Source organism: Magnolia sinica, chromosome 14 (assembly GCF_029962835.1).
Source record: "Magnolia sinica isolate HGM2019 chromosome 14, MsV1, whole genome shotgun sequence".
NCBI classification, from domain to species: domain Eukaryota; kingdom Viridiplantae; phylum Streptophyta; class Magnoliopsida; order Magnoliales; family Magnoliaceae; genus Magnolia; species Magnolia sinica.
This window is the reverse complement of record NC_080586.1, coordinates 6,362,682-6,498,349: the sequence shown is the minus strand read 5'-3', so window position 1 is coordinate 6,498,349 and position 135,668 is coordinate 6,362,682. Positions and strand designations below refer to the sequence as shown.

Below are 135,668 nucleotides of genomic sequence, written 5' to 3'. Positions count from 1 at the left end.
AAAATTGAAAACCCAAATGGGCTGGGCTGGGCTGGGCATATGGACTTTTGAACTGCCTAATCTTGAAATGGTCTCAATTTTTAAGGAAAAACCTGGCCCAATGTGGAACCGGCCTAGAAGCCTGACAGGCCAACCTGGCCCATTGACACCCCTGCTGTGCTGACCAGTCAATATTTGAAGTAACTTCCATGTTAAAATTGCAAAGAGAATGAGAAGGACAGATATTGATGTGAAAATAACATCTGGTAAATTTTCTTGCTAAAATCTCACAACATATTCAGTGATGGGAGTAATATTTGATTCATGATGGTTGTGTATACTATAGCTCCTCTAAGATCCTCCCCCAAAAATTCTCACTTTTCACGCAGTTGGTATATAGACGTACAATGTACACCCAAGGATCCAATCTCCCCTATCAATGGTGGGTGGGCAGGAAGAGCAACATGGATCCTATTTTGCAATGCAAGTGGGAAATTTTGTGGAACATACCTCTCTTTATTTAACACTTAGGAAGCTTCACACGCTATTAATTTACACCGTGTCATAGTTCATTCCTCTTTATCTTCTTGTAGGAGATTCGTCTAATGTAAACCCTTGGACACTAGTTTTTTAGCTTGAATGCACAAAAAGTGCAACATACTTGGACACATGTGAGGCTGAAGCATTCAAAATCCGAGCGGAAACCAACCCCAGGCCCAGCCCTAGACACATGGAGGTCAAGCTTTAACATACAGGCTATCTCATCGCTTTAAGATTCACATTCAACATTGTACGGGAACTTTAACATACAACACTTTCCTGAAAATTTGACCCCTTTTACAACGTTTAAGCCATGCAAATGGTGGAACGCAACATAGCTATCAGCCAGGCGAAAACCAGGATGGCCATTCTTCAGACAGGCTAGACCATCAAAATCAATGGACGCCTGATGATTCAATGATTTAAGTTTTTTGGTCCACCTAATGAGTGCCTTGTTCTAATTTTAGCTCCAGGTGATTTTCAAGGTACAAACCACCCTTTTCACGGTTTGGATGCTCTGCCCAGAGAGGCACTGGCTCAAAATGCATTTAAAAAAAAAAAAACCCGTTTGTTTCACAGGCAGACATTTTCCTTCAAAGGAGTCGTGGGTGGGCATGTTGCACTACAAATTGAGCTCATGACACTCAGAACGCATGAAAGCATTGTACTAAGGCCCTAAAACCTCATAAGACATTAAACAATTTTGCAAAGATGTTTGGCATTATTTCATTTGTGCAAAAGATTTCAAGCTCTAAGATGAAACATTTATTGTACGTGCTGGATAGGTTGTAATCAGAGTTCCCAAGCAAACAGTCAATCAATTTCTCCAAAACAGAGTGACTCGGAACATCTATATCAACAGAACATTACAGATCAGAGATTGATGAGGCATGTGTACCAGGGGAAAACCATAATGCCAGGCCCAGCTGTTCCTTTAGACTCATCAGTCAGATACTGTTCCCAAACATTGCTAACATCAGGCAAGCCAAACATATTTCTTCATGTCAACAATCCCATTTTACCCTTTGGGTTGAATCAATTCCTCCATTTGCAGTTGGCAGAATGGTTTTCAACTTCACCTATAAATATTTAAATACTGATCAATCTCCCTATCAATCTCACCTCGATCCACCCCACCTTTGCATCTCTGGCCCACCTCTACAACTCGACAAGTCATTCAATCCTTATCAAGATGTGACTGTTTCCATTTCTGACTCAATGCCTGCCGTGCATCCTTTGCTCCAAAGGTGTTGACATCCAGAACAAGTCTTTCCATATGACAACATGCTATTCACATTTGAGAGTGCGCACAATCTCCCATGTGGTTGAATCATTTTCTAGGTTTGAACCATCAAGCCCATTGCTCCGCCTCTTGTTATTAACAATCGCAGCCATGAATCTTTCATTTTCAAGCGTATAAAGATACATAGCTTGTTCGTCCTGAAAATTGATGGGGGAAGGCAAATTTGCATTAATGATAGATAAATACTCAATGAACAATATGAAGGCCATCCATGCTAGAGTCAACCCGTTAATAAATTTTATAAGTGAAGTCTGGTGCGATCAATTAAGACAATCCATACCTCTGGCAGCTCATAGAATTCATCAGGAGAAATTTGCAGCAACTCTGCTGCTGTTTGACAAGCACACCATGCAAAAATCTTTCCACTCTCATCTGCAATGGTCAGTTCCAAATGGAAGGTACGGATGATCTCACCATCACAAGTGCAATGGCAGAACTTGCACTCCACAAACCCATCGGATTTCTCATTCACAGATTGCCCACAAAGCACATGGGAAAATCTTGAATTTACGTTATGATATTCGATCTGGTCAAGGCGGACATTGCATATCTGTTCAATCATTAAAGGAAATGCAAAGATGAATGATCATGGATGACTAGTCAATAAATAGCTACAGTAAGCTATCAATGAGATCAAGCGACAATGAACCATATTTGTATAATCTAAATGAGAATGAAATATCTAATGAAAGTTACAACCAAACACTCGGTATTTCATAAATGCAATAGACATTTCGACAGCAGAAATGTCAGATATCAAAGGGTCTATTTGGATGTACTGCAAATTGCCATCAGTTCAGATGTTTTGGCAAAATGGATGATTATCAGTTTCATCAAGTGTTTGGGGCCACATAGAAAGCCAGACACTTCAAGTGGGATGTTGTTTTCCACCTTTCCACCCCAGATAACTGACTGAATGGTGAGAATAGGAAAAAAAAAAAAAAACTAAAAGCTACAGGTTTGTTGAAAATGCATACATGCATGATATTAGTTTGGCTGGAGAGATCAGAGAGATAAGATAACTTATGGAGACAGGATGAGTTCAGCAGAGCTGGCAAGGAGCTTAGATTAACCAAAGATGCTCCAACCTCCTTCTCAAACCACAACACTTCCAGCCTGTCAAGCAAAATGATCCAATGTCATAGATGAAGAAATTCTGACAAAAGAATATGTAGTCTGATACCAGGTAACTACAATGGAATAGGAAGGCAAATTTAGCAGAAACAAACTTCAATCCTTTGTAGAAACTAGTGGGATAAATCCAATTATCAGAGAGGATGGTACAAATATCCATCATACCATGCTTGTGATCATACATCTATGTAATGAAGAAAAATGCCAACATAAAAATGTAAGAAATGTGCTCACTTCTTTTGTTTGGTAATAGAACATGTCAAGCCAGAAATGTATATTGTGTGACCAAGGCCCAATCTTCCCAACGACCTGAGAAACAACAGATTACAGTGTACATACATAAAAATGAGAACTTTGCAGCTTGAGGTAACAAAAGCATTAGCAATCACAGTAATATCAAATGATATCCTTCATAAAATTTGAAATCACAACACCAGTCACACAGCCACTGAGCTCACGTGTGCCTGCGTAATTTGCTGATCCAACAGGCATGTATAGCACAGCACCCCATACATGCCTCCACACATGCCAGCTTATACGTGTGGAAAATCTGAGGGTGATCCCCACTTTGTAGGTGCCTTAGGCAAAAGATCGAGCTGGTTTTCTGATCAGATGGGCCAAGTGTATGAAACAAGATGGACATCTGACCCCAACATTTCTTACCCGTCCATTTGTCCTGTGCACTGGCCCACCTGATAAGTGGATTGACCTGATTTCTGAGCCAAGGTGTCCATGGTAATCCTCACCAGATTTACAGCTTCAATGTTCCACAAGGATGCTGAGTTGGCTGGCATACGCAAAGACATGTACGTTGGGCATACATGTTGGATTAGCAACGTCCATGAATACATATACATGTATATATAGCAGTGTTTTAAATAGCGGTAGCGTGATGCGTAGCACTCAGCCCTCTATAGCGTGTAGCGTAAATACGTAGTGTGTAGCGTAAGCTACACGATACTTCTATTTTTTCATTTAAAAATAGGACAAATATAATAAATAGTGAATTAAAAAAGAAAAAAATATATAAAAATGCCTATTACATCATTATAAGCATATATAAAAATGCCTATCACATAAGCATGTTAAAAAAAGTTATTAGTTATCATTTATCAAAAGCCAATCCACATATATAAGCCAAATCAAATAATTATCACATCAACAACTTTATAAGCAAACCACTTTAATTAATAATGTATAATTGAAACCACAAGTCACAATTATGAAAAGAAATAAAAATCCCATAAGTTAAAAGTATCAAGTACAATACAAGTATCACATTTCTCAACATTAGAAACAAAGAAAATCTGAAAAAATAATTAAAAACTAAAATAGTAAAAAAATACATTGTAGCTTACGCTACAGGCGCTACACGCTACGTAGTGTAGCGTACGCTTACGCTATTTGGGACGCAACGTAGCACTACGGCCACGCTATGCTACGTAGCATACACTACCGCTACGCTACGGGCACTATTTGAAACACTGATTTATAGTGAATGGAGCTTACAAGGCCTAACAGCTTTAGAAAGCAAAACCAAAGAAGCAAAGGAAACAAAGCCAGTTTATAGATATTGGTTCAACTCAAAACCAGGATCCTTGTTTTCGGATGGAATCTAAAGATGCGAGAAAAATAGCAATATAATTCATCCAAGATCTAAGATTCAAGACTAGAATTTTTGGAGAAAGGGATTCGAGCGTAAGGCTCCAATCTTGTGCCACATCGACTTGGTGAATCATAGATTCCCAAAACAATTTATTTATTTATTTTTATTTTTTATTATTATAAAGATCATGAATTTATTAAAAGCCATAGATTCTCAAAACTGTATATATGTTTCCAGAAAAATAGCATATATGAAAACAAGGGTATACTGCAAGTAATGATAACCATTACATTTTGGACAGTACCAAATAGTAAATAATCAGTCAGTGAGAACATGTCAAACCAGTGCAACACAAGTTCAATTTTCTCATAAGGAGTTTACGAGCAATGAATTTTGAGCATGAAAGAGCTGTACAAGACTGACAAAATGAAATACTTAAGAAGTGATCATTTGTCATTACCAAGATCTGACAAAGTGCAGCTTTGCCACAATTGCTCCTGTTGTATCTTCAATTGTCAGAGAAAATATAGCTTCTTCAGTATTGCTTTCTCTTAAGATGTTTGTTACAGCACCATAAAGGCTGATTCCAGTCATCTTGTCACGAAGATCAACAATAAATGACTGCGAGACTTTGAAAATGTAAGAAAATAAGCAATAAAATTCTACTTAGCTAAAGACAAACAGTTAAATATCTTAAATTTACAAAAAAAAAAAAAAAAAAAACTCTGTAGTGGAAAAGAACACTTTGATGATGTAAGAAAGTAAGCAATGAGGTTTTACTTAGCGGAAGACAAAAACACACACCCATGCACACACTCTTTCAAGGGTGGCTGCTTTTAGGCAAACCTCCTGGCTGGCTCTGCACCCCTACCTCAATCATTAAGCAGTCATTTAGGGGCCTTAGCTGGTGATCTGGGCTGTTTCCCAAACCCACTCACCCACCACACCCACACACCTGGGTGCAGTGATCCAGGATGCCACCCCACCCCTCCACATCAGAAAAGGAGGCCAATAATAACATCTAGAACTACAACAGCACAATTATGAACTATTTATTAATCAGAATTTCAGTTTCAGAATGACAAAAGCTGGCTGCTCAATCCTGAACTCTGCAATGCGTTGATGACAGTGATTTTGCAGCCACATGTGACTCCATGAAGTTGACTGGCAACGATTCTTGGAAGCCAGCATCTTGCTCTTTTGACAGTTAGTTAACAGGGATAGGTTCACTTTTTTCCAATTCTTTTACATCTGAACTCATTAATGGACTTCAAGAACCTTGCTCCGCTAAGACCAATGTGTGTGTTAAGTAAATTGCCTGCTCAAGCGTAAGCAAACAATCTCCGAGTCCCTAGTTCTTATTTTTTTTCTAGCATAACAGAAATAAAAGGTTTACAACCTAGTAAAAAGAAAAGGCAAAATGCAAACATCACTGAAAAAGTTAAGTTTCCAAAATCAGGATGATGGTATACTTACTCTGAAAGGATAATTACTAAAGTCAATAGAGCCTTCAGAATTGCAGGGCAATGCCACTTGAGAAACTTTAGGACCCTGACTTTGGCTCAATCCATTCAACAGCCTTGATCCTTGACACCGATTTGGTGTGGATGCTACAAGTACCTAAGAAACATACGTGTCATGGAACATTTAATGTAGACAATGCACGGCTGTCAATGAGCATCTTCATAATTTACCTGCTCTTCATGTTGAATAAAGGGGACCAAATATAACTGCGTGGCGCTACCATATTCAAGACAGATTTCAGCATTTGTTTGCATATCACTGTCTATAACATTTGCAATGAAAGGTCTATCCAATGCAAGCATACTTCCTACACTGAAAAGAAGTTTTAAGGATGGGATCATGGCTGAACAAGCAAGATAACAAGAAAATCCAAATTCAATTAAGAGCCTACCTGAAAAGATTTGCAAGGAGAACCTGCTCTCCCCACAAGAGAAACTTTAACTTGATACCATCATTATCAACAAGAGTGATTTGTTTCCGCTGTAAACAACCGAACTTTCCATGAGTTTCCAATAACCCAATTGATTCAATCCTACAAAAATAACAAACGGTAAAGAATGCTAGAGCATATCAGACTATCAGTCAAGGCAAAGGAGACAATGTCATTCTTCAGTTGGGTAGACTATTTCTAGCTCGAGGTTAAAATGAGAGAGAAAAATGGTAGGAGAGAATCAAGAGATCTTGCCTTGCATACAAGGAATATGATGTACCGTCCTTCACAGCATCAAATGAGATGGAAGAGAAAGAATCTGAACAAAACTGAGCTCCAAGAAGCATTGCATCTTCATCTTCATCCTACATGAAAAAAAAAAAATGTCAATCAAAATATTAGAGGAAGCTCAAATAAGATCCTTCCACCAAAACCAGAGGAATCACTTTGACCTTTATTCCAGAGTCAGGCATTAATAATACTGCAACATCAATAGCAAATACATGGATTCTAAAGTTCCATTCACTACCTCATCTAACAATATCACCAGGTATTCTGTTGGCAAAAGCCGTGGGTGGCCAGATCCTTCCCTGGCACTCCTAAGATGGCATCCAGTGAGAAAGATCTCGCGTCCTTTCCTCAGAATCCCATAATCAGGACGCACCAAGTCATAGTATCTGGATGGCCAATATAATGCACTATGAAATTCAAACCATATAGCTAGATACAGCTTTCAGGTGCTAGGGATTTTGTAACACAGCTTTAGCAGGTCACGAAGCCCTAACAAAAGTGCAAACTACTGAAGACATAATCACATCATTAACTTTTTAAGTGGGTGAAACATGCATTATTGTGTAGTTTTACCTGCAATGGAGATAAAGATCAATGGTAGATGAGCTCCAAAAATCTCCCAGAGTGAGCATGTATATGTTTGTACCTAAAAGAACAGATCTTAGAACAAATGATGAAGACAAAAATGATAATAAAACTAAGACGAGAAAAAGATAAGCAGTATTCTTGAGAAAATGACAAGATTTGAGAGCACAGCTGAACTGAGAGGTTTGGCTTTAAATAGTTCAAGTTCAAATTTTAAGGGAGGCACCTGGAAGTAGATAGGCATTCAAAACAACAGCTTCCAAGACACTATTTACTGAAAGGAAATTTTTCTCATAAATTGAATCAACTGTGACGGTGTTTGGAAGCCTCGTTCTCCTGTGCTTCTTCCTCATACAAACCATGCCTTCTAGTCTACCTTTTGAAATCCCAGATCTATGCTGCTCATTCCATGCCTGCATAGAAAATCAATCAAAATAAGTAGCACAAGGATGTGCTTGGTAGAGATATCAGAGAAGGCTACGATGGCTAGTAAAACCTGTAGTGGCAAAATACTTTTTGACAGAAATATTTAGAGTCTGAACGCCCAAAAATGAGTTCATCTTATTTTAGTTAATCACAATTATGTATTAGAGATTATGACCTCTATTACATAAAATGAGATGAACCCATTTTCAGGTGTTCTACCAAACCAGACCTAATGTTAATCAGGAAAAAATAATAAGATATCAAGATAGTAACATCTCCGAAGGCTTTCCATAAAAATAACACATGGATGTGTTGCATCCAATTGAACAAAAAGATGCAATAGTAACTGAATGCTAAGATAGGTAAAATAGAATTTGCCCATTTCCACTTTATGGCTCCGTTTGGATGCACGAAGTAATTGAATTGCGAACATTCAGTTTAATAAAGACGAAATGACAGAAATTAATATGCTCTGCAGTATTCAGAAAGAGGAAGTAGCCATCAAATTGCATTTATGTTTCTTTTCAGTTTGAGTTGAAAGTAACACATTTGAAAGGAAACCACATTTGTTAATTCCACTTTGCTAGAATAATTCAAATATTCAATTCAATTTGATAGTGCATCGAAAACAACCTATTAGACTAAAAATTTCAATTCAGTTCAATAGCGCATCCAAACACTCCATTCGAATTAATTACAGCAATCAAATCAACTTGGATTATGTTTTCCACCAAGATCCTACAAAAGAATCCCAACTTGAGAAGGAGATACAGTAGAGGGAAAACAGTGATGAAGAGATGAATGTGAAACAAGTAGAAATATAAGACAACAGAACCAAAATAAATTGCAGTAGTAAAAAGGCAGAGTCAGCTGAGGTTGTATATTTTTAATTCGGGATTGGATGCATTATCTTGGTGATTTTGATGAGCCATGATCCAAGGAGCTTTGCTAGCCTCACATGCAACTTTACACATCACACACGTGCCACCTTGGCACATGTGTAGGACATCTGAGCCTCACTATGACAATTATTCCGTACGATGCTCCCATGAAAATAGACAAAATGCAGAGAGAGAGAGAGAGAGAGAGAGAGAGAGAGAGAGAGAGGCAAATGCCTGGAAGAGATCGGATAAGAGAATGGCGGAAGTGACTCCGCTGGAGTACGCGATGCATGTCTTCAGAATCCGAGAGACGATCCAGCTCCATGATAGGCCCCGCCGATTCTCGTCTTCTTCTCCTACGTCCGATTCGCCGTTTTCTTCCGACAATAGCATCGATCGCGCGTAATCGACGAACTGGAGAAAGGCATCGTCGGATTGCGCATCTACATTGTCGTCGTGGATGAGGATCGGGCGAGAAGATGAAGAGTCCATTGCTTGTGCAGAGAGGGTTTTTGGATCGAGAGTCAGATATTTCAAAACCCTAGTTCTGCTTTGAAATGAGGAAGAAGAAGAGCGAGTTTTGGCGCTAAGGGATTTTTGCATTTTTCCCCCCGATTTTGAAGAGAGGGAAGAAGAGTAACTGGACGGTCCAGATCAATCGCCGTTACTCCCATTTAAGATGATACGGTAGAGCGGGAAGAACCGGAATACCGTGCAGCTCTCTCTTTGCAGTAGACAAGGCAGGGTTACGTATCAATCGCGACCGTCCGTCTTCTGCATCCTATAATGAATGGCTTATTTTTTAAAACTACGCTTATTAGACTGTACTGTCCATCTGATTGGTGGCCATCGAATCAAAGGACGCCGGTTTCCTGCCAAGTTCCTGCGCTGGGATGCTTAGGTGGGGCCCACCGTGATGTTTTGAATAAATCCACCCCGTCCATCTCTTTTGTGAGACCATTATAGGACATGAGACCACAAATGAGGACGCAGATTAGCCACTGACAGGTTGAGTAGCGAGACTCACTACTGATGTGACGTCACCAAGTTCTGTGGGGGCCACCATGATGTATGTGTTGTATCCACACCGTCCATCCATTATGAGAGATCATTTTAGGGCATGAACCAAAGAATGAGGCAAATCCAAACTAGTAGTGAATCCCACCACATAAAACAGTGGGGGTAGTAATGGCCACCGTTGAAACCTTCCTAAGGTCCAAAAGAAGGGAAAAAAAACATATCACCTTGATCGAAAACTTTTGTGACACTCGGAAGTTTTTAACGGTGGGCATCACTTTGCCCACTGTTTTCTGTGGTGGGGTCTATTGGAGCTTTGGATCTGACTCGTTATTTTGCTCTCGCAATAAAATGATTTTTCCAAAAGGATCGACAGTGTGGATACAAAACATGCATCATGGTGGGGCCCACATCTCGCCTGTCATTAGCTAATCCGCGCCTGAAAATGAGGCAAATCTAAATCTCAAGAGCTTTGGATCTGAGTAATTCTTTGGCTCTTGCAATAGAATGATCTTTCCAAATGGAGGGAGAGGGGCGCGGATTAGATATGACAAGGTCAGTAGCCAAACCGTTACTGAATTGACGTCACCGTCATTAGCTAATCCGCGCCCGAAAATGAGGCAAATCTAAATCTCAAGTTGGGCATGCTTGAGGATAAAATGAAAGAGTTTCTTACCGTTGAAACCTTCTTGAGCTCCAACTTACGTTTATATGTCATCCAAATCGTTCAATGTCATTCCCACTCGGATGAGGTGAAATCACTAAAAAAGACTTGGCTGATGGCGTAAATGTTTCAATGGTAGTAACTGCGTTCCCACTGTTTCTTCTCGTAGGTGTCACTGATCCCACAGTTTTCAGTGTGGGTCCACTTAAACTTTAGATCTATCTCATTATTTTTCTCATTCCATAAAACGATCTCTACAAATGGTTAGACGGCATGGATACAACACATGCATCATGATGGGGTGCACATAGCTTGGTGACGTCACTTCAGTAGCCATTTGGCTACTGACCTTGTCAGTATCTAATCCGCGCCCGATGGAGAGTGGATACAAACATACATCATGGTGGGGCTCACATAACTGGTGACGTCACTTCAGTGGCTGTTTCGCCAGTCATTGGCTAATCCGCGCCCGAAAATGAGGCAAATCTAAATCTCAAGTTGAGAATGCGAGAGAATAAAACGAAAGAGTTTCTTACCGTTGAAACCTTCCTGAGCTCCAACTTACGTTTATATGCCATCCAAATCGTTCAATGTCATTCCCACTCGAATGAGGTGAAATCACTAATAAACTTAGCTGATGGCGTAAATGTTTCAGTGGTAGTAACCGCGTTCCCACTGTTTCTCCGCGCAGGGCTCACTTGAGTTTTAGATTTGCCTAGTTTTTTGTCTCATGTCTTACGAACGTAGCATCCAGTCCAGTAACTTCTTGTGAAAGGCTTAAGTAGGCAACCCGTGTTGGACAAAAGGTATTATACGGTAACTAATTCAATTCGGTAATTTGAAGAAGATAATTAATGGATAGGATTGTCAAGTAGGTATGATTTTTGAAATATAATGTAATTACGATAGACCCCGTTAGATGGATGGTTCCGATTGATACACCATCATACCACTTGTTATTTGGAGTGATGGCTCTACCACATTTTTTTGTTTTCCCTTCATCCAGGTCTACGTGTACTTATCAACGGGTTGGATGGCAAATAAACATCACAGTGGGCCATGGGAAGGTTTCAACGGTGTGCGTCATTATAACCGCTGCTTCTTATGTTGTGGGCCAATTGATGCTTGTATCTACCTCATTTTTGGGCTCATGCGATGATATGATATGGAAAAATGGATGGATGGTGTAGATAAAATCCATACATCACGGTGGGCCCCGCAAAGTCCCTGCATGTGCCGAGTTCGGGATGGGTAGTACCCACGCCGCGTCCGTGAGCGGCGACTCACGCTGGAACATCAGTCGCGACGGAGGCAAAGCATAAAAGAGCGACGCGCCCCATTTTCCCCTCGCGATTGAAAAATGAAAATTAAAAACCCTAACTAAACCCTCAGAATCAGAGAGAGAGAGAGAGGAATGGCGAAGAACCCAAGCCGCGCGTTGTTGTACGCAAGAGCAGCGACGAGACGCCTCTGCACCGACGCCGTCATGACGGAGACGGCAGCTGAATCGAAGGTAGCCCAATCTCCATCTTCATCGTCATCTCTCTACCGTCGATTGTCGGGATTGGGGGATGCCAGCAGCGGGACTGTCACTAAGACGCTCAACAAATGGGTGAGAGAGGGCAAATCCGTCAAGAAATACGAAATCGAGAAATACGTCAAAGAGCTCCGCAAGTACAAGCGCTACAACCAAGCCCTCGAGGTCTGTCTTGCCTCTTGCCTGCCACTTTTTCTATCTTTAAATGACCAAAATGCCCCTGATTTTATTTGGAAATCACCTTCTGTCCTCATCATGTCCTGATAATGTCTCAATCCTCGCCGTTGGATAGCTTTCCGAGTCTGTTTCTGGAGACCTTCGTTTAATTGCTGGGAAACAGTTCAATTTGCCTATGCCACGACTCAGGATTTCAGTGTGTGTTTCTCTGTTCAGGCGGCCCGCATATTACAGATGATCCGATGGATGGGTGATTATAGCCATCAACGCTTTTAGGTGAATGTGAACCATTGAAAAGAAATATTTGAATGGATCATATTAAACTATCCAAATAAATGGTCAAGATCAAAGTTCAGCATTTTTTATTGGACCATGGTCCACATGAAATGGGTCCTATAGGATGGATGGTTCCAATTGTCCAAACATCCTTGCATCTGGACCCCATTGGACAACATATGCTGGTGATCCCGAGTCATGAGGTGTCAATCAAGGTATATGGCCACGATCAGGCAAGCTACTCCCTTGCCCAGGGGTATGAGGTATGCTCATTTTTACAATCACGCGGTAGACAATGCAAGAATACGGGAAAGGATCGGTGAGACCGCATACCTACTACTAAGAAGATTGGGCATTAGTAAAAACGGGTTGGAGGATCTTGCCGACAAGAGCTATAGGGAGGACGAAACAGGAGGCGACACTATATAGGGGCCTAGAACATCATCATTTTCATTTGTTTCAATAAAATTTCATCATATCATCTATCCCAACTCATTGGGGTCGGCTACATAAATCTTTTCCCACCATTCCAGACTATCAAGGACCATATTCTCAAACATTGCATCAGGTTCATGAGAAAAGGATGGCAAACGTCTTACGCCATCCATTACTTGACACGGCCCTCCTTTATCCGGGTTTGGGAGTCACTAGCAATGAGAGCATAGAAACTGAAACTGCCCGAGTTTTTCCAAAAGAAAAAGTAAAAAAAAAAAAAATCACTACCCGTTTAAAAAATAATAATAATTAGGTTATCTTTAAGCATATTAATTCATTTTCTTTGATAACTCTTTCAAAAAAGAAGAAAGAAAGAAAAAAGGAAGAAGAAGAAGAAGAGAAGAAAAGCTTTTCCTCCATAAAACAAGATCTCATCCATTGTATGGTTTGAAAGGTTTATATATAATTGTGATAAAATGGTGAATAATGAATGTCCATGCACTCTGGCTACATTCAATGATTGTTTACATTGCCATACATTTATGATGATTTGTTAGATTTTGAAATTTCGAACACTGGATATGGAGTCTGACTTTGAATTAAGTTTGCATTTGGATGCACTATCCAATTGAATTGAAATAATTAGTCTAATAAAGTGGAATAACCAATTTATGATTATCGTTGCTTTCACGTTAAGGGCTGCGCTTCGGATTCTTATTCTCTTACTTTCAAGTTGCACTTGAATCAGTGGAATGCAACTGCAATTTTAGGACCTCTTCCTCATTATGAATTCTAGGCAACATCATTAGCTCTTTTTCTTTTTTCATTTCCTTGTGATCAAACTTATTTTTTGTAATTATATTCACTTGCACATCAAACACAACCTAAAGTTTATGCATCTTCAGTGAGAAAAATTCCATGCTACTTGGTCGTAGTTGAATCATTGCTATGTTGGTTTTAGCTGATTTTATTAAACCTGTTATGTGCGCTCTTCTACTTTGCCTGTTTGTATTGTGATGCATGCATTGTTCTGAAGTATAATGTTAAGATGGAAAGACCATTTAAGAGTGGAGAAGTGCCAAGGAAATTAGTGGTTCAAGAGATTGAAGAAGCAGTTTGAGGTACACATGGGTGAGGTCCAGGTACTTCATCATGTGGGTCACCATGAACATGCCATGGCACAAATGATGGAGGTCCACCCATCACTCATCTGGTGGGCCATGTGTAAATGAGAAAAATGGATGGTTAGGGATCATTTGGATGCATGTAAGTTTTTTAAGTTGTGACTTTCAGCTGTTAAGTCAGTTAAAGGGAAGCGACTTCTCACCACCAGCCCCATGAAGTTTCCTCCAAGTTTTGCCTGTAAGTGACTTAGAGATTGTAAATGATTTACAGGCGAATTTCTTCTCCCAAACACTGTTCTATATTCAACATACATGTTTGATGACCTGATGATGGTCCTTATTTTTTTTACCGAGGGGCCTTCATCCCACCAAACATGCGCAACATTGATACATGCGATAGCTAATCTACCTTATCAATCCATCTTCACTCAAATCCATTATCATCTCAGCATCTCCTACAGATATCATGAAAACTATCACTTTCCGTGAACTTTTAACTCTTTAGTTGTTGATACTAATGTCTCTTGAGACGATAGTTCCTCGGCGGCCTAGCTTACTGGCTTTTGATTTATTTTTCGCAGCTAATGGAATGGCTGGAAAGCAGGGGCACTAACTTGTCCTATAGCGACTATGCAATACGCCTAGATCTCCTGTCAAAAACCAAGGGTATTACTGAGGCAGAGAAGTACTTCACGAGCCTCTCAGAACCTGCAAAGAATCATTTGACCTATGGAGCTCTGCTGAATGCCTATTGTGTGGAGAAAATGCTGGATAAGGCCATGGCACTCCTTGATAAGATGAAGGAACTAAATTTCGCTTCCACTTCTTTGATCTACAACAATATAATGTCGTTGTACATGAGGTTGCATCAGCCTGAGAAGATACCCTTACTATTCCAAGAAATGAAGGCGGAAAAGATCTCGCCAAATGCGTTTACGTATAATGTTTTGATGAATAGCTATGCTTCTTTGAAAGACATCGAAGCAGTAGAGAGAGTTGTGGAGGAAATGAAAGAGGAAGGCAATGTTTGCTGCGATTGGACCACGCATAGTAACCTTGCTGCCATTTATGTTGAGGCCGGCAATTTTGATAAGGCCGATGCGGCCCTTAAAGGGCTTGAGAAAACCATCAACCGCCGTGATCGCCAGGCATTCCATTTCCTTATCTCCTTGTACGCACACACTTGCAATTTAGCAGAGGTTAAGAGGGTATGGGAGTCTCTGAAATCAACCTTTCCGAAGACCACCAACTTGAGCTATCTTGTCATGCTTCAGGCTCTTGCTAAATTGGGTGATTTTAATGCCCTCGGGAAGTGTTTTGAAGAATGGGAACTGGGCTGTGTGAGCTATGATGTCAGGTTGGTGAACGTTCTGATAAGTTCTTACCTCAGGCGGGACATGATTGAAGAAGCGAAATCACTTTATGAGAGCACCGTAGTGAAGGGGCCCGGCCCCAACTTCAGGACATTGGAGATGTTCATCGAGTTCTACTTGAAAAATGATCAGATTGATTTGGCTAAGAAGCATTTTGAGACAGCTGTGTCCAAAGCCAAGGACGATGAGTGGCAGCCCAGTCAAGAAAAGGTGAGGGCATTCTTGAAGCATTTCGAGGAATCGAAGGATGTTGATGGGGCTGAGGAGTTCTACAAGAAGTTGAAAAAGGTTAATTGTCTTGATTTGGAAGTCTACTCTTCATTGCTTCGTACGTACATAGCTGCTGGAAAAATGGAGCCTTTGATGCGTCAGCGGATGAAAATGGATGAGATTAAGATGAACTCAGGAACAGAGGAGCTCCTTGGAAGCGTCTGCCCAGAGTAAGCTTTTCTTGCTGGATAGGAGCTGCCCATGGAGATTGGCCATTTCACCATTCTGTGGACTCTGTGAAGAATGGTAGGCCATGTTTGGGTGGTCCCCTTAATTGCCAGCGGTTTGAATGTTTGACAGATCTGGGAGCATTTCATTCTGATATGAAGTTTGTGATGGTGTAGAAATCAGGGACTGTTTCCCGACTTCACCACACTCGCTGACACTGGCACTGACACTGATTTGGGGAACATATGTCGGAAATTGGTGTCCCACCTAATATTGGGTTTTCAGTTTTCATGCTGACACAGATGCAGTGTGACCATTCCTGCCATATTCAAACCATTGTGATTTGAGCCAAATCCAAACGCACCCTTGAGAACTCAAATCCCCTTTCCCTTAAATGCTGCAGCAAATTTGGAATGCATTTCTTTCTAATCGAAGCAATTGCAGATCTTTATCAACAGAAAAGCACATTGAATTTCAGTTACCTTTCTAAACTACACTTGAAGACTGGCAGATTGGAGAGTGTCAAGTTCTATTATTGTATGTTCACTTCTATTATTGTATGTTGATTTGAGGTCTTTTCAAACAGGCCGTACTAAAAAATCATTCAGGATATGTATTGACCGTTGCTAATGTGATTTAGAAGATATTAGTCAAGTGTTTTTTTCCCCTTATAATTTCCAGGAGTGTCTTGTTCATTTTAATGGTGGGATTTCCATGGATGAAGTTTGTGTTGATAAAATTTAGCAGCTGAAACATAACAAAAAATCACATAACAATGCAAGGGCTATTCATGTTGAGGGATTGAAGAGTCAGGTTTTCCAGCATGTGTGCCAACATGACATGCATGTGAGAGGTGGAGACCATACACCAGGCGGGACCCACCTTCTAATTTTCCATGGGTTGTAAGATAGGCCTTATATGGGCTCACATGAGCATGACAAAATGGCCAGTAAGAAGAAATGACCGCATCCTGTAGTCGATGTGTGTGGCCCACCTTACTGGTAGACCGTTTCTATTTTCTGCCACAGCATGTTTGTCATGCCCCTGGCCTAAGGGTACAAATGGGTTGGGTCGACCTGACAGTCGGTGTCCAAAATTTCAATCCATTGTAGTGGGTCAGGGTTCAAAAGTTCAACCTGATTATTAAATAGGCTGGAGCTGGGACCTTCCGAAATCAGCACAACCTGACCTAGACCTGACTCTTGCTTTTAAGTGACCAATTTAGACCATCTTAAAATGGACCTAATTCAAACCCGAACCTGACCTCGACTTATCTTAGACCGAAGAAACTAGCTAATTAAAACAAGTTCAGGAAAAGGGGAAGAAAAGTAGTTAATGACGGCCTGACCTGACCTAGACCAACCCCAACCGTGAACCTTGTGGGTTGAGCTTGGATCCTCTTATGCCTAGACCTGACCCATTCGGGTAATGAGTAAGCTTATTTTGATCCAAACCCAGCTTGAACCATTTGCACCCCTACTCTGACCTGAATAAACCAAGCCCGGCTTGAGCCATTTGCACCCCTACTCTAACCGGAATAGCTCCTTTGACCCCCATAGAGAGGTGGCTCTAACTCAACCCTTGAACTAGAGCAGTGTTTTAAAACTTAGGGCTCGTTTGACATCTCTACTCTAATCTAATTTTTATTGTAGTTTATGTTTTATATAAGTTCGTTTGATAAAATTAGGTTTTTTTTTGAAAAAAAAAAAAACTTACATGAAATAAGCACGTTTGGTAAAACATTCCAATAAAAGTTTTTTTTTTTTCCAGGGATAGTTGATGTCATTTTTTAAGATTGCAATAACTCCATTACATCAATGTCCACGGCCCACCACGTGGAATCTACCTTTGATGTGTCCATCGTTTGGGCCCACCCTTGAAGTGGGTTGTCTAACATGTGGGGCCCGCTTTTGATATCACATTCATCGTGTGCGGCACACCTTCCTTCTATGTGGATCATCGATCATGTTGGCTACTTTGGATATCGGACATTTATTATGCAAGACCTTGGATGTGGACCATCCATTAGGTGGGGGCCCATTTAATGTGGATTGTTAATCACGAGAGGCCACACTTTGATGTGGGTCATCCATCATGTGTGACCCACTCCGTCTATTATATGGGTCAACTTAATGTGGACCATTCATCATGTAGAGCCCCCTTCAATACAGATCATTCATCATGTGGCCCCACCTTTGATATCAACCGTCCATCACATGGGCCCACCTTTAATGTCCAACATCCATTATTTGGGTCCCACCTTTGATGTGGACCGCCCATAAAGTGGGGCCCAATTAAAGTGGATGGTCTATCATGTTGGGTGTCACTTTGATGTGGATCATCCATCATGTGGGGCCCACCTTTTGATGTGAACTGTGCATTATGTGGGCCCACCTTGATGTGAACCATTCATTATGTGGGGGCACCTTCAATATGGATTGTTCTTCATGTGGGCCCACCTTTGCTATGGACCGTCCATCATGTGGGGGGCCAACCTTCAATATGGGTCATCCATCATGTGGGTTCTACTTTTAATGTGGGTCGTCTATCATGTGGGGCCACACTTTGATGCGGGGCATCCATCATTTGGGGCCTACCTTTTATGTGAGCTCACCTTGATGTAGATCATTCATCATGTGGAGCGCACCTTCAACATGAATTGCTCATCATGTGGGTCCACAGAGTGATTGTAAAGAGAAGATTAGAGGATAAGATTAGAATTACTTAAAAGTTTAAGGATAAACTTACCCTTGTTCAAAATTTAACTAAAAATGCTAACGTAAGCTTTAAAAGAAGAAAAGTGACTTTCCTGATGAAGAGTCTATTTTCAGCTTTTTGATTGATTTCTAAAATAATAAATTCTTTAAAGCCTTATATAGGGTTAGTAAGCTCAGAACCTGTTGGAGTTGGGAAGGATTAAATTTGGCAAATGTATTTAGGGTTGGATTATTTTTTTCCACTCGTAATTTAAATTAATATTTCCAAATAAATGGATGCTGTGGATATAACACATACATCATGTTGGACTCAACATAACTTGGTGACATCAATACACCACGAGGAATCCTCCCCTGTCACGTCCTACAAATAAGTTCCTTTTCTAGGAAGTTCGAGGGTCTCACAAAGATGTTCCGAAAAATTCATCTCATTTATTCATTTTTAGAGCTCATTTTAGAATATGCAACTAAAATGAGTTAATTCTAAGATTCAAGTAAGCTACACCAAATAATAAAATTGAAAAACAAATGTTCACCGTTGTAACCTGTCTGATCTCCACCTTCATTTTTCCATGACATCCAAACCATATATATGATTATTCTCACTAGGATGATTTGAAAACACAAAACTCTCAGACTGATACAAAACTTTCATGGCCATATCAACATTTCAACAGTGGTTGCTCAATCCCCTCTCTAGTGTTTCCTCTCCAATGACCCACTTGAGTCTTGGATCCAGCTTAGTTTTGGTTGCTTGTCCTAAAAATGAACTCAAAAAACAAATGGCTGAGTGTGGATTTACCAAACGTCAGGTTTGGCGACACATAAGTCTCGATGCCCCTACGTGGGCACTGTGAACTGTGATGCTAGGTGGGGCTCACCGTGATTTTTGTGAGAAATCAACCCGTTCATCCATTTTTCAAGCTCATTTTAGGGCGGGATCCTGGACTCAAGTGGGCCATATGATAGGAAACAAAGGGGATTGAACAACTACTGCGGAAACATTCTTACGGCCACAAAAAGGCCGTAAGTTTTGTATCACGCTGAGATTTTTTTTATTTTTTCACTTCATTTCAGTATGCCATAGCCTTTGAAGGTTTTAACGGTAAGCATTTCTATTTTATTTTATTTTATATATCGTGTGGCTAACTTGATTTTTGGTTGTCTTATTTTTAGTCTCATATCCTGAAATAATCTCAAAAAACGGATGGACGGGTTTGATTCCCCACAAACATCACGGTGGCCCCATCTCGCACCCAGCGCAGTAACTTTCTGCCAAACCCGCTCTCCGTTACATACTCTGATGGTAATTTTCGGGGAAGAATAAGGGTAATTGGGTCATTATCCTGCCCCCTCTCGGTTACAAGTAGAAGGGGAGGGAGGAGAGCGATGGCCTGGGATGGAGCAGATACAAGAAAAATGAGAACGAGGGCGAAACTGACGCTGGAGAACTACATTGATTTCTATGAAAATCCCCAAAATTACGATATTCTCACCATCCATCTCCTCAATCAGGTTCTCTCTCTCTCTCTCTCTCTCTCTCTCTCTCTCTTTCAGCTGCGGTTCTTCTTCGTCCTTTTTTCAAGAAATCCTCTCTCTGCAAATCGATTTCCTCCCGAAATCCTACTTCTGCGTTTCTGAAGAATTTCCAGAAGATTTTGATACTTCTTCATGCGCTTTCCCTTTTTTAACTCCAAAAGCACAAAAAGATTCAGAAAATTCCTTTTCAGTTCCTCTGTTTTACGCATCGGAAATGTTTCCGTTTGAGATCATCTTCTAAAAGCTCTCTGGAATGATTCTATGTTTGGTATCATTGCAGATTCTTATTGTTGATTTTCTTCTGGAGTTTCAAGATCTGACTCATTTTGCAGTATGTTTAAAGATCTAAAACGTTCTCAAGGCTTCTCATTCTTCTTCTCACTCCTTACTTTCGATTTCATGAAGAAACGGCTCGTTTCAGAGCATTTCTACGTTTTTTTCTTCCTGATTCTACTTGTTCTTCTTCCCGCGCGCCAGTAATTTCGCGATCTAACTCGTTTCGCAGTATTTTTGAATATTTATAGCATTTTCACTGTTGCTTCCGATGCGTTTTTTTTTTCAATTTCCATTTCAGAAAATTTTATATTGCCTTTTTCTTCTTCCTGTTGCTGCATTTTCAATTTCTACCATTCATTTCAGTGCATTTGTATTCCTTTACAAAGCATCTGACTGCCTTTCTCATCCCTCTTTTCAGATCATCGCCATGCATGGATTCATCAAACTTCACAACCGTCCCAAGGCAATTCTCAATCCATCTCCTTCCTCTAATATTTCTCTCCTCCAATCCCTACACTTCTCATTTTCTGTTTTTTTTTTTTTTTCTCTCGAAATAATCATCTCTCAGAAAGAGCTGGTGGATGCGATGAACTCGATCGATGCGCTGCTGCCGCCGCTGCGATCGACTCTGAAAGAGAACATATCTTCCTGCGCTTTCCTCACGCTGGAGCAGGTGAACGAAGATCTCGCCAAGCTGGAATGGCAGGAATGCCCCGTTCAGTCCATCGAGACGCTGAAATCCGTAGAGGAGAATCTGCTGGCGGACGATCCTTACGTCATCTGCGGGTCGTCGACATCCAATCCCGGCTGTCTCCAGCCGTCGATTGTGGGGCCCTATCAGGGAAAGGCCAAGAGACCGAGATCGAGGAAGAGGAAGCAAAAGGACATGAAAACGGTTATCGCTGATTCACCAGCTGGTGCAGCTACAACCGTTAATGTTTTTGATGTTTTTCCTGGAGACGCTGCTCCTTCATCCTGTCCGTCGATCGGATACTGAAGGAAAAAGGGTAAAAAAGGAACAGCTGGTTTTTTTTTTTTGTTCGTTTGCAGATATCTTAGAATCACGATCGTTGATGGCCTGCGTTCCTCGCATCTCAGCCGTTCGTGTCTGCTCGTTCCTTACGTTTCGTTGAGTTTCTGTTTTGTCGTGATTTTGTGGGCCTGGGAAAATGAGATAGGGAAAAGGGCAAAACGTAAATGGTGGCGGTAGCGTACGAAAATTCCCCTGGCGATCCTTCATCCCTCCAAATCTTCTTCCTTTTCCTGTTTTTTGTCTGGATGCGAGATAGAGCTGCCTCTGCAACAAATGGCATGTGGGGCCCACCGTGGTGTTCGTAGGGCGTTTCATCCAGCTGGAAGCCCCACCGTTAAATGAAGATGCCCAAGGATCGGGGTGATCCAATCATAAGGTGGGCTCCACATTACAAAACGGTGGAGGACGAAATCGGATTGCATACTGATTGGGCCCCACCGTGAATGTATGTAGTTAATCCATGCCGTCCATCCGTTTTTCCAGATCATTTTAGGGGTTGACCCGAAAATTGAAGCGTATCCAAAGCTAAGTGGACCGCACCATAGGAAACAGTGGGAATAATGATTTACACCGTTGAAACCTTCCAGGGACCCAAGAATTTTTCATCGGTAGAGGTTCAATTCACGCTGTTTCCTGTAGCGTGGTACACTTTGAGCCTTGACATGCTTCAATTTTGGGTTCAAAAATTATCTGATAAAATGAATGGACGGAGGGGATAAAATTTATAAATCACGGTGGACCCCACGTAGTTTAGTCAGTAGGCTAAGGATATGCTTAAAATTTTGGCACAAACCCCTTAAATGAGATGAAAAAAATGGATGGACGGCGTGGATAAACCACGTACATTCACGGTGTGCTCAACTGAGTTTACTTACGGTAAGAGCGTTCTGAGTAACTCAGTAAGCAATAATCCCATTTTACTTTGTTTCGCTGTATGGTGGGGCCACGTTGCGGTGGTAGTGGGTCTACTACTCTACTGGCCTTCTCAATCGATACTCTTGAGTGGGATTGTTGATACGCAGGCACTTCGAAACGGAAACGGATTGGCTGGTGTACCTTATCACCAGCTATATAGCTGCTTCATTGACGTCGGTAAGTTCTGTGGGTCTGAGCATTAGGTATGTGTCCAAACCGCCAATCCATTTGGGGAGCTCTTCTTAAGGCTTAGAGAAGAAAAATAAGGCAGATCTAACTATCAAGCGTACCACACTGCAAAAGGCATTAGGAAATTGAACGTCTGAAGCACTTTCTAGGGTCACAGAAGTTTTGGATTAATATGAAATTTGTTTTTCCTCTTCATCTAGGTCTCAATGACCTTACGAACAGATTGGATTGAAAATAAACGTTATGGTGGGCCCTACGAATTGTTTAACGGTGAAAATCATTATATCCTTAGCTATTTGTGGTGTGATCCAGATGATCTTTGGATATGATTCATATTTTGCATAATACTCTAAAATGATCTCTGAAAATAGATGAACGGTGTAGATATAATAAATACATCACTGTGGGGCCATGTAACCTTGATCTCCTTTGAACCGTTCGTACAACTCGGAGCTCGAGGAGTGTCAGTTCTCGTCTTCGCACGACACGTACCTACAGCAGCTATATAGCTGCCGTGTGGTACACCAGCCAATTCGCTTCCGAAACACGCGGCATGCATCAACTGACATTAAACGGTCAAAGTTGCGCGACCGAATGTAGATGTGTCATCATGAAAATTTCGCATCTTTGCAAGAAACTGCTTCCTCTTTTACACCACAATCGTCCACGAAGCCCATCGGATAATTTATTCATTTCTAACAATTGGGCCCACTATTCCGATGGTTTATTAGTGGGCCATAACTCGGACGGTGGCTTTTACTTCACGTGTGCAATTTCCTGTCGCTGTTTCATCCAACTTTAGATCATGAAATTTTCTGAACCGTTCGGTTTTTTTTTTTTTTTTCCCCATGTTTGAACTTTGGACAGTTCAGTCACAAAGGTGGGCCATGAAAAAGTATCCTTTGTTATATCGCTGGGCCTGATCCTGGGAAAAAAATATCCATTCCACGCACCTTTGGAAAGGCCTCTGCTAAAAAGAATAGCTATTTCTTGATACTACTAAAATGCGTGCACACCCCCAACATCTGCCTCGATAAGAACGACGTCCCTGGCCGACGATATTGGTCGGGGAGGCGGTTTGAAGTTACTGCCGTCAGAAGGACGCGGATTTCGGAAGTTCCTGCGCAAGGATGCTGGGTGGAGCCCACTGAAATGTATGAGAGAAATCCATTCGGTCCATCTGTTTTTCGAGCTCATTTTATAACATGCAACCAAAAATGAGGTGGATACAAAACTCAAGTGCGTCACACGAGAGGGAAAATTGGGGAAAGAAATTTCTACCGTTGAAACCTTCTTGGGCTCGACCTTGATGTTTATATGCTATCCAAACCGTTTATAAGGTCATTCCAAATGTGATGAATTGAAAACACCGGAAAGCCTGACACGAAACTTTTATGGCCATAGGAAAGCTTCAAATGTGTTAGCTGAATTCCCACTATTTCCTCTTGTGCGGCTCATTTGAGCGTTGGATACATGTAATTTTTGGTCGCACGTCCTAATCCTAAATGATCTCGAAAAACGTATGGACGGTATGGATTTCTCACGAACATCTAGGTGGGCCCCACTCAGCATCCTCGCGCATGAACTTCCTGCTAAAGGCTTTTGTAGGAAATCTGCGTCCGCTTCGGAACCTAAATGGAAACGGATTGGCTACTCCCCCTGACACCAGCCCCGGAGCTGGTGGTCGGTGCTCTGTGGGCCCATCATGATGTATATGTTTCATCCATTCCGTTCATCTATTTTTCTAGATCAATTTATGGTAATATACAAAAAATGAGGTATATCCCAGTCTCAAGTGGACCACATTACACGAAACAGTGTTGAATGAACTTCGACCGTTAAAAACTTTTTGGGGGCCATAAAAGTATTGGATCAAGTTATCTGGGTCTTTATGACCTAATCAACGGATTGGATGTCAAATAAACAGTACAACGAGCCTTAGGAGGATTTAAATGATGGATATCTAATCACTATTGTTTTCCTGTGGTGTGGTCCACTTGAGAATTATATCTCCCTATTTTTGGAATAAAAGTATAAAATGATATTGAATTATATCTCCCTATTTTTGGAATAAAAGTATAAAATGATATTTAAAAATGGATGAAAGGAATGGATGAAACACATACATCATGTTGGGGCCCACAGAGCACCGACCACCAGCTCCGGGGCTGGTGTCAGGGGGAGTAGCCAATCCGTTTCCAAGCTAAATGGGGTCGTGACGTCTGTGAGAAATCCACCCCGTCCATCCGCTCACGGAGCTAAAAAATGACACGCGGGTAAAAGTGGGCAGGCAAATGTGAGATCTATCGTTATGTTTACATGCCATCCAAACCGTTTATATGGTCATTCCTATTGGGATGAACTGAAGAAACAAAAGTAGTAGCCTGACGCAAAACTTCTGTGGGCCCACGTTGGACGCTCAATCCTCACTGTTTGCTGTCGAGTGGCCCATTTAATTTTTGGATCTGCCTCAGTTTTGGGCTCATATCCTGACATGAGTGGCAAAATCGATGGACGGTGTGGATTTCTCACAAACTTCAGGGTGGATCCCACCTAACTCCTGATCGCAGAATCTTCCTACAGCCTTCAGCAGGGTGTTGCAGACAAGCCCCTTCACGATTAGGTACTGTTATGAGCCTGTTCTCCCCACATCAGAGATGGGTTCATGGACGTCGATTGGGTACTACCCCACCATGACCTAGCTAGAGACTGACGGGTCATGGCGTCTTCCACTGTGATCTAGGGGTTTTATCCATGCCGTTCATCCATTTTGCCATATCATCTTTATTCAATATGGCAAAAAAAGAGGCAGATCCAAGGCTCAAGTGGACCACACTACGGGGATTAAATACTTTCCGTTGAAAACTTCTTGGGGAAGTTTTGGATCAAACCGATTTTTGAATCAGAAAAATAGTTTTGTGCTTTCAGTTCATGTCAATGGCATGTAAACAGCACAGTGAATCCTGGGAAGGTTTCAACGGTAGGCATTTCCTTACCCACTTTTTCCTGTTGTGTGGCCCACTGGAGTTTTCGATCTGTTTCATTTTTAGGGCTTGTGTGCTAATATGAGTTGGCAAAATGGATGGATGGGGTGGATTTTTCGATAACATCACAGTGCCCCACAAATAGCTTCTTGACTGCAGGAACTTCCAACAGTCCGGGTCGTAGGCAATCCTCAGGTATGGATCACTGGGCCAAGCTCAGCTATGGGCGGTAAGGATAGGCCCAATCACCCTTTGTGCTGCACAAATATCGCGAGATTTTTAAATCTCGGCGATATTTTCCACTACAGTTCTGTCATCAAGTGGCCCACCCACGTACAAATAAACGGACGATAGAGAATTTATCAACGTTCCACATTTAAAGTTCATTTGTGGCCCACCTGAGATCAGGCAGATGCTTGATTTTCTTGCCATTTAAGAAGCGTGGTGGGCCGTCCCATTCAAACGCTTGTTATCTCACACACGTGAGAGATGAATTCATATTGAGATCTATAGAATAGAACAGCAAGGTTCTCATATTTTAAGAAGGCATGGAGAACAAGTGAATTGAGAGAGGAGACGACCGGAATTCCATGATCCCATTGTTTTCTCAACGGCCCAAAATTAAACATATGTTATATGTTAGAGATCTGGACCATTCATCAAATAGTCCGCCGTGTGGCCACGACATATACAAAAAATCAGGGAGCACACTCATCAGGTGAGCTCGGCTGTTGGTTTGGGCTTGGAACAATTAGCTTGGCCCATCAACCTGTCTTGACCATGGGCCATGTAGCCGGTCTAATATTATTTATAAAATGGTCCATGTGGCAATGGGCCATGTAGCCGGCTTGAGACAATGAGCCCAAGCTGGCTTTAGGATGGCTTGGACCTACTACCTGGGCTGTGGGCCAGGATAGAGACTTGCATGCATGGCACGATCAATTTCAAGTTGGACTTGCAAGCCCAGCCCAACTTGGCTTTATACGTACATCTGTTATATACTAGAATGTGCCATTCGAATCACGTTTAGCCCCATCGCTGGACTGTAATTTCTCGTCCATCTAGTTGCACGTGAGACATCCTCAATGTGAGAATGCATTAGGATGGGATATTAAGGAAGTGGACTGCTTGGTGTGCCACGCACCAGCCACTGTGGTGTGTTGATGTCACCGAGTTCTGTGGGACCCGCTATGATGTTTGTGTTATATCCACACTGTCCATCTATTTTGTGGGATTATTTTAGGGGATTGGCCCAAAAATGAGATAGATCCAAAGCCCAAGTGGACAACACCATAGAAAGCAGTAGGGGACAATGACACCCACCGTTGAAACCTTTCCATGGCCCACCATGATGTTATTTGCCATCCAACCTGTTCACAAGTTCACAAAGACCTGGATGAAGGGAATATATATATATATATATATATATATATATATATATATATATATATATATTATATATATATATATATATATATATATATATATATATATATTACGAGTGTATTATGGTCCTCGAGAAGATTTTAATGACAGGTGTTCATTTCCATTCTATCTATAGTGTGGTCCACTTAAACTTTCGACCTGCTTTATTTTTGGATTCATGTTATAAAATGATCTCTTAAAATGGGTGGACAGTGTGGTGGGGACCACAAAATTCAGTGACATCAACGCACCGCTGAGGTAGGGGTGTCAATGGGCTGCGCTTGAGCATGAAAAATCAGCATTTTGAATAGGCCTGGCCCAAGGTTCGGCCCAGGTTCGGCCCATTGACTGCCCGAGGTTGGTGGTGCGGGGCACACCATGTAAATGAGCTCCACTGTGATGGGCTTCACCATGATTCATTAATGACATCCACTCTGACCATTGTGCACACTTTCTGTGTTTGGTCATGGCCAAAAAATCAGGCCAATCAATGACTCTTGTGGCCACAGTTTGGAGGGGGACACCCGCCATTGATTTGTGCCGAGTCCCAACCAAGTTTCAGAAGTTCTGGTTTTTAAGGTTTGCCATCATCTACAACAAATGTTTAGTACCAATGGATTGGATGGCATATTCACAACATGGTGGGCCCTCCATAAGGAAATGAAGAATAGGAGGGTAAGTGACGGAATCATCAGCCTTTGGTTTTGCATAGTATATTTTAACGATTACTCGAAGCAGGCCGAGCTTCATATGACCCAGCTCATTTTTAAAATGAGCTGAGTTCAAATATGGTGGATCTTGCCTCGACTAGACTCGAATGAATATATATATATATATATATATAATTTAAACCCTATTTTATTTGTCCGATCCTTTCTTACCATTTTTCTTCCTTACCTAATTTGTTGCACCTGAGCTCTTCTTTTTCTCTCCACTCAATATATGCCCGACTCGTTTCATTCGTATGGCGTGCATTCAGCCACTTGCCCAAGTTATATATATATATATATATATCTCTCTCTCTCTCTCAGCACCAACAACAAGCTACCTCTATAATTCTATCTAATATTACACGCACACACACACATATTATTAATTGAATATTTGATTTGAGGATTGATTTGAGTGGCTGGGTTGAGTCGGGTTGTTGGGTTGAATCGAGTGTGGGTTGGGTCGAGTTGAGAGTAGGCTCGACTCAACTCAAGGTAAGCTTACCTCGACTCGATCCCCTGGCTTACCTTAGGCTCGACTCGAAAGGTTTGGCAAACAAGCTAAGCTCAAATGTTTAGCTTGAGGCCGAGTTCAAAAAGCACATGGTCGAGTCAAGCCAAGCATGGCCTACCTCAACTCAACTCAGCTCGATGTACAACCCTACTTAAAAGGCTTATAGGGATATCTAAGTAATATTTAAATTTATTAAAAGGATTAGCATGCAAGTTTATTTTTTATAAGGTGTTGTGAGTATTTTCCCAACAAATAGGAGGTTGGAGTAAAAATTTTGTAAAAAGGAAATAATAACACAAGAATATGTTCATCTGATCACGATAAAAGGTTCACAAGTTTGAAAACTAAAAATTATTGTACATCTAGGATCATCCAACTTAGGAGAGCATTGGCGCCACTCACCCATCCAAGGTGGGGCCATTAGATCTCACTTCTTTGTTTTTGTTAGCTTGTTAGTATACCAACTGTCAGATCATACTTCACTAGATCACACTTCAGTGTTAGCCACCCCTTCTAGGGAATTGATGACAAGACCTCAGCGTTGAAACGAGGTATCTTTCACCCAGTTTACCACTTGAGCTATGGATGGACACAAATTGCCTACAAATGTTGTCGACAGCGAGTGATTATTGGTCAATGCTGTGGGTGCCACCATGATGCATCTGTTTTATTGACACCATCCATACATTTTGCCAAACATTTTATGGCATGAACCCAAAAATGAAGCATATTTCCAAATCCTAGGTGGACCAAACCATAAAAAATCGTCATGTGATTGAACGCCACAAAAGTTTTGGATCAAGTTAAGGTCATGGGGGATGCCATGCATGACGGATGATCTACATCAGAGGTGGGGCCCACACAATGAACGATCCATATCAAAGGTTGGCCCCCACGTGATGGCTGGTGGATGTGAGAGGGACCAAGCAGACTTTCACGATAATTATTATTTATGAAGTTGGAAACTAGATATTTTTTCTACTTTTTGAATTATAAGTATGTTTTTTAGCAAATATACTTCCCTTTTCTAAGTAGAAAGCAAGATAAGTTAGTTATGGCATAAGTAGCTTATCAAAAGTAACTTAAGATTGAAATGCCCCTCTTAATTTCATCCTTACACGAATTCAAAGTTTCACTCATTCATCCAAAGTCACCATAATTCAAAATCCCAGAATCACCAAAAGTCACAACCTTTCTTTCTTCTTCTTTTTTTTTTTTTCCTTAATTCCTTCATCGTTTTTATTTTTTATTTTGGAAAAAATAAAATCAAACGCTTATTGTTTTCGAAAGCCATGAAAAATACTCGTGATGCCCATAGTGTCCACTTATACAAGTAATTATACATCTCATCCAGATAGATATAAGCCCAGGCCCATAATGGCCCCACATGATATGTGTGTGAGATCCAAAACCAACCATCAGGTGGGCCCCACTGATTGGATGCCCTTAGTGAAGAAATAAATTGGAATCAGCCCATCATCAGGTGGGTCCCACTGATTGGATGCCCTTAGTGAAGAAATAAATTGGAATCAGCCCATCATCAGGTGGGTCCCACTTATTGGATGCCCTTAGTGAAGAAATAAATTGGAATCAGCCCATCATCAGGTGGGTCCCACTGATTGGATGCCCTTAGTGAAGAAATAAATTGGAATCAGCCCATCATCAGGTGTGCCCCAGTGGATGACACGAATGACTGGCTAATGTTGATCACATGAGTCCAGGCCCAGCAAAGTGCATGTTCAAAAGAACTTGGCTCAGGTGCATGGGAAAAACAAGTTGGGGCCCACCTGATGGACAGCTCAGATGTTACATTTGTGCTTAGATTAATAACTCAATTCTACAGTGAAAAGGGAACAAGGAGAAGAAAAGGGTATGATTTTGGATGAGTGGCGTGATCTAATTCCAGCAGAAGAACAACTTTGGAAATTTGAAAGGAATGGGAAGTATATATTGCAATTTTCAGATCTAAGAGTAGGGTTAGCAACTCCCATTTCGTTACATCTTCCAAGAGCCTCTACAGCACCATTATTTGATACTCTGGCTGCATGTGACGGTTGATACGCAAGAAATATACATGCATTGTATTAAAGCCTACTTGCAAATTGATGGTTGGATATGTTTAGTTATATTTCGCATTGTATTAAAGCCTACTTGCAAATTGATGGTCAAATATTTTTAGTACGTGATCTTCTAAGTAAATAAAATGATAGAACAAAGAAAATCAAACACAAAACACACAGAATTTACATGGTTTAGCATTGTGCTTACTTGACAAATAAGCTCCTATCAAAAATACTAATTCTCAAAAGGATTACAGTCCTAATAATATTCTAACTCCAAAAATAAGAAAAAATAGAGTTTCGTTTGTAATCATACTTCTACCCTGTAAACAATATTTATACCTCATACATGGAAATACTCAAAATACCTTATTTTAGGTTGGTCAATCTTCAAATCGGCTCTCATTCCATTTGGGTCGGGCCCATTACCTTCAAACTCCTGTCAAGGTGCAAAGGCACTCGGGCCCTTACTCTTACTCCGGTGGTAGACTCTTAGGAGTTTCAACACCTGGTTGAGGGTTCGAGTACCCATAGGTGGTGAAATCCCACCATGGCGTGAGTGTGTGGTGGTGTGCGCGCGTGTGTAAAAAAAAAAAAAAGCCCACCGCACCCCCCTTTACGACCTTACACCATTGTGCATAATATAAGACATCTATCACAACAAATCTAATATATGTCGCAATTGGAATCATGGTTTTACGATTTGCAAGGAGTCCTATGTGACTTGTCCAAATGAACCTGGACAGTCCAACCTATTCCAATTTGACACCACGAGGCACCCCTAGGTTGAATTGGGCTGATTCACCATTGACCTTGATTTAAGTGAGTCGTGACTCAACTTGAAGCTAAATTAGTTAATCCAAGTTTTAAAATTATCAGTATGGTAGACCCACTGTAGATGTTATTGACCATGTATTTTCATTTGAAAAGATGTAGCAATTGAGACCTTTCAATTAATTGAAACTAATGATTAGAGCCCGAATGGGAGCTTGTATTTGAAATGCATTAGAATCTAAATCACAATACATGAGAATCAAGGTAATTTTAAATCTTTAGTTGTGTTTGCCTGCTTGTAATTAGAATGCATTGGAATCCAAATATTTACTTTAGGAGATTGAAATACATAAGCTAAAATTAAGGAAATTCCAAGCTTAAGGCATTACAAAAACGTATGGATCCAATGAACAACTCGCCCCGTCCACTTACATGGTCAATGTTTAGATAATTTAACTAATTGTATTGATCTGATTTTAGAGTTACATTCTATAATTGAATTGTTATTGGGTATTATCAGTGTGCCAAGTATATAGTGGATTACTACCCTAGTGACGCCTTTGTTACCGAACTTATAGCTCTGCGACCTTTGAAAATGGACTAAAAAGGCATTTGGCCTCTATAAATTTGGAACAAAATCTCTCCCATCCCCTCAAATGCACTCAAGTACAAGGTGCCGAATGGCCATAAGGTAAATGGCTTGAAACAAACTTAAATAGGATGATCCTAGCCACCTGATTAGTGTCCTTAAAGAGAAATAAAAAATGTTTAGAGGTCTAATTTAAGTGTGGGACAATGAAGGAAAGCAACGCCCACGACTGTCCATGTACGTGATTTATGGTAATGGTTACTTATAACAGATTCCAATAGATGAAGGGTCCTGATTGTTGAATGGACTGACCTGATTTTTTGCCAGATTTTCTTCAGAGTGGGGCCCACCTAATGTAGGGTACGGATGTATATGGGTGTCCCATGCACGTCCCAAGTTGGCACGGTTACAGATGCCCTAACACTTTTTCCAAGAAGGGCATTATTGGATAGTTATCATTTTTTTTTTTACTGTCTCCTTCGTATATTTGTGGGGCCCACATGATTAGAGCACCGTATCAATGTCCCAGATCCTGCACATGCGTTCTACGTTGTCACGCCTAGTACTTGTGTTTGGCCCTTGAAGATGTGGCGTCTAGAATTACAAGGACCCAAAGAGTAGTAATTGCTACAAGATGACTAGTACCCGTGATAGGGCCCACCAGTTGTATGGTCCAGATTCAACGGCCGTACAGACCGGACAAAAGATCTATGAAATCTCTTCGTCCTTTCACGGCCGGCCCCATTATTGAAAAATGGAAAGTGAGGGTTATGCTAATGGGCCCCACCGTACATGGGTAATAATACAAAATTCAAAACACAAGCTCTCATATTCCCGGCCAAGAAATGATACTCAAACGTACAAAAAATCAGATTTTAACGGAACGGAGGCCGGTTCCTACAACGCGTGGGGCCCATCTTGATGTACTCACAACATCCAATTCGTCCATAAGGTATGTCTGTAAAGTTCACATTACATTGAAAATATCAGGCTGATCCAAAATACAGTTGGGCCACACCACAAGAAATAGGTGTGATGAGGACACACCAACCGTTAAAATCTTCCACGTTGTGTGTGGGCCCAGTGATTTTTTTACATGTCATCCAATGCATTCAGAAAATGTCCCCCACCAGGAAGAATGGACAGCCCAAACATAAGGCCATTCCAAAACTCAGGTGGGTCACACCACGTGATTTTACCTGGTGTGGCCAACCTGAATTTGGGTGGGCCAGATGTTTGGGTTCAAAGGAGAACATGAGGGGGCTCATATGATGGACGAGTTGGATGTCATGGACACATCTTGGTGGGCCCCATGTCATACGTTGCAGAGGAACCGACCAAAAGGAATGATAGGATATTAGTGTTCAAGCAACGGTAATTAGTTTTATATTGGCCGTTGTTTTCAGTCTGACACAATAGACACCGTAATGTCATGATCTCGGCCATCCATCTGGTGCGCCCCACCGTGATTGTGCACGATATCATCATCATCATCATCATCATCTAAGCCTTGTCCCAAAATTAATTAAGTTCAGCTAAATGAACACCGTTCCTCCGTTCAGCCCTATAATGGGCTGGACCATCATTAATTTAGACTATTGATCATTTGGGTTTATTTGGTTGCGGGCATTTGTTTATATTTGAGTGTATTCGGAATCCAAAAGTTAATTGATAATGTGAATTTGGAGGTAATTAGAATAGGAGATATTTGAAATATACAATTTTATTGTATTTTGAAATCTCTACATTCTGTTGAAGTTGCTGCCAGGCTATTAATTTATTGTATATGTGGCATGTTGTTGATATCTCAAAACAAATAAACTATCATCTGTATTACTAAAATTACATCATTAGAAATCCATACTCTACATATTGGCCATGTAAAGTGATGGTTGAAAAACATTGGCGAGTCGCTTGTCTATGATCCTATGCTTGTGGCTGACTAGATTCTCATAAGTTCATTATTTTTCACTAAAGTATATATTTCAATGGACATATTATAATAATTCTATGAAATATCACATATGTACAGTAATTAGAAATATTAATGTTGCTTTAGTAATTAAATTTAATTTTTTTATAAACATACTACAAAATTTTCAATGAATACTTATTTTTGAATTCCAGTGCATTTTGATTTCAAGCTGTTTAAATATAAATGGTGATTTAGAATAATCTTGACTTGTGATTTGGAATCCAATGCATGCTAAATACAAGCTTCCAAAGTCTTTTTTTATTATTTCTATTTATGTTCTTTTCAGCCTTCCCCCTGTCATTTTAGAGCTTTCAACTTATACCAGCTCACCTCATTTAGCTAGCTTAATTTTTTGTCTCTATCACACATGACCAAACCATCTAAGTCTACCCCATCTTATTATTTATCAGCACTTTTCTTAAATTTTGCAAATGCATTCATTTTTAATTTTATTCTTTCTTGTCTTGCAACTCATCCATCTCAACATCTTCATTTCAGCAGGTAGTCTATGAATATGTAATATTTTGATCCATAAAATAGCAGGCAACAATCCACGTCTCATGTACAACAATCCACCAATGAAGAGACGGTTAGGACAGACCAATCTCTAGGACTCCGAACCACATTGGTACTCAAATGGTTAGGACCATCAAGATGGTTGTGACTTTAAACCCATGGTACTACTCTAAAATTAGGTGTAAAATCAGGGTTAAAGGGCCCATCTTCTTTTTGGAGAGTCCGTCTAGTTTTTTGGTAAAACAAGAAATAACTAATGTGGGCTACTCAAGATGATTCTATAGCAAAATGATTACAAGCATACGTAAACCTGTGCAAGCGCTATTACACACGTAGACAATTGTACCCAATGAATTGGAAAGTTATAAAGGCACTAGAAGACATATTAATTGAATAGTTAGGGTTGTCCGATTGGTATGATTTTATTTCTGGCCTATTGACTGGTGGACCCATTGAATCTACAGTCTGGATTAACCTGAGGGTTGATATCTATACCACCCTTGCTGATAGACACACCCTTTCTTTTCCACTTTTGGTTTTTAAAATAGTACGATTGTACTATTTATTACCAAAGTTAGAAGAGCTAGGGTGTATCTATCAATCAGGTTTGGTGTAAATAGCTCTATTAATTGAGTGATTTTGTAGAATGTTCAATATGTGTTTTTACATTTATTTTTTAATGTGAAAATGCCACAAAGCTCGTTTAGATGATTGTATTAGGAATATCATGGAATCTGAACCACTTGATAAATGGAATTGATGTGAATTGGATGCCTATCAATTAGAATACATTGAAATCCGAAATTATGTTTGGATGTCTGTAATTGGAATGCATTAATTAGTAAATCAATTTTAATACCTTAAATTAGTATATGTGACATTTGACATTGTAATTATAATATATAAGCCCATTGAAATATATACTTTGGCTAAAAAATAAAAAACAAAAAATAAAATAAAAAATAAGCCTCAGATGGACCATATAAGTGGGCTCATTTTCAAGAATCTAATTCTTTTTAGCATTTGCATTTGATCCTTAGCCTTTTAAGAGGATTCCAATTCACATGGTTTTGTTGCATTTCATTTTATATCGATTCCAATTAGCATTACTTCCTATCAACCAAACGACCTTTTTGTCCATTGCATCCATTTACCACCGATTACAACCATTTCTCATCAACCAAATGAACTCTATTAAGCCAATCAGTGAGGGGGAAATGACGTATAAAGTCACTTTTAAAAACTTTTTTCAGATTTTCTTTTTTTAAAAGTGCTTTTAAGATGTCACAAAATTGAGATGAGAGTTGAGGTGCCGATTAGTATGAAGTCACATAATGAGCAAGATAAGATGTCAAGGCCTGTTTGGATTTGAAATTGAAGGAGATGGTGATCATTGAGTAATTGCAATTTGACATGACCCAACTTGATTGCATAACCACATAACTACTGTCTGGACTATATGGGTTAGACTACCTAAATTGTGGGCTCCACTGCAATAGAAGTGGGTCAATCCACTGAGAATTTCTCTATTTCTCATTGGGGGAAAAGGATAACTTGAAAAGAGGCCAACCTAGTTTAATTTTAATGTCAGCCTCCTTTATAACAATTTTGACATAAGATGTTGGAAATGAATTTCCCATCCTCGACATGAGTCAGCAATGAGGAGTTTTAAAATCTCTCAGGGAAGGGGCTGGAAATGGGTGACCATGAACGCTTTTGACTTGACCAAGCGAGTCCTTCATCGATGAAGCCAATTTCTATTTAAAGAGCAGCGAACATAGGAAATTTGTGGTCCATGGTTATCAAGAACCATAAACATCCCCAACCACCATAGTAAGTCTGGGTTGTGATCATTTTTTATGATGGGAACCAATGACAGGTTGAGATGGATGGTCTCCACCATTGGACGTCTTTTGTCTTTGCCATACCCTACATGGAGTGTTAGTGTTCATCATGTTTGCAAGTTCTTATACATAGGCCTGACCAGACACTTTTCTTATAAAATCGCATCGGGCTTTCGAACTGGGAGGTCCATCATGTCCTCGCACTAACTTAAATATGTGCTAGCTTAGACAAATCCTTTGAGCGAAAGATGTATGGGAATTTCAAGGTCTTAGTGTTGTGTGCTATGGCTCACCCAGTGAGGTTACAATTATAACGCCATACAAGTTTGGTTGGGTGATGCAGGACATGAAAAATTAAATATGATATGCAAGATTTTAGGCTTAGATCACACTAATTCAGAAACAATCACACAAATTCCACATCCCACATGAAAATCCAAACATTCAATTAAAGGGGAATCTATGCGGGTCCAAGCCGACACAGGCTAAGACTGGACCAATAAAATTATAAGCCAAATGATGTCAAAGGGAAATAAAATCAACTACTCATGCATAAAAATCAGTCCCTAATCCAAGGGATTCCCTAATTTCAATTCAAGGAACCCTAAGATGATAAAAAGGGACAAATCAATTAGGGATCATGTAATATAGGGTTAGGATTCATGAAAAACGGCTATGAGAGGATAAAAGAGGATAAAAATCTGAGCCAAAAAATAATCCCGCATGTGGACAGCAACAATGGCCCAGATGGACGTGCGTGTGATCCCGGCCGCACGTGTGTGAGGCCCACTATTCAGAAAAAGGCCACCTTGGCCCTGGTCGGCCAGGGATGGACTCTAAAATTCTCAAATCTCAGCTCGATCCGATGTACGGTTTGTGCGTGGTGCTTCGCCGAAGTTTCAACTCGCTTGTGGACCGAAATCTTAAAACCTGCTATAATGAAGAAATCTGATGCAACAAAAGGACAAATTCGAAGTACGGATGGTGGAAGAAGATGAGAAAAAAAAAGATGATGGAAGATGGGGGTGAATTGGGATTGATGTGGCTTCGCACCACGGTAGCTAGCCCTTCGAAAAGAGAGGGCTTCGCACCCACTTTTGAATTCTTCCACAACTCACGAAAAGAGCAGAAAAATAAAGCAAAATTTTTTTTATTAACTTCAATGAATGAAAAGAACTATAAGGGGTGCCTATTTATAGGGAGAACCCTATACCCAAAAACTCGCACCATGTGCGACACCTATTAATTGGCGATGAAGTAAATTAAAATAAAAGCCAAACAAGAAAATTTAAAGCGTTCACGATATTCTAAATAATAACAATAAGCAAAACCTAAAATATAAAACCAATCCGACGAGTGGGCCACGATCATGAGATCCCATGGTGGGCTTTTTCTTAACTATCGGGCCACTTTTCTGAACCAAAACTTATTTTCTAGTTAGGAGGCCCTCCCTGGACGTCGTCATCGAGCCAGATCGATGGTGGGGTCCTCCTTTTGCGTACGTACGTGCGTAGGGATGGTTGTGTGCGGGCGTGCATGTGCACGATGTCCTCATCATTGGGTATATGCATTTAAAATGCCATTGGAAACTACATCTTTCAATATAGAATCCACTATTTCTTTGGAACCAAGGTTAAATATTAGTAATTGAATTGTCCATCAAATTATTTTTTAATTGGGCTCAATATTCAAATGGTTTTAGGCGTCTTTTCAAAAAAAAATTAACCAATATTAATCTTAATTTAGTCTTCACCGTTAAAAATGGTTTTATCAAACTTGATGGATTTCACTTGTTGATATCTTAAGCTCTAATTCTTAGGCTTGCATGGGATTATAGGCCAAGAATGGATACCACTATCAGTGGAGAAAATTGAATAACTTAAACATCCATGGGCATATCTATAAGCTTTTGGATGATGTATGACATAACGAAACCTAATATGGGAGAGGAGCACATAATAGGTACATTCATCTTAAAAGATTCTTCCTTATAAATAAATAATATCTCAAGGATCTCCCATTCATTTAGATAAGCTGGTGAAGACAGTGAGTGATTTAGTGTTTAATCCCATGTTATCTTATAATAAAAAATTCTCATCCCAAGGAATAAAGAGATTTTGGACGTTCTCCCTTTAGACATAGGGAGAGATAAGAGAAAGAAAAGAGGAGAGATAAAGAATAGAGAATCTTCATATCTCTCTCTCTCTCTCTCTCTCTCTCTCTCTCTCTCTCTCTCTCTCTCTCTCTCTCTCTCTCTCTCTCATTTTCATCACACGTCTGAATGTATGTGGCCCATCCTTGGACAGCTGTTGTGTCTAAAACACTTAACCCTATAGTGGGGGCATGAGCAGGCTCTCTCTTCCATTTTTTATTGAGATATACTAGACAGAGACCCACTGTATTGGAAGATCGACATTGGGCTTCATATATGATTAATGGATACAAACTTAAGATTCTAAAATCTGATAATTGTAAAAGTTTACACTTCCATGTCTTTCAAGAACGACCAACATCAAAGATTTTGATCTCCATTATATAATTAGTTCAGGTCAACACTAATTATGTGTTAAAAGGTCAGAGAGATCTTTAATATATCATTACCATCAACCAAAATGAGGGGTCTACCAGTCTACCATATAGAACCTTAAGAGTGAAATTTATACTTATTTCCAGGAGAAACATTTAGGAAATGTGTGAAAGCCCCATTTCCCTATTTCTACAGCAGAAAAGAATAATACGATATTTTGATTGATTTGTAGCCGTCCATGTGAACAAAACACGTGGTCTGACATTGTCCCAATACATTATGTCCAAAATGGCTGATGTTTGGCTCTGATTTCTACATTACTACAATTGTCATTCATGTAGACATACAATGCCCAATAGTACAACAATCATATGTTGAATATAAGCATTTCAAATCACATTACCCATCACTCATTGCTTGAAAGAAAAAGTGGATGAAGTGACTCTGACCCATTTCATGTTGGCCCTTCTTGTGGGCCATCCTAATAATCCAGGACACTGCTTTGTTACAGCATGGTTCACATTCTCATCATAAAAAAAATGAAATTTCTACAAGTGGGAATTTCTATAGATTTTTTTTCTTCAAAATTTTGGAATATTTCAAGCTTTTCATAGAGTTTCTTTTTTTTTATTATTTAAATATCTAGTGTTAAACAGTAATATTTAACTTAGCTATCAAGCACTCAATCGTATACGAAATCTAGACTGTTCACCTAGTCTTTCATGGATAGGTGATAAGTCGAAAATCAAAACCAATCAGATAAACCTGTCCATCTAATGGATGAATTTTGGCCATTGAACGTTGACCAATTGGATTTTTTCCTCACTGTGCATTACTAATGATCAAGAATCCTCTGATCAGTGGGTTAGAATCAATCAAACAATGTGATTTTGGGATGTGGGCAATCTTTGGTAGGGTACGACAGATGGAAGGTCCAGATCTCGGAGACGGATGCGGCATACACCGATATTAAGTGTATGACATGTTGATGAGTAGTTTAAATGATATTGACAACTTTGAATTATCTCTTACTTTTCTATGTTTCCAATATCAACCTTTGTAGAGTTTCCATATATTGCAAGAAAAAGGGCAATAATCAATGGCCTGACTGTTTTTCAGTGGAGAAACCAACCCACTTTAGTTTTCTTCTTCAATGATTGATTTCTTGTTTGGCGAACCTATTCAACTCTATCGCTTGTTGAGGAAAAATACATGCACGTAATTGATGTAAGAAAAGAAAAACCTTGAAATAAATAAATAAATAAAAATAAAAACAAAAGAGTCAAACCATAGTTGGGTTCATGGACTCGATTAAAGTCGGGTCAATTCGGGTCTGGGTTGGGTCCAGTTAGTTTGTGTGTGTGCACGGGCACTCACTTATATCTTTTAATTAGGTGAGAACTTGTGTGCATCTTTGCACATGTGCCACAAAATTCAAATGATCCGTGTGATGCGGCACTCCGTGAAACCTCTAGGGCTCAACTTTTAGCTTGATCCAAAACTCTCGTAGGCCATAGCAAAGAGAAATAGTTTCTTCCCTTGATAATTCGAATGATAAAATTAAGTTTTGTAAGCCACATACATGTAAAAGATCTGGTTTACACACCATCGATGTGTCAAAGTTGCATGTGTGTGCGTGATCAAATCCATCCATTAGTTGTTGCTAGACCCAATCAAATCTGGATCCAGATCTTCAAGAACTTTATCTGGACCTAAATAGATCCAAATCTGGCAATACCCAAACCTAAAATTAGCTCAGGTATGGTACTACAGACCCGACTCATTTATAACCCCAAGTAAAAGGAAAAAAAGAAGAAGCAAAGGGGTATATTTGATTTTCAGGATGCATATAACGGATACGCAAGTACTTTGAAATTCCAAACGTATTAGTTGAACAAGCTTTCGAGTTTTCTATGAGAGAGCGAGAGCGTCGTTTGAAATGCAGCAGCTATGGAAAATTGGTGGATGTTTACATCCCCTGGAACAAAACCCTAAACTGATCCAGAGGTTTTGCCTTCATCTGATTTCGCTACGAACAGGAAGCGCATAATGCGATACACTGCTTGCAAAATCGACGCATTTATGGTAGAGTGGTAAATATCACCTGGGCGAAGAGCACTGTAGGTATATCGCCCCAAATGCAGTAGCATCTCAACACCAGGAAAACAGAACAAGCCCAACATCACCCTCTCCCCCAATTGACCCACATAAACCCATCATTCCGAAACGATCGGCCCCCTCAAGATCGACATCCTTAACGATTCGAAACTTCAGATCCTTCAGGCCCGGCACAGGTAAGATCCTTCTCCCAAGCAGTCCGAAGCAACCCTCTTCCGCAGAAAACATCACATACTCACTCCTCAGAGCATCAATCCCTGTCGGGCTTCAACATTAGGGCAGATGATTGGCTTGTGAGTTGGCTTAAGCTATCGTTGTCTAATGCCCTGACGACATCAGCAGAAGACGAAAAAACTTCGATCCTCCACGTTATAGATGTCTTCCGAAAATCGGCCATTGGCTGCTTGCAGGTGGATTTCACTCGGCTCTTCCCTAAACGGTTCCTCATTAAATTCTAATTGCGTAAGGATTTGGAAGTGCTCGCATCCAATCATGATCTGCACTTTCAGATGAAACTTCTAAATGTTCGGAAGTGGGCTCCGGAAGCAGCTAGTCTTCTCCAAGGAACTTAGATCCGTTTGATTGGCATCCCTCCACATGCTTGGCACCCGAATGTGATCTCTGACCTCGCCAAGAGCTATGGAGTGATCCCATGACTGTTCACGGCATTTTTCTAAGTTTTTCCAGAATCAGGTTTAAACTATCTAGTCAGCACAATCTTCATCTCTCCAGACAACTGATCGTGGAAGGGGCCACTTACCCTATTTTTGGATTCCTGGAAGATCATAGGCTCTCCTCCTACATCTTACATCCCTCTCCTATTCAGCCTTCCCATCCCAGTTCCACTAAAGACTGGGTTCTTCAAACCTTTCATACCCCAACATCAGCCCTTTCCTAACACCCCTTCACCTGCTCGTCATAATGCCCAACATACCTCGAACCCAAATGATTCTGTAGCCGTTCGATCCTCCTTGTCCCCTACCCTTACAGTTTCACCTCCCAACCCTCTACCTCACACCCAAGCATCTCCAAATGCCAACCCTGCTCAAGACACCCTTTCCTCCCCTAGTCCCCTCCCTCTCCTGGAATTTCCCAACCCAACTAGTGTTCAATCTCCTAAACCTTAGCTAGTCTCAGTAGCTCAGCCTATCCAATTCATCTGCAGAGCCTGCAGAGTTAGTTCTTATTCTCCCTGTCCTGATCTAGCCCCACAGATAATCTCACCCTTGGCCATAGTCGAAGCACCAAATATCAACACACCCCAATTTACTAATCCGGAGGCTTTGGACCAAATAGGCCTAGACCAACCCCCACCCTTAGCCCCTGCTCCTACTGATATTCATGCAATGCCTGATATTGATCCGCCACTGCAGATAGACTTGTAACAAGCCACGAGCAAATCTAACCAGACCAGAATAGTTACCCCTTATCTCAATCACCTACAGAAGCCAGGTGCTATCACTCAATCATCCAATGAGAGTCCCCACCACCCCCTTGCCAGAACAGAAGGGGCTACTCCCCTGAACCTTCATCAGAGAGAGTCAAGTGATCTGTTGGATTTTCCAACAAATGATCTGGGAACTACATTCCAAGTGCTCAGACGAAGGCGAAAGGAAATCAACGCGAGGATGTCTGATGACATGGGGGAAATCTCAGTTGATTTATCCCCTTATTTCAACCAAGAGAGTTCTAAAAACCCTTCCCTGACTACAGATTCAGATGATGCTGATCAAACTCGACAGGAACAAACTCCGAATCACTCTCTAAGGATGCTCCCTTTAACAGCACAACACAAAATCAGTAAATCTTCGACCAGGAAAACAGCAGATAGACATTCCTTTAGTATAAAGTACAACAGACTCCGGAAGCTAAAGAGATGGGCAGTGAACACAGGTTGTATAACCGATGGATAACGCCATAATTTGGAATGCACGATGGGTTGGGAACGCTCCCACGACTCGTGCGCTCAAGAAGCTAGTGAAAAAGTTCAATCCTCGGCTAGTAGCAATTATCGAACCGATGCTAGGGGACGACGAGAGAGTGGCAATGAGACTGAAGATTAGGCTCCATTCCTCTCTCTCTCTCTAACTCTGATTTGGGAGGTAAAATCTGGATTTTCTATGAGAACAAGCTGAATATTTTCGTCATTTCCGTCTCCAACCAAATGATCACTTTAGAAGCGAACATACCGCCTCTTTCTCATCCGATTACTCTCTCAATTGTTTATGGTCGATACAATAAGATTCAGCGTAGAAGCCTGTGGAGCGATCTTTGCTCCCTCAGCACTAGCATTTAATGTGCGTGGGCCATAGCTGGAGATTTTAATGCAGTGACTCATGGAGATGAAAGAAGGAGTATCCGGGCCCCTGACACCTCGTCCATGTCCGAATTTGATGATGCAATCCAATCTGTAGGCCTCCACGATGTGGGTTACGTTAGAAACCGTTTCACCTGGTGCAATAATCGAGATGGTAATGCCCGGGTTTGGGCCAGACTCGACAAAGTCCTAATGAACAGCTTGTGGGCCACCTCCTTTACCCATTTCTGGGTAAAACACCTCCCCAGAAATAGGTCAGATCATGCACCTTTGCGGCTGCAACTTTCTTCTTCATTGCTATCCAAGCTGAAACCTTTTCATTTTCTCAGAATGTGGACTCTTCATGAGTCGTTTCAGTCGGTCATTTCGAAGGCATGGACATGCGACTGTGCTGCAAAACCATTCACTAATATTTATCTCAAGCTGAAAAAGACGAAACAACTGCTGAGAGTTTGGAACAGAGAGCAGTTTGGGAACATTTTCCAACAAATCAAAAAGGTAGAAGAGGATCTTGACATCCTTGACAGTAGGATTCAGGATGACAACTCGGACGAGCTCATCAATCAAAGTCTAGAAAGAAAACAAAAGCTAGAGCATTTGGAATTAATGGAGGAGAATTTTTGGAAACAAAAAGCTAGGAACTCTTGACTAGAGGAGGAAGATAAGAACATGACCTTCTTCCACGCGTCGGCTACTGAAAAGATAAGAAGATCAGCCATTCAATCCATCAGCTTGGAGGATGGAACATCTATATCCAATTTAGATGATATCAAGTCAGCGGCGGTGGATTTTTTCCAAGGCCTTTTTCAGGCGGAGGAAGTATCTCTCTCGGCTGACTTTGTTCATAACTTCTTGAGGCGGCTCCAACATCAGGATAATGAATCCTTCCAAAGTCCACCCACGAAGGAGGAGGTCTTATTCGCTCTCAAGTCTATCCCCATTGATGGAGCTGCAAGGCTGGACAGTTTCTCAGCAGCGTTTTTCAATAGTTGCTGGGGTATCATTGGTGATGATGTTCATAAAGCCACTAAAGCAATGTTTTCAGGAGAGCCTATCCCTTGAGCCTTCAAAACCACTCTGCTCTGCATGATCCCTAAGTCCTCCTCGGCATCTAAGTTCTCTGATTTCAGGCCAATTAGCCTGTGTAATGTATTGTATAAGATTCTTGTAAAAGTCCTTGACTGTCTTAGCTATCTTTTGCCTAGATTGATTTCACAGGAACAAGGCGCATTCGTCTAAGGGAGATACATTGCCGAAAATATTGCATTTGCACAGGAAGTGATGAGAGAATTAAACAGGAAAACTAAAGAGGGGAAATCTTATCCTCAAGATCAATCTCGAAAAGGCGTATGATAGGGTGAATTGGTCCTACCTCAAGCAGTCCTTGTGGAAATTCGGATTCAATGAAAAGAGTGTGCAGCTCCTGGAAGCCTGTTGGGCAGAAAATTGGTTTTCCATTCTCATCACCAGTGAAGCTGCAGGATTCTTCAAATCCTTAAGAGGTCTCCGACAGGGAGACCCCATCTCCCCGACTCTTTTCATCATAGTCATGGAAGCATTCTCAGTCAATTTAAAGTCTCTATTTGAAGAAGGTCGCTGCATACCTTTCAAATTCCCTCAAGGTAGCCCTTCCTTTTCACATCTTCTGTATGCGGATGACATGTTGGTCTTCCTCAACGCATGTAAATCTTCGCTCACCTTGATGAGGGACTTCCTACAATTCTTCCAAGTAACCATAGGCCAAAAAAACAATTCCAGCAAGAGTGTTTTTATTGGTCCTGTGAAATGGACCGTGGCAAAAATCAGAACCACGGAGACAACGTTAGGTTTCGGTCGAGCGAGGGGTAGTTTAAGATATTTGGGAGCTCCCCTGATAAGAGGGAGAATTAAAACCTCTGATTTACAAGCTCTTCAGGATAAGATCAGTAACAAAATCTCTAGCTAGGCAACAAGAATCATAACTTAGGCGGGTCGAGCGACTCTAATTCGCCATGTTCTTCGTAGTTATCCGATCCACATCATGGCAGCTATGCACATTCCGGCGCAGGTAATTCAAATTATAAATAGCAAGTTCGCTGATTTTTTTGGGGGATGGACCGAAGGTAAAAAAGAAACTCCACTGGATAGCATGGTAGAAAGTGACCAAGCCTAAAGAGGAACGAGGGTTAGGAATCCGAAATCTAAAAGAGGTGTTGTAGGCCCTTCGTATGAAGCTTGCATGGAATGTGAAGAATGGTAAAAACAGAGGTCTATGGGTGAATCTGATGCAGTCCAAACATTCCAGAGATATTCAAGATATGACGGTAACGACAGTGCAGGACAACTCTTCCCCAATGTGGCGAAGAATCGGGTGTTTACTTCATTTAATTCATCTTAACACTCATTGGACAATGGGTCGCAGAGAAGCAAACATTTGGATAGATAATTGGACAGGTTTGGGGCAATTGAAACATCTCGTTTCAGGCCAAATCCCGCTAGAACTGCAACAGTTGCAGTTGAAAATTTTGCTTGGGAAGTCAGGCCCACTACCGCCATCCAGAATTTTAGAATTTCTACCTATAGAGATTATTGAGGTAATCTTCTCCAGGGGTTTCACCATCACAGAAGAACCGGCGGAATGTGTTTGGCTGCATGACCCATCAGGGGAATTCACTCTTAAATCTGCTTGGAAGCTTATCAGGGGAGCTCAACCACACATAATGTGGGGAGATTGGATCTGGTTAGGCAAAATTCCTCTCAAAGTTTCTATTTTCATCTGGCGTCTGCCGCAGTACGCCATCCCTATGGATAGTAGAGTTCAAGCTAAAGGAATTGCCCTGCCCTCTAAATGTCGCTGCTACCTTCGTGAAATGATTCGGTTCCAGACTTGGAAACTATCAACCACCTATTTCTAACTAGTCAGCAAGCGGTTAAAATATGGGCACATTTCGAGGGGCTTTATGGCGTCTCTTCGATACCTCATGTCTCAGTGCTCGGCAAAATCAGTCAGTGGAAAAGTGCGTCAGCGCCAGGTGCTGCCTCCCAGAAGATCAGATCGTCTCTCCCTCTGCTGATTCTCTGGGAATTGTGGAAAGCCAGAAATGAAGCTTCTTTCGGAGAAAAAGCGATGGACGCCCGAAAATCCATTAGTCGAATAAATTGGTGGGCCACCCAGACGATCCAAAACAACCAGGAACAGGTTTCATCTTCATATTCAAATAAGGTCATCCCAACCTTCCCTGCGCCTAGGCATAATAGGATTGCTTCTGTTCTGGTTAAATGGAGTCATCCCACTCCGGGTTGGGTGAATCTAAATGTCGAAGGGTCCGTTAGGGGAAATCCTGGTTTCTTAGGAGGAGGAGGAATTTGTAGAAAGGAAGATGGCTCCTTCATCTTCGCTTTCTCCGCAAGTTATGGGTATGACACTAATAATAGTGCAGAATTATGTGCAATCTATGATGGTTTAGAGTTATGTCTTCTTAAAGGGATCAACAGGATAATGGTAGAATCGGATTCAAAGCTGGTGATTGCCATTTTTGTAGGTGAATCAAGATGCCCATGGCACTGGAAACCTTGGGTAGATAAGATCAACAACTTGAGGTTATCTGGCACATTCACATTCCACCACATTCTCCGTGAAGGGAATGGTCCCGCTGACAGCTTGGCGAAAGTGGGGAGCGAGAGACTCAGGTGAAAAAATGTCATGATCATTTTGCCTCCCTTCCTAGACAAACGAAGGACTTGGTTTTTCTCAACAAGGTTGGCCTTGGTTCGATTCGGACCGTCACTTAGCCCTCCTGATTCCGTGCCCACTAGTTTTCTTCTTCGTGCTTTTGTTGTACAGAGGTGGTATACGATAGGTGGCCCGCCCTCTTTTTGTTGCAGGGTCATCCCGAAGATGTAAAAATAATAATAATAATAATAATAATCGTTCATTCCCTGTAACTCTCTCTTTCGAAATGAAAAAAAAAAAAAGTTGAACAATTCTAACCTATGATTCATGGACACTTATTTTTTGAAATAAGCCCATAGTATGTTTTTCATGTTTAACTTTCTATATCTATAAATGTAACAGTAGAATCACCAAAAATAATAAATTTTTGTCCATGGTATACTTAAACCAGTAGCCATATTTTGGGTAGTTTAGTTTGAATTACTTGTATGCTACATGTACAATCTATCAGTAATTTCTAAGTGCCTGTGTGTCATCCATCGCATTCTGCCAGAGTATCAAAGTATTTCTCAAAAACAAACAATATTACGGACGATAGCTGTTCTCAACAAAATGCATAGTCACATGCTTTTTGCCGACTAGTATCTATATCATACCTGGCAAGTATCTTTGTGCAGCATACACAAGTTCTCAATTCTGACAAATGGGGCCCATGGTTCAGTAACCTAGACCGTTGATTTGTTGATTCCCAGTTTGTATGTATCATTAGCAACACTTTCCTGGATTGGATCCACAGCTTACACATGTTCTTGATTATGATCAGTGGGGCCCATCATTTGGTAATTCAGACCATTGCTTTGTTCAGTACACTATGTACGTATGGATCACGCCACAAAAAAAAAAATCTTGAATTGGAAAATCTCAACGGCTTAAAATTGTCCTGTCCTGTAGATTTTTGAGTAGCAGTCCATTTACGGCAAGCGACACAATAAATCAATGGTTGTGATCCTGGGTCCCATTCGTCAGAATGAAAAAACCAGGTATAATGGGAATGGATGTGGACACATATCATGTAATTCCTCTTTTGCCGACATCTATTTTATTCTCTAGCCCACTAGTACGATTGCGATATCACTCAAGAGAAAAAGGTTTCTATGCCAATGACAAGCCCCACATGCACCCCACAGGTCCGGGCCCCACCCACAAGTAGTACAAGCCTACATGTATGGCCAGGGTTTGCTTGATGGATGCCGAAATCTTGTACAGTCGTCCAATGGAGATAGTCTCCTCAATGGACGTTCCAGATCAACTTCGTGCATCGACATGGCCCCACCATGATAGGGACCATGTTGAAAAATTACCTTGATGGGATAAGAAAGATGGGTTGGTTTTAAGTCCCTCTAAATCTGGTAAATCGCCATTATGAGCTAATGAATTGGGTCTAAACCACACCATGCTGACGCAATAAAGGATGCGATGACGTAGATTACCATCTTTCTCAATCGATTAACACCTTGAATCCATGAGGCACTCTTGAAACTACAAGAGAAAATTCTTGAACACACGAGAAATAATAAAAGTTGCTAAGGAATTTTAATCGATTGATGATAAAAACAAATTTACAATCCTTTAAATAGTAATTTCAAACCTAGAAAAACGCTTCATATTCAAACTCTAACCCAAACACCCTAATCTTGACTTACTATAAATAATAAACTTACTATTTATAGACGGTCATAATTTCTAGTAGACTTCATGGTTTTCGGCTAAAAATAATAAGTGTCCAATTTAGCCTAACCACATTATTCTCCTAATTTTTATAAGCCCTTTTTATGCTGGTTACGACTTATAAAACTCAAAGATCAAAAGTTATAGTTGAATTAAAACTTACTATAACTAGTAAAAATGAAAATAAAATGGACTTTCAACCGTTAATCTGATGGAATCTCACAGATCCGGTGTGGGCAACCCGTCATAGAGGGTTGGTTGGCTGAAGTAGCTTCTCCTGCCCAAAATCATATTTTATACGTCTAATAACTCATTCCAGTTTGCGAGATACGTCTACTTTAGGGTTCTGACGGTCCTGATCACTTCCACCTCCGATCAGGCCTTATCTGGTCCATCTTTACCGTGAAAGTGTCCACGACCTGCCTTCGAATGTGGCTAAGATGCAAACATCGGGCGAGATAACTGGGCCCCACAAAACATAGTAGGGGCAGCCAAACGTCAACTAGGTGCTTTAGATCTTGAACTGTTGGGGAGAGAGAAATCAGCACCTTAAGCTCAGTGTGCTGACCCTTTTTCCAGCCAACGCGTTGCATGCGTAGGACATCCGAGCCATGCAAAAGGTTGGTCTGATGATAAAGTTCATCTGATATGAAAATCGGGCTATTCTGCTCATTCGGTGTGTAATACCATCAAAATCAATGTAGAGCTGACAGTCTGGTCCATCGTCATAAAGGGTTGGCCCGCCTGATGAGTGGGTTGAACTGGCCAAGCTTTCTCCCGGTTCTGATGTGCCATTGTAGGGAGATAGGCACGACTTGGTAATCATCTAGTGTTGTCGGCAGTATATATCATTGGTAAGGGAGAAACCTACAACAGTTTGGAGAAAGAGATTACTCGCATAGATATGAAAAGGGCTAGATGGGTGGACTCATAGGATAGGATCTGATGGTATTTACACAATCTTATAGATTTTCATACAATGTCAAAGCTAAACGGCTTATGCCCTGTTGAGAGAATAAATCCCTTCTCAACCACATACATAATAATATTGAAAATAAAAGAAGAAAATAATATATCAAGATTTACATGGTACCTTTTCAGTGTGTCAATGGATTCGCACTAATTCATCATTATATTCAAAAGCAAAAATGAAAAGTAGCTCTCAATTATAATGACGGTTCTCTCTCTATTTATAGAATATTTACCCTAAATAAACTAGGGTTTACATAAATCACCAACCTACCAAAGTGTTGGTTAGATGAGCAGTACATCGCTGATGATCAAGCTTCATAGAGCCTAACATGCCCATGGTCTGCCTAACTACAATTGAAGTACTGTGAAGGATTTTATCATTCTTCTAATCTTATAGTTATAGGATGGACCTGGACATGATCAATGGTTTAAAACATCCAGATGCAACTTAATGGATAATGAATTCTCTACTTATTTCCGTCTTTGTTTTTCTCTCTAAGGATTCTCTCATATAAATTTTACCGAGAGCATGCATTCCTTTTTTATATATACGATAGAACGAATCAAGAGGATGTGGGAGGACTTCAGATGCATAATACATCTTATCATAATCACTTCAAATGTGAATTGACTTTAAAGCTTTGAGATAACATGGAAAGAGGGATATTTATCCTAATACATTTTTGAAACTTACCCACTAATGGCTACTCACGAGTGAACTCCACATGTCCATATCTGACGCAGGGATGAACGTAATGAGGATAACTACTCCGAATCTATGGAGCTTCTCTGGACTCCTCACAGAGACTTCTCGAATTCACGAGGAAAGAAAGCAGAAAATAGAAATAAATTCTAATAAATTCGAAATTGATTAATTGATGAATAAAAACGAGTTCACAACCCTTTAAATAGGGGTACCAAGCAATGGGAAAGAAATTAGAATCAAACTACAACTCAAACTCTTAGAATCCGCGACTTGCTATTTATAGACGGTCGTGATGTCTACTAGTGCGCAAGGTTTTCGGCCAAAAATAGTAAGTGTCCTATTTAGCTTCACCAAACCGTTCTCCTAATTATTCTAAGCTCTTTTCACGTTGGGCGCAACTCCTAAAGCCCGACGGATGAAGAGTTATAATCAAACTAAGACTTACTATTTATAATAAAAACGAAATTAAAACGGGGAAACGACCATCGATCTAGGGGTTTTTCGCAATTTCGGGCAGCGCAACCCGGCATAGCCGGGTTGGTTGGCTTCAGTAGCTCGTTCTACCCCAAAATCATATATTTTACATCAGATAACTCATTCCGAATTGCAAGATACGCCCGATTTAAGGTTCGATGGTCTAGATCACTTTTGTCGTCGACCGAGCCTTTTCTGATCCATCTTGGCCATGTAACTGTCCGCGACCCGCTCTACATCAGTCTTCTCCACTTCAAAAGAACTCATCCTTGAGTTCTTGTCATGCTCTGGTTCATGATACTCGGTTAGGTCCGTGACATTGAAAGTCCGTGAGATTGCCATGTCATCTATAAGATCAACAACATAAGCGTTGTCATTGATCTTTCGGATGATTGGTACCGGTCCAATCTTCTTATTTTTCAACTTGTTGTATGTCCCGGTCGGAAATCTCTCTTTGCACAAATGGACCATAACGCGATCGCCTACCTCGAACACTTTTTGTCACCGATGCTTGTCCGCTTGTTCCTTTTACTTCTCGTTCGAGGCATGTAGCTTGGTCTTCACTTCTGCATGGATGCCCATGATCTTGTCTGCCATATGTTCTGCTGCAATGCTCGTGCCTGGGTGCTTGGGCAGAGGGACCAAGTCAAGTGTGTGGCGAGGCACTCGTCCGTAAATAATTTGGAACGGTGATCTCCCTGTTGAGCGGTTCACCATATTGTTGAATGCAAACTCTGCTTGAGACAAGGCCAAATCCCATTGCTTCGATTTTTCTCCTGAAATATAACGAAGGAGGTTTCCCAACGTGCAATTCACAACTTCGGTCTGCCCATCAGTTTGTGGGTGGTAAGCACTACTGAATTGAAGTCGTGTATCGAATCGATTCCATAAAGTCCGCCAAAAGTGGCTAATGAACTTCGTGTCACGATTGGAAGTAATGGTCTTGGGGACCCCATGTAGCCGAACGACCTCCCTGAAAAATAAATTCGCTACGTGTGTTGCATCAAGGGTCTTCTTGCATGGGATAAAGTGCACCATCTTTGAGAAACGATCTACCACCACGAACACCGAATCCATGCCGCGTTGTGTTCGTGGGAGACCAAGCACGAAGTCCATTGATAAATCCTCCCAAGGACCGTTAGGCACAGGTAACGGGGTGTAGAGGCCCGTATTCTGAGATTGCCCCTTGGAGGTCTGACAAACATGACAACGTTGTACGGCTTTTCCCACATCGCGTACTAACTCTGGCCAGTAATATCGCTCTTCCACAAGAGCTCGCATCTTGTCTCGCCCCAGGTGTCCACCAAGGCCACCTCCATGTAGCTCTTGAATAATCTGCTCCCTCAGAGAACTTTGGGGGATGCACAATCGATTCCCTTTGAAGAGAAAATCGTCCTGTATATGAAGGTCACTGGGGTGACCTTCTTGACACTTTATCCAAGAATCTTTGAAGTCCCCATCCTCGGCATACAGCTCCTTGAGACAGTCGAAGCCGACTACCTCGTTGCTCATTGTAACTAGTAGTGATGCACAACGGCTAAGTGCATCAGCCACCTTGTTCTGCTGCCCTGACTTGTGCTTCAGAACGAACGTGAATTCCTATAAAAACGCAACCCATCTAGCATGCACACAATTCACGTTAGTCTGACTATTAATAAACTTTAATGCTTGATGGTCAGTGTACAAAACAAACTCTCTTTGAATCAGATAATGCCGCCAATGTCGCAGCGCCTGAATAACTGCGTACAACTCAAGCTCATAAGTCGACCACTTCTTCGCGCTTCGCTGAGCTTCTCGCTGTAGAAGGCTACCGGCCTGCCTTCCTGTGATAATACTCCTCTAATTCCGACGTATGAAGCGTCACACTCAACCTCAAACAATTTGTCGAAATTAGGAAGCACCAAGACCGGTGTTGTAGACAAACGATGCTTGATCTCATGAAAGCTCTTATTAGCTTTATCGGTCCACTGGAACGGTCCTTTTTTTATGCAATCTGTTATAGGCGCGACTATGGTGCTAAAATCTCGCACAAATCGACGATAAAAAGTCGCCAACCCGTGAAAACTCCTCACCTCATGAATGTTTGTCGGGATCGGCCATTCCCTAATAGCTCGCACCTTTTCATCATCCACACGAATGCCTGTGGACGTTATAACAAATCCTAAAAACAATAGGCTGTCAGTTAAAAAACTACACTTCTTCAAGTTGAGGTACAACTTGTTAAGTTGTAGGACCTGTAGCACCTGCCTGAGATGTTTCTTGTGCTCCGCCTCATCCTGACTATATATCAATATGTCATCAAAATATACTACCACAAACCGGCCAGTGAACAGTTTTAGAACTTGATTCATCAAACGCATAAAAGTACTTGGTGCGTTCGATAGGCCGAAGGGCATGACCAGCCACTCATACAACCCTTCCTTGGTCTTCAATGCCGTTTTCCACTCATCACCGAGTTGAATATGAATCGGATGGTACCCGCTCCTTAGATCTAGTTTAGAGAACACTTTGGCCCCTTCTAACATATCGAGCATGTCGTCCAACCGTGGTATTGGGAACCGATATTTGATGGTAATTTTGTTTATTGCTCGGCTGTCGACACACATGCACCAGCTTCCATCTTTTTTTAGCGTTAATAATGCTGGTACGACACATGGGCTCATGCTCTCTCTCAAGAGACTCTTACGGATCAATTCCTCCACTTACCCTTAAAGTATCTCACACTCCTTCGGACTCATCCGATAATGAGGGCGATTGGGCAGGCTAGCCCCAGGGACGAGGTCTATGTGATGTTGGATGTCCCTCATGGGGGGCAATCCATCAGGTAAATTCTCAGGCCAGACTTCTTTGAATTAGTTTAGCAACAGTCTTAAACTTGGAGGGATGTTTGAGGGCTCCTCTTCCTCGCCCTTCACCACTACAGCGTATACCTCGCCGGTTTCCTTAGATTCTTCCATAAAATCCCGAATGGTCAAGAGGGAACTCCCCTCCACTTTAGAGGCTTCAGGGTGGTTCTCTAGTGCCATAGGGGCAAGGATTATTTTTCGACTATCCTTGACGAATACGTAAATATTATCTCGTCCCCGATGGGTCGCATCACGGTCCGACTGCCAGGGTCGACCGAGTAACATATGACAAGCTTCCATATCGACCACGTCACAAAGTATTTGATCTTTATAATTTTTACCAATTGAAAACGAGATAGTGTATTGTTCAGTTACCTTGGTCTCATTCACATTTTTTATCCAGCTAATTGAGTACAGGGAAGAATGTTTCATCGTTGGTAGCCGCAACTTGTCCACCATCACTCTTGAGACGATGTTCTCGCTACTACCACTGTTTATGATCACATCACAGACATTTCCATTGACGGTGCACCGAGTACGAAATATATTGTGTCGTTGTGGATGTAATTTCTTTTGTGGGGCATACAGCAATCGCCTCACAACTAGAAATTCGCCACGATTCTCACCCGTCATTTTATCGTCACCTGTTATTTCTTCAGTGATTTATTCATGTTCATCAAAGCGATGGTCTTCTTCTACGGCCTCATCTTCAGTGCCCCTTTCGTTTATAGTCAAGTGTGCTGTGGGACGTTGAGGACAAGTGTTTGATAAGTGGCCTAGTTGGCCACAGCGGTAACAATTGTTTGACCTTGGCCGAGCATAAGGATTTGGAATCCTACTCGGACTCGCTGTTGTAGGTGCTGCACGTTGAGGCCTGGATGAGCCGCTCCCCGTATCATGGTTTGCAGTTGTAGGAAGTTGAGGTATTGGGTTTTTTTCTCGTGGCAGCACTAGATCCTGCGTGGGACTCGTCATAGGGGATCGAGTTGAAGGATATGGACGAGCAGGAGTTCTTGCAAGTTGTGTTTCTGCCCTACTCGCCAATTGAACTGCTTCATCCATAGTCCCGACTGGGTACATCTGAACTCGGTCCTGAATTATCGGTCGCAACTCACTTATAAATCGTGTCACCTTCTGTGACTCAAATTCTGATAGATCGTTTCGTGTAGCTAGCCGTTGGAATTCTTCAGTATAATCTGTGACTGTTCGATTTCCTTGCCTGTAATTTTGATATTGCTGGAATAATATCTGCTCATAATCACTGGGGAGAAATCGAGATCGAAGAAGACGTCTCATCCGTGGCCATGATGAGATGGGCCCCTTGTTCTGGCGAGCTCGTGAGAGTTTTAATTGTTCCCACCATGCAGAAGCACCAGATTTTAATTTAAACGCTACCAATTTTACCCTTTTATGATCTAGCACGTTCATGTAATCAAAATATCTCTCTACTTCGGCTAGCCAATCAAGAAAATCTTCTATACGTAATAAACCGTTAAAACTAGGAAGTTCAACCTTACCTCGATAGTCTCTTTCAACACGATCTAGATGATCACCTCCATGGATTGGTAGTCGGGCAAAACCCTCATTAAGGTCCTCGTCGGTAGAACTTGAATCATCTGGTGTAGCCCTACAGTTTACCACTGGTAGTGCTCTACGAAAATCGGGGTTGTGTCGTATAGCAACCATGGGTGGTGGAGCCACCACGGGTGGTGGAGCACCGCCTAGGGCTCGGAGAGGAAGTAGCGCATCCGCAAGACGGTCGAGAGTTGCCTGCAGCCCTTGCATGGTCAACTAACTTTCCCGGTGGAAAGCTTCCATTCTTTCTGAAAGATAACAAATCCATGGATCACCGTCCACAGGATTTTGATTCATACCTTCGTTGTTTGCCATCGGCCCGAGGGGAATCCTCGCTCTGATACCAATTGACGTTGGGATGAACGTGATGAGGATAACTACTCCGAATCCACGGAGCTTCTCTGGACTCCTCACAGAGACTTCTCGAGTCCACGAGGAAAGAAAGCAGAAAATAGAAATAAATTCTAATAAATTTGAAATTGATTAATTGATGAATAAAAATGAGTTCACAACCCTTTAAATAGGGGTACCAAGCAATGGGAAAGAAATTAGAATCAAACTACAACTCAAACTCTTAGAATCCGCGACTTACTATAAATAGTAAACTTACTATTTATAGACAGTCGTGATGTCTACTAGTGCGCAAGGTTTTTGGCCAAAAATAGTAAGTGTCCTATTTCGCTTCACCATACCGTTCTCCTAATTATTCTAAGCTCTTTTCACGTTGGGCGCAACTCCTAAAGCCTGACAGATGAGGAGTTATAATCAAACTAAAACTTACTATTTATAGTAAAAACGAAATTAAAACGGAGAAACGACCATCGATCCAGGGGTTTTTCACAATTCCGGGCTGCGCAACCCGGCATAGCCGGGTTGGTTGGCTTCAGTAGATCGTTCTACCCCAAAATTATATATTTTACGTCAGATAACTCATTCCGGATTGCAAGATACGCCCGATTTAAGGTTCGATGGTCTGGATCACTTCTATCGTCGACCGGGCCTTTTCTGATCCATCTTGGCTATGTAACTGTCCGCGACCCGCTCTACATCAATATTCAACAAGTATAATATGCACCCCAATACACTTTAAGCACACCAATACTTTTTAAAACATGGACAGTCAAATCATTTATTTTGATAGTGGAACCATGAAAAAAGATTCACATAGCCATCCTCAATTACTTGGGATAAGTCTTAGCCAATGATGATAATGATGAAAAAAAAACAATGCTTAAAAATTTTATGTGGTTCATAATTAGTAAAAGCGATTATGCCGACATGAAAAAACCCATCGAGGAGATTTTCACTATGATAAAGGTTACAAATACAAGGTGCAAACATGTTATATGTGGTGTTCCCAAACCCTAACTCAACTAAACATGGACAAAAAACATCCGGTAGATTATGGGCCCACCCTATCATCATTTGGGACAACAAGAATTTGACATACAATTCAAGACACATTACAAATTTGGACTGTCCATTGTATCATGCACAAATTTGAACTATCCATTGTATCAATCCCACTCTCCATGGGATCACATTAACTCCAACATCAGGTGGGATCGTTATCATCATCCTATTGGAGATACTCTTAGGAACATGAGCAATGTAAGGTGGGCCCTATTTAATAGATGATTAAGATTTTTGATAGAATCAAATCTCATAATGGTTGGAATTGTTCGCAAAGGGGATAGAAGGAATAGTCTGATCAGCCTGTTCTTTCTCAGTGGCTTGGACCTAATGGATGGTCTAGATTGATGATTGGACAGTTCATGCTATCAAAAGATAGGATGCACTTAAAATTAGGTCATCGTGGGTGCGTTCTATCAAGTCTCTAAACAATAATAAGAAAGAGAAATGCTCTACGTGGACGGTCCAACGTGGCTCATGGTGTCTGAGATTAATTAGACCAGGGTGGGCTCTACGTGAACATGCTTTGTCCTGGAACCAGGTTGCTCCATTCATCATGTGGGCCACACTTAAATTGAATATATGGTGTTGATGCTTTCTTTCTAAAAGTCTATTATCCTAATACAAATGTGGCCCACTTGATGAATGTGTTGACTTGATTTATGGGCTGGGATGTGTTCACAGTCAGCCTCATCTAATGACTGGCCTGGATTTCACAAATGTGTCTCACCACTCAGGTGGGGCACACCACTTGAATGGCAGGGATGTTATATATAAATTAGTAGGTGATCAATCCTCCCTGTGAGGTGTTATACAAGGCTCAGGCCAAAGGTAGAATCATTGATATGATGGACCTCACCATGATAGCCATGAATCCAAAATCTCCCAAACCGTTGATGTTTTAAATCTTCAATAGCTGGCCAAGAATCAGATGGTTAAGAAAGATTTCACTAAGCCCTTGGGTTCTAATGATATTAGGGCATGTCCCAAGTGCCACGAAAGCACTCTAGTCCAAAACTAGTCTATTCGAATCACCTTCTTGAAGTAGTGGCTTGTCAATCAAAGGATTGTTGCTCATCTCCAAATGCCCCTAGGCTAGGGTGACACAGCACATGAGTAGTTTGTTTCAGATCCCATTCTCTAAAGAAATAGGATGCTAGCCCAGATGGAGCTAGGAGCCAACCTATACTTTCATTGAGCTTACCTTACCCCACATCTAAATGGAAGGGTGCCGGAAAGGAACCAACCCCCATCTCAATGGATGAGAGGGACCCACACTTGGAAAATGCTTTGAACTCAAAATTTTCAGTTCCAGTACCCCTTTCTTTTCTCACATGCTAAGTTACAAACAGTGCGCACCTTAGAAAGCACAGACAAGCCACATGCATGGAAACTTCCAAGTGTGGTTATCGATCGATCGGGACCCTATACTATGCACTAATGTGTATTGGTACCCATTATTCAAAGTGAGATTGTTATGTCACAAAAGCATATATGTCTTGTATTTCTTTATTCTCCGAACTCTTAAAAGTCAAAGTTGAACCAGCTTTCCAAGTGACAAAAGAGCTTGGGAGTTAGCAAGGCCTAGATCGAAATAGTTCCCTAAGTTCACTAGCTACTAGAAACATTCAATTTGATGAGTAGGCCGGACCTTGCAAGTGAATGTTGTTGGATGTAAGCTTATGGGGCCCACTTGTGGGTAACTACTAATGGATGGGTCCTACATGGTATGCCTTCATAATGTTGTCCAATGGATATGGCCTTTTCTATCTCTTTCTCTTGAAGTTCTAATATTTCAAATTCAAACTGAGAGATAATCGTGATGAAGTAGGGAGCTCGGATGTGATAGAACCCTTTATCTTCTTCATATAGAGTTCTTTTCATTCTATGCGTTCTCCCCTTTTATATATGGAAAGGAGACATTCCCTCAGTATTAAAGACATGTATTCTAGAAATTTCACAAAAGACAATTGAAAGGAATAACGCGATATTGCCTGACTCTCCATTAGGTTGTCTTTAAATGATTTAAAATGTTGATCTTGTTTGGTGGCTATACTAACTACGTATCAGAGGAGGAATAGTTCATTTCTACTTTTATAGTAGTTAGGCATAATGTTGTATGAGGGTTGTCCATCTTTGCCTCTTCTTCTTCTTCTTTTTTTTTTTTATGTCCATCTTTGGCTTTGTATAGGTTTTTAAGGTGTTGACTAGTAAAACTTAATTTTGAGACTTATAATTGAAAATTATTATTTGAAGTAATTTTAGAATTTCAGATCATTTGGTAAACATAAAATATTAATTACTTAATGTTAAAATCCACTTAAAACTGTTGGGTTTTTTTTTTTTCAGCTACCCACACTTGACTTATTGCTTATAACTGAATGTTGTAATTGTGATTTGTCTTTAAACTTTTGGATTGCGGTTGACAATATATTATCCCTACCACACTTGACTTATTGCTTATAACTGAATGTTGTAATTGTGATTTGTCTTTAAACTTTTGGATTGCAGTTGACAATATATTATCCCTACCAACATTTTGAGAATACAACACTATCCTCTGAAGCTTTCAAAACCGATTACGCCCCAGTTCTATTAATCCCACAATCATGTATATGTTATATCCGCACCATCCATCCATTTTAGCAGGTCTTTTGAGAGAATGAGACAAAAAAATGAATTAGATACAAAGTTCAAGTGGACCGCACCAAAAAGTAATAAGGGTAAGACACCCATCATTGAAACCTTTCTAGGGCCCACTATGATGTTTATTTGTCATCAAACCTATTCACCGACGTCCTTGGACTACAGAACTAGAGGCCAAACATGTGAAAATTGAAAACCTAAACATAATGTGCATATCCTTGATAAGAGTATTATTTACTAGCCTCATTACATAATCAATTCATGTTCTTGTGTATGGGAAACATAAAACATCTAGACTATTCATCTACTTACCTTTATTTGCTGAGAAAAATATTAAAATTTTACTTGAATCATCATATGTATGTCAAATTTGGAGGACAATAACATGCTTTGTGTAATACTCTACAAAAGATAGAAATTAAGATGATATGAGCAAACATGACAAATCATCAATTTTCAAACATTTTTAGTTTATATTAACTAAGCAAGTTTGTGTGTGTGTGTGTGTGTGTATTACTTATTTTCAAATATCAGACAAATTATCAAATAGATTTTTCAGTACTTATAAATACTATAATTAAGCACTTTTAAACTTTTAGCACTTCAGTTAATTTTTAGACATTTTTTCTCAATTTACCAAACGGCACTTGAAATCATGAAGATATTATTAGTTCCTGTGCATTCACTCAACTCAGCCTTTCAGACTTGTCATGTCTTTTAGTAAATATTACCGTTGGAAATGCAAATATTACTTGAGGAGCTGTATTAAACGTAGTCCGCATCTTTGCATAATATACATGGTTTTCAATTCTAACAAGTGGCCAATGGTTCAATAATTTTTACTATTGGTTTGTTGGGTCCTACATGGGTGGACCATTCTCCAAAACTCTCATTCAAGTAGTCAATATTAGGACCATTGGTGTATTTCTCTTCTAAACCATTGACATGTAGACCACAAGCAGAAGGTTTAAATTGCCCCCTCATGTATAACTTTTAAGGCATAGTCCATCCAAGGTGGGACACAAAAGATTAACGGTTTAGATTATGGAACCATCAGCTTCACTTGTCAGAATTGAAACCATAAATCCTCTCCAAAGATGTGGGCCGGCCACTTACATAAACATGGTCCACATGATTCACTATGCCCGCAACTTCCAATCTACCTGATGAAGTGTTGTCCTCTTTGCAAAGGTGGGCCACATTCCATCTCATTGATTTAAAAAAAGAATTGGTCTTTTGCGGATGAAATAATGACCTTCCATTGTGTCTTTACACAAGACTCCACAAGCTGGAAGGCGTGATCTGTGTGCTACACATGTACAATATAAATAAACAGTTATGAGAATTCCAATCAACGGTTCAGATTCTTTGAACATGCATGGCCTGATGGATAATCGTATATTTGCCTGACTTTACATGTATGGAAGCAGCAGTGAAGTCAGTCGCGGACGCGGATGCGGTGGATCCGGGTAACCACTGAGGTAAATGGATCCGTGACTGTGGGGCCCACCTTGAAATACCTGTTTTATATCCATGATCTCTATCTGTTTTAACAGTTCATTTTATGGCATGATCTAAAAAAATGAAGTAGATCCAAATCTCAGGTGGACCATACCAAAGGAAACAGTGGTGCTTGTGGACCACAATAGTTTTAGATCAAGTTGATATTTTTGTTTTCCCTTCATCCAGATCTGTATGACCTTATCAACAGGTTGGATGGAAACTAAACATTACGGTGGGCTATTAGAAGTTTTAATGGTGAGCGTTCAATCAACACTTTTTCCTGTGTTGTGGTCCACTTGAGATTTATATCTACTTCATTTTTAGGCTCATGCTTTAAAATAAGCTGGAACAACAGATGGACAGAATGGATAAAAACACAGACATCGCAGGGGGGCCCTACAGTCACGGATCCACAGAACTCGGTGGTTCTCGATCCACCGAATCCGCGTCCGTGCTTGGAGTGGGTGGAAGACGCCATATGAGGAGCTCCAAACTCAACAGCTTGCCACCTCGAGCGAGAGTACCTTTCTATCACTCGCCACTCACATGCTGCAACAGGCTACAGGTGTGTGAAATCCAATCAGTTCATCATGTGGGTCCCACTGTATAGATTCCAAGGGTAAAAAATCAGACCTTGCTGCTAATTACAAGAGAAATAAAAAGTACAAGGTTTAATGTACACGTACCGTGGCCCACCTGATAGGTAGACCAACATGAATTATTTCTTTGGGTGACTCACTTTCAAGATGATCCACACGTGAACGTCCTGGATCTTGCACGTGACAGAGAGAGTTTTGTTTCTATGGAAATGGGAAAAGGGTAAATTATTTAGTTGATGAAGGAGAGAGGTGACAAGTACATTGATAATTCGGAATAAAACTTTGGTGATTTTAGTCACCGACAGGGTAATTTGTTGGTTGATTCCATTGAGTATTCGTACATTACTAGTTTAGTCATTCCCTCTCTTCTTCTTTTTTTCAGTTATTCTCTTACTGTCTCCACTCACGTTTTTTTCTATGGCATGAATAGATAATTTATATAAAAAATGCAAATACATCCATCAAAACTCAAATTGATTAGTTTCATTTAAAAATCAAACACTCCATATACACTACATCGATAGTGTATTAATTGCTTGTTAGCTCTTTCTTCTTTTCTTTTCTTTTCTTTTCTTTTCTTTTCTTTTCTTTTTTTGTTTTAATCATTTTTGGTTAATGGATTTGAGAATGGAAGGGAGCTAGATAATTGTAAGTCAGATGGAATATAAACATTGGTCTAAACGATTGTAAGTTAGATCGAGTATAAAGGCCGAGAAGCATGATGAAATTTGAGAAATACAATGCTTTGTCCATTCGTTCTTCAACATGGGTTTGGATTAAGAATTTAAATTCAGGATTTTCAAATCTAGATTTTGCATTTGAAAAAACTCAGGTAATTATGAAATTATGTTTGGCAACCTAGATTTAACTTAAGAGGTAGAGCGATTATGTTAATTGGAAAGGATTGAAAATTTAGAATTTCACACTTCACATTTTCTCTTGAATTTTTAAAAGACTATGATGAGGCTTTTTAACTCAAACTGAATTTAAAATGTAAAATTTCAGGAGTTAGAAATATCATTCAAATTAAAAATCCTCAATTCCAATTCCTAACTACCCAAAATCCAAGCTGCCAAATGACCACCTGAAGTAGATGCACTTAAATAACCTAGGTACATATAGATTAGAATAGATGCATTTTGTATGTTAAGGTAATGTACAAACTTTCTATTGAATCTGACTTGTTCCGAGAATTTCTAATGAATAATTTATTTATAGTTTAATTAGTTTAAATATAAATTACTGAAAGTTCCATCCACATTAAACAGAAAAGGAACCGAAGATGTTTCTATGCACCTGAAAGATTATCTGTATTGATTTAATGAGGTGGGATCCACTGCAAATATTTGTAGGCTAATCTCGACTTAAATGCCATGTGTGGGGCCCACAATGAAGTGTTAATGACATTCAATCCCTACATTGTGACTGGTCACTTACGTCATCTTAGTAGGTGAAAACCAGGACAACCTAAAACTCAAGTGGAGCACACCATAGGGAATTGTGATGAGGATGCCACCATTAAAAACCTTTCAAATGGCATGTGGGGCTCATTTTTATTTTTTTTCCTGTTATGCACTCATACTACAGGGGTTTTCTCACCGCAATGGGTACTCAAACTCATGACCTCATGTTGAAATCCATGTTTTGTATATGTCATTCCATCAATTTAGGAGATTGGAGAACTGATGTAGAGCGGCCCGCGGATAATTTCATGGCCAAGATGGACCAAAAAAGGCCTGATCAGAGATGGAGATGATTTGGACCATTGAAACTTAAAATGGACGTATTTCGCAAACTGGAATGAGTTATCAGACATAAAATATATGATTTTGGGATAAGACGAGATACTTTAGCCACCCAACTTGGCTATGCAGGGTTATGCAAGCCGGATTTGCGAAATACCATCATATTGATGGTCATTTTTCTGTTTTAATTCCGTTTTTACTATAAATAGTAAGTTTTAGTTTGATTATAACTCTTCATCCGTTGGGCTTTAGGAGTTGTGCTTAGAATAATTAAGAGAACAATGTGGTGAAGCAAGTGGATTTTAGAAGTCTTTGAAAGGAGTCCAGAGAAGCTTCGTGGATTCGGAGTAGTTATCCTTGAGGAAGATGGTGATCAACCTCATCATGTTCATCCTTGTGTCAAGAACCCACCTAAATATTCATCCGTTTCGCAATTCAGGTGGACCACACCACTTAGAGGTTTTAAGCACGATTGTAATGGCGTGGCCCACCAAAGCATTGGATTGGACTGATTTTGGGCACCAAGGAGAAGATTACAGGGTCCACATGATGGACAGATTGGATGTCATGCATGCATCACGGTGGTCAGCTTAACCTACAAGGATTTGTAGTGAATCCAGCCTCTTATTTGAGGTATATCTTTCTTACGTTAACCTTGTTGGCTTGTGGAGCTAAAATGAAATGACATACAAAGCATCACCCATGCTCATGAGACGTTCGAACCAGTTAAGAGATCTTGAGAGATGTAGATTCTGGTAATTCGGGAGCTTTGCTTGAAAGGCCGTGCAAAGTGAAGCATGTCCAATCTCCTATTAGGATATGTCATACATATCCTTCAAGCATCTCGTGTTACTGTATTCTTTCTTTTAGATGTTGTGGTTGTTGTGGTTGTTGTTGTTGTTGATGCTGATGTTGTGGGCATAACTTCAATAAGCACAACAATCACCTCAGAGTCGATGCACTAATCTCTCTCCATCTAATGATGATTGGCGAGAATCTAGTCACATTCCAAAATGCGAGTTTTTGAAACTCCATTTGAAATCTGTGTTAAGATTCTCACCAGTCATTTTGGGACGGTGGGATATAGTTTCCAACCAATTCTTGGTGCACACTATGCCTACAGAAACTTTCTGCGTCAAAATAATGATGAGAACAGTGGCAACAACAACAACCACAACGGTGGCAGCAACAACAACAACAACAAAATTGAAAGAAAAAAAAAAAAAAAAAGATAATAGCAACCAAGGCAACCACAACAACCACAAAAATAATCCATGTTGAGTATTCCTAGGAAAAATGGCTCATTAAACATTCTAAGGGCCTATTGGTAGAAGATGCGTCCATCTCATCTTATTTAATCATGATCCCTAATATATAATTTGGATTAAATAAAGTAAGATTAACTCATTCTCAGGTATCTACTAACCAGGCCCAAATAATTTATATTTCTAAAATTTCATATAAGATAATCAAATATTAGAGCTTTTATGCAAAGGGTTTGTTTGGCTGCACTAATAACATGAAATTTTATGATATTTTGCACCAAATTAGACTGGCCAATCATGAAATTTCATGCAACCAAACGCACCCTCATTTACGATAGAATGAAAGCCGCTTTAGCAATTAGAGGTTGTTTAGTACAAGATTATGAATTATTGCCATAGATACATAGTTTTGAGAGATAGTCTCAAAAGCATGCAAATCTCTTTGGTAAGCAAAAGCATTAGAGAGCCGATATTTTGATGCTTATCACATACCCAAGTGACTGATTTGAAGTTTTCAGTTTTTTGTTGAGTTGTCCGGTTTGTGATGAGAAAAAAACAAGAGAGGCCCTAAAGTCATGGGAAAATGATACAGGCCCAAACAGATATAAGAGGAATTGATGGGTGGTGGGGTTGTGGCTAGCTCATTTAAAGGAGGCTATGTTAGCCCCATTCATCTCCCTTTCATCTGTTTCAACCCTTCTTTTTTTTTTTTCCTTTAAAAAATATATATATATATTTTTTTAGTGCTGCTGTTTCTCTTTGCTGTTTGCTGTAGATGAGAGATGGATGTTCACCACAAAAACAACAAGCCCCTCCTTATTAGGGAATTCAACGAAGAGAGGGACTTGAAGATGGTAGAGAGGCTAGAGAGGAATTGTGAGATTGGGTCTAGGAAAGGCCTCTCTATCCTTACTAACATGATGGGGGATCCCTTATGTAGGATTAGGCTCTACCCAACTCATGTTATGATGGTAGGTGGGGTAACATCACAACCGTTGATCTCCCCCGCCCTCTCTGTGTTTTGCTTTTCATGTTCCACCTTTTCCACTACTACCCAGCCTCAGAAAATATATGATCTGTGTTGATTTTTCCATTAATGAGAGTTGTTCTCATGCCTTTGTCCCTTTATGTTTTCCTTTGCTACTTATGTGTGAACAAAATCCTTATCTACCACTTTGTTTTCTTTCATTTGATATGTAGATAAGATGGTAATAATGCATTAGTGATATGATAACATATTGAAGATGGCCAACAGGTTGCTGAGCTGGTCCAAACTGGGGAGGTTGTTGGGGTGGTCAGAGGTTGCATGAAGTGTGTGGGGACTGGCTTAGGTGCATCACATGTCAAGATGGGTTGTATCCTTGGTCTTAGAGTATCTCCTAAGCACAGGTTTGATTTTTTAATCTCTCTCTCTCTCTCTCTCTCTCTCTCTCTCTCTCTCTCTCTCTCTCTCTCTCTCTCTCTCTCTCTCTCTCCTTGCATGAAGTGTGTGGGGACTGGGTCAGGTTCCCCTTGCATGAAGAGTGTGGGGACTGGGTCAGGTTCCCCTTGCATGAAGTGTGTGGGGACTGGGTCAGGTGCATCACATGTCAAGATGGGTTGTATCCTTGGTCTTAGAGTATCTCCTAAGCACAGGTTTGATTTTTTAATCTCTCTCTCTCTCTCTCTCTCTCTCTCTCTCTCTCTCTCTCTCTCTCTCTCTCTCTCTCTGTCTCTCTCTCTCTCTCTCTCTCCACAGTTATTGCACCCATGAATTCAATGTAAATTGAGTTTTCTTTGCGTGAGTCAGCACTAATGTTTCTCCAACATGCACTGCCCCATGGGGTACACATGCGAAGATGATCATACAATTGGAACCATCCATCTGGCTGATGAACAACAGTCCAAAACCACTCTCAATGGATTGATGGATCAAACTGACTATCAAGAGGTAGAATTAGATGTGGACCATCAATGTTGTTTGCTCTCGACCATCCACATCTAGCTCCACCAGTCGATTATCTAAAGCATTCATTTTAATTGTGCCCCATCCACAGCACCACCCATTGGAGGAACAGTTCTTTTCATTCTACTATCCATGAAATGTAGGTCCATCGGGTGATGCACGCTGGATGAGCAAGAGGCACAACATATATAAAGAACTCAACTCCTCCAATTATATATGCGATCACCGCCAATTAACTTGTCCATTTTAAATGATCGTAAGATTTTCTTGATGCAGGCGAATGGGAATCGGTTTGAAGCTAGTAAAATCAGTTGAAGAGTGGGCCATAAGAAATGGGGCTCAATACATATATCTAGCCACAGAGAAGAACAACGTAGCGTCTACGAATCTCTTCACGCTCAAATGCAATTACTTGAAATTAACCTCCCTAGTCATACTAGTCCAACCGATAATTTCTCATGCTACCGATCCTTCTCCAGACATCCGAATAGAGAAGTTAAGCATCGAGCAAGCAGTTTCATTGTACAAGGCCAGGCTTGGCAGCAAGGACTTCTTTCCGGTCGACATCGACGCAATCCTCCGTGAAAAGCTGAGTATGGGGACATGGGTGTCATTTTTCAAGGAAGAGGAATGGATTGGTTTGCATTGCAATAAGAAGAATGATTTGTTCACTGGAAAAACTCCTAGCTCTTGGGCTGTTCTAAGCATATGGAAGACATATGAAGCTTACAAGCTTCAAATAAGAGGGGCCCACCTACTTAGAGTTTTTTACACTACCCTAAGCAATATGGGAGCTAAGGTTTTCCCATGCCTTAAAATACCGTTGCTTTGTGAGATACCCTACAAGCCCTTTGGCTTTCTCTTCTTGTATGGGCTGCATGGGGAGGGAGAGAGAGTGGGGGAGCTTTTCAAATCTCTGTGGTGCTTTGCATACAATCTAGGCCGGAAGGTGAAGGATTGCAAGGTGGTTGTCACTGAATTAGGAATGTGTGACCCTTTATTGGGCCATGTCCCACATGGGCCATCCATGTCTTGCATTGATGATCTTTGGTGCTTCAAGAGAGTCGATGGCGTGATTGACGATCAGGGCCGTTGGATCGGCATGCAATCGTTGGCACGTGTGTTTGTTGATCCAAGAGAATTCTAAGGTTAGTTGTTAAGTGGTGTTTGTTAGACATGAACATGTATTTTAGGTTTACATATGCAGTGTAATGATAATGGCTTGTATGCTCTATAAGATGTTGACCAAAATACAGTGTTTCTAGTTTCAAGTATGGGATTTACATGGATTAGGCTCCTGAGATGCTATCCAAGCCGTTCATCAGGTGGGTCCCAACTTGTTGATTCAAATCAGTCTACTCCACTCATTGGTTGGATACCGTTTAGGAAACAAAATGGACACTAGCTAAATTCTTTTCTAGCCGTCCATTCGATTTTTACAGCAAAGAGGGCAGGATGACTTGGCACTTTTTGGGCCAGCAATGTAAATGATGGAGCCCAGCTGATAGGATGCTGCATTCATGTGACATCCAGGACCTCCATCTGTAGATGGTCCTTGGATGAAGATCACACCGAATGAATGGATGATCCTAACCATCATTTTCTCAGCCGAATCAATATTAACCATCCAATATTCGAAGACCATCATTTGTATGGATAGGATCGTCCAGTACTGGACTACGATTGCACCTATGAGCCCTTGGTGTTCGTAGGTGGAAGCCGGTTGGGACCCACACGGTGAGCGGTCATGCTATTCACATGAACATTATGCGAACGTCCGTGAACCCGCAAAACGTACCCTTCTTCATTCCTTAATTGAAGAATATAAAAAGGGTGAAAGATAGTTAAGATACTGTACAGCAGAGAAATGTAACTCCACACACTCCATATTCAAGCGCCAAACCCAAATGTCTCACACGTGACAATTGGCACGTGTTTGCAGATTCCTTCGTTGGAGGGTCTATTTAGTGCACGTATATTATCTTAAAAATTAAGTTGGCCCACTCATCACACGATTACCAAATGCATGTTCCACTGGATATATATATACCGTTTTTATGTATACATATGGAAGAGCATTTAGGTGATCAGAGGATGAATGTTATGTCATGTAGGGATGGATGATTTTAGGGTGTGAATATTTGAGGATGACAACTAAACGACTAGTGGTCCGGGAGAGGGAGAGGGAGAGGGAGAGTGATCACTATTCCGTAATGGAGGTGTGAGTGCATCCTTCAAGGTAATTGCAATGGGAAAGTATTCATAAAAAATCACATAATGTGATAGACAAACATGCCCGGTGGAAATATTAAGACACTTATAATAACTTTTATGATCAAGGCTATAGCCCAAAAATACACATTGTATGGAATACATTTCAAGTTTGTGTTTATTATAGGGTTGAATCTAGGGATAATAAGCACAATTGAAGGTCCATAGGAATGTGTAATTAGGTGATTGATGGAATAAAAGTTTCCAAGGTGATTTTATTTTCATGACATGACTCGGTATCATATTAACAAGAAAGACTACAGTTCAAAAAGCCTTAACCCAGTACTTGGCAGAATGTGCTTGTGTGAGTAAAGTATGTCTATTTTAATAATGTGTCAATGCCTTGTTCAGTTGTCACGTTGGGTTTTTTTTTAAAATTTTTTTTTGGGGGTGCAGGGACAAGATAGCAGATAAAAGATTCCCATGTTTAGTATATATTAAAAAAAAAAAAATTTAAAAAGGTGCGTAATCGGTGACTGATAAATTCACCTTCTCTATATGATTGGAGTGACTTGATTTTGCACTCGAGTAAATTCTCAATCTTTGATTTAAAACTAGTAGACACATTCAAAAGTTGATAACAAGAATATAAAGGGACAACTAGCAATATTTTCTATAAAATAAAATAAAATCATCCACAAACACTAGATAAAAATAAAAATCACTTATCGAATAAATGAACAAAGGTCCTTAAATATATATCATAATAAATAAACTAAAGAGGCCCAGAAGCAATCGTTTGAGAAGAGAGAAAAGGTATACAATAACTACCGACCCAATTGATACGATTCACAAAAGGGTAAGTGTGAATGTTTATCTTTAACAGGTATAGCACAGAATAAATGACAAAGTGTAGAGGGTGCAGGATGACCTAGACGACGATGCCCAAAAAAGATGGAAACACATTCCTCAAGTAAAGCTAATGGAACATTTTTATTCCCGTGATTATAAGAAATCTTGAATATATAGATATAGCTCATTCTCACTCCGGCCATAGAAAGGTGTATTTCTCGACATTTTGTCTTGAATACATAAATCATTTTCATTAAAAAAACAAAAAAAAATGGATAGGTAGTTATTATCTTTAAAAAATTAATTGATAGATAACAAGTTAGAAGAAATGGAAGGAACATGTAAAAGATGAGATAGATGGAAAAGTTTTGGATCAAGTTTGAAGAAATACATCCCCGATGTTATATATTAGTAAACCTTGACTATTTTCAATAGAGATCTTGTTACTTAGTATTCTAATTGAAAAGATAGATTTGATAGGTCAGGAGTAATATGATTCATTGCTCCTATATCAGTGTACTAAACTTGATCCATAGTGGAATTGTGAGTGATGACCGAGATAGCCAATTTTCAAGGAGGAATATTACATCCTTGGTGTGCATAATTCATCCCACTATGGTAATCAATCGCTATGTAATTCAAATGATTACAAATTTAGCACGTTGGTCGGGTAGAAGACACATCCTTGTTATGCATAATTCATCACGTTGGTCGAGTAGAAGACGTATCCTTGGTATGCATAATTCATCACATTGATCGAGTAGAAGACGTATCCTTGGTATGCATAATTCGTCTGATTATGGCAATCAATCGATACATAACCTAATTTATTACAAATTTGGCATGTTGGTCGAGTAGAAGACATAAAATAATTTGAGTTACTACCTCTACCTCCATTACAACGACCTCGGTAGGATCGAGAAGGGCTAAAAGTCTTGATTTTGGTGTGGCGATACACGAGTAGCAACAAATTGTTGTGGATTCCAAGTTGGAGATAGTAATAAGTTGATTAGTCATAATAATTTCTTCATATATTATAAGATTGTCTAATTCATCAAAAGTAACAGAGTTAAAAGAAACAGCTAGTCACAGCTTATCTTAGGGTTGAATCAGTCATGGTGATGAACCTACGGGCATCTCTAAGATAGGGTTTGCCCATTTAGTGGCTCGAGGGAAATGGGTTTTCTAATGGGAAACTAGTCATGCAAATTACTTGCGTACACATGGCATATTTTATAGAACTAAATCTAGAGGTTTGCTAGAGTACGTATGTACTTATTGCTTTGGATTATTTCAACCCTCAAGTAGATTATTTCATCCCTTTAACAATTTGGATCTCAAACTTAGATTATCACCCAAAATTTTTTTAGCCTCCTCCAAATAAATGGTTTGGTATATTCAAACAATTCCATATCTGATCATATGTTTGGTAGGAATATGGATGGTCCAAATTTTGTAAATATATTACTGGTTATTTTTTATGTCATTTATTACATAAATCCATTGTCGTCTAGTCCGGTTAGGATATCTGGCTTTCACCCAGACGACCCGGGTTCAAATCCCGGCAATGGAATTTTTTTTTATATATATTATTTGCTTTTTCCGGTCCCATCCATTTGATGAGCGGTCCATTTCATGTGTCCCATTTTTTGTTTTTATTTTTGCAGTCCCATTTGATGAGTGGTCCATTTCATGTGTGTCCAGTAGATCACATATGAAGCAGCGAAGAGTATACTCGAACGGCTATTACTACTAGCGCGGATTGCTTGGTTGACCTGGCAAAGTTATGTGGGCGCCAACATGATGAATGTGTGATATCAACACCATCCATCCATTTTGCGGGATCATTTTAATTAGTGATTCTAGAAATAAGCAGATCCAAAGCTCAAGTGGACCACACCGCATAAAGCAGTGGGACAATGACTTTGAAACCTTCCTAAGGCCCACCATGATGTTTATTTTCCATCCAACCTGTTCATAAGGTCACACAGACCTGGATGAAGGGAAAACACAAATATCAGCTTGACCCAAAATTTCTGTGGCCCCCAAGAGGTTTTCAATGGTAGGCATTCAATCCCCACTGCTTTCTCAGGTGTGATCCACTTGAGCTTTGGATCTTCCTCGTTTTTGGGCTCATGTCCTCAAAAGATCTTACAAAATGGATGGACGGTGTGGATATAACACATACATCATAGTGGCACCCACAGAACTTTACCACGTCGAAACACCACCGAGGTCGGTGGTGTGTGCCTTACCACGCAATCCGCATCCATTGCTACTAGTAAGATGGTATGTATTCTTTCATTTCCATCCTATCTTTTTTAAATAGGTCTTTGTTACCGTTCAGAACGTGGGCCTCGCTATAGATGGGACTCGACCAAATATCACACTGAATGTCTGATCTTAGCTTGTTGATTAGTAAGCATTTAATGGATGGTTGAAAAGAAGTTAATGGTCCTGATTCATGAGTGTCCATTAGTCAGAGACACCAAGATCGTTTTATCAATCTGATCTTGTAGCTACACCATAGAAAGGGGAAACCTCCCCTATTGAATATCCGTTGGTGATTGGTTTTGCATGTGTACTACAATCGCAAGATTGACACACGTTTACATCATGTATACCTTTCAAACAAATGTCCAACAATTAGCGGTGGGCATTGTCCAGTCATTTTGATTTTGGGGATATGACCAATCTAGAGTGGGTCCCACATTAATTCCATTAAGATTTCATACTATTCTCAGGAGATTCTATGTTGTGGACAGGCAAGTTTGGGGACAAATTTGAAATGACATGACAAAACCAATAGTTTGTTATGCTGTGTGTGGGCCCATTACATGTGCCAACTCCTAGCCGCTAATTGAGTGGGCCCTAATCTTCAATGGAGATTTACTGGCCAAAATGTCAGTGTATGTTCATCAGGTGGTTTGGACGTGCACACTTTGGAATGTGATCTTTCATGGGTCCATCTTTTGATCTTTCATCGCAGGCTACTTTCTGATTTTCACCAAAATCGGTCCACCTTGTTCTTAATTTTTACTACCTTCTGAAATCCCTACACCATCATTTATGTTAGTGTTGAAGTTACTCAATATATACATTGATACACCGTCTTGTAATAGCTCAAGCTTTTAAATAAAGTGGTTGTTTGACATGGTATTAGAGCGAAGGTTTTGTGTTCGAATCCAATATGTATATGTTACTAGTTCCACATCAATATATACATTGATACACCATCATCTAATGGCTCGAGCTTTTAGAGAAAGTAGTTGTTTGACAACTGACTAGGGTAAGTGGTCATTATGAGAATGATCGGTCTAGTTCAATGTTGATGCTGGTGCATTCTGTAGATTTCATGGACAAATGGATAGTAATCTCCTTCATGCGGCCCGCTTTACGTGCATAATTTTGTTACATGGGCCATTAGTGCTCTGACCCACTGAGATTACTCAATATGTTGGTGCCAGCCAGCTGCCGAGTCTGACTCATTCATGATTTGGCCAACTTAGATTTTACTCCCATCTGACAGAGATTGACTAGCGTTTCTCTTTGAATGATGCTTGAACACAATGAACATTCAAATACAATCTTATTTACAAAATGCACTTCCTGTTATACAATTATTACAAACAACAATTTCAGTTGATTCATAGCATTTTGCATCATCTATCTTGTCGATGTTGAATGACTACATTGAATTTTACATTTGTACCTATGTTGTTTGCAATCTGAATTCCCCAAGTTGAACTCGTAAGCTCAGGGTGATGCAGCGACAGATCTATTTTCTGATTTCCATATCCTTCTTGTGGATTTGATTTTCTTGGGATTGAATACTTCCATCTGGGCATCCAGTTTTGATGCATCGAGAGATAATTTCTCTTTGATGAAAGCATCCAAATCAAAATTGCTTCTTGGGGCACCTGCATCTTCTTCACTATCCTTGATATTTCCATTTATAGGACTTGAGGAATCGGTAGATTCTTCATCAGCAGTATTCCTCGTTGATTCTGACATGATTCTTAAAGAATCCTGCCCTTTAAAATCAGAGTTTGGGCCCATGTTCAAGAACTTCTTTATGCTGTCGAGAGCTGGATCGATGATGTCTAGAAAACCCATGACCCATGAAGCATCATCAACTACTTCCGTTCGCTGTACATGGAAAAAGGCCAATAAAAGCATAAATTTTTCAGCTTGATTAATAGGAAAGTTGTGTTAAGAAACAGATTCCTGCTATAGCTACGTGTCTTTCATACTGTTCATCAGGTGAGCCCCACCATGTACTTGCCATGGACCTTAAGTCAGGCTAGTTTAGTCATCATGTGGGCCACACATGTACACCAAATCTGGACCACAGGCCATATCTTTTTAACCATTCTTTTCTCTTTCATGTGGCTATCTGGTGGCCGGATCAGCCCATTCTCATGACACAGCATACCCATGTTGGGGCCTATCTGATGAACAGCCTGGATGTACACATGCCACATTGGCAAGTTGGTACAACATAGTTTTGAGTCATTCTCTTGCAAGTAGTGATAGCATTTCTCATGGAAACTACGTACATAATCCGAGAACAATTACTGTCGCTGTCAGTAACTAATGCATACACACAGTAGAAGAATTAGAGAAAAGACCGTTCAGATAATGCCAAGAACTGACCTGCTGGAAATAGAGGTTCCGAATTTCTTCAGCACGGATTGCATTTCCTTGCTCTTCCTCCAATGATGCCCATGTCTGCCATGTTATGTAACTTTGAGAATTTATGTTCAGTGAAGATCTAAATAGTCTCCTGGCCGCCGACATATTCCCAAGCCTCTGTTCTAAAACGCCCCAAGCCTGAAACAAATGAAAGTGATAACAAAATTCGTATTGCATTGACATAACTAGCAATTGCCAGAAGAACAAGCTCAAATGAATGCAACTCCATTTCCAAATCAAATGAAAAACAATATGGTTGGGATGCTCACTAATGTGGATGTCCTCTTATCTCTTTTTTTTCTTTTTTTTTTCTTTTTTCTGTTTTCTTTAATTGAAAAGGGAACTGAATGAGAATAAGACACATTTGACGTCCTATCTTAATTTCTTCAATGAAGAGATGAGAAGTCATGTTCCATAAGAATTCTCAAACTTCAACCTCATTTGAAGAAGCATTTGCTCTTTATTCACAAGCATCTCAGTTACATGTTATGTAAAGGAAATACCACAAAATAAATACAAGAAAAACAAAGAAGGTCTCTCCAGCTGGATAGACCAGCTGGTCATGATGCCTTCTCATCCCAGAAATTACCTGGGTTTGAGCCCAGTGAGGCTCTCCTGCAGGAATAGCCCAGCAGGTCATCGACACCATCTGGGGCAGCACTCCAGGGGTCCACAGTGGGAACACACACCCCCCCCCCCCCCCCAAAAAAAAAGAAGGAAAAAGCTCATGTTCCATTAACAAGTGCATATACCACCGGATCTTACCAATGAGGAAACAGAAACTTACTAGACCATGGACGAGTGATATAAAACATACCTGTAGGCAACGAGCTGCACTTTCACTTGTCGAGTTAATTGACAATGCTCTTTGGTAGAGTTCCCTCGCTGTGGCTATATTTCCTTCTTTCCATTCCACCCATCCCCAAGCCTACAGAAACCCAAATTTTACCATTAGTTCGTTGGGAATTTGAATACCTAAAATGATTACAAGATCATTCTCCTGCAGCTATCAATACAAGATCATTCTCTTGCAACTATCGATTTGGTGCAAACCGTATATGACCACAATTTAGGAGAAGAAAATAGTAAACAACGACAAAATAATTGCAGCATATATTGATTATACAACTAGATAACTACACTGTAACATGGAAACACCTATCAACCCCATCATATTGCAGTGAATGGGCAATATGCAACCATTTCTCTGCAGAGAACCTGTTCAGAATACAAAGTCAACATGTTTTCTTTTCATTCTCCAATGTTCATTGGGTGAAAATGTGATGGTTAAATTAGAGGCTGGGTAATTGCTTAGCATTTTATTTTGTTAGCACAGATGTGAAACACATTGTTTAATAATTGAACACAGAGAGACAACCTTGGAGTTGGATTTTTTTATTATTTTCATCACACTTATAGGTCCTGAGAACCGGAAAAGATGTGAAGAACTCGCACATCCAAAACATCTTTCATCTACCAGAAAATCTGTATTATTCATGTATGTATATTATACAAAGCTTGATCAAACAGAACTTGAGCATGATGATAGATATGAATCCAAATCCAATTCAAACAAATTTAAGCTAAAAGGGATGCATATAACAAAAAACAGGGGAAGAAAATCTCTTACAATCCATACTGGTTGATGCCTCGGGTCCAGTTCTGATGCTCTCCTAAACAATACACGGGCGAGATTGGCAGAAGAATGTTTGTATTCCAACAAAGCAAGTGATTGGAGAAGAACAGGATCCCTAGGATTTAGTGCATGACCTATCTTTAATAGTTTCCTTCCCTTCTCAATGTCACCCAGATTGGCCTCGAAAATTGCCCATACATGCCATGCGAACCTGTTCTTCGGACTAGCTTGTACTGCTTTCTGAATAGTAACAGGGGAATGCAATATATTAGAAACATACCAACAAGACAAATAATAATATGGTAGAAACATATAATAACCTAAGTAATACAAAAAAAAAAAAAAAAACCTGTTCTAAAAGCTCAGAAAGTTTAAGAAGCCATATCTTAATTATATAACCAAGCAATGAGATTGCGACAATGATAAGCCATGTGAGGAAACGAACAAAGAAAACTAATCTCTGTCAATTTAGACAGTGATTGAAAGAACAGGGTCACATTATGGTGATTTGCCCACTAAGCAGATCCTGTGAAATCAATAGGCCATAAAGTATTCTGAACACTTCCAGTATGCGTTGAGGATATTGTGGAGCAATCATCCATGTAATTGCACAGAAGAAAAGGTGATGCTTTCAGTTGACCCAGAAAGTGGCATTCCACATACCAGTGGTTGCCGATGAAAATGAAGACCAAAGCCTCAAGTGATAAAGTTACAGAAAACACAACAAGCTCCACAATCAGCACTATACAGTCGTGCTTATAACCTATGATATGTATGATGGGAGCTGCAGAATCTGGTGGAAGTGTGGGTTTAGAAGGGTTGGATACTTGTTTAGGTGCATGACACTAATAACTCGAGGAAGAGAACCCCCATGAGGGGTTGGTTGTAATGGGAGACATTGTCGCTAGAAGTTCTTATGCAAAAAATGTGTATTCACCAACGCAAGGAACGACATTTGACCTAGGGCTACTAGAATCCGCCACTGAACTCAGGGACCTACTCCAGAACCTTGCAACTTCAAGGTGATCCAAAGCATGAAGTTCTGACGATTCTACTCACATATCCTGCTACTTCTATACCTCCACCTTCAAACACCTGTAGTAACTGATTTCCAAGCTTTGCTCCACCTGAACTTTGCTAGGCATTCAGCTGGAAGTGGGAGACAAAAGAAAGAACACTCAATTTACATGACAGAAAATGATGTTATGCGATTAGGGTCAAGGAGATGATCTCACAGTTCTGAACATCTGGCATGTTGGGCACTCCAAGAAAGGATAAATTAATCAAAGGAAAGACAGGTGGCAGATCAAGAGCAAATGGAAACACCATAATGGCATATTCAAGGTCTCAATGCTGACGGTTACTACAGAAGATGACCAAAAAAGGACTGAGGTGCCTTCACGCTTGTCATGAATGTAGCTGTATGTACAGGCTATGGAAGGGCACTGTGTTCACACATGCAAATGGCAGTCAGACCTTCGCACAGACAGGATTCAGACAGAGATGTACATGATGGTACCCTGATAAACATGGAAACCACATGATTACAGGAGTGTTGTGATGTGTTAGAAATAAATGTGGAGCGGAGATGAGAAATCATTGGCTCATATGTGTTAGAGATATTTCAAAACAATTACAAAAGAAATAAAATAAAATAAAATAAAAAGCCAGCACTTGCACCTCAAGTGAACATGACCAAGGAGCCTGAAATCGTGGCTATGCTCACGGAAGTTTATGTAGTTCGCACAGAACTGTGTGACAGATGGTGGATCAACACAAGTGTGTTACAACTGAACCTAGTTCAAAGGCTATGACGAAGTACCTTATGGAAGAAAGGTTCAAATGGGGAATGTTGTCATTGCGAACATGATCGGACAAGGAAAGGTCAAACTCATGTTCACATCTGCGAAGACCGTTACATTGTTTATTATTCTTCACATTCCAAACATTCAAAAGGAGTTGGTTTTGGATTTTCTTTTGAACAAAGCGGGTCTGAAGTAAGTTATTGAGTCATTTTAAATTGTAATAACCAATAATGGCTCCTTTGTTGGTAAAGGTTATGATGATCATGGTCATAGAATGTTCAAATTAAATGTGAAATCGAATAAAGCTTCTTCTTCTTCTTATGTTTACATGGTGTGCACTGTTAGACTAAGTCAAGTAAATGTTAAATCTATTAAAAATATGGCTGCTTGTAGAGTAATTCCTAATCAGGAAAACAACGAATTTGAAAATTGTGAGTCATGTTCACGGACTAAGGTAACCAGGAAGCATTTTCCTGGAGTAAAAGGGAATTCTGAGTTACAAAGATTGATTCACTTTGATATTTATGACCTTAAAGAAACTATTACCAGAGGAAGTAAGAAATATACTTTTTCCTTCATTGATGATCATTCCAGATATGTATACATATATCTACTAAGATTAAAGGATGAAGCACTCTCTCAATTAGTAGTTTTTAAAAATGAAGTAGAAAATTAATTGAACAAAAAAATCAAAGTCTTTAGAAGCGATGGAGCTGGTGAATATACTTCGAAGGATTTTGATAATTTCCATAAATCTAATAGAATTATTCATGAGATTATTGTTCCCTATTCTCTTCCACAAGATGGGGTAGCTAAAAGGAAAAATAGGACCTTAATTAATATGGTAAATGCAATGTTGCTTAGTTTTAGTCTCCCTCTTAATTTTTTAGAATAGGCACTTTATTTTGTGTATTACATTCTTAATAAAGTGCCTACAACTAAATCAAAAAATAATCCGTTATGGACGATGGAAAGGTCAAAAACATAATGTTAATTACCTTGCAGTTTGGGGTTGTCTTGCTCATCTTACGCTAACAGATCCCAAAAGACTTAAATTAAGAGCCAGAGCCTCTAAATGTATACTTGTTGAGTATGCATCACATAGCAAGGCATATAAATTCCTAGATATTGGTTAAAATAATATAATTGAATCTACAGAGGTAAACTTTTACGAAAATACATTTCCGTATAAATTAAAGAACAGTGAGGGTCATCCCAGTGGGGGGGTTCCTCTTCTATGAAAATAAATGAGCCTTCTACCTTAAATCCTATAAACTCAAAAGAAGCTGAGTTTGAACCTGAAATCGGGAAAAGTCAACAACTTGGGATTGTTAAGGACTATGGTCCCAATTTCCAGTTGTTTTGCAGCCCAACTAGAAGGTAATCCTATGACATTTGAGGAGGCTATATCCTCACATGTGCTATTAGAACAAAGCAGTCACAAAAGAAACAGAATCTATTAGGACTAACAACACTTGGAAATTAGTTGACCTATCTCCTAGAGTAAAATCTTAAGTTGCAAATAAATACTTAAAAAAAAAAAAAAAAAACATTGGGCAAAACGTACAAATTGAGAAATACAAGTTTGAGATAGTTTGTCTTATGGCTTTGGGAAATTCGAGTGAAAAGTTTGTCTCCTCTGAGATTTTCAAATGCTAACACTTAAAGAGGTGAAAGCTAAAATTATTTTTCTATTTAACCTTCCTAAAAGTTATGTCATCGATCATCCATGACCAACAGATCTTCTTGAACCAGAATTATCTGTGGTTTGACAATTTTGTAATAAAGACAAGTACCTGTGTGAGAATTACATTCTAAGTGCTATGTCAAACTAATTGTATGACCTCTATTGCGACTCCAAAATGACTGTTAAAATCTGAAAGGCATTAGAGAAGAAGTACAAGGCAGAAAAGGTGGGCGTGAAAAAATATATTGTTCGTTGACACTTCTAGTTCTAATTGGTTGATGATAAATCAATGTGCAACATCTAAATGCATTTAATCTCATAGCCCACGAGATTATGTCTATAGGAATTAAATTGGATGATCTCTTTCAAGTAAAATTTGTAAACATGATCTCTACCTTCTTGTCAACGCCAATCTTCTTATCGGGTGTGGAGTTCCATTAGTATATGATTCGGATTCATTCACATATTTCCCTTAGCATATGTTTTTTGCATTTAGGATATGTCCGCTGAGATGGAAAAAGCCTATTTTGATTATTCTGATCTAAGGTAGACAGCTTTTTGCTTGTCAGCTCACTATGTAGAAATTCAGTTCTCAACTTCAATAAATTGTGGAACTAAGGAGTTTGAAACTGCATTGCGGCCAACTGTAATCTCATGTAACTAATGGCAAACAGATGGCAATCTGTCCTTTTTAATGCACAGAATGGAACATGTCACGATCTCCAATGTTTCATGTAACTAGGGAACTCCATGTATGGGCAACTCTGATGTATTGCAGCTTTACTATGAGTAGGTCTATCATCATCATACCCTTGTCCACGCTATTTTGGGTAAGCTCATCATGATTTTCTTTTAACTGAGCATATGGTCCTTGACAGAGTGGAATGGCAGAACAGGATTCCTGTAGCAGACCCCAAGTAGTTGGGATAATGCTTAGATGATGATGATGATGATGATTACATAATTTGCTGGACAGCGCTTTGATGACCAGCATCCCACCAGATGTCAACCCTTATCCAGGCTTGAGACAGGCTGGAAAACTACCTTAGGAGGTCTCTATGTTCCCAAATCACCCTGAGCTTACTGCATATAGTTTTGCTGAAACCTTAGTGCTTTCATGGAAAATGTCTGGAATTTATCAAGTACCTCTGTGAATGCATTTTACTAAAATGAGAAGATGAGTTTGGAGAACATGATATAACCTCAAATAGTTGTCTAGCAGCACGATTGTTCTCCTGTTGCATCTCTAACTGTGCCCATGCCTGTATTAAGAGAAGTTCAATATCAAGCATAGCCCTGGTCAAAAACATTTACAAAATCATAACCTTACGGACAGAAAAGAAGCTCTAATCACAAAAGAGTAATGACCACCTACAACTGGTTGTAGGTTAACCTACAATCCTTTACCTTCACATGTTGATTCCATTTTTTTCCCTCAAAAATATCATATATTTTCAAGAGAAAAACGAATAATAAAAATGGGTTGTATATTATGTTAACCTACAACTGCTTGTAGGTGATCATTCCTCTCAACAAAGGCTTGTGTAAAAATCGGCATGGCACTTACAAGCCAACTGGCACAGCTTTTGGGATTACATAAAGTGGCCTGCCGGAACAAGTAACGAGCCTGCTCAATCCGATTTCCTTTAGCTTCAAGCAAAGCAAGCGTTTGGTATATGTACTCATTTCCACCACAATATTTAATTCCTTTACCAAGAAGATTCCTAGCCTTCTTGATATTCCCTTGCTTAAGCTCGAGAACTGCCCATCCATGCCAGGCTGCAACATGTCTTTTATCAGCAACAGTAGCAGCATCAAATATTTCTCTTGCCCTCCGGATATTCCCCATCTTATTTTCCAAAACAGCCCAGCACTGTTCAAAGACAAAACTGTGCACATGAATGACTTCCTAAGTGTGAAAAAGTGTGGAGAAGAAATAAACTCGATCGAACTGCCAATGTTTTAAAATTATGTTTTGGACATTGACCTTTTGTTGCTTCAATTTTTTTCTTTATTCGCTAATCAATGTGATATTCACATACACGATGTGCAAAGAGAAATTATCATTATCATCATCATCTAAGTCATATCCCAACTAATTGGGATCAGCCTACATGAATCATTTTCTGCTTAGGATTCCTGTTGGAAGTTACGGCATAAGTTTGATGCCGACTGCCAACCCAACGCAACCCTCCTTTATCCATGCTGGTGACCGGCAATGAGAGCACAAAAATACGACAGGTGCAATGCAATAGACTATTACATAGGTTGATTACCATCAAGAGCTATCTACTAGTCTATTACATAGGTTGATTACAATCAATGAGTTGTGCAAAGAGAAAAAGTCATGAATATAATTAAAAACACCACTAATCACATAAACTTTATTTTAGTAGATATAAATCATCATACATCATGGACTTTAAAATGCATGACCAGGACTGTGTTGAATGCATAGAAATCTACCACCAAACAGCAGTAATAAGGATATTAATAATAACAAAAAGGGTGTTTGGATTATATTAGCATGAAGCAAGAAATGAACCGGCAACAAATTCAAGTGCTGAAGCATCTGGTTCAAAACGTTAGCAGGTAAAAATAGCTAGGAAGCGGGAGTTGGAGCTTGCGTCTGAAATGCAATTTGAAGCGGGATGGCACCCAGTTATAAGGACCATGCAGCTAAGCACTATACAAGTGAGTTCAAATTATTAGATGAATAAAGTGGAAATAACCAGATTGCAGTTTCCTTCCTCAGCATTCATATTGAGGACCTGAGCTCCAAACTGCAACTGCATTACTTTCAAGTTGGACTTGAAATGAAAGTAATTGCAATTCAGGACACTTACTAATTATGAGCGCTAGGAAACATCATTTATTTTTGTAGTCTCCACTTCACTTCTGAATATTTGCAAATCAGTTTACTTGTGCATCCAAACACGGCCTGTATAAATTGGTTATTGGTAAGTTCTCTTTAAATGGTAGATTTATTCCTGAACTTAGCAAAACTAGAATTTTTTGTTTTTCTGTCAAAAGAATCCTAGAGGCTGTTATGTTTAATCCCATCTTTTGTTCGCTGTTCAAGGTAGCAACAATGTTAGGAAGCTCCTAAAAATATCACTTGTTGCAACATACATGGGCACAAAAATGTCTGAACAATGGGGAGTAAACCAAACCTACAAAGAAAATGACTAGGTGTTTAATTGAACTTTATGATTAGAAGAACCAAGGATGGAATCTAATGATAGAATCTAACATTTTTTTTCTTGGATACATGGTTCTATAATTCATTATCCCCTATGAGTGGTCCTGCTGATCTGACAAGTTTGCCGCTTTGGCTGATCCTGCCTACATCGGGGGACCCACCACTGCAATGGAAAGCATTACCAACCGCAATCTCGCATCATAAAGGACTTTTGACTTTGCCGCCCGCACAGAGTGGATCAATTGGTTGTACCCTGCATTCAGTTGCTAGAGCACGATTCACCCCTAGATATCACTTCACGATTAGAAGAACCAAAAATGGAATCTAATGATAGAATCTAACAATACACTGTGTTGTACTGACCTGCCAGATGTATGGATTTTCTCCTTGTGTTGCCTGGGATCCCATCTCATATACTGATCTAGCTTCTCCATATCGTGACTGCTTGCTCAAAATTTTTCCGAGCGACACATAGGGTCGCCCATCTTCTGGCCAAAATGATATACACTGAAAAGTAAAGTAACTAGATTAGATGTTTCAGAAAAATTCAAAAAAAGCAACAGCCACAATTTCTAAAATCCCATGAAGAGCAAGATCAAAGAAGCACTAAACCAGAAATTGAAAAGTGAAACTATCCTTGACATTTGCACCATTTTATATGTTATTCTTCAATGTTGTTCTGCTGTATCCTATGTTCTCTGAGGAGCATGCCATTGTTCATTTTTTGCACTAATTCTTACATCTTTTACTTAATATTATGCATATTCAGTCCATAATAGTACTAGAGCTAGACGTGCACAGTGGGAGTTTGTGCAATTCCAAGGTCATGCAGACCTTGGAATCAGAAATTTCTCATTTATACAGATCTGTGTATCACAACATGTTATTTGGCCCATTACATATTCTTGATAGAACTAATGACAGAGCAGGATTTGTGTAGCTGACCCAATTAGTGGGTATAAGGCATAGATGATGATGACAACAACACATTCTTCACTTATTTGCAGATCAAAACTGCTCCTTCCCACTGGTTGCTTTGACCTTCATAGTCGCCCCTTGGCACAGTGAAGGTAACCATGATTATGGTCATGGATAATTACAGAATTACGGGGGCATTGGACATGTTAATCACTGTGCAATCTTCATGATAGAATTCAGGATGCCAGTTTTTAGCCAAAAGCATATGGCTGTCAATGGCCCAAGCTCTGTCCAGGTAAAGGTCAGCCAGATCCCAGCCCGTTTATCTTCCGGGCCTGAAATTTACACACAGGATGGGCCCACTGCCCTGAAAGTTAGGCCCAAGCCTGGCCCCATGGTAACCCATAAACAGGCCAAGAGTTGGGTTTCAGATGGTGCTTAGTAGAGATTGTTGTTAAATCTCAGCCAGAACTGGACCATTTATTTCTCAGGCCTGAAAATTAAGGCCAAAGCCAAGGCACAAGCCTAAAACATTAAATCCAAAACTGGCAGATCTCTGGCTGGGCCCAGGAGCCCAACAGGTTGTCCCAGTTCCCGACCATCAACGACCCTGAAAAGGCAGCAAGTGACTTCCAAAATCTCCTTTGCCTTGATTTCTCTTTTCAAACTTATTGCATTTTTCATTGAATACATTAAGATTGCAAAAGTTAAAAATCTCAACATGCTTTTAATTCACCTAGTCCCTCGAAGTGCACCTATGCTCTGGATTGGTATGTGGGCCTAATGGTGTGGACAGGGGATGCCCCAACAACCTTTCAGATTGAAAGATCTTAGACATCCAATCTTTGGCGTTTCCATCACTTTGTTGGCCACTGACGAAAATATCAGGATCTTCTGATTTGAGAAGTTTGGGGGGGGGCATCCCACCATCCAAGGTCTTGTTATTGTATAATTGCAAACATGAACACTGTTCCAACCATAAAGGACTAAAGGAGGCAATAAAGATGCTGCAGCAGAATGGCCTAATTACAAAATTGGGGTCTAAGGGGTCGTTTGGGTGCCTGTAAAAGGGGCTAATTGTAAATAATTTACAGGTAAATGGTTTACAGTCTGTGTTTGGATGCTGAAAAATGCCAAATCATTTACAGCTTTCAGCCCCATTTGATTACAGTCAAAAGGCTGTGATTTCATTTACAGGCTTTCAGGACTTGATCAATTTACAGGCTATCCAAACACAGACAATCATTTACAGCTTACAGCCAAACAGGATAGGCTGTAAGTGATTTACACCTGTAAATCATTTACCACTTGAACCATTTACAGGCATCCAAACGACCCCTTAAGATCTTCAAATACTTACATTCATGCACTTTGAACTCTAAAGGTCCAGCAGAGGAATATCATTATCAAGCCTATTTCATTATCAACCTAAGATGCAAAATTCACCATAAGACACCACATTCTCCTTAGTAAGAATTTCATTCCATCGAAAACGACTGCTGAATTGAAATAAACAGTAACTTTTCGCACCGCCCAAGTTAAATTTCCACAGAATTTTCCAAAACATGCTCCGAGAAACCAAACCCATCAACCATTCTCAACAACTAAAAAAAATGGAGAAAAAGAAAAAGAAGGAAATAAAATAGAAGCGAAATCTCCGTACCCTAACGCACCTGCCGAAGTATTTTCTCCGCATCCTCATACCGGAAATTCCTCGCCAAGACCTTTGCCCTGTACAACGCCAGCTCCAAATTGATAGGGAGCGGCTTCTCCGAGCTCCCGTCGACCCTCTCCGGCTCGAAGATCGGCATCTTCTTTGCAAATTCCGAAAGACCCTGATCGATCGATGAAGACGAGGACACAGCACTCTCGCTTCCTCCCTCTTCAGATTCTGTCAACGAATTCTCAGATTCTTCTCCGTCCGAAGAAGACTCCATCACCGGCCGACGAACGACGAGCATCCCATCCGACACATTTCCACCGTTCCTTTTGTCGTCGTCATCATCTTCATCGTCGGATTCTGCAATAAGGATCTTCTCGTCAAGGGACGGTGTGGATTGCTTGGAAGAGAAGGGAGTGGATTTGAAGAGCGGAGAAGAAAGGAGGGACTTGATTGGAATTTTGGAGAAGAATTTTGGGGGATTTGGGTTTTGGGAAGTGAAGAAAGGAGAGAACTGGGATTTTGGTGAAGAAGAGAAGAGCTGCATTTGGACTCTGGATAAAACCGCACGATTGTATTATGAAAAACGAGGCGGGCTTTTGAGGAGGAGACGCGTGTCTAATTACTCATATGCCCTGGTGCTTTGAGTGGAATGACGGGACTATTATGGTTGGACGTAACTGCCCTTTATTGATTTTTCAGCTTCTCTTGACGACTGATCAAGTGCACTGCAACGCCTGTTTTAGTCGCAGTGCGTACAACACCCAATCTCTGTGGATCTATTATGATGTTTCTATGGAATCGACTCCGTCCATCAGGTTGAAATAATTATTTTAACCGTAAATCCATAATATCAACCTGAAATGAAATAAAATAGGCCACAACACTAGGAATCTTGTAGATTGTGACTAAAACATCTAATTCACTAGGTGTGGTTCACTTGAGCTTTTGATCTAGATGGTATTTTTATTTTCCTCATATTCAAGTGATTCATATCTGATGAACGGGTTTGATGACATATATACACCATGATCTCCATACACAAACCTATGGCTGGCGTCTCATACACACTTTTCCCAGTGTGGGGTACACCTGAGCTGTGGATCCCTCGATTTTGGTCCCAGGGCCTAGCATCGAGGGACACACCTAATGGACGGATTGGATGTCCCACAGGCTACTTAGTGGGTTCACGAAGCTTTACTGATAAACGCCTGCGTAAAAAAGTGTTGCAAACTGACGGACGATTCCGGTACAACAACTTGTAGTACCGTACCTTTTTTCTGCCATCATGCCACTTTTTTATAAAATCAGGACCATAAAAACTGTAGGCCCCACAATTAAGATCACCTGGGACAAAATCCAAGATTTTCTGATCATCAGGTGGACCACAATGTTAGACTAAATGTACAACCGATGGTTTAAGTGTTAATACATGCGACCCACCAAATGATGAGATCAACCATGCTTTCTAGAAAAGTAATCTTCAAGGTGGGGCCTACTGTTTTAATGGCACCGATGTGCTACCCAAGTGGCACGTACACAGAAAAGATGGTACCATACTGCAAGTTGGGAATGCTATCATGTGACAGTTTGCCAGGATGGGCCATGGGGAGTTGACCGTTCATTTGTTTGTCTTCACTGTCTACACGTGTGGATGATGATGATGGAAGGCTACGATTGCTTGATGAATATGATCAGATGTACTATTTACCCCCTCTTTTTTGTATGCATAGTCCACTTTTGGAAGAGAGGGGTATGGATATCAAACAGAGAGCGTTAAAAAGAACAATACAAAACCCGCATGCATTGGTGAAGGATAATTTTGTCATTTTCTGTAAAAGTGCAGAATTGCAAGAGCCGGTTTCCTTAATACGAGGGCATTTCGGAGATCTTATTAGAGCTAGTTTCCCTGGTGGTGAAACTGCCACGTAGTCAGCTACTTTGATGGGCTTCAACCACATGCTGAGAGAGGAGAGCTTTTTGACACGTGGGAGATGCTCATTGGCGGGCAATCCTGGATCTATCTGGGAGTTGATAAATCTATGAGAAAATGACCACTGTATACAAAACCTTTTACCCATCGGTTTTTACGAAGGAATACAAACTTAAGTTACCAACTTAGACCAGCAGGTGCGGACAGCCACTTCGAAGACGAAACTACCCCTCCTTTACACTGCGAAGACAAGCGCTGACGCTCCTCCAACTGAGAGTTGTACGAACGGCTTAAAAGAGATCAAAGTTACATGCCCCACAGTTATGTATTTATTATATCCACAATGTTCATCCATATTTCGATATCATTTCGGAGCATTATCAACAAAAAGAAAATCATATCCAAAGATCAACTGGGCCACACCACACGGAGCAGCGGAAAATTGATTTTCATGGTTGAAACTTTTGTAGGGCCCACCATAACATTTTTTTTTCCATCCAATCTATTCATAAGGTCACAAAGACCTGGATGAAGAGGAAAAACAAATTTCATAATGATCCAAAACTTGTGTGACCCCTAAAAGGGTTTCAACGGTAGACGTTCAAGCAGAAAGGTAATAGCGTATGCATAGGGGTACGGATATAGCTACGGTTATAATCCATAGTGATAACAGTAGCTTGGCGATCAATCGCAAATCCCGCGATTCCACCGCAAGTCGCTGTCCCTATCCACAATTAATCATGGATTTTGAGATTCCACCCCCCGATCTATGGCTGCGGATTATAACCGGAACCATTTCCCTATGCACTTTCTTTTTCTTTTTTCTTTTTTTTTTACATGGAGAATTTTATTCCACCTACATTTTTTCTAACACATATTTATATAAATATGTAAATATAAGCAAATAAAAAAAAATTCTCTTTTTTTCATTTCTTTCTTTATTCATATAACAAGAATATTTCGAAACCAAAATTAGTTACTTGACGTACCATATATAATTTTAAGGTTGAAAGTTGGGCGGGCTTAACCCGACCAACCTGTGACCGACCCGACATTGGGTTGGGCTTGGTCAGGATGTATCGGGTTCGGTCTTGAGGTTGGGCCATACAAACAACAACTCGATAAAACTTGGGTTGGGCTTGAGTTGAGGTCTCGGGAATTGCTAGGAAATGCATGGAAATGACCGTGAAATGAAGGAAAATGACTGTAAAATGCATGGAAATGACGATGAAATGTATGCAAATGACCGTGAAATGAAGGAAAATGACCATGAAATGCATGGAAATAACCGTGAAATGAAATGGAATCGCTGGGATTGAACGTGAAATGCATGGAAATGACCGTGAAATGAAATGGAATCGCTGGGATTGGCCGTGAAATGCATGGAAATGACCATGAAATGAAACAAAATCGCCGGGATTGACCATGAATGCATGGAAATGACCGTGAAATAAAACGGAATTGCCGGGATTGCCCGTGAAATGCATGGAAATGACCGTGAAGTGAAGCGAATTGACCGTGAAATGCATGGAAATGACCGTGAAGTGAAGGGAATTGACCGTGAAATGCATGGAAATGACTGTGAATCAAAACAGAATCGCCAAGATTGACCATGAAATGCATGAAAATGACTTTGAAGTGAAGCGAATTGACCGTGAGCGAGGGAAGCTAGAAATTCAGCGAGGCAACCTAAAAATTGAGCGAGGCAACCTACGAATTGAGCAAGGAATCCTAGAAATTGAGCGAGGCAACCTACGAATTGAGCGAGGAAACATAGGATTTGAGTGCAACCTAAAAATTGAGTGAGGCAACCTAGAAATTGAGCAAGGGAAGCTGGGAATTAAGCGAGGCAACCTAGGAAATGAACGAGGGAACATAGGATTTAAGTGAGGGAAGCTAGAAATTCAGCAAGGCAACCTAAAAATTGAGCGAGGCAACCTACGAATTAAGCGAAGAAAGTTAGAAATTGAGTGAGGCAACCTACGAATTGAGCGAGGGAACATAGGATTTGAGCGAGAGAAGCTAGAAATTCAGCGCGGCAACCTAAAAATTAAGCGAGGCAACCTAGGAATTGAGCGAGGGAAGCTAGAAATTGAGCGAGGCAACCTATGAATTGAGCGAGGGAAGCTAGAAATTCTGCGAGGGAACCTAGGAAATGAGCGAGGGAACATAGGATTTGAGCGAGGGAAGCTAAAAATTCAGCAAGAGAACCTACGGATTGAGCGAGGCAACCTACGAATTAAGCAAGGGAAGTTAGGAATTGAGCGAGGGAAGCTAGAAATTGAGCGAGGGAACCTACGGATTGAGCGAGGCAACCTAAGAATTGAGCGAGGGAAGCTAAGAATTGAGCGAGGGAACCTACGAATTGAGCGAGGCAACCTACGAATTAAGCAAGGGAAGCTAGGAATTGTGGGGCAACCTAGAAATTGAGGGAAAGAACATAAAAATTGAGCGAGGGAACCTAGGAATTGATCGAGGCAACGTACAAATTAAGCGAGGCAACCTAAGAAATGAGCGAGGGAACATAGGATTTGAGTGAGGGAATTAGAAATTCAGCGAGGCAACCTAAAAATTGAGCGAGGCAACCTACGAATTGAGCAAGGGAAGCTAGGAATTGAGCGAGGGAACCTAGGAATTGAGCGAGGGAACCTAAAAATTGAGAGAGGCAACCTACGAATTGAGCGAGGGAACCTACAAATTAAGCGAGGCAACCTAGAAAATGAGCGAGGGAACATAGGAATTGAGCGAGAGAAGCTAGAAATTCAGCGAGGCAACCTAAAAATTAAGCGAGGGAAGCTAGGAATTGAGCGAGGTAATCTAGGATTTGAGCGAGGGAAGCTAGAAATTGAGCGAGGGAACCTACGGATTCCCGAGGCAACGTAGAAATTGAGCAAGACCATAGGAATTAAGCGAGGGTAAGTGTAAGGTGAGATAGGGAAACTTGAAATTAGGCGGGGCAAACTAGAAGTTGAACAAAACAAGCTTGAAAGTTGAGCGATGGAAACATTTACACGTTATGAAATTTACTTCATTATAAACTTTCCTGAAGTACAAATTGTGCTGGAAATATACAACACCATATATAATACAATATTCTACAAAATTATCCTTCTCATCTCATGCCTACGACAAGTATCATTTACAGGTTACAGACAAACAATCATACGCTATCAACTTCCTCCAATGTATAGTGAATTTTTGCATGTCTGTTCCCTCCAAAGTGCGACCACTGCACAGTATATCGATGAATTTTTGCATGTCTGTTCCCTCTAAGGTGAATTAAACAACATTTCATTTCAATTAAACGCTCATGATATCTCACCTGAAAACTATCACGGAGCAAGCCAACGGCGTTTGTTTTCCATTCTCGTAGGGTGGGTTCCAAGTTCTTTATTAAGATAGTCTGTAAAAGAACCCAAACCGATGTTAATATACGGAGTGTAAGTGTCAAATCAAGCAAAGTGAACAGCGGAGAAATACATATTCTTACAGCTTCACTCTCAAAAATTGCATATATTTGTTGTACCTCCAACTCTTCCAGCCTCAATATTGAATGAAGAGCGGAATTTGCGAGGGAACAAACGAAATAACACGCTCTCGTAGGGTCGGTAATCTCTCTACCGCCCATATCTGTTTTAAAGAAGTTGCATGAGGATAAAAATTCACAATTGAATATAATCATTTAGAATAAAGAAAGAGTTCTTACCTGCAAAGGAAAGACAATCATATACATCGTAGCGAACTGCACTTGATGCCATCACAGCAACTGCGACCCCTTGCGACATTGTATTGTAGGCCAAACTACCCCAAGGATAGCTATAGAAATCCTCTATGGAGTCTACTAAGTACATATAATCCATGTTACACATAGTTTTCAATTCAGTTCCCCTAACAAAACACTCTACACACATAAGTAAGACAACCTTCATGACATCCTCGTACTTATTGGTGTCAACTAATTTATTAAAAACATCTAATAAATGCTTCTTAAAAATTGGATATTCTCTAAAGTATTTGTCCATTAATGTATAACTCATGGGACGCTTTTTTGGTATTGTAAGCTCCCCAGTCTTAAGCCCCGTTATGAGGGCAAAGTCCATCTCCGTGAATTGCAACCGTGTCCCCCGTATCTCAAATATAAGATCACCTTTATATCTTACAAGAAGAAGGTGAAATAGAGCCCCTATAAATCAAAAGGATGAGAGGTGCAACAAGAAGAAAAATGGAGATTACTTGAATAGACGTAGCCGAGTATCATGCTTCTCTAATCCACACACATAAGTAGAACAACCTTCACTACTTAGAGAATTAAAAAGAAAAAAATTAAACATAATTGAAATCGAGCAAAGCAGACTAAAAATTAAGCGAGACAAATTAGAAAATGAGTATGGGAAACATGAAATTCAGCAAGGCAAACATTAAATTCAATAAGGCAAGATGAAACTGAGCGAGGCATGCTAAAAAATTAAGCGAGGCAAGGTGAAATTGAGCAGAAAACCTAGAAATTAAGCGAGGCAACCAAGAAATTCAGCGAGGAAACCGAGACAATGAGCAAGGGAACCAAAAAATTCAGCGAGGCAACCTAGGAATTAAGCGAGAAAAGCTAGAAATTGAGCAAGGGAATCTAGAAATTCAACAAGAAAACTTACGATTTGAGCGAGGCAACGTAGGAATTAAGCGAGGGAACCTAGAAATTAAGCAAGGCAACGTACGAATTCAGTGAGGTCACCTAGGAATTAAGTGAGGGAAGGTAGAAATTGAGCGAGGCAACCTAGGAATTGAGCGAGGAAAGCTAGAAATTAAGCGAGGGAAGGTAGAAATTGAGTAAGGGAAGCTAAGAATTAAGCGAGGCAACCTAGGATTTGAGCGAGGGAACCTAGAAATTGAGCGAGGGAACCTAGGATTTGAGCAAGGCGACATAGAAATTGAGCGAGGCAATGTAGGGATTGAGTGAGGGAAGCTAGGAATTGAGCGAGACAGCCTACGAATTAAGCAAGGGAAGCTAGAAATTCAGCTAGGGAACCTATGAATTGAGCAACGGAAGGTAAAAATTGAGCTCGCTCAATTTCCAGTTTGTCCTGCTCAATTTCATGTTTGCCCCACAGAAATTCATGTTTGCCCCACTCAAATGGATTTTCCACCATCGACCCGATGGAATCTTGGAAAATAACTAGGTTCGTTGGTCTAGTGTCGATAGTTCCAATCGACCAAATAATTCAGGATACTTCAAAGGATCCATTAAAATATCTACTAGAATCTCGATCATTAATGAATTACTATATAATACATTGTAAATTGAAGAATATCATGATTATCCCAAGTTAGAAAATGTTGGAATCATTGGCCATTTACAAAATGATAATCTAATTGTATCCGGATGTGGCATGCCAAATTTATGCCTATGCAGTGTTCGTGTCCAAATTAAATGCATTCCAACCTATCGCGCTCTCTAGTGTTCAAATATTATTTTTTTTAATAATATTTATTGCATGAGAAATATCATCATTGCCAACTCAGCTATTTCAATTCCCTCCAATAGGAACTACAAAAAAAAACAAGAAGGACAAGCCCAAAAGTAATGGCTGGTCAAAGCAAAACTACAAGAAGAAAACAATATGTTTGTAGAGTCTAACAATGTAAAACCTCACCTCTATTCCAAGGATTTTGTTGACTCCGTACATGTGGTGCAAACCACATACTATTTCCCTAATCACTGTATTAAGCTCGGGGCACAGGCCCCCACATGTTACAATACATGCAGGCCTCCTTGGAAATTTTCAGTTTGGCCTGCTCAATTTCTAGTTTGTCCTGCTCAATTTCTAGTTTGACCCGCTCAATTTCCAGTTTATCCCGCTCAATTTCCAGTTTGGCCCGCCCAATTTTCAGTTTGTCCCGCTCAATTTCTGGTTTGGCCCACTCAATTTCCAGTTTGTCCCGCTCAATTTTCAGTTTGGCCCGCTCAATTTCCGGTTTGTCCCACTCAATTTCCAGTTTGGCCCGCTCAATTTCATGTTTGCCCCGCTGAAATTCATGTTTGCCCCACTCAAGTGGATTTTCCACCATCGACAATGGAATCTTGGAAAATAACTAGGTTGGTTGGTCTAGTGTCGATAGTTCCAATCGACCAAATAATTCAGGATACTTTATAGGATCCATTAAAATATCTAGTAGAATCTCGATCATTAATGAATTACCATATAATACATTGCATATTGAAGAATATCATGATTATCCCAAGTTAGAGAATGTTGGAACATTGGCCATTTTCAAGCATTTCACGGTCAATTCCCTTCACTTCACGGTCATTTTCACGCATTTCACGGTCATTTCCATGCATTTTACGGTCATTCCCAACCATTCCGTGTTGATTCACAGTCATTTCCAAGCATTTCACGGTCAATTCCCTTCACTTCACGGTCATTTCCATGCATTTCACGGTCAATTTACTTCACTTCACGGTCATTACCATGAATTTCACGGTCAATTCCGACGATTCCGTTTCATTTCATGGTCATTTCCCTTCACGTCACGGTCAATTCCGGCGATTCCGTTTCATTTCACGATCAATTCCCTTCACTTCACGATCATTTCCATGCATTTTTTTCTAAACAAACAAGCTAAAATATAGGACAACTACTCCATTACAAGTCGTATTTTGTATTAAGTAATTTATTTGGGAGAGGGAAATACGATATATCTTGTTAGCTTGAGGGGAGGCATTGGAATTTCCTTTGCCTTCAACACAAATGATCTGCACTCAATTATAATTAATTTATAAGGAACTTATATCTTAATCGGGTTTGTGTTGGGTCAGGCAACCCGAGACCTCAACCCGAGCCCAACCCAAGTTTTATCGGGTTGGTGTTTGTATGTCCCAACCCCAAGACCAAACTCGATACATCCTTCCCAAGCCCAACCCAATGTCGGGTCAGTCACAGGTTGGTCGGGTTGAGCCCGCCCAACTTTCAGCCCTAAAATCATATATGGTACGTCAAGTAACTAATTTTGGTTTAAAAGATATTCTTGTTATATGAATAAAGAAATAAATGAAAAAAAGAGATAATTTTTTTGTATATGCTTATATATACATATTTATATAAATATGTATTAGAGAAAAATGTAGGAAGAATAAAATTCTCCATGTAAAAAAATAAAAAAAATAAAAAAAAATAAAAAACTAAAAAGGGATAAGGATTCGGTTATAACTACGGTTATAATCCGTAGCCATAGATCGGGGGTGGCATCATGGAATCCGTGATTGATCGCCGACTGGGACAGCGACTTGTGGTGGAATTGTGGGAGCCGTGATTGATTGCAGAGCTACAGTTATTGGAAAGGCAAAGGTTACGGATATGGCTACGGTTATAATCCGTAGCTATAGAAAACTGTAGCCAAAGGTTGCTTTTTTTTTTTTTTTTTTTTTGCTATTGTAACCCCCACCGCCTTTTGTGGGTCCCATCATGAGGTCTGTGTTATATCCAAACTATCCATCTATTTGGCGAGCTCATATTAAGATTGAGACATAAAATAAGACAAATCTAACTATCAAGTGGACCACACTGTAAAAGGCAGTGAGGAATTGAACGTCATGTTTGGAATAAACACTATTATTGCATAATAATTCTATGTTTGGAAATACCACCTTAGTTTGGCCATTAAATCCTCATGTTTGGAATAAAATTCCTCATTTTAGAAAAATACTGCATTAAGCAAAACTATTCTGGTGGACCATAGAATTGTAATCAATGGACCAAAATCACTATTGATGTTGGTCACTTGTACACGCATATATTTGGAATGTCATGCCTAAAAGACGTACATGTATGGACAGTGTAGATAAAACACATGCATCAATGTAATGGATTTCAAAATCCATTAAAAAAATCCCACATGGACTCGATACAATTCCATCCTATGTAATCCCAATCCTTCCTATCCTTTCCACAAACATGCATGAAGGCAAAAGGCAAATATCAGCTTCATCCAAAACTTTTGTGGCCTCGAAAAGTTTTTAATGGTGGTTATTCAATCACCGCAAGAGTGGTCTGCATTCGATTTGGTTCTGCCCTATTTTTGGGCTCATGCCTTTTATTACCTGAAAAAATGGACAGTGTATACAAAACACATACATTATGGTGGGGCCCATAGAGCATTGTCCAGTAGCTAGATAGAATCACAGGGCAATCCACATCCCTACTAAACTACCATACTATGGTACACGTGGCATACTATGATGCCCTGGAACAATCTAATTATTAGCTGCATCATGAAAATCACACTAATGGAATGATATCCAAATGTTAGCTATCATTGACACTTAAAAAACATTGGCGAGTCTCGTTTGTGGCCAGGAGAGGCTGTGGCCAGGAGAGGCTTGAAGTTTCCTCGACTTTTAGCTAAAGTGTGGGTTTCAATTGACCTATTACAATCATTTTGTCAAATATCTTATATGTAATTTAAGATATTAAAGCTGATTCCCATGAATATAAAAAATTTCTCAGGATTTCAATTTCCATGGTAATTATAATTTGAATTCCAATCCATTTCAAATATGCAGACCCTGCAGACCCTTATTTGAGTTTCACTTCTCAAACAATAGAATGCTATTTGCAATGCCAAACACGTGCCCTACACCTGCAATCATTTAATGCATGTGGAATATTGGGCCAGGCCGCCCATGAGGGCCCAGCAGCTATTATGCCTCAGACAAGGAATCTGGTGGACCACATGAGCATGAAGAAAATCAATGGTTAGCCAATGGCATGTTGTCCAGCTAATGATATTACCAGCCTGTTTTTACCGCTAGTGCACATTCACTGAGGGGATGCAACAACTGAAGGGAGCAGATCTTCCACATTTGAGCCACATGGAACATGGCACCATTGTCTTTAACACTTTCAGAGGCCCATCTACAAGATCTGTACCATCATCAGGTAGGGCCCACCCTGTATATTCCATAGCCAAAAAGGGAAAAAAAAATAAATCAGGATGCCCATTTATCAATTGGGCCATTGAAGGCCAAAGGAAACAAGTGCTGTGCTGCAGTACACCTATCACTAAGCATCCTGCTTTGTGATTTTGGCCCACCTAGCAATTGCAAATCCACCATCAGATTGGAATACAATTCACCATTTAAACCACTGTCATCACCTGTGCCTTCTACAAGTTACAGAGAATAAAAAGCAATGCATCAGCTCCATTAGTTTGCAGCCTGACTGCTTTAAGGGTCCATTAAGAAACCAGTGATTCCAGCAGCAGGTGGGGCCATGCTCACCCAAATCTCACATGGATTCTCATCCCACTCTCGATCAAAATTGGCAAAAGCAGGAAACAAGCTACTGCTGAATACATTTCCAATTCTACTCACCTCCACAGATGCACGACCGAAAAAATCCAACAAAACAACCCCGCACGGCCACAGGTAATGGCCTGAAACACAACAAAGGTTGAGAAAAAACACAAAACAGAAGAATTACCAGATATATCTGAGGACTTCAACTCTAGCATATATGGCGGGATTCAACCCATTAATCATATCGTATTACATAATGACGAAATATGAATGTCACAGCAAACGAGCATTGAATATTAAAAAACAACATTCTTCCTTCAATCTTCCCTCCAAGAATAATCTGATCAATCAGGCTACCTTTTTTTTAATCTTTAAAAACTATTTATCCTGTAAATTATCTGTTAATTTACAATTTGCAGCATCCAATGAGACAGTGAGCCCTTACCGTGACAGCTATGAGATTTCCGCACCATCGCTGAACAACCTAACAGCCGCCCCAACGCCGTTTCCGGGCTGGCCTCTGTGGTTGAACTTCCGCTATTTCGACCACAGGCTCAGGTTGTGGTTTGGTGCTCTTGTCGGGCTCTTTTTTTGGAGCAATGGGCTCCTTGAAACGCTCCCTCCGCTTTTCCATCTTTGCCAGCGTCTCGAGAATCCGGTGGTTGTCGTACCCCCCAACAGCCTTGTTATCTTCTGCAACAGTTTCTTTGCGTGGTTTTTTCTCCTCTACATTATCAGACCGTCTAACTTCAACAGCTGAAGTTGGTGCAGTTTTCTCAAAAGCACGTTTTCTTGCCCCGGCACGCGCCTCTTTATTTTCAGGTTCTTCTGATGGCAACTGACCTTCCTCGAGCATTGAAGCTTCTTGGTGTTGCACGACAGGATACTTGTCAAGCCACTTCTCGTTGTTATGGTCAGTCGAATGCTCCGGATTACATGGGCCAAATCTTTCAATCTTTGAGCTAATGCTGCAAGGACGACCACTCGCCACTTTCGGTGAACGGGGTGGAACCTCCTTTACTGTATGAACTTCATCAGAATGCCTGAAAGCAGCTGATTCCTTATCAGCCACGTGATTTGTGGGATCGTGCCTATCGCATCTTGTATCTCCAGTTTTGGAACTTCTTTGAGGGTGCTGCAGAAAGTCAATACTGAGATGAGGAGAACTAATTCATGAGAAGATGCATCCATATATAACTTTGCAGCATTCGAATAACTACAGCATTTGACATGAAATTATGAAAACATTGATCCTCAATTTCGCAAAAGATAAACAAGTGTCAGGTAATATATGACAGAAGCTACGAGGAAAACGATTCCTGAAGGAAAAGTATGCACAGGACATGACTAAGCACTGGAACTGACCAATATGGACATCAACCTCATCACCATGACACCAAAATGATGGAAATATAGATTACGTGAAATGCAAATGAGCACTGACCTCTTCGCAATAGTAGAAATGATAACCTCAACTAGATGAGGATCATTAATGTGAGACAAGAAAATGTGATAGCTACACTGACAAATTCCAAGCCTCCCTTCACCAGCCAATGAGGCAAATGTTTAGATCTGGGCTGTTCATCAGTTGGGCCCCATCGTGGATGTGTCGTGAGCCCGTTAAGCTGGCCGATTAGGCCATCAGGTGCGCCACACATTTGAAATCCATAGTCCAGCCAGCCTGATTTTCGGGTCACAGCAATATGCAGTGGGACCCTCATGATGAACAATCTCGAACACATCGACAAGTGCAGGGAAAGTGGGCTTTCTCCAAGTTGCCATAGAAAAGTACAAGTATCTTGGATTTGGCATTCAGAGTCATGCTCAACTAGAGGTCACAGTACCTAACGGAACGGCAAGAAATCTGAGTCATGTTGCATCATGGATTTTATTTAAACATTGAAAATAGCAGATTGTAATCGAGCTGTGGAATAAAATTTCATGGCAACACATGAGAAAGCAGATGGCTGTTAAAAACATAACACAATTCTGGAGACGCCACGACAAACAGGAAGCCAAAAATGAGAAAGGATTCATTCTCAGTGACCTTAAGCATAAAAGCTGAAGAATAAACAAACCATAAGGTGGAATGTTACCATAGAAAAAGGAAAAGCCGAAGTTAACAGCCAAACAGGAATGCTAAGAAGATACAAAATTAACAAATACCCTGTAAAAAAGCTCTACCCTCTCCTAAAAAGAGTTGGACATGAAAAACGCTGAAAAATAAGATTATGGGCTTCAAAAGGTCTAACCAACTAACAAAAACATAGAAATTTGATTCCACGAGTACTTCATCACCAAGAGTAAACACCTTTCAGAAAATCACTAGTCTAAAGATGGATAGAAACATGAAACTTATCACCAGACATGGGGCTCGCTAGAATGCACGGAACAAGACTCTGCCATTTTCATATTATGTCACTTGAAAAGAAAATACTTACTAGAACCATCCTCAGCAGCATAGAAAATAAACCTCAAAGCATGTTTGGAGCCGAAAATTTGTGAGAAACTATGTTTTCGTATAGAAGCTTCATACTAAATTTCTGGAAGCGCAAGTCATTTGCAATTATCATTCCTACTTTATCAAGAAAAGCAAAGAAAACAAAGATACAAAAAGCTACATGAGAGATTATTTTTTTCTTTCTTTCTTTTTATGAATAGAGGAGAGGCAAAGATGTGCCCATAACAAGTACTCCTCACTCCATCTTTGCCTAAGCCATCAGCTAGTCCATTTGCCTCTCCAAAATGACGAAAAGACACATTCAAAGAAAACAGAATACTTTGCATCTCCCTAATATTGAAAGAGAGACTCCATGGTTCTGAATCTGTTGTCGATGCCCACTTGCTGCGATTCAAGGAGCTCCACTTGACAATCATAGGCTTGGAACATAACCATTTTCCATGCTTTGCATTTTCTGGCAGGCAAAGAAATTAAAATAGCGGTAAAGAGCAAGAAGCGTGCAAGAACGAATCACCCATTGAGTTGACCTGAGATATGGAAGCACCAAAAGTTGTCCACAGTGTGGTTAAAGGTGGTAGGCGCACCTGCCCCTGTAGCACCCAAAACACCTACACAACTAGGCACATTCCTGGAGATTCCATGCGCAATAATTAAATTTTATATAATAAATATTAGTATTTAATATTAATATTTAATTATCTATGGATGAGGTGGAGTTTTAAAATAATCAAAGTCGATGCCATTGAATTCCTCTAAGCCCAGAAACCTACATCCCCAATTTTCCCCAGATTCTCCCAATTTTAAATCCTAATTTCTCATTTTCCCCAAATTTTAACCTTAAATTTCCATTTTCCCCAAATTCACGAATCCAAAACCACAATTTTACCAAAATCCCTAAACTCTCCAAACCCGATAATCCAATTTTTCAAACTCCCCCAAACCCTAACCATAATTTCCCAAAATCCCAATCCACCTATAAGATCTTGTATGGCACCAACAAAAGCTCAAATTGCTTTCAACAAGTCCATTGTCATGACCTTAACACAATATTAGAAGAGAGAAATCAAGAATAATAAGAAATGAAAAAGTTATTGAAATTTGGAGGAAGAATATCTCAAGCTTTAATCTCAGAAGAAATAAGAAAAGTTGTTGAAATATCACTTAGAAGTCCTATCTTATCTATTTGCACCTTTATTGGGCAGCAAAATACATAATAATAATAATAATAATAATTAAATTAAGAACCCTGACAGTGAGGTACATGTAAAAAGCCACAAGTGTCACAGGTGCACCCAGGAACCAGGCGCTAGGTCCACTCCTAAGGTAATCGCCTCACCCGGGGTGTCCAGGCAAGGCAGAAAAGGGCCAAAATGCTTAGGCGTGTGCCTGGAACGCCTTTGACTACACTGGTAGTATGTTACCAAAATCAGCTACATCCATCTGTTTCATCATTGTTGGTTCTTTCAACAAAGTCTTAGTATGCTTTGTGTGCTTCGTGCATTTGTGGTAATGTGTGAAAACTAGTTTTATGGCAAGTTAGTATAAGAAGCTTCAGCTTCTTTTGGACAACAGAGACTGAAAATCAAGATTTAAGGCAATCCCAATTTTGCCAGGTCCTGTGCCACCACATGAGTTCAGCTTGTCAGTTTCCAAAGAAGTCACCACAAAATCAAGAAGAGGAATTTTTGGCAATAAGAGGACATCCCCTCTTCTCAATTTGTGGGATTTCCTCTACAACCAACTGGCAAAAGCCCAGGTCACATGGGGTCTGACAAAACATTTTCAGTAATCTATTGTCCAAAGGAAGTTTTACTAAACTGGATCCATGATAGCAAATGAATAGCACGCCTGACCAATCCTAGAACAATGTATTTTGGGCCAACCACATAGGAAGCCAGCTCGTAGAATCCACTAGCGACGCTATAATAGAGATGATAGGTAGAATCTGAACCATGAAAGAACTTGGCATCATTGTCATGGAAAGATCAGAACACAACAGTACAGGGAAAACAAATTGTAAAAAATCCATAATGCTAAGCACCTACTGAAATGTGAGTTCCATGTAGGTAGTGGAGATCCACCTAGGAAAAAGTAAAGTGCAAGAAAAGTATTGATATCACCAACCTAGTGGTGAACAAGGTTTTTGCTCGAATGATATCCTAAGCAACAGAAGCATAAACGCTCTTTTCCAGAAAGGAAGCTTAGGAACAACAAAAAGAAAGTGAGGTTTTGGAAAATACACACAAATGACAAAGGTTGTATAAGTAAGTTGACCAACAGCAACAGGAGCAACAAAGCTATCCTACCTGAAACCCCATAAATATATTCTGACAAAAATTTCTCAGCAGTTGACAGGTGCCTTGTACAAAACACATCCAATAAATAACTGAAATAACTTCAGCAAAGATGTGTGAGAAATTTCATTAATGTACAAGGCTTTTTTTTCTTTTTTATTTACATGCTGAATTATTTTAGGGCTTCAAACTGAACGGCCATCTGCCTCAGCTTGCAAGGCCATCTCAAACACCCACATACCAAAATGCATGCTTGAAATGTACAAAGGCTCACAGAACAAAAAGGATTAAGGAATATAACATGTATAATGGGCACTAAGACATGCATTGCAGAAGCCTCATTAAAAACTGAAAAAAGAGAAGAAAAATGCTCCCTGTGTGAATGGGGCACTCCTAATCTATATTGTACAAGTATTGTGATACAAGGGGTTAGACTCAGTTTCCCCAACTTTACCTTTCCTTTCCAACCATTTAAATGTAAGTTAACCGAATCCCTGCGCTTCAAGACTGCCACTTCACTCCCATCGACAGTATCAGAAACAGAACTAATGTGTTTTCTAACTTCAGAATCCGTACTTCTTTCCACCATTTTACTTTTTCTACCCCTGTGTAAATGATGGTCATCTAAGAGTTTCCCACCATGGGCAGAATCATGGTTGACACTGTCATGTCCATGTCTTGAACTCCTTTCATATTGAAAGCATGTGTCACTGTCATACAAGCTAACGCGTTCTTGGTGCCCAAAACTTGCTTCATCATCACTCCAGTCAGCCACCTTAGCTTGCCAACTGTATCTTCTTTTCTCATTATAAACAATATCGTTAGTATAAATAGGCCTTCCCTCTGCATCATGGTCATCCCTGTCAAAATCAAAGCCCTTGTCATGAGATGAAATGAAGCCACCTCCATCTCTATTTCGCCTGGAATACAGCTCCCGGAAATTAGACGGTCCCCAGTGATCCCCATACCTTCCGTCTGATCTCAATGGACTGTATGCATGATTTCTTGGTGGACTAACATTCCGCCACTGTCTCCCATCTGCAATGTGAAATTCTCTGCAAGTTTGAGGGGACCAGAGCCTGCGATCAGGATGTCTCCAGTATCTACCATCATTTCCAACAGACCTCGGTGAACCATCCATATCAAAATGCAAACTACGATCATCTCTCTCTCGTCTTTCTAAGAGTTCAATTTCTCCACCAATGCGTGGTGCATGTCTTCTGTACTTCTCATAAATGGATTCCTCCTCTCTGCTGTAGTATGGTACAGGTCTCCTGTACTTCTCTTGAATGGGTTCCTCTTCCCTGCCACAGTATGGTGCATGTCTTCCATACTTTTCTTCGAAAAAATCCTCTCTATGTCTACGTTCTGGAGCAAAATCATCATCTGCGGGTCCCTTTACAAGACGGTGGCTGTTCTCACTTTTCCTTCTATGACATGGATATCCTTCCTTTTCTGGGTAAAAGGAGTTCCCTGAAATTAATAGCTTGGATTCCTTATGAGCAATAACACCCACCCCTTTTGCCTGATAATAACACTCCCTTTCAGTTATTTCGTTATCCCTTCTCTCGTGAAAATATTCTCTTTCATTCCGGCTTCTTCTAAGAAATGGCTTCGTTTCTTCTCGGAATTGCAGATCATCCTTCCTATGAAACTGTTTGGTGTAGGCATTTCTCATAGTCTGTTTTTCAGCAAATCCTCTGCCACGATAACCAATTGATATTTCCGTCTCTCCGTAATAAGATAAATCTTCTTCCTCATCAAAATCGTGGTGGCGCCGTTTCTCCTTCCGCACCCCACAGTTTACACGAGCCCCACGATACCAGTCCTTGCGGTTGGCCCATGGAGAACCACCATCATCATCCATGGGGATCTTCAATTCTGCAACACTGCGGAGTCTAGCTCGACTGTGGTGATTCTGCTCATCTTGAATGGCGCGTTGGTTTTGAGAAGTATCTTTGATGTCTTCATCAGTCTTACTGTTGTCACTTTTCAAGTCATTAGAGTGATGGTGCTCGGACATGATTGGCTCCTGTGGCCCAGAGACTGAGCTTGAAGTTGGCTTTTGTGTATGATGATAAGATTTCTCCATACCTGTAGGGACCCCAGCCTTTGATGCTTTAGAATGGCCCCCAAGATAGGGAGGACTTGTACTGTGCTGAATCTGGCTGTCAAAAGCTGATTCAGCTTCCTTGTCTGCTTTGCAGGGATAGCCTTCATCCCCTACCTTGGAACCATGTGCAGTTTCTAGTGCTTCGATGTTTTCCTCGGAAAGAGGTTCTTTCACCTTCCAGGAGAGAGGCCTGTCTAGATCAGTCATCTCATCTCTGTGATAATCGCTGTCCAGATTTGATGAATCGCATTTGGCTTTTGGTTGGGAGTACCTGGCCCAATAGCAATAAACCATGAGCCTACATAAGAATTTTATATCCCATATGAAGAATTACTGCAAAATAAGTAAATACATCCATACAATGAAATCTGTACATATGTATGAACATATTATACACATACATACACAAGCACCCCACAAGTTTATGCCACACACAAATGCAAGATCCAGGACGTTCATCAGGTGGCTCCATCATCCTGGCCCAAAAAAAAAAAAAGGCTCAACGTTGACTGTGGACCGGTGCTTATCCAATTTTTGGCTGTCCATTTTTGGTAGACATGACCCACCTGATGAGTGGACCAGCTCGATTTGGGCTTTCAAGCATTCACTCTGGGGCCTGCATTACGAACAAACTGAATCTGGCATGCATTTTCCAACCTGGCACCTGTGGGGCACTTGTGTTTGGTGTGTAAAGAGGCACAGGTGTAAATAGTATTTCTCAATCCACAATAAGGCACTGAGGTAGGCAAGAATGTCAATGAGTGGCAGCTAATACTCTAGTGCATTTGTTCGAAGAAAGATCATCGCAAATATTCTAATAAGAATGCGTAACAAAAGATAAAAGCCCAGACCTCCCGGTAGATTCATCAACACTGTCTGCAGGCTGTACATCTCCACGAGCGCGAGCATTGCCAAAACGTTGCATGTTTTGGCTATCTTCGGAACCCCCATTCTCAGTTAAGTTAAGTAATGCACCATCTATATGCTTTGGTTCCTCATTGCCTGAAACAGAGGCATCTTCTGTAGAATCCTGTACTGTAATCTGCACTCACCATGCAATCAGTCAATGAAACAATAAAGAAAAGAAAAGGGGGGAAATTACAGAAGTTGGAAGATTATTTCCATGTGGCCTACCTGTATCACAACATCCAAATCACGATGACGTGGGCGCCTTACATCCATGGATGGCCTACGCTCTCCGATGCTGCCTTCAACTAGAATTGCTCTGCCTTTTGGCTGAATGAAGTACAAACGAATTTACAAAAATAATTACTAGAAAAATATCAGGCAGAATTTAATAATTTATTTGAAAGTAAGAAGCACTAGGAAGACAAATAAGCAACAAGTGAGGATTAAGACAAACCATTTCAGAGCTCCTCACACCACCATCAACATTTTCTGCAAATGAGGAAATTCTTTCCTCTAGCCCAGGATGAGCAAATTCACCCAATGTAATTTCTGAAGCCACAGTTCTGTGGAGAAATCCAGGTTCATATACCTATCAAAATATCAGCAATGATGAGTCCATACTATTTCACTGGCTGATGACTCAAAAGCAAAGACGGTTTTTCTGACATAAATAATCACCTGAAAAGGCCTTAAAGACTCATAGACAGGAATTTTAGTCTGCATGGTAGTTTGTTGCCGAAAATTCTCCTGCCACAACTCAAAATAAGAATGTCGTTTTCTCACAAAACAACATTAAAATTTCCCAGAAACAGATAAATAATAACAACTTCAAGTACCATGCTCTTGCAATAGTTTTTCCAACTTTCCTCATCCAAGCCAAAGTTAAAGAAGTCTGTTATGTCAACTCCAGGATGCCTCCAGGGTTTCCGCTCAAATGTTTCAATACCTACATCTAATATGGTCCTGTAAAAAGGATCAAAGCACGGCTGTATCATCAACAAAATGCAAATAAATTACTGCTAAAGACCTGACGACAAAATGAAAACAGACAGCAGCAAACTGAAGAAAGGAGTATAGACATAGATGCCATGAAGAGATCAATCATTCACTTCTATTTAAGTGTTTATGGAGTATTGGAGAAGAATCTGGGAGCCTTTGGAGACATTGAAGATGGAAGTAGCTTTAATTGGGACCTGGGTCTGGATAAGTTCCTAGGAATGGACTGAGAGCATTGATGGGGATGGCAGAGTAAGCTACACGTTTCCCGAAGATATTATCCCATCTCAGGTAGGGTAAACGAGAAAGGGAAGTTTTGGGCAGTACAGGGAGCCCTTGTGCGTTGCTTTCACATATCTTTTTTTTTTTTTTTTTAGACACAGGGTGTCCCCACCTCTTTTTTGAAGTGAGACTAATCCCTACGGATACACGCTTTCACATGTTTTTTTCCAGATAGAGGAGTGAAACCAAGGGAATTAGCTGTTAAAATTCTAAATTCATACTACTAATAGCTACCCATGAATTATGAGGGTAAATAACTTAAAGAAACATCAAACTTCTAGACATCAACAAATAACTACGAATCACTTGCCTGTTTCGGGGAAGAGAGAAACCAAAAGCATTCTGAGTTACGGCTGGAATGCCAAAATTACAGGATGAAGTAATAAGCCCTGAGCATGACATCTTCTGCTGGCTGCCTCCATTTACATCCCAATCACCTCTACTGGACAAGGGAGAAGAGAAGGATGCAACTCCCCCAGATTCACCAGTTCTCATGCTGCCTGGAAATGCTGCTGCATGAGGCCTTACATACTATACAACAGCAATTTGGTTAGAAACCACCAGTATGCAGAATCTATTCATAACAGACATTTAAATAGTTCTTTGTTGAAGAAGCCACATTTTGAGAACAGATGGAGAAAACATAAGTAAAAATGTACTTCGAAAAAGTTTCCAAAATTACACACTAAGGATACCATCTTGAGATTTAAATAAAAACATAACAGATTCACGTGTAAAAGTCAGCTATCAGAATGCGTTGAACAGATTTTCATTTCTTTTTTATATTGGTAGCCCTCAACTTGCAGAATGTTTAATAGAGTTCTAAGTCATAGAGGCATCCCTCAGCAAATATTTGCATTATTCAGAAGACTGCCGCCATTACGTTCATGAGAAATATCTTGGATCCCTTTCAAGAACTACCTGAGACATGCGTATATGCCTGCAATTGAATTTTACAAGAAATTTATTTATTGGCCTCAGCTAAATCTTCCATTTTCTTTCAATTTAAGGAAAAAACACCATAGTTTTTTTTTCAAATATAAAACAGTCAGTGCATGTCAATTTCAATGGACAAATAGGTGTTATTGGCCACAATCAAATTCTGGCTTCCTTTATGCATTATTCATGAACATTTTTTTTATATATATAAAAATTCCATTACTAAAAAGAGCTTTAGTTCATGAATCATTGACTATTAGTTCTTGGTTTGTTCATTTCTCACTCCAAACATGCTTCCCAGGAAATCTGCAAGCCAATTATTCATAAACATGAACAAATACAATTTTGAATTTAATAGAAAATCTTCTATTACAACATACAATGAACCCTTTTTTTTTTACATACAGTCTAACATTGCCTGGCATTTGCTACACAGAACTGGAGCAATGAAGGTTCTTCACCATACCTTGAATTGGGAATGTTGTGAAAGATAACCGCCCTTCAACACATTCCCTCTTTCAGCACCAGGACCGCCAGTACACTGATCCAATCCATCTATTGGCAACTGTAAAGGGTCAACCCATTTCCGATCCTTACTCAAACTATCAGCTTCCGTAACAATCACCAAATCACCATCCTCATCCTCATCGTCGCTCCCCTCCACTCTTCCTTTGTTCACCATGCTTGTACCTCGAGAAGTCGGAAACACCCGACAATCTTCCTCATTCAAGACAATATGTAAATCGTCTTCGCTATCGCTCCCATTTTCCACAATCTGATTCCCATCATCTGCTTCCAAGACCGGCATTTCTGAATCAGACCCAACCAATCCCTCTTCGTACTCACTAACTTTATTATCTCCGCCAACTGAATCGACCTTGATCCCTTTCTTATGAGAATCAACTGGCTTACTGTCATTCTTCTCCCCTTCTTCTATATATAAATGATGGAAGCTTCCAATCCCACCATTCATTTGAACTTCAACGTCCGTGTAGAGATCGCCAAAATCATCCATCTCTACCATCTTAACCAAATTGGACTAAGACAGAAATGGTCTTGATTTCATCTCAAGAATGTACTGAAAACAGCTCTAAAACACATCCTTCTTTCATATTCCACAGAACTCTAATCCGACCCAATGAACTACGAAGAAGCCAAAGTCAGCCACAGATGGGAATGCGAATTCAGCAACCCGGTTGGACTAAGACAAAAGGGGTCTTCATTTAATCTCAAAACCACTTCGAAAACAGCTCAAAATCATAACTTCCTTTCATATCTGACAAACCCAAAGCTTAACCAGAGAAAATCCCAACTCAGTCGCAATCCATAAACTGAAATTCTGATAAACGGTACGTAAATTCAACAACCCAATTAAGAAAAGATTAAAAGGCCGTGACTTCATCCGACCACAAACTTATCATGGGAGACGCTTCCAGAATCATACATTTCTTTCACACTCCACAAAATTCCAATCCAAACAAAAGAAGCTACGAAGAAAAACCGATAAGCTGGTATACAAAGGGATTCGAATTCAAAAACCCAACTGAAACAAGATGAAAGCGGTCCTGAACTCCTGACTCCACATCAAGAAAAAATCAAAAGCATTCGTAAAATCCCATCTTTCTAGCTAATCCAATCCAAAAGAAGGGGAGAAAGGATCGTTAGAGCTGGAATCCGTACGAGCGGAGATTCTGATATGGAATTTCAGAGCCTACCTCGAAGAAGAAAGCAAGCTCGATAGATAAATATTAGGGCTTTCGGAAAATGCATTGCCTTTCTAAAACCCTAACCCTAACCCTAGCCCGACTGCGGAGAGAGAGAGAGAGAGAGAGAGAGGCCCTCTTCCTACGAGCGTCGAGAGAGCTCTTTAGCTGATATTTTCCCTGAGGAATTATAAGGTCCTGCTCATACGAAAACAAACAGTTTGATGAGGCTCGTGATTCCGTACATACTGGGCCATGGTTTGGGAATCCAAACCGTTGATATGATCAGATGCATAGCTGATGGAGGTTGCATTGAAAAATATTCAAATTAAGAGGATCTGAAGCCGTCTGATTGATGGTCAGTTGAGTAGAGGCTCACATTCGAAAGAATATATTTCAATGATGAAAGAGTTCGTATATTTCAATCGGTGAGATTTTTTGCATATTCCGTATTCATGATGAGGCCCATCATATAAACGGTTTGGATCGTTGAAAAATATTCTCACGTGCAAAAAATTCGCACACGCGCAAACAGTACGTTTGTCATGAGCTGTACCCTGCGATTCCTCAATTTCCCCGCCGCGCTTGGGTTGCAACTTGCAAGAAATTATCTGTAGGAACCTTTTTTCCTTAGGGCACACGCGTGAGGTACTTGCGGCACACGTGTGAACACGTGGCGTACGTGTCACAGATCCAGACTGACCATCAGTGGGCCATATCCTTTTGATTTTCGGACCCAAACGGTGTCTCAGCATGTGAGGTTTGTGAGTACGTTTGAATTTTTAAGTATCAACCGACGGTCCACATTCAACTTTCATAGGTAGCCCGTCGGATGACCTGACTGGCAGTCACTAGCTTTGTTTTTTTGCCTAAATCATCAAGATGGTGATGGATGGACGGTCAGATCTTTCCGATGAATGTCAGATTGACACATGCAGTCCGTGAGTACGGAAAAGTGCACAAGTGCATTCTAATACCGCTACTTAGGTTTTGAGTACGGATCTCAGCCACGCGCTAGCGAGGCGCGATATCTAATCAATGAATGTGGGGCCCAGTGTTTTTAGTACCCAAATCTGGCCGTTCCACTCATAGTTAGCCGTCCAAAGTGGAACACTGGTCTTGGCTTTTTTTTTCTTTTTTTGCTTCCCATTCTCCAAATGAATGGCCCGGATCTCGCACTCGCTTGCCATGTAAAATCTTAATTATACTCGCGCGAGTAGCATAACTGAGTGTTGCCTAAGGGAAATCCAATGATCACACCCATTGAATGAATGATCAAAACCGTCCATATTGTGGGCCCCTTTTTAGATGGTCACAAACCCCACAGAAGCTAAACCCTCCAAAATGGGGAAAAAATTGTCCACACAAAATGATGAGGGAGTATCAAAAGTTCTTCTCCAGCGAATCAGTGCCACGGTTGATTGGGTGGAACCATTGATGCAGGAGCGTACCATGGCTACTCGCAGAGACTCCTCTCGGGTTTTGATTAACATCCGACCGTTCACATCCAATCAGGTGGGCCACACTTCTGTGGTCAGTTTTTACAACAATCGGCTCTTTTCATATGCATGTAGCCCTCATAATGAACCACCTGGATCTCGCACGCATACCACATCAGCACGCCTGGGGGCGAGAAGGCCTCGGGAGCCATTGCATATCTGGAGATAGATAGCAATGCAGCTTCCAGATTTCTGGTATTTGGCAAATGGACAAACGAGGTTAAAGGACAAGGTGGGCCCCACACATGCAACCCAATCACACATTCCTTGGAATGATGCTTGATATTTTTCTGGAGGGTCTTGTCAAAAGATCTCTCCATGCTTTTGTGTGTATCCTTAAAAAATCAAAGATGATGAGAGTTTCATTGCTGGCATAGATGCATGGTAGTTTTGCCATTTTCAATGTGTACTAGATCCAAACCGCTCATGCAGCAGGCCCACCATATATGCTACGGCCCAAAAGTCAGCTTTGTTAGATGATCCTCACCACTCAATTAAAAGACAGCCCAAAGCGTGCTGATGGGTTTTTTTTTCTTCTTTTTCTCCATCAGACCACAACGTTCAGATTGCCTCTCACCAGTTTTTTGGGCCATGGAAGATGTATGGTGGAGCCTTCCAGATGAGCCACCCAGATGTATGCAAATGCAAGCCTGGCACATGCTCCAAAGAGAACACGTGTGCAATCAGCATTTAGAAGATCAGATACAGCAGCAGCTTCAGAAGTTATGATGCTGCCTTTTTCTGGATCGAACTGATTTTCATATCAGGTAATCATCATGGGGTGGCCCACCTTTTCTTGGGAATATTTTAGATGCATCATAACTTCTGATACAGCTGCTGTATCTGATCATTCAACATTAGCATTAGTCTCCACATGCTGCAAGATAGAAAACATAAAAAGCAATCTACAATAGATCAGCTCAAAGAGAATGACATCCATGTAAAGAATATCTATTAGCCCAAAATACAATAAATCCAATCAGCCAGCCACATGAAGAAATGAATTCAAACAGAAAGCGGCAATGTGATCCCAAGAACTGCAATCCCAAATAATTATACAGTGAGAGACGGAATGGGAGCTCTACGATCCGGTGGCAAGGACATCACTCGAACACGATGTAATCGTTCTAAAGGTGGTCGATGGGTGTAAAGGGGATGGCCTTGGTTTTTGAAACCCAGTATGCGACGAATACAGACAGGCAGAAGGCGACCACAGATAGGAGCAGGGAGAAGGCACTGGCAGCATCCCATGAACTCCTCGAAGATGCTTTCATAACAGAGCTGCTGCTGGAGGCCGAGGAGATATCCAAGGTCAACCAATCGCAGTTCACGGAATAGTGCTGGGACCCGCTCCACGGAGTTCCGTCAATGGGGTACCAGAAAGCAACTGCCACCTTGCTCGATTGACCAATCGTAAACTGAGCATCCTGAATCCACAAATGCCATTTTAATTTATCAGTAAGAACGGAAACACACATGTTAAAGAGCCACGGACGAGCATGTCCAAAGGGGGGATTGCGAGAATTCAACCTGTTGAAGACGATCCATGGTCCTTAGAGGCCTTGAGAATTCGAAGTAATAGGCGCCTTTTTGACCAGCTGTTGCATATGGGCTATCTTCCTCAACAAAACCTGGGAGGTAAATGAATTGCAAATGCTAAGATGAGGGAGAAAATCCAATAGCATGATCGAAAGTTCTTTTTCTTTTCCTGAACTCACTAGTAATGAGCTGACTCAGATCCAGAACACAGGATTGGCGAGGAATGCACATGGAGCGGTGGATCCAGACTGATGGCCCATGGCTGGAAATCACACCAAATTGGACAATAGGAGCCATCAGTTTTTCCAGTTCAGTGTTGGGCCATTAACCATCGATTTACCATTAAACTGTTACCATCCATTTGAAGGCTACCATTCATTGTGGCTTTCGTAATGCATTTGGTGTGTGAACCCCGGGCCATCCATATATAGGATGCAGTAGATGGATAGTCTGGAACCACCAACCCATCAGCCACATGTATTGTGCACCAAACACCCCTTGCTGATCCGGCAGCCAAGACAGAACCGGCCCCACTTGATATGAACAGGTATAATCTGAAAAGTGAGAATGGAGTCCATGGCCCACAACAGATAAGATTGAATCCTATCCATATAGCCTGGAGAAGATCTGCACTTACAGTTGGTTAGTAGATGTACCATTGGATTAGCGAGTCATGGCAGATACTCCAAACTCAAATCAACAACCCAACTATAGCAATCACACTTTCACATGAAAAGATGCCGTGCTTTCCAAGAGCTCTAGATCTAGTAAATGATCAAAGTACCACGGGAACTCATCTTGAAATCTATGTTGGAAAACATTTACCCACTGCGAGGAAATCTACTAGACAATCTAATTCTCAACAACAACAACAAAACACTACTACCAGACAAGCTGTGAGTCAGTGGAAGGATAGACTGGTTCTCATGCATTCCCTCTCCCACACCACGAACCATGTCAAGGGTACGGGTTAGTGAAGTTAGGCTATTTCTCTCCTAATGCGCGCTCCATACAGCTATAAATCCAAAAGCCAAAAGATAGGGTACACATGAAACAACAGAAAAAGGACAAATTTTGATCTGGTTGTCCATAGGTCACAATGTTCAAGAAATAGTCGTGAATGATATGGCGTCACTTAAAGAAACTAGAGAGCAGGCAAATACTATGTTAGGCTTGGAGGAAGGTTCCAAAGTCTTGAAGTTTAAAAGTTAGCAAAACCAAGCAGAGTATTTGGAATGCAACTTTCATATAATCAATGAGAGAGGCAGAAGACTAGTTAACATCAATGGCTAGTTTTCCTCCAAGCTTACATGTTTCATTACCTTCAATTTGTAATTCAAAAGGATAAAGAGATCAATAAGGATGTTTCCAATACAATTAGAGATGGGTGGATGAAGTGGAGATTTGCCTCTAGAATGTTGTGTGATTATTACATTACCAATGAAACTTGAGGACCTATTTGGGATCAGGGATTTGCTCCCGTGCATTTGGCAAATCCATTGATTTAGAAATTTTGTTGCTTGACAGCCATCAGGGACTTGGCAAGTCATCCAATGCTCCCCAAACCAAGGTATTAAAAAATGGCGGAACCATTAGCATTACGGGGCTGATACAGTGTTTTTTTTTTTCAAAGAAAAAAGAAAATTGGCCATAACAGATTACGGTGATACCTTGCCCCAAACCCATGGTTTTGTAGCTTGATTACTAAACAACAAACATTAGGATTTGTCAAATCCAAATTCCCAGAAAATTCATGGATTTGCTCAAAAGCTTTTCCTCCTTGAAAAGTTGTGTTTTTTGCCAAATCCACAAAACGAGAGAATCTCCCAAAAGAAATAAAAACTCTGCCATTGCAGTAAACGCTCCCAAAACCCATGAATTTGTAGCTTTGCCAAGTCCATATTCCCATTTCCCTGATCCCAAATAGGCCCTAAGTGAATATTTTGTAAGGGAACCATTCAACCAGCTATGCCATACAGGGCAAAGTGTTGGGCATTATGATGCAACATGAGCAGACAATGTGCACTGCAGCGATGAGGATTTTGAAATCGTGGGAGATTTGCAATTAAATCAACATTTAGGACATCAAAAGATCCCTAAAGTAGCCCCAATAGGGGCTAAAATGATGGAGAGCAATTTTGATGGTTTGGCCATGTGCTACAAAAACCAGAGATGGCCCCATTAAAGCAAGGAACTTTGATTGGGAAAGGACTTGTAAGGAGAATGAGGATAATACCTTAATGTGTCGTTGGCACCGTGTATTCAGTGGTAATTGCACCTTTTTGGTGCATTTGGCACTATCTAATCAGTGGTAAATGAAAAGCTACTTTTTGGTGTGTTTTGAAATCCCTTTGTTTTGTTGTGAATCCATTTGGTTTAGTGTGAAATACCTTTGTTGGCTCCCATTTTAAAGGCAAGGGAGTCACACGAGTAACAAAGGTGTCACTAGGCTACTAATATGTTGTGCACATGGCATATTGATGATACCCATTCAAATGTTGGCCATCTAATGGATGGTTAAAAAACATTGGTGAGTTGCGTCATTTGAGATCCTTGTGTTTGTGGCCCACCCGAGGCTCCGTATTTCCTCATTTTTGGCCTAAGTACGTATTTCAACGAGCTTACTACAGTCATTCGGTCAAATATCACATGTACACTAATTTGAGGTATTAAAGTTGATATACTAAATCAAATTTGGGTTCCTGTAATGTAAATATACTACAGAATTCAAAACATTCCAATTACAGGCTGCCAAACACATTTTTTTTATTCTAGTGAATTCCAATTATAGGCTGCAAACATGGTTGAGGATTCCAATTCGCATCAAGTCCATGGTAATTGTGATTTGGATTCCAATTCATACCATATACAAGCTGCCAAACGGGCCCTGAAGGACGATACTAGGAATGGCTATGGTAGTGACAATGACAATACTCATGGAGACACACGTCAGAGAATTTCTTGGATAAGGTTAATGCTTAATATGTTAAGCATATCTTTCAACTAATGTCTCGCTGTTCATGCACATTGGCAAGAATGACTGTTTTAGTCCTGCAAGTTTCTGTTCTAAAGGCTAGATAATCCCCCTTTTTTCCATTTTTTTTCAACTGAGAGTTTACACCCTATATCTTGAGTCTTCTTGTTGATCCTTTGGAGGGATTCTAGCGTAAGTCATGAATCATGATAAGAGATGGAACCTATTTGTCTTCCGGAGAACGGTACCAATATTGTACATGTATTTTATTCCCTTTTTCCGTTAACATGTACTTGCACCAGCTTTTATCAACCAAAAAAAAAAACATGCATGCATGCATGAAGGTCATAGGTATCGAAGGTTGGTGCACATGAGAACTGGTTATGTCACTCAAACAATGGTTGTAGCATTTTTTCTAACACACGCCACATGGGTACTCAAACCCATGATCTCAGTGTGGAAACTCACAAAGTCTGCCGCTGAGCCATGAGTAGGGACCCACAATGGTTGTAGTTAAGCTTCTCTTGGAATGTGCAATAGGATAGAAATAAAACAAGCAATCATATTACAACCACTGAAATTATCTTTTGAGTTGTGAACCTGTCACATGTAAAAAGAAAGTCACCAATCAGCATGTCTATCTTGCAAAGGAAAATATATCCCCATACGAAAGTGAAAATAGCAGGACATAAAGTTCAAATGCAGAACAGATAAAATGCCGAAGTGAAGAAGAAGAAATGGGTGCACACCTGAGTGAACAGTTAAGCTATCGTGCCACCATGCCCCTTTCCAGTTGTTCTGTGCAGTCGTATCATTTCCTGAAAAGTGATAAGAAACAGCAATGAATACTTTGGCTGCTGCAAGATCTTTCAATTTTGAAAGAGAAGAAGACTACACACCAACTAAAGGATACTGCATGAATGGCACTGTAAAAACTGGACCTGTAATAAAGGTATTAACGTAAAGGTAATGTTAATGGTCAGCATATCACTTGCTAGCCAATACGATACAGCCCCTGTAATGGCGGAAACTTTTTTATGGGGAAAATATCTTTAAATTATTGGTAAAATTCTTTTAAAAAATGTAAGAATCCCAAATATGTATCTTTTTTTTCCGGCATGCATTTGATGGTTTAATGGGCCATTCTTTGGTAAGAATATTGTCTGTCAAGCAGTGTCAACTTGACCAGCTGAAAGTTGACAAAAAAGGACCTAATTGAACAGAAGTCAAGCATGATTTGGTGTACTATGACCCGTTACATATAAGTACAACAAAACAAAGATAATAAAATGAAAAGGAAAAAGAAGTGATAGTTTACCCTTTCCTACATTCTCAAAAATGGTCCAATCAGCTTCGGTTCATCCAATCCCACTCAATTTTTTTGTTTTGATCCTCAAAGTAGTCCTACCTCTAGTTTAAACTTAGTTCTAAGCTTCCTTCATGGTTGAAATGAATAGACGAGTGGAGAAACAAGAGATTTTTTTTATTTTTTTTTTTGAATTTGGCCTTTCATGGTTGTATACGTCTATGCCAGCATATTGGCCCTGTGACAGTGCCGATACAAGGCGTATTGGCCTGTATAAGCCAATACGGCCCATTTCTTTCATAATAGACTGCTTCACCCCTATATCGCATAATGGGAGTGACTGTTTCCTTTACGTAATGGTTTCACAGCCATAAGCTAACCGTTTTTTAATAACGAGGCTGTAATCTTTTTTAGAAGTCCAGTCTACCAGCAAACTCATATTTTAACTTAAAATTTTATGTGTGTCAGAGAAACCTGAAACTTCTAAAAATTAAATAAGGAAAAAGGAAGAAAAAGTGATTGTTGAAAGGAACCAGAAAATTATACAGATCCAATTTATTCATTTGCATATTAGCTGTCACTCAATGACCACGAAAAATTACACCTCAGATAACAAGCAGAAAAGGACAAACTGCTACCTTATGGCCTTTCAAACTTCTTCAGTGTACAATAAAGATCGTCATCGTCATCATCTGAGCCTTATCCCGACTAATTGGGGTCGGCTAAATAAAGACAAACATTCAAATACACGATTTTTCTAATGGACAGGAACAATCTCTACTTTCTTTGATGAGATAAGCCAGAATGTTGCCACGTATCAACAATAAATAATTCAACGGTATGTGTAACATTGGAGGTGAGACGAACAAACAAATTGCTAGTGTGCAGTAGTGCTTAGTTGAGTAGAGTTGTCTTGTCCAGGCACAAGGCCAAAAGTCTATAACATTGGCAATATCATGTTCCTTAGTACTCTTCTTTTCTTTTATAGAAAATATCATGTACGTTAGGACAAAAAGCATAAAGACTAATTCCTGAAGCTATTGGTACGTTGTCGTGGGATTTTTTTTCGAAATGATGTTTTTAAAATCCCATCATTTCTTTCCCTGGAAAGCTATCGTATATTATCCATACATTAGAAATTTTGAAATATAATAACAATTTATATGAAGACTAATTCCTGCAGCTATTGGTATGTTGTTGTAGGATTTTTTTCCCGAAATAATGTTTCTTTCCCTGGAAAGCTATTGTATATTATCCATACATTTGAAATTTCAAAATATAAAAAACAATTTCCTATATAGTTATTTAAAAAAAGACGAGACTTCTCCCTCTGTATTGCATGGGGTCTTTTGTTAGTTAACATACAATTTAGGTTATTTCAAATTATTCTGGCTCAAATGTCGCGAGTTGTGATGTGGCTAACATGTATCAATGCTCCAATTGTGTACATTGACTCCATTATTAAACATTTGAACAGCAGCGTATTAGTGTAAGAGCAGATTTGAATGTTGAAAATACAGGGCATAGGCAGTCAGCACTACAATTTTATTTAAGAATAGAGCAGTTCGCATATTCTAGCTGTAGAAATACCTGAAGGACCCATCCCATCTAGGTATCGACAGTGCGGAGTCCATGCATACAGATCTACCAAATGCCCGAACCTATCAAATGAAAAGCATAAGAACCACGAAAACAAAGGACCAGTAAATGAAACCGTGTTGTTACAACCAAGTATAATGAGCAAATGTACATACTACATTACCTGTCACCTCCATATCCCTCTCTGTTATCTATGGGATTGCCGCCATACAGTCGTCCTGGAATAGCATTTCCAATTGAGAAGTGCATGATATCAACTTCATGTCCCCGGCATGTTTTGCTGGTGCATGTGGATGGTTGTTCTTTACACCCACCCATCTTGCAACATTGAGCTTTTTATCAGTTCTTGTTTAAGGAAAAATGGGATACAGAAAACAAAAAGGTTCCACAAAACTAAATGGCAGTAAGCTACCATAGCAATCTGAAAAGGTATAACATGTGAAAAAAGAACAATGTACACGCATGCAGAAAGATCCATAAGTCCCAAGTATGAAATTATTATGTAGACACTGTTCATGTAAATCAAAAAAAAAAAAAAAAAAAAAGAAAAGAAAAAAGGGTAAAGAAGGGCAATTCCTCTATTTAAGAATGAAAAACACGAACAAGATAGGGGCATTACTTACATTGTGATATGTGGCATTCTCTCCAACTTGAAACATAAGAGCAACAGAAGGGCATTTGCTATTCACACTGCATATCATTAAAAGAATTAACCCAAGTGCGTTATGTTAAGAATTGGATGTATTGAAAGGAAACCCATCTAAAATTTTCTTATCTCAAATACAAGAAAAGGAGGGGGCGCCTTGCAACGGAAAATGACAATCTCATCTTTGCATGTTTGTAAGACACAGTTTTATGTCTCTGGATCTTGTAAGAGAAAATCATAAAAATAATGAAAAACACATACAAATCCACAAAATCAAACTTTGCTAGAAACAGCATCAAATCTCAAAACATTCAATTGAAAAAGATCCATTCCTTGCATAAACTTATCTAGCAAACTGAAAAACTTTTAGATAACCAATTCCAAATAAACAACAAATCTCAGACTCCATCCATAATAACCAAAAACGTTGGTGCCACTTTTGTTCAAACATTTTTTATTTTTTTTTTAAAGAGCATAAAACTACGTAATTAAATAAGAAAGATCCGCTTACCCCTTAGAGTAAGCATACTCCCCCTCAACTTGCAGCATGAAGAAAACGTCATTCCCGTCATGCAGAGCCTGTAAAACCAGAAGAAAAGGACCCATCAATAGAGAGGGGGTCAAAAAAAAAAAACAAAGAAATTAAGATCAAAGCTCAAATCATCATTGGAACATATCGTATCAGAGCATAAATTTATCACAATATATTGCCGATACAATCCAAAAGTAGTGTTCCAAATATCGGCCATATTATCGATTATGTCACCGATACTACCTGTATTGTCGGGTCATCGATCCCAAAACCCCAAGCAATATAGAAATTTTCAAATATCGCCGATAATTTCAACAAAATCAGTGATATTTGGCAATATCAGCAATATTTTAGTCTCTGGACAGTATAAAAGTTCTCAGGTATCGCCGTATCGGCAATGACAGCAATAATATTGCCAATACTAGGGATACTTCTATAAAATGCTGCAAATTCACGAGAAAATCAGGAAATTTTCCAAAATCAAAAAAGAAAAATCATCATTTTTTGTGAGTTTTTTTTTTTTTTTGGATTTTATTCCTTAGGTGATTTCAGCCACTCCTTTTGGTTTTTGTTGAATTAAAGCTTTGATTCGGGGGAGAAATCTCAACTCAAAGTAGAGACAAGATGGAACTCAGATGTGACAAAAAATTCATAGAAACTTCATTTTATTTTATTTTTTCAAATGGTAGTATGGATTGCAATGTCTATGCATGATTCTCATGCATTGACATAAATTTGGGGCAAATAAATCAACATTTGAGTGAGTGAACGGGAAAATTGGGGAAATCCTAATTTCCTCCATTTTTACCCCCCGAATTGCGAATGGATGTTTTATTACTTGTGTGGTATAGTATATGAATTATATGAACTCATTTTGGATATAATTGCCCTGCTTTTTGTCATCAGCACATAGATTAGGCTCATATAAAATGGAAACTTATTATGTATAGTTGTTTTTAGCAATATTTTAATTCCTAAATATGTAAACATGTGTCTTTTAACATCTCCAGAAGTTCCACTGAAAAATTCCACTTTTTTTTCCCAATGTTTCCCTCAATTAGTGATATTTTCCAAGTATTGGCAATATCGATACATGTTTCTGTATCCCCAGTCATTGATTCATGTAGTGATACCGATCCCCCGAACATTGTCCAAAACATTCCGATATTATCTTCTTCTTCTTCTTCTTCTTCTTTGAAAGGTAACATTCTAATATTATCAACCTTAGTATAATAAAAATTTGATTGAAGTAGTTTATGAGGAATTTCATCATCATCATCCAAGCCTTATCCCAACTAAATGGCTCAGCTGCACAAATTTTGTTGCACCATTATAATCTATCAAGGGTCATATCCTCAGTTAAACCATAGGTCATCGAATCCTTTCTTACTACCTCCACCCATGTCCTTTTAGGCCTTCCCCTTTCCTTTTTAGAGCCTTCAACTTGAACAAGCTCACTCTTTCTAACTAGTGTAGTTCTTCATCTCCATTGTGCATGGTCAGACCATTTACGTCTATTGTCCCTCGCCTTATCACCTACTGGTGCTACTCTTAAGTTCCTTTGGATGCGTTCATTTCTATTTCTAATCCCTTGTCTTGCCACTCATCCACCTGATGCAAGACAATTAACCATTTGCTCTAAAAGCTCGAACTGTTAGAGTATGGCGAATTAATCTCTTTATCTCATAGCCCAGGCCCCACATCTCATGGGTTAAGACCTCAGCCGAACCCCCCTCGTGGGCTCGTGGGCCCCAAATCACATGAGCCGCCCACCCTAAGTGTGTCCCCGCATCCTACGAGCTACCCCACTCGAGCCTGGTGTGAAATGCCCCTGCATTAATCCAACCCGGTGAGGAGTCCCGTGGGCCCCAAATCACATGGGTCACCCACCCCGAGTGTGTCCTCGCATCCCACGGGCTATCCCACTCGAGCCCAGTGTGAAATGCCCCTGCATTACCACCTCAACATACTCATTTCAGTTATTATCATTCTATGAACATGTTGTTCTTTGACTGCCCAACATTTTGTACCATAAAGCATAGCTGGTCTTATAGTCATCCTATAAAATCTCCCCTTTAGTTTCATTGATGAGCAGCAATCAAATAAAACTCCAAAGACACATCTCCAGTTCATTCACCCAGCTCTAATTCTATGAGCAACATCCTGCTCAATCTCCACTCTCATGAATTATCAACCCAATATATCGAAAATGGTCATTTTGGGGAACTTCTTGGTTGGTGATCTTAACTAATTCCTTGTTTCCACTCCTGTTGTTACTAAAATTGCATTACACATACTCTGTTTTTTTAGTTTAATTGATTTGCGGAGGAATGTAATGAACGCTACATATTTGTGTTGGAATGTATAAAGGATGCAAACCAACACAAACGGTACTCTTTGATACATTGCCATATCACGAAACAAAACGATTTTATGTATAACCCAATGAATTTATCACAATGCGTTCCTGATACAATACTGTAAATTCCGATATTTTGAACCTTGATAATATATATATATATATATATATATATATATATATATATATATATATATATATATATATAGAGAGAGAGAGAGAGAGAGAGAGAGAGAGAGAGAGAGAGAATCATCCTCATCATACAAAGACGATAAAAAACATGTAGAAAAGAAAACAGGAAAATCATTCCTGTCATACAAAGCCTAGAAATCCAATAAAAATCCCATCATCTACAAAACAGAAAATCAAATACAAAAATCCAAGTTCTCAAAACCATTCAGAGAAGCTAAAATCACTCTCAACCATGCAAATTCTCCAAACGAATCGAAGCTATAAAAAAATTAAAAAATAAAACCCACGATTCCAAACAAGGAGAAGAACAAGACCCAACTTCCAAAAAAAAAAAAGACTTCATATAAAACCACTCGCAAGTCCCACCATGCAACCATCAAAGCCAACAAAACCCAAATCCCGAAATCATCCAAACAATCTCACCAGATCAAAACCATACCTTCACAGTCATTTTCCCGCCCTTGTATTCGTGATCCTCATCTGGGTCCAGCGCGGGAAGTAAAGCGAATTCAAACCCATCAACCTCACTCCAATCATCAGCATGCCCATCAACGGTCACGATTCCAGGCCTATACTCGGCCATGATCGGAGCTTCCGAGCTCGACTCGCAGCTGCTCTCTCCATGATCCTCGTGGGAGAGTACTGATCCAACCAGCGTAGAGATCACGATGGCGGAAATGAATAGGGATCTGAGCATGGCTGAGGCGATATTTTGGCGAGAAATTCGAGGGGGGTTTGTTTTCCTTCTTCTCGTGAGAAGAAGAAAGAGATGAAAGGATTTGGGAGCAAATGGAGCCGCCATGGCGACGACCAAGAACAAAAACGGGAGAGATTTCGATGACGGGAATTTGACGGTCTTACCCCTGAGGATTTTCGGGCATTGAGGGAATTTCATCGGTCTTTTTCGGGAAATGTTGGGGTTATTTTGGACGACGTTAGGAATCGTTTGGCTGCTTTAATTTTTTTCTGTGTTGTTCCAGGTTTGGCTAGTTTGTAAATCGTTTCCAATGAATAAAGTATTGATAACATGAAGCTTGGACGGTGAGCCTATAAAATTATGCAAATCATGTAAAAAAGACTGTTTTTATAGGACCCTGAAAGAGAGCATTAAAGCCGTACACTCACGGCCTGTTTGGATACTACCAAAGAAGTTACTTTTTCTGCTTAAAGCAGTTGATAAATAACCTCGTTGAGATAAGTGAGTTTGGATTTAAGTTAATTATAACTTTTGCATTATAAGATACTTTATCACTTCACCTTAATAAGTAGAAACCAAGATAAGCTAATTGAGGCATAAGTAACTTATTTTAAATAACTAAATGTTTCAAACCGCTCGTAAGTATTCACCCACCGGTTATCTGGATAATCAAATAAATGCAATGTTATCTAATGTTGTCAAAACAGATGTCTTAAATCTATCTAGTTCGAAGTGCTCGATCAGTCGAGGGACTGGCTCGACTAGTCGAAGGTCCTTTCAACTGGTCGAAACCTGTTCGACTTGAAGTCTAGCAACGATGTATTTGGGATTTCTGCGTAAATTTGAGACGGTTTCTAGGGAAGTGCGTAAGTGGAATTTTTCATCTATAAATAAGAGCCCCTAGGGCTATTTTAAGGCTTCTTAAAGGTATTTCAAGGGTTTCTAAAAGTGTTTTAGAGTTATCAAAGGGTGTAGTAAGGATGAGATTTGAGGTTGTTCGAATCGGATAAGTCATCTCTCTTTGTAATTTATATTTTCATAGTGAAGATCTGTCGCTTTGTGTCGTTGTTTTTTTCCGCAAGGGTTTTCCATGTTAAATATTTGTGTGCTCTTGCATTTGCCTGATGCTCTTGGATTGCTATCCTAGATCCAAATCTGTGTGATTCCACAGACTAAATCCCAACAAGTGGTATCAGAGCAATCGTTGGGGCACAAATCTGAATCTGAAGGATTAGTAATAATGGGAAATGATAAGTTTGATATTGAGAAGTACTCAGGTAAAAAAAAAAAAAAAAGAGTTATAGAATGTTAAGATGATTAGCCTATTAACCAAGTAAAGCGAGATTAAGGCTTTTGATGAGCGAAAATCTACCATAAAAGATGAATAATGGGAAAATCTTGATAGTAATGTTATAGCCTCTATCCGTTTATATCTCACGGATGAAGTTCTCTATAATGTTTTAAGGGAGAAAAATGCAACTAATTTATAGGTAAAGTTAGAGAACATCTATGCCAAGAAGTCCTCTAAAAATCGCCTACACTTGAAGCTAAAGTGTTACACCTTCAAGATGGTAGAAGATGGAGATATAAAAGTTCACATCAGCAACTTTAACAAATTGATGTATAAATTGCTGGATATGGAGGAAGTGGTCAAAGATGAGGAACAGGCATGTATATTGCTGAATTCTCTTCCTGTATCGTATGAGTCATTCAGGGACACAATATGCACCGTAAATAAAACCCTGAGTGTCGACACCGTTATCTCAGTCCTTCTAGGGAATGCTATAAGAAAGTTAAACGGGTACATGAGGGCATCTTTTGATGCACTGATTACAAAGGGGCAGAGATTTTAAGCGAGATACAGGAACTTCAGGACCTAGATCCAAATTCAAGGGCAATGATAGAAGAAAATTAAAGTGTTGGAACTGTGGGATGTCTGGACATATGAAGAAAGATTATAAAAATCCTAAAATGAATGAAGAAAATTCAGCGCCTTCTTCGAATGAAGCCAATGTTGTCACATCTGATGAAGAAACAAGTGGGTGGTGATGTTCTGTCTGTTTCCATGATTGGTCACTTACACGACAATCATAAAGACGAGTGAATACTTGACATAGGGGCATCATATCACATGACTCCTCATCGGAGTTGGTTCACCAGTTACAAGGAATGAGATGGTGGACAAGTTTTTATAGGCAATAACAATGCCTGTAATATTATGACTATTAGTACGGTGAGCATCAAGATGTTTGATGGGATGAAGTGTATCTTGACTGATGTCAGACACGTTGTAAGACCCGTATCTTAGCCCGTACCATTCCATAAACTTCTGCGGTCCTCCCAGTCGAATTTCGACGACCCACGATGCGTAGATAGCATTGGCGCATGCTCTTGAATCACATCCTGTAAACCCGAGCCGACTCAAAACGAGACCTATGTCATTGCGACCGCGCCGTTGCCGCGGTTTCGACGACGCGTCTTGTGCGTCAATGCGACACTCAGATTATGAGATCCGGCCCGTGCATTATATAGGTCATTGATCGCTTGATCGTGGGACCCACCTATCCTTGTTATTGTACTTCCCTAGAAATATAATTACTATGATGTCACCCTAGGGGTGACATCACCCTACCCTACCCCTAACCTTAACCCCTTACAAGCAACCACCCCTCCCCTTTTCTCCATAAGTCAAACTTATTAATTACCATCACATCTCTCTCTCTCTCTCTCTCTCTCTCTCTCTCTCTCTCTCTCTCTCTTTCTCTCTTATCTCTCTCCCTCCCTCTTTCTTTCTTATTTCCTAACAAGAGGAAGCTCCCCACGTCCATGAGAGCTTTCCATTTCCAACCCTTTTGCAAGCTTTCCACCCCCCAAATCCAACCCTCCAAAATCAATCCCAATCATTGAATCTTGTTCCCTTGGAGCTTTAGATCGCGTTGGCAGAAGAAGTCTAAGAAGATCTTGAGATGGGTGCTTCTCTCACTCTCTTTCTCATTTTTGTGTGATGTGTGGCCCACTCGGATGGACTCCACCTTGATGTATGTCTTATCCAAACCGTCCAATTCATGTGGACCCTACCTTATGGCGGTGGAAACATACAAGTATCAGATTGATTTAAATCAGGTGGGCCACATTCATGTGAGGACCTACCTTGATGACATGTGGGCCACGTCCGCGTGGGACCCACCACTGTGTTTATCCATGCTGTCCAGCGTCCAAGGACGCTGGATGTGAGGGTGGCTAACGTGAAGTGTGTGTACTGGCATGGGCGTGCACTAAAAGCTAACAAAAAAAAAATTCTTTTAAAGTTTAGGGTGGGTCACTCATACAGGCCCCACCTTGATGTATAGAACTAATCTACACCGTCCATCCCATTCCTTAGCCTATTTTAAGCGTTGAGCTGAAATTTGAGACCGATCTGACATTCAAACGGGCCATACCATAGAAAATAGCGGTAATACCGTTAAAACCCACCTTGAATCTTCCAGTCGCCTAAAATACGTTACATATTGGTCTCATTTGGTCGTTCATGGGCCGTAGAATCTGATGGCTGGGTCGGATCGAACCGATGTGGGTCCTACCATGGAAAAACCGCAGAAAAACTTAAAAAAAAAAAACAAGGCAGCGCTGACGCTGCTGCAGAGCGTCCGCAGGCAGCGCATGCGCCTGACACACGACGACTCACGGCCCCAGCTGTGGGCCCCACCGTGATGCGTTTCGAACATCAACGCCGTGCATTGGGTGGGCCCTTAAGGCAGCGGCCCCCCGGCCAAAAATCAGCCGTATAAGGAACTCAGGTGGGCCATACCATCTAAAATCATGTGAGGACATGACTAAAACATATAAAATCACTCGATGGGGCCTACCTGAAATTTGGATGCGATTGAAACTTGGTCTGAACCCTCAGTCAAGTGGGACACACGTAATGGGTGGGCTGGATTTGTGAACCACATTACAGTGGGCCCCCAACCATGGGCCCCTGGTCAGTTTGGATGGCAAATAAATATTATAGTGGGCTCCCGACCGTGGGCCCCTGGTCAGTTTGGATGGCAAATAAATATTACAGTGGGCCCCCTGGTCCACGTGACCTTATGAACGGTCTGGTTGGCATACAAACATTGCGGTAGGCCCTAGGTCCATGTGACCTTGCCAACAGGTTGGGTGCAAATTAACGTTAGGGTGGGTCCCACCAGCAGTTGACGTCACCAAATTCTGTGGGACCCACCTTGAATTGCTTCAGACCGTCCATATGCTGGTGCGGAGCGCACCATGATATGTGGGTTTTAACCCACCCCACGTGTGGAATACACGTTGATGTATATATATATATGTGTGTGTGTGTGTGTGTGTGTGTGTTATATTATATTATATATATTATATATTATATTATATAATATATACGTGATGGTGGGCCCTACGTTGGACCCACCTCTGCCTTTTTAAGTGCAGCAAGCTGCATGAACATCAGCTATATTGTTGCTCCTCTTGACGGCAGTAGGCCGCAGGCCCCACATTGATGTATGTATTTCTACACTGTCCACTGTTTGGACGGTGGGGCCCACCATAATGCACACGCTGTATCCATACCATCTAACCACCTGTGAGATCATTTTATGGCATGGGAAAATGAGTGAGTCAGATCCCAAAGTTCAAGTGGACTCCACCATTTAAATAGTGGACAGCGTCATCCACCGTTCAAAATTCCTAAGGGCCACTCTAGTTTCCAATTAAGTTGATATTTGTTTTCACTTCATCTATCCATACGTTAATTTATGAATAGGTTGGATCTCAAAATACATCACGGTGGGCCACATCGTGCAATTTCGCTGTGGTATGGTACAGATGATCTGTTGACTTGATATTTTGAGGGTCATGTGTAGGGCCCACTTGTTATGTAGTTGTGACCCATTTGATAAGACCAATTGTGATATATTTTCAGCCGATTGGAGGCCCACCTGTAATTTATATTTTAGGCCCACCGGTAATGTATATTTGAGGCCCCATATGATGGGGCTCACCTGCTTGAATCTAAGGCCCATGGGCAAGGCCCATTATGATACGTATTAGGCTTATGGGCAAGGCCCATTGTGCTATGTATAAGGCCCATTGTAATGTATTTGTAACCCGTGAGCAGAGCCCACCTCATATGTTCCACCCTAACCGTCCAGGTCATATAGGGCCAGCCTCGATGTACGTTTTACCCACACCGTCCGTGGGATGTGTGACCCACTAGATGTATGCATTCTATATCCACACTAACCATCTGGTGGGGCCCATCTGCTGCATGTGCAAGGCCTACCTATTGTGCAGTGTGCGGCCCATTGATGCAACCCACTTGATGTGCATGAGACCTATTAGTACGGCTCATTGATGCAAGGCCCCGTTATGATATGTTAGAGGCCCATGGTTGAGGCCCATTAGGATGTGTTTATGGCCCATTTGGTAAGGCCCACAGAGATGTATTTTCGGCCCATGGGTAGAGGCCCATTGCGACGTATTTCCGGCATGTATGTCATGTCCCATTTTGATATGTTTCCAGCCCACTTATCAAGGCCCGACTTGATGTGTATAAGGCCCATTAGTGCGGCTCATTGATACGGCCCACTTGTTGGATTGGCGCCCATTGATGCGGCCCAATGGTACGATCCACTGTGATGTGTATATTAGGCTAATGGTGCGGCCCAATGTATCGACCCACCGTGATGTGTAGGCCCACGTGCTGCATGTGTAAGGCCCACCTGTGATGACTATTTGAGGCCACCTGTTGGATATTTGGGTCCACCTTATGTTTGACTCTACATGGGCCACTACTTGGGAGCAATGTTAGTTGAATATCCACATTGATGGGTAAGGACGGTTAGATGTCCTCATTGTAACCTTCCCTTAGGCCTTGTTAGGCCCATTCTCTTCATGGGTTAACCCAAATAAGTGGGCCCCATTCGCCATAGACAGATGGCTCCATGCTATCGAATTGATATAACCACGGCCGAGAGCCGATCTTTTCATTATTGTTGATTAGTTGTCCATCTATGGACCCTGCCTTGTTTATACATGTTGATTATCGGTACTGATTATCGAGGCCGATCCCGAGTGTCGATTCCGAGTATTGAGGTTGAATATCGAGGCCGATTGTTGAGGCCCAATGCGATGTATATGCGGCCCGTATTTAAAGACCGTTGTGATGTGCATTCAAGCCATGTTTAAGGTCTAGTATGATGAATATGAGGCCTATGCGATGAGGCCCATTGGGATGCATTTGAGGACCAAGCTATGGAGCCCATTATGATGTATGTTAGGCCCATGAGAAAGGCCCATTGTGATGTATTCATGGCCCATAATGCATGGCCCATTCGATGTATTCGAGACCCATGTGTGGGGCCCACATGTCATGTATTTGAGGCCCATGAGCAGGGCCCGCCTGTTGTGTATATGTGTCCCTTGAGTAAGGCCCACTATGTTGTATATCAGGCCTTTGTGTGAGGCCGTGGGCCCATTATATGTTTGGCTCTATGTAGGCCATTCCTTGGGGCAATGTTGGTTAAATGTACACATTGTCGAGATCGATTGTCGATGCCGGTTGTTGATACTGATTATGAGTATGTGACAGTATAGCATCATAATACATGCCCATACGCATCATCTGCATGTTTGTTATGAGATGTGTTTGATCATTGCATATATTATTGAGCGTGTTATTATGAGACTCCCTGATAGGTGGAGGTTATTTCACATGAGCGCACGGTATGTGCAGGATTGATGCATGACTGGATTGTATGACTCATGTATCTTGCATTATGATTACTATGTGCCCTAGCGACATCAGGGCCGTAGCCTCCACAGGCATATCGTGGATGGTCAGATGGGACACCAGAAATGTTTGGTTCTAGCATACAGGCGTCATAGATGTCTCCAGGTGAAAATCCCTAAACCTCCAAGGCTAGGAGACGCCCCAACGTCGAGACCAAGTGGATACATCAGCGCCCGAGTGCCGAATACCAGGAGGTCGCGTCTCCCACTGTGTCGTGGTTGGTTGGGAGGGGGTGTGGCCTTACCCACCCGAGGGTAGGGGGCATTACTTGGCTGATTTTGACCAGCTCGTGAATGGGTCCGCTATCGTCGTGTCGGATAGGTATTGGCAGACTATTGGCCAGGCGGATAGTGAGGTTTCTTACGCTCACTTGGACTGTGCTGCTAAGAGAGAGACAGTGCCATTTGGAGTATACTAAACCCCGGTGATGATCCCAGAGAGGAACTGTACTAATTTGTGGAATTATTGAGTAGGAGTTGCATACTCATGCATTTATTTCATTCACCATCCACTCGGGCTGGTGGTGCACAACTAATTGTTGTGTACCTTCGCATGACCAGGATTTCGGTTGGGCGCGTGATTAACCTGAGATCAGGAGTTTACCACATTGGGTCTGACTATCCAAATTTAGGTATGGGACTGGTTTGGATATAAGTCTCTTGTGATGGACCTCATAGCCTGTGATACTACATACTATCATCCCGACTTCACACTCCAGCATGGTTCCATTTGCACCGCATATTGCATTACATTCATGGCATATGACATTTTGGGTTATTGTGTTTCTGTATTATATGGTCTAGATACAACTGATGCTATTCATGGACTCATCAGGAATTGCATATTGCATCGCATCCTCGGCATCTGATACCTGGCTCTTTACGACTCTTCATTTGCATAGTTGTTCTATATTGCGTATTCTGATATTGATTGACTCATGGAATTGTCCATATTTTCACATACTTTGTTATCGTATGATTTATGATCTTGTCAGTATTTCTGTTTACCCTGATAATTCATGATCTTATCAATATTTCTTCTTATTTCGATATGGTATGATTTATGGATTACCAGTATTTTCGATGTTGTATGACTATAGCATTGCATTGAATACTTGGCACTTACATTGTGCACACACTTACACCACCCTCTAAGGTTTCTATAAGCTTATGCACGATAGATGCGTGCAGGTGATGTTAGGTTGCAGCAGTGTTGAGCTTGGAGCGTGCAGCGGTCTTCTGGAGCTTGATTTTCGATTTATGTATTTCCCTTTCAGCATTGTATTCAAATGTTTATATTAGTGGATATGTGATGATGATGCTGCCTTTGTGATTTGGGTATGCTTGTGGTTATGCTTATTACGAGTTAAATATACAAAAAAATCCTCCTTATAGCATCCCAGGATCGGAATCTGGCGTATGAACGCAAGGAGTCGAGAATGGGGTACTGCGGAGGCTGTCGGCACCGGATTCGCCGATCAGGAATTTTGTGAGCCCGGTTTCTGAGTTTGGGGCGTGACAGAAGTTGGTATCAAAGCATAACTTGGGAATACCTGAAGATAACATCACATATCTGCTGATAGCTACCCTACACTCTATGATTGTTGAGAACTTAGAATGATTAGATCCCCGAGTTCTGATAACCTAGAGATTTTCTAATATAGCTCCCTACCGTTGAGATTGTGAGGCTGTATAGTATTCAAGTTTCGATCGTCTCTGATCCATCCGAAGATTAGTAGGGTCACCATAGTGTTGATGATGCATCTTGGGGGCGAGGTTGCGATTAGAAAACGCTATCTTCATCCTTTTGTATATTGATTAAGCCTTAAGATATATACTTGATGATGTTTCCTCTTCCCTTATCTGTTCTGTAAATTTTGAGGACGAAATTTTTAATTGGTGGGGAGAGCTGTAAGACCCGTATCCTAGCCCGTACCATTCCATAAACTTCCGCGGTCCTCCCAGTCGAATTTCGACGACCCGCGACGCGTAGATAGCATTGGCGCACGCTCTTGAGTCACATCCTGTAAACCCGAGCCGACTCAAAACGAGACCTATGTCATTGCGACCGCGCCGTCGCCGCGGTTCCGACGACGCGTCTTGTGCGTCAATGCGACGCTCAGATTATGAGATCCGGCCCGTGCATTATCTAGGCCGTTGATCGCTTGATCGTGGGACCCACCTATCCCTGTTGTTGTACTTCCCTAGAAACATAATTACTATGATGTCACCCTAGGGGTGACATCACCCTACCCTACCCCTAGCCTTAACCCCTTACAAGCAACCACCCCTCCCCTTTTCCCCATAAGTCAAACTCATTAATTGCCATCACATCTCTCTCTCTCTCTCTTATCTCTCTCCCTCCCTCTTTCTTTCTTATTTCCTAACAAGAGGAAGCTCCCCACGTCCATGAGACGTCTCCATTTCCAACCATTTTGCAAGCTTTCCACCCCCCAAATCCAACCCTCCAAAATCAATCCCAACCATTGAATCTTATTCCCTTGGAGCTTTAGATCGCGTTGGCGGAAGAAGTCTAAGAAGATCTTGAGGTGGGTGCTTCTCTCACTCTCTTTCTCATTTTTGTATGATGTGTGGCCCACTCGGATGGACTCCACCTTAATGTATGTCTTATCCCAACCGTCCAAGTCATGTGGACCCTACCTTATGGCGGTGGAAACACACAAATATCAGATTGATTTAAATCAGGTGGGCCACATTCATGTGAGGACCCACCTTGGTAACATGTGGGCCACGTCCGCGTGAGACCCACCACTGTGTTTATCCATGCTGTCCAGCGTCCAGGGGCGCTGGACGCGAGGGTGGCTAACGTGAAGTGTGTGTACTGGCATGGGCGTGTACTAACAGTTAACAAAAAAAATTTCCTTTTAAAGTTTAGGGTGGGTCACTCATACAGGCCCCACCTTGATGTATAAAACTAATCTACACTGTCCATCCCATTCCTTAGCCTATTTTAGGCGTTGAGCTAAAATTTGAGACTGATCTGACAATCAAACGGGCCATACCATAGGAAATAGCGGTAATACCGTTAAAACCCACCTTGAATCTTCCAATCGCCTAAAATACGTTACATATTGGTCTCATTTGGTCGATCATGGGCCGTAGAATCCGATGGCTGGGTCGGATCGAACTGATGTGGGCCCTACTACGGAAAAATCGCAGAAAAACTTTTAAAAAAAAAGAGGCAGCGCTGACGCTGCTGCAGAGCGTCCGCAGGCAGCGCCTGTGCCTAACGCACGGCGACTGGGCTGGGCCTCACGGCCCCAGCTGTGGGCCCCACCGTGATGCGTTTCGAACATTAACGCCGTGCATTGGGTGGGCCCTTAGGGCAGCGCCCCCTGCCAAAAATCAGCCGTATACGGAACTCAGGTGGGCCATACCATCTAAAATCATGTGAGGACATGCCTAAAACATATAAAATCACTCGGTGGGGCCTACCTGAAATTTGGATGCGGCTGAAACTTGGTCTGAACCCTCAGTCAAGTGGGACACACATAATGGGTGGGCTGGATTTGTGAACCACATTACAGTGGGCCCCCGACTGTGGGCCCCTGGTCAGTTTGGATGGCAAATAAATATTACAGTGGGCTCCCGACCGTGGGCCCCTGGTCAGTTTGGATGGCAAATAAATATTACAGTGGGCCCCCTGGTCCACATGACCTTATAAACGGTCAGGTTGGCATACAAACATTGCGGTAGGCCCTAGGTCCATGTGACCTTGCCAACAGGTTGGATGCAAATTAACGTTAGGGTGGGTCCCACCAGCAGTTGACGTCACCAAATTCTGTGGGACCAGGCCACCTTGAATTGCTTCAGACCGTCCATATGCTGGTGCGGAGCGCACCATGATATGTGGGTTTTAACCCACCCCACGTGTGGAATACACGTTGATGTATATATATGTGTGTGTGTGTGTGTGTGTGTGTGTGTGTTATATTATATTATATTATATAATATATACGTGATGGTGGGCCCTACGTTGGACCCACCTCTGCCTTTTTAAGTGCAGCAAGCTGCATGAACATCAGCTATATTGTTGCTCCTCTTAACGGCAGTAGGCCGTAGGCCCCACATTGATGTATGTATTTCTACACTGTCCACTGTTTGGACAGTGGGGCCCACCATAATGCACACGTTGTATCCATACCGTCTAACCACTTGTGAGATCATTTTATGGCATGGGAAAATGAGTGAGTCAGATCTCAAAGTTCAAGTGGACTCCACCATTTAAATAGTGGACAACGTCATCCACCGTTCAAAATTCCTAAGGGCCACTCTAGTTTCCAATTAAGTTGATATTTGTTTTCACTTCATCTATCCATACGTTAATTTATGAATCGGTTGGATCTCAAAATACATCACGGTGGGCCACACCGTGCAATTTCGCTGTGGTATGGTACAGATGATCTGTCGACTTGATATTTTGAGGGTCATGTGCAGGGCCCACTTGTTATGTAGTTGTGACCCATTTGATAAGACCCATTGTGATATATTTTCAGCCGATTGGAGGCCCACCTATAATTTATATTTGAGGCCCACCGGTAATGTATATTTGAGGCCCATATGATGGGGCCCACCTGCTTGAATCTGAGGCACATGGGTAAGGCCCATTGTGCTATGTATAAGGCTCATTGTAATGTATTTGTAACCCGTGAGCAGAGCCCACCTCATATGTTCCACCCTAACCGTCCAGGTCATATAGGGCAAGCCTCGATGTACGTTTTACTCACACCGTCCGTGGGATGTATGACCCACTAGATGTATGCATTCTATATTCACACTAACCATCTGGTGGGACCCATCTGCTGCATGTGCAAGGCCTACCTATTGTGCAGTTGTGCGGCCCATTGATGCAACCCACTTGATGTGCATGAGCCCCATTAGTGCGGCTCATTGATGCAAGGCCCGTTATGATATGTTAGAGGCCCATGATTGAGGCCCATTAGGATGTGTTTATGGCCCATTTGGTAAGGCCCACAGAGATGTATTTTCGGCCCATGGGTTGAGGCCCATTGCGACGTATTTCCGGCCCGTATGTCGTGTCCCATTATGACATGTTTCCAGCCCACTTATCGAGGCCCGACTTGATGTGTATAAGGCCCATTAGTGCGGCTCATTGATACGGCCCACTTGTTGGATTGACGCCCATTGATGCGGCCTAATGGTACGACCCACCGTGATGTGCATATTAGGTTAATGGTGCGGCCCAATGTATCGACCCACCGTGATGTGTAGGCCCACGTGCTGCATGTGTAAGGCCCACCTGTGATGATTATTTGAGGCCACCTTTTAGATATTTGGGCCCACCTTATGTTTGACTCTACATGGGCCACTACTTGGGATCAATGTTGGTTGAATATCCACATTGATGGGTAATGACGGTTAGATGTTCTCATTATAACCTTCCCTTAGGCCTTGTTAGGCTCATTCTCTTCGTGGGTTAACCCAAATAAGTGGGCCTCATTTGCCATAGACAGATGGCTCCGTACTATCGAATTGATATAACCATAGCCGAGAGCTGATCTTTTCATTACTGTTGATTAGTTGTCCATCTATGGACCCCGCCTTATTTATACATGTTGATTATCGGTACTGATTATCGAGGCCGATCCCGAGTGTCGATTCTGAGTATTGAGGCTGAATATTGAGGCCGATTGTTGAGGCCCAATGCAATGTATATGCGGCCCGTATTTGAGGACCATTGTGATGTGCATTCAGGCCATGTTTAAGGTCTAGTATGATGTATATGAGGCTTATGCGATGAGGCCCATTGGGATGCATTTGAGGACCAAGCTATGAAGCCCATTATGATATATGTTAAGCCCATGAGAAAGGCCCATTGTGATGTATTCATGGCCCATGATGCATGGCCCATTCGATGTATTCGAGACCCATGTGTAGGGCCCACATGTCATGTATTTGAGGCCCATGAGCAGGGCCCGCCTGTTGTGTATACGTGTCCCTTGAGTAAGGCCCATTGTGTTGTATATCAGGCCTTTGTGTGAGGTCATGGGCCCATTATATGTTTGGCTCTATGTAGGCCATTCCTTGAGGCAATGTTGGTTAAATGTCCACATTGTCGAGGTCGATTGTCGATGCCGGTTGTTGATACCGATTATGAGTATGTGACAGCATAACATCATGATACATGCCCATACGCATCATCTGCATGTTTGTTATGAGATGTGGTTGATCATTACATATATCATTGAGCGTGTTGTTATGAGACTCCCTGATAGGCGGAGGTTATCTCACATGAGCGCACGGTATGCGCAGGATTGATGCATGACTGGATTGTATGACTCATGCATCTTGCATTATGATCACTGTGTGCCCTAGCGACATCAAGGCCGTAGCCTCCACAGGCATATCGTGAATGGCCAGATGGGACACCAGAAATATTTGGTTCTAGCATACGGGCGACATAGATGTCCCTGGGTGAAAATTTCTAAACCTTTGAGGCCAGGAGACGCCTCAACGTCGAGACCGAGTGGATACATGAGCGCCCGAGTGCTAAATACCGGGAGGTCGCGTCTCCCACTATGTCGTGGTCGGTTGGGAGTAGGTGTGGCCTTACCCGCCCGATGGTAGGGGGCATTACTAGGCTGAGTTTGACCAGCTCGTGAATGGGTCCGCTATCATCGTTCCGGATAGGTATTAGCAGACTATTGGCCAGACGGATAGTGAGGTTTCTTACGCTCACTTGGACTGTTCTGCTGGGAGAGAGACTGCCATTTGGAGTGTACTAAACCCCGGTGATGATCTCAGAGAGGAACCATACTGATTTGTGGACTTATTGAGTAGGAGTTGCATACTCATGCATTCATTTCATTCACAATCCACTCGGGCTGGGGTGCCCAACTAATTGTTGTGTACCTTCGCATGGCCAGGATTTTAGTTGGGCGCGCGACTAACCTGAGATCAGGAGTTTACGACATTGGGTCTGACTATCGAAATTTAGGTATGGGACTGGTTTGGATAGAAGTCCCTTGTGATGGACCCCATAGCCTGTGATACTACGTACTATCATCCCAACTTCACACTCCAACATGGTCGTTCCATTTGCACCGCATATTGCATTACATTCATGGTATATGAAAAATTTGGGTTACTGTGTTTCTGTATTATATGGTCTAGATACGACTGATGCTATTCATGGACTCCTCAGGAATTGCATATTGCATCGCATCCTTGGCATCTGATACCTGGCTCTTTACGACTCTTCATTTGCATAGTTGTTCTATATTGCGTATTCTGATATTGATTGACTCATGGAATTGTCCATATTTTCACTTACTTTGTTATCGTATGATTTATGATCTTGTCAGTATTTCTGTTTACCCTGATAATTCATGATCTTGTCAATATTTCTTCTTATTTCGATATGGTACGATTTACGGATTACCAGTATTTTCGGTATTGTATGACTATGGCATTGCGTCGAATACTTAACACTTACATTGTGCACACACTTACACCACCCTCTAAGGTTTCTATAAGCTTATGCATGATAGATGCGTGCAGGTGATGTTAGGTTGCAGCAGTGTTGAGCTTGGAGCGTGCAGCGGTCTTTTGGAGCTTGATTTTCGATTTATGTATTTCCCTTTCAGCATTATATTCAAATGTTTATATTAGTGGATATGTGATAATGATGTTGCCTTTGTGATTTGGGTATGCTTGTGGTTATGCTTATTACGAGTTAAATGTACAAAAAAAATCCTCCTTGTAGCATCCCAGGATCGGAATCTGGCGTATGAATGCAAGGAGTCGAGAATAGGGTACTGCGGAGGCTGTCAGCACCGGATTCGACGATCGGGAATTTTGTGAGCCCAGTTTTCGAGTTGGAATTTTATGAGCCCGGTTTCCGAGTTTGGGGCGTGACACACGTTCCTGATATGAAGAAAAGTCAAATTTCTCTTAGTGCACTCGAGGCGATAGGGTGCATGTTCACTGGTATTTATGGTGTCTTTAAAGTTTCAAAAGGGGCACTAGTGGTTATGAGAGTACAAAGGTACGAAAACCTTTACAGGTTGATTGGGAGTACTTTAGTAGGTGGAGCAGCAGCAGCTATTGCAGACTCC

General features: G+C 40.7%; 7 protein-coding genes and 1 non-coding gene across 12 annotated transcripts; 4 read left to right on the top strand and 4 right to left on the bottom strand.

Moving 5' to 3' along the window:
- Positions 1 to 1,637: 1,637 nt before the first annotated feature.
- Positions 1,638 to 9,376, bottom strand: LOC131225162 (uncharacterized). Its single transcript, XM_058220627.1, has 13 exons — positions 8,934 to 9,376; positions 7,619 to 7,805; positions 7,381 to 7,453; positions 7,046 to 7,193; positions 6,772 to 6,881; positions 6,478 to 6,618; positions 6,257 to 6,398; positions 6,039 to 6,182; positions 5,023 to 5,183; positions 3,191 to 3,265; positions 2,800 to 2,938; positions 2,103 to 2,372; positions 1,638 to 1,959 (listed from the first exon to the last, which is right to left on the bottom strand). The coding sequence occupies exons 1-13, from the start codon at positions 9,300 to 9,302 to the stop codon at positions 1,807 to 1,809; spliced, it is 2,112 nt and encodes a 703-aa protein (XP_058076610.1). The 5' UTR covers positions 9,303 to 9,376; the 3' UTR covers positions 1,638 to 1,806.
- Positions 9,377 to 11,727: 2,351 nt separating this feature from the next.
- On the top strand, positions 11,728 to 16,236 carry LOC131225349 (pentatricopeptide repeat-containing protein At4g01990, mitochondrial-like). The gene is made up of 2 exons (XM_058220877.1): positions 11,728 to 12,082; positions 14,511 to 16,236. Exons 1-2 carry the CDS (start codon positions 11,795 to 11,797, stop codon positions 15,744 to 15,746), a joined length of 1,524 nt encoding a protein of 507 aa, XP_058076860.1. The 5' UTR covers positions 11,728 to 11,794; the 3' UTR covers positions 15,747 to 16,236.
- A 3,589-nt stretch (positions 16,237 to 19,825) lies between these two features.
- LOC131225126 (uncharacterized) lies at positions 19,826 to 21,405 on the top strand. Its single transcript, XM_058220565.1, has 3 exons — positions 19,826 to 19,972; positions 20,691 to 20,735; positions 20,841 to 21,405. Exons 1-3 carry the CDS (start codon positions 19,847 to 19,849, stop codon positions 21,267 to 21,269), a joined length of 600 nt encoding a protein of 199 aa, XP_058076548.1. The 5' UTR covers positions 19,826 to 19,846; the 3' UTR covers positions 21,270 to 21,405.
- Positions 21,406 to 64,536: 43,131 nt separating this feature from the next.
- On the top strand, positions 64,537 to 67,102 carry LOC131225727 (probable N-acetyltransferase HLS1). Its single transcript, XM_058221314.1, has 3 exons — positions 64,537 to 64,857; positions 65,142 to 65,275; positions 66,108 to 67,102. The coding sequence occupies exons 1-3, from the start codon at positions 64,669 to 64,671 to the stop codon at positions 66,976 to 66,978; spliced, it is 1,194 nt and encodes a 397-aa protein (XP_058077297.1). The 5' UTR covers positions 64,537 to 64,668; the 3' UTR covers positions 66,979 to 67,102.
- Positions 67,103 to 70,393: 3,291 nt separating this feature from the next.
- Positions 70,394 to 70,467, top strand: TRNAE-UUC (transfer RNA glutamic acid (anticodon UUC)). Its single transcript has one exon. It is a non-coding gene; the product is annotated as a tRNA-Glu (tRNA).
- Positions 70,468 to 72,354: 1,887 nt separating this feature from the next.
- On the bottom strand, positions 72,355 to 85,081 carry LOC131224737 (protein high chlorophyll fluorescent 107). Of its 4 annotated transcripts, XM_058220053.1 has the most exons (9): positions 84,511 to 85,081; positions 82,283 to 82,426; positions 80,285 to 80,590; positions 79,920 to 79,979; positions 75,220 to 75,465; positions 74,407 to 74,517; positions 73,551 to 73,727; positions 72,607 to 73,043; positions 72,355 to 72,453 (listed from the first exon to the last, which is right to left on the bottom strand). In XM_058220053.1, exons 1-8 carry the CDS (start codon positions 85,042 to 85,044, stop codon positions 72,651 to 72,653), a joined length of 1,971 nt encoding a protein of 656 aa, XP_058076036.1. In that variant the 5' UTR covers positions 85,045 to 85,081; the 3' UTR covers positions 72,355 to 72,453; positions 72,607 to 72,650. The 4 variants fall into 4 exon arrangements, with proteins under 4 accessions (XP_058076036.1, XP_058076035.1, XP_058076037.1 ...); XM_058220052.1 differs by lacking the exon at positions 72,355 to 72,453 and having other exon boundaries at positions 72,465 to 73,043; XM_058220054.1 differs by lacking the exons at positions 72,355 to 72,453; positions 80,285 to 80,590 and having other exon boundaries at positions 72,465 to 73,043.
- A 10,831-nt stretch (positions 85,082 to 95,912) lies between these two features.
- LOC131225460 (FIP1[V]-like protein) lies at positions 95,913 to 107,561 on the bottom strand. Its single transcript, XM_058220987.1, has 9 exons — positions 106,183 to 107,561; positions 105,088 to 105,308; positions 104,336 to 104,462; positions 104,178 to 104,246; positions 103,954 to 104,088; positions 103,725 to 103,826; positions 103,442 to 103,632; positions 100,932 to 102,861; positions 95,913 to 96,857 (listed from the first exon to the last, which is right to left on the bottom strand). The coding sequence occupies exons 1-9, from the start codon at positions 106,738 to 106,740 to the stop codon at positions 96,207 to 96,209; spliced, it is 3,984 nt and encodes a 1,327-aa protein (XP_058076970.1). The 5' UTR covers positions 106,741 to 107,561; the 3' UTR covers positions 95,913 to 96,206.
- A 2,244-nt stretch (positions 107,562 to 109,805) lies between these two features.
- On the bottom strand, positions 109,806 to 120,923 carry LOC131225156 (uncharacterized). Of its 2 annotated transcripts, none has more exons than XM_058220614.1 (8): positions 120,505 to 120,884; positions 117,494 to 117,561; positions 116,960 to 117,026; positions 116,500 to 116,654; positions 116,328 to 116,398; positions 114,181 to 114,249; positions 110,449 to 110,549; positions 109,806 to 110,345 (listed from the first exon to the last, which is right to left on the bottom strand). In XM_058220614.1, the coding sequence occupies exons 1-8, from the start codon at positions 120,865 to 120,867 to the stop codon at positions 110,046 to 110,048; spliced, it is 1,194 nt and encodes a 397-aa protein (XP_058076597.1). In that variant the 5' UTR covers positions 120,868 to 120,884; the 3' UTR covers positions 109,806 to 110,045. The 2 variants fall into 2 exon arrangements, with proteins under 2 accessions (XP_058076597.1, XP_058076598.1); XM_058220615.1 differs by lacking the exons at positions 109,806 to 110,345; positions 110,449 to 110,549 and adding exons at positions 110,637 to 110,719; positions 110,812 to 111,084 and having other exon boundaries at positions 120,505 to 120,923.
- Between the last annotated feature and the right edge of the window lie 14,745 nt (positions 120,924 to 135,668).

Coding starts and splice junctions, on each gene's coding strand:
- LOC131225162 (XM_058220627.1), bottom strand. CDS start 9,302: ATGCAAAAATCCCTTAGCGCCAAAACTCGCTCTTCTTCTTCCTCATTT. Junction 7,194..7,380: donor GATCTTTATCTCCATTGCAG/GTAAAACTACAC, acceptor TTGGCCATCCAG/ATACTATGACTTGGTGCGTC. Junction 3,266..5,022: donor CTGCACTTTGTCAGATCTTG/GTAATGACAAAT, acceptor GTTGTTTCTCAG/GTCGTTGGGAAGATTGGGCC.
- LOC131225349 (XM_058220877.1), top strand. CDS start 11,795: ATGGCGAAGAACCCAAGCCGCGCGTTGTTGTACGCAAGAGCAGCGACG. Junction 12,083..14,510: donor GCTACAACCAAGCCCTCGAG/GTCTGTCTTGCC, acceptor TATTTTTCGCAG/CTAATGGAATGGCTGGAAAG.
- LOC131225126 (XM_058220565.1), top strand. CDS start 19,847: ATGGCCTGGGATGGAGCAGATACAAGAAAAATGAGAACGAGGGCGAAA. Junction 19,973..20,690: donor CCATCCATCTCCTCAATCAG/GTTCTCTCTCTC, acceptor CCCTCTTTTCAG/ATCATCGCCATGCATGGATT. Junction 20,736..20,840: donor AACTTCACAACCGTCCCAAG/GCAATTCTCAAT, acceptor ATCATCTCTCAG/AAAGAGCTGGTGGATGCGAT.
- LOC131225727 (XM_058221314.1), top strand. CDS start 64,669: ATGGATGTTCACCACAAAAACAACAAGCCCCTCCTTATTAGGGAATTC. Junction 64,858..65,141: donor ACCCAACTCATGTTATGATG/GTAGGTGGGGTA, acceptor GATGGCCAACAG/GTTGCTGAGCTGGTCCAAAC. Junction 65,276..66,107: donor AGAGTATCTCCTAAGCACAG/GTTTGATTTTTT, acceptor TTCTTGATGCAG/GCGAATGGGAATCGGTTTGA.
- LOC131224737 (XM_058220053.1), bottom strand. CDS start 85,044: ATGCAGCTCTTCTCTTCTTCACCAAAATCCCAGTTCTCTCCTTTCTTC. Junction 82,427..84,510: donor CGGAGAAAATACTTCGGCAG/GTGCGTTAGGGT, acceptor TTTACTTTTCAG/TGTATATCATTTTGGCCAGA. Junction 80,591..82,282: donor AAAATCCATACATCTGGCAG/GTCAGTACAACA, acceptor GTCTTTGAACAG/TGCTGGGCTGTTTTGGAAAA.
- LOC131225460 (XM_058220987.1), bottom strand. CDS start 106,740: ATGGTAGAGATGGATGATTTTGGCGATCTCTACACGGACGTTGAAGTT. Junction 105,309..106,182: donor CACAACATTCCCAATTCAAG/GTATGGTGAAGA, acceptor GCTGTTGTATAG/TATGTAAGGCCTCATGCAGC. Junction 103,827..103,953: donor GTGTGAGGAGCTCTGAAATG/GTTTGTCTTAAT, acceptor TACTTCATTCAG/CCAAAAGGCAGAGCAATTCT.
- LOC131225156 (XM_058220614.1), bottom strand. CDS start 120,867: ATGGCGGCTCCATTTGCTCCCAAATCCTTTCATCTCTTTCTTCTTCTC. Junction 117,562..120,504: donor GCGGGAAAATGACTGTGAAG/GTATGGTTTTGA, acceptor CTGGTTTTACAG/GCTCTGCATGACGGGAATGA. Junction 110,550..114,180: donor TAGCTTAACTGTTCACTCAG/GTGTGCACCCAT, acceptor TTTACCTCCCAG/GTTTTGTTGAGGAAGATAGC.